The sequence below is a fragment of the Cryptomeria japonica genome, chromosome 1 (genome assembly GCF_030272615.1).
Source record: "Cryptomeria japonica chromosome 1, Sugi_1.0, whole genome shotgun sequence".
Lineage (NCBI taxonomy): Eukaryota > Viridiplantae > Streptophyta > Pinopsida > Cupressales > Cupressaceae > Cryptomeria > Cryptomeria japonica.
The window spans coordinates 220,368,616-220,512,794 of NC_081405.1; the positions used below are offsets into that span (position 1 = coordinate 220,368,616).

Genomic DNA, 144,179 nt, shown 5'->3' on the forward strand with positions numbered 1-144,179 from the left:
AGGAATCACTTTACTCTGTCAGTTTCTAGATGTTTGATAAAATTGTAGAGCAAATTTTACATGAAGAAGATGATGTGATACTAAATACGACAACAACCTCAATAGGTTTTCAACAAGAGAGACATAATGATAAGACGATGATTGACAAGATGTTGCCTTTCCTACCAAATGAAGAGGAAAGCTTAGATATAAAGGATGGAATGATGTTTGAAAATCCTCTGGTGGCTTTGGAAAGTTTAGATAAAATAGATGGAATGGTATTGGAAAGTTTAGATACAATTGATGGAAAGATGTTTCCGCAATCTCACCCTTCGATGCTAATGGGTGATGACCACGACAATATCCTGGATGAAGCTAATATGCAATCATAATCATTATTTAATTTCTCATAGACTCAGTCGATTTATCAATCTCCATCTCAATCACAGACTCCAAAATAAAAAAGGTTAGGAGGAAATAGAAGCAGGAATTCAGACTACTCTTGATGGAAAGTTTTCTATCACCAAAAGACCGAGGAGGGCATGTTCCTCTCCTCGCCCACAATGAGAATTATTCCATGGAATGTTAGAGGCATTAATGCCTCTAACAAGAGAAATAGGGTTAAGGAGCAACTTGAATCTTCAAGGGTGGATATCATTATGTTACAAGAAACAAAAACATCTCAAGACACCTTCTAGTCAACAGTCCATAAGTGGTCTAAGTGGAAAACTGCACATGTGCCAGTAGTAGGAGCATCTAGAGGTCTAATAACCTTATGGAATCCAAAGACTCTAATTGCAGAGGTAGTTAGTGAAGTAAACAATTGTCGAGTTCTTGGTATTCAAAGTTTTGACTTCTCCTTCAAACTGATAAATGTTTATGGGCCAACTACTACTCAAGAGAAAAACAAGTTGTGGGATAATTTAACAGATATAATTCAACAATTTGCATATCAGAATGTCATATTAGGAGGGGATTTTAATACAGTTGCCTCTCTCCAAGAAAAAAAAGGTGGAATATACCCTCCTCCAAAGACTGTTGAGGATTTTGTATCCTTTGTTTCTGATAATGACTTGAAAGATGTAATTCCTAAGTAGGGGCAGTTCACTTGGACAAACATAAGAAAGAACTTTTCACACATTGCAGAAAGGCTTGATAGGTTTCTCATTTCACATCATTTGCTACTACAAAATATGAATTTGGAGTCTAACATTTTGCCTCTCACATGCTCAGATCATTATGCAATATCAGTAAACATTTGATTAGTACAACCCCACCTTTGCATCATCCCTGTTTTAAATTTGAGAGAATGTGGTTTAGACATCCACACTTTTTACCTCTTTTGTGGCAATGGTGAGTATGATGAATAATGATGAACAACAAATACCCTAATTGATACTGAGAGCGGGGGGTGAATTAGTACAAACAAAAAATTTCTCAACAACTTATCAAGTTAAAACAATACCAACTGGTTGTCTTCATCATTGAACTTAACCATGACAATACCGGTTAAACATAGTAAGACTTCAGACAATCATAAACTGATAAGTCTGATCACTTCAAATACATTCAATACTTGATAACAACTTCATCCATAAACACATGCATGTGGTATACCAGTAATACCATAACCTATTAACTCTGCATGCATAATCACTAAAACACAGAATACTTAATCATCACATGAAAAATACACAACTCATGACATAGATTTTTCACGTGGAAACCTAAATGGGAAAAACCACGGTGGGGATGAATACCCACAAGCTTGTTTTGAACTCTTTTGAGGATCGCTCTGTTAGGAGCCTAGTCCGGTTAACGACTTTATAATAAGGTTCTGTTAGAAACCGATACTGTTAAAGATCACCCGGTTAAGTGATGGCTATATACCTTGTTAAAGGTTGAAACCCTGTTAAAGGTTACCTCGCTAGATGATTTGAAGAACTCAATGATCTTGAGTCACCCGGTTAAAGGATTTAAAATAAGCTTGTTAAAGCTACCCGGTAAAGGGATTTTTCAAATATTGAAATTGTTAGAAGACAACAGGTAAAACTTTGATATGATAACAACACTACATGCCAAGGCAAATCCTTTTCAGTTCCTCTCTTCTGCAATCACACTCTGCAGTTTTCCTCTTACTGGTTTGGCAAGTATCTCAACACTTGGATATACACACAACATTTGCCAACAACAAACATCATAGACCTTATAGACAACAATTAGGTCGATAGCATAAACCCTAAACCCTAAGCATTTAGGTTTACAATACAAGCGGTCCAATCCTGACCGTCCAAACACTTTGCATAGAGAAATACAATATTAAACAGATCACAAGACAATCTGCATCGTTCATTCTTCACCACATATGGGAATCAGTAACCCATCACACTCTCTTCTCATACCGCCAAGAAGAATGTTCATTCCCGAGGTAGACTTTTAATGCAATCGATCTTCACATGCAAGATCCTCAAGGAAATCCTTCACGTGCATAAAGCTGACGTGTCACCTTGATCCCATTCACATCTCTTAGCTAACTCATCATAGGATGTCTTCAGGTTGCATCGCACAAGCTGGATTGCCAAACCGGAAACCCTAGAGCTGAGACTACCAACCGCTAGTCACACTTAGTGAAACCCCGACACCAGTTCACTACATATCTTCATATCAGTTCACCGTCTTCTTCCAATCTGCATACCGGTTCACTTTCACTTATTGACATCAATGACAACATACATTATCATCATATCATCATGTCGGTTCATCATATGCCAACAATATCCAACAGAGTAAGTGCACCCTCTCAAATTGGCACAAAGATGTTTCAACTTGACAGAAAAATGAAACATGTAAAGAACCAAATCAAAATGTGGAATGTGCATATGTTTAAAAACATTTTGGCTGAAAAAAGAAATAGTAGAAAAATAATTAACAACTATTCAAGATCATATTATTCTCCATTGTTTAGATCCAAGTACATATGAAAAGCAAAAAAAACTACAAGCTACATGGGAAGAGCTTAGTAAAAGAGAGGAAATTTATTTGAGGCACAAGTCTAGGGAACTTTGGCTAAGAGAAGGAGATAAAAATACCAAGTACTTTCATGCTTCAACCAAAGCCAAAAGAGCAACATCATCAATATTCCCCATCAACGATGCTATCACTGGTAATAGGATCACAAATGCTTAAAAAATTCAAGAAGAAGGCATAAGATTCTTCAAAAATCTCTTAGCCCCTAGTTTTAGCCTAATCCAATCCTTAATCATGGTGAGCAAGAAGTATTGGATGTTATTTCGCAACTTATTTCTCAGCAAGATAATGAGGATCTAATCAAGCCATTCGCTATGGAAGAAATTAAGAAAGTGGTTTTTTCACTAGCATAAGATAAAGCACCAAGTCCAGATGGATTTACAACATTATTTTTTCAAAAATGTTGGGATGTAGTAAGTTTTGATTTACTGGCAACTCTTGAAGAGTCAAGAAGAAGTACTTCAGTTTTAAAAAACTTCAATGCTACAAACATAGCTATCCTTCCAAAAGTTAAAGATCCAAAAACTTTTATAGAATTCAGGCCTATATCTTTGTGCAATACAATATATAAGATTCTTACTAAGGCTATTTATCTAAGATTGTAGCATCTAATTCCAAAAATTGTCTCTTCAGAACAAGGAGGCTTTGTACCAAGGAGGGAGACTATGGAAGGGGCACTGGTTGCCTGTGAGGTACTTCATTCAGTTCATACCTCTCACTTGTCGTCATTTATTGTCAAATTAGATATGATGAAAGCTTATGATAAGTCAAAGTGGAGTGTTTTTATAGCAATCTCACATAAGTTTGGTTTGTCTGAAAAATGGTGTAAATGGATTAAGGCATGTATATTGGGTGCACATTTTTCAGTAATCATAAATGGGGCACCAGTAGGGTTCTTTGCAGCTACCCAAGGAGTCAGACAAGGAGGTACACCATCTCCTTTCTTGTTTATTACAATGGCTGAAACTTTTAGTAGAGTAATCAAATTTAATCATGATAGGGGTGTTTGGCAAGGTATTCATATCCCAAGTACATCTATCTCTATTACACACTCTCTATTTGCAGATGATACTTTTCTCTATGAAAAATCAACTGCTTAGGAAGCCACCCAAATGAAGATAGTGATAGAAATTTATACATTAGTGTCAAAATGACAGATAAACCCTCAGAAATATAAGGTATTTATTTTGAATACTAAGGCTTCTACTAAAAGAAAGATTATTAAGATTTGGGGATTCAAGCTAGAAGAGTTACCTAGTATCTACTTGGGTATACCTTTATTCATGGGAAATAATAAGATATTTTATTGGAAAGATGTTATTGAATGGATAAAAAATAGAGTTTCAGTGTGGAAAGCTAGATGGCTATCTTACTTATCAAAAATGTCTTGACTGTCATTCCAAACTATTATATGTCTGTACTTAAAGCTCCCAAATCTGTGATTCTCCAAATTGAAAAGGTCATTAGGAAATTTCTTTGGAAGGGAAATTTATCAGAAGAAAAGAAGATTCCATTAGTCTCACTATGTAACATGGAAATTGGGAAAAGAGAGGGAGGAGTAGGTTTACATGACTTGGCTAAGAGAAATAAAGCCTTTGGAGGGAAATTAGTTTGGAAAATGTATACAAAGCCGAACTCAAAATGGTGTCAAATCATACAAGCTAAATATTTGGACACAAATCCTCTTAGAGTTCTTATTATATCTAATCCTCTAGATGGTTTAATTATGTGGAAGTTCATGATGGCTTCTAGGGATGTGGTGGCCAAATACATTTCTTGGCAAGTACATAATGGGGAATCAATATAATTTTGATGTGATTCATGGAATGGCTATACCCCACTATCCCAGATTCATCAATTGCAACCAATAATCCCAGTCTTCATTCAAAAATGGGGCTCTAAAATAATAGACTAGGTGAGTGCAATCAATCTATATTTAGGGAAATTCATTTGGAAGGATCTCATGGTTATTGGGATTGATGTTGATCTAATGAGCAAGTTTTATCTCAGAGGATAGTTTTTTTGACAAACACAGATGACAAAATCATATGGGCCCCAAACAAAGATGACACTTATTCGGTGAATCGTGGATATACAACACCGCAACACTTGATGAATTAGCAACAGGTACAAAGAGCATTTTATTTTTGCTGGAACAATGCAATTATGCCCAAAGCGGTATGTTTCACATGGTTGGCTTTGAATTTTTTTTTTAACTAATGATAAACTAGCTAAGCTACAAATCTCACAACAGTTTAAATGTGTTTTATGTGATCAAGAGTATGAAACAACTGATCATCTTTTTATTCAGTGTCCTTTCTCTCAACAGTGCTGGATTTTTATGATGAATAAATTAGAATTGTCTATGCCCCTTCCAAATAATATATGGGAATTGTTCCAAGGATGGCCCATCCTCTTCAAGCCCTCTCTTTTCTCTTGCATTTGGAGAATCATTCTAGTAACAACTACACGGTCTATTTGGTGGGAATGTAATAAGAGAATTTTTCAAGAAAGTCTCCTCCTTTGTCGAGAAAGTGCAATATGAAATAGAAAAATCAGCCTTTGAATTAGTAAATGTTTATGTGCAAAATCATCACACTTGTAATTCAACTTTGACCTCTTGGGATGGCTCTATCATCAAGAATTGGAAGTATATATGTTTATCGCCCATTGGTAATTTGTCTACACTCCCTAAGCCAAGGATTGATAAATCTCTTATAACCTAGCAACCCCCACATCAAGACTCTGTGAAGATTAACTTTGATGGCTCCTCTCGAGGTAATCCAGGAGATTCAAGAGAAAGTGCATGTATTAGGAATTATTTAGGTGAGGTTCAAGCTTTTAAATCATCTACATTGCCACAAGGGACTAATAATATGGCAAAAGCTCAAGCTCTCTTATGTGGACTATTAATGGCAAAGAAATTGGGATACTCGAAGATTCATGTAGAAGGTGATTCTGCATTGATTATAAATGCATATAAAACAAGAAAGCTTTTCAATTGGCATATCAATTATGTTTTAATTCAGGCTTGGGATCTTTTAGATTCTTTTAAGTTTTACATCTTATCACACACATTCAGAGAAGGCAACAGGCTAGTGGACATGTTAGCTAACATGGGATGCGATAAAATGGAGGTGGATTCAATTGATGGAGGTGCAAATATAGATGCTTTTCCCCACTTACAGGATATTGTGATGGATTAAAAGCATATGATCAATAGGAATAATTATTTTTTGAGATAAGTTATTTAGGGCCATTACCCCAATCGGAGGACATTATGAAGGAGGAGAGGTGCTCAACTTAGAGGGAGTTGCAAGTTAGGGTTGTATATATGCTTGATTTTCTTGTAGATTGTTTGAATAGATAGTTATCTATAGAATTCATGGATCGAGAGTTGTTGCTACTTCGATTGGCCTTGGAACCCATGAATCTCAGTAGTCTCTGAGTGCTTTGGAGGTGCCAGTAAGATCTTCATCCAGTGGGAGATTGTTGGATAAATGTGCCTCAATCTGACTAGTCTAAACCTCTAAGACAACAATACTAGTGAGACCCCTGAGATGTCTGACCGATCTGAGTAGTGTTGGAGAAGTCCCCTTTGGTGACTTGATTGTTGTGACTCTGACCGACTTGCATAGTAATCCTGAACTATCTTTGGTCTGTGTGATCGATGTGATTCTAGTCGATGATCGAATAGAGCTTACTATTGGGTTGACTCGGGTTATCGATATGTATTCTACCGACTGAGCATGTATAACCGATGATGGGTCAAAATAGTCTTATTGGAGCGAGTCTTGCTGATGATGTTGTGTTTTCTATCCATCGGTGTGACTCTGACCGATGTTGGAAGTCATTGGTGTGTCATGAGCTCTCCTTAAGAGTATTAGTAATATGGAGAGAAATATCGGTGAGACCCCTAAGGTGTCTGACTGATCAGAGTAGTGCTAGAGAAGTCCCCTTCGGTGACCTGATTCGTGTGACTCTATTCGACCTGTGTAGTAATCTTGAACTATCTTTGGTCTGTGTGATCGATGTGACTTTGGTTGATGATCGAATAGATATTACTATTGGGTTGACTTAGGTTATCGATATGTATTCTACCAATCAAGCATGTTTGGTTGATGATGGGTTGCAATAGTCTTATCGGAGTGAGTCTTGGCGACATATTGAGTATAGAGGAGCTTTGGGGTGACATTAGTCTTCAGAATGACCTGTCGAATGTCAGACCGACTTTTATTGTTTGACTGATGGGTTTTGTTCGGTGAGAGTCTGGCTGATGAACTTGTGGAGCCGGGGTAATCAAGGTGACATGATGTTTCGAGACAAATTTTTGATTGCGACTTCGATGGACATTGTGTGACCGATGAACCTGTTTGGTTGTACATCGGCATGACTTGGCCGATAAGTGTTGGTTGAGTTATTTTGGCCCTGGAACAGTAAACATCGGGATGACTTATGCCGATGTGTTCTTGTTGTTTATATTATGATTTATCGATGTAACTCATGGGGATAGATTAAGTATAGAGGAGCTTTGGGGTGACATTGGTCTTCAGAATGACCCATCGAGTGTCAGACCAACGTTTATTGTCTAGCCAATGGGGTTTTGTTCGGTGAGTTTGGCTGATGAACTTGTGGAGTTGGGGTCATCGGGGTGACATGATGTTTTGGGATGACTTTCAAATCGTGACTCTGATGGACGTTGTGTGACCGATGAACTTATTTGGTTGTACAATGACATGACTTGGCCGATAAGTGTTGGTCGAGTTGTTTTGGCCCTGGAATAGTAAACATCGGGATGACTCCTACCGATGTGGTCTTGTTGTTTGTATTATGATTTCGGTCAATGTCTAGCTTAGATAGGTGATAGTTTTATGATTAATTTTTTGAGATATATTATGTATCTTGATAACATTTGTAATTCATATCGAGCTTTAACACGAGGTTTTCTTGCTGGTTCTTTCCTCCTGGTATGCTCTTTGAACCAGTTTTTGTAATCCTTATTATATTAATATATATTAGTGGCTTACCACTTTTGCCAAAAAAAAAATGAAAACAAAAAAACATCACTTAGATAATGTATTCAATAAACTCCATACCACATTCTTATACCTACATCAACAATTCACAATATTTCGTTAGGAAGTCATTGAGAAAATCCTCAATGCAAAAGATTGCTAGTATAGATATGAATGACAATACCGAGGAACTGCACATGTACATGGATTCCTTTGGCTCTAGAATGCACTAGACGTGGACAAACTTGATTGGAAAAAAAAGTAGAAGTTGAAAAAGCATGAACATTCTTTGACACGTACATTAGCACTTAAAACCCTCGTGATGAATCACATAGAAACAACATAATATATCGATCTTTGCTTAATAATCCATGTTTGCTAACACATTACTGAGATATTCGCTACAAATCTCTCATGACTATGAAGACATAGTCAATTGTGTCCAAAGGAAGACATAATCAATTGTGTCTAAAGGCACACAAAATGCAAAGAGAGAGCATGCTTACGTAAGAAGGAAAAATAATAGTGTTGATACAAAGTTCCATGGAAAGAATATATTATCCCTACCTTATAATGTAACAATACTAGTAGGAAGAACTATGAACTTGGAAGAAATAATGATAGGTTAAACATACATAACCTAAAAATGATTTCGATATGGAGAGCCAACATAGAGTACCAACCTTTCATTTCATAGACACTTGTTCTAAAATACATTGTCACATATGCATCAAAATTAGAGATAACATCTAAGAGTTGTATTTATATGTATACACACCTAAAAATGGCCTGAAGATAATTAATTGAATAAGCAATTATTTGATTAACCCCCCTTCCTAATTTAATTGAATTCATTAGCAATTTGATTAAATTCTCCCATTCATCTACTTATTAATAAATCTAAGGATTTCTTTAATAGGTTCATTTCAATAGCCCCCTTTGATTAATTCATTCAAAATAATTAATCCCTCCCCAGGTTTAATTCATTTCTCCTAATCCCCTAATTAATTAAAACAAATCAATTTATGAGTTGTTGAAAGTTAATTAGCCTTTTCCTATTATTTGAATTTTTAAATTCAAATTACCCACATGCCTCCTTATCCTAACCTCCTATGGTGTGGATATTCTCCCCTTGAGACACATGGCACTTTGGCCACATGTCTCCTCTCTTGGACACTTGCCCTCTTATGAGCAAGGCTCCTTGACACTTGTCACCACATAAATGACAAGTGTCCCTCCCTCCAACCTCTTCTCCAACCTCCTCCAATTTCACCCTTGATATCTTCAGACTCAATCTTGACCGTTGATTCATGCCACCTCACCCCTGGCCTTGGAAATCCTATAAATATCCCCCATTTTGGAGCACAAAGGATCCCATCTCATATAAATTTAGGCATTGTTACTATAGTCATATCCATTCTAGCATTGTTATTATAGGCAATTGCATCTTAGATCTAGTTTAATTTGATCATTTTCTAGCATAATTGTTGAATCATTTAGCTTAATCAATCTCTTTTCTAGCTTAATTGCATCATCATCATAGCTTAATCATGCATATCATTAGCTTAACTTAATTAGACTCTCAGATCAATCTAGCATAATCAATCTCATCTAGTTTGCATATCATTATCATTTCAAATCCTCCGTCTAGGTGTAGTCAAGTCACTGGGATTGCTTATCCAGATTTGAGAGCAAATCCAGACTCGCATATCTTAGGAGGTGATAGGTCACTTTGTCATGGTTTATCTTTCATTTGCTTTTAATTTGCTAACCATGCTTGTAACGTTCTATTGAGTGTTTGTGTTACAGTTGCAGGTATCCTACTTCACACACACGACATTTTGGCACCCACCGTGGGGCCATAAATCTCATTTTTAGCCTCTTAGTATCATCAAATTTTCAATCTCCTAGGTTTCTGGCCTGGTCTGATTCAAAATCTCGTACAAGTACCTTTGTAGTATCGTACAAGTTTCTTTGTGCACTCGTACGGGTATGTGAGAATACTCGTACGAGCAGGTGAGAATACTCATACGAATTTTTGCTTCTATGTTTTCAAAAAAGATTGTATTTTAGGGTTTTCATGCTTCAATTTGGCTATTACTAACGCTAACCCCGGTCTGTTTGTGAAATTTTCTAGCAGCCTAATTGGTTTTTGCAGGATGATTGTCGAAGATTACGCTTGTCAAAGCTTCATTTCATCAAAACAACATGACTACTAACGTATCTATTTTGCAGGTTGCCTAAGGAGAACTCAACCAAACTTTGTGTCTTCCTTAAGTTTTATAGGCACACTTATTTTGCTAATGGTAAATGAACATCTTGTTTTCTATGTTTGAGAAGTTGTCTAAAAGGTAGGAGAGTATGCTCTTGTCCATTTGGACAATCAGAAATCTCGACCCTTGAAGTGCTTCTATGTTTGAGATTTGATTACCTTTAGTGGCCCTATCATAGTGGGAAAAAGTAATCACCCTGTGAGAACGACCCAAGTGAGTATAGTTAGACCTAAGCTTTCTGACTCACTCTAAAAAATAGGCCTCTCGGGATTAAAGTATCAGAGGATGGGATTATTTGAGTTTTCTCTTTTGAGATCTCTCATATTGTACATTTAGTAGGGCCTCACGATCTCAATCATGCTTGTGTGACTACTTATTTCGGTACCTTGGTGGGCTATAGGCCTCAATTGCGCTTGCGCGATTGCAAGGGGTAATTTCAAACGGAAACCCTTACTAAGAACCCTAAGATAGAAGCTACTTGATTCACCTCCGAAAGGGGGATAATCTTTGTGAAAGAGAGATAGTAACTCTCCCAAGATACTTGCCATATCGTGCCCCCATTAGCGTTTGGAGTCGGCTAATACGATGTTGAGAATCCATTGTGTGAGACTCAGCGGCCGTATTCTGATTAGCTATTGGGTGTGTACCTAAGTTTGCAAGCAAAGGTTTTCTCTCTCAACCAACTTTAGGATTTAGCGTGTTGTGGTTGAGGTCACTTATCATATCACGTGTTTGTTGTGTCTTCATCCCTGAAACAAAAAATCGGACATCTAAAACTGGAAAACAAAAGAAAAACATTAAACTTCATTGATCAAAAATATGTCCAAACAAAATTTTTAATAGAGGATTTTGTGTTATCTTTTATCATCTGGTTTTATGAGAAAGCTTGTACGAGTTTATGCCTTTATCGTGCGAGATTTCTAGTTTGTCATATGGGCCTGTCTAAATTGTCGTCTAGGGCTGTCTAAACTGTCATACGAATTTATGTCTCTGTCAGTCAAGAGTTGTCTTCTTGCATGTCTTTTTCAGACCTATCATGTTTTCTTGGTCAATTTACAGTGAGCATAAACACCTGATATTATCATTTTGTGCTTAGATTGTCTTCTTGGTTCGCTTGGTCAAGTTATCATCTGTCAAATTGGATTCTAGAAATAAAAACCTCAAGATTTTCAAGTATTCACCTTCAACAAGTTCAAGATCTAAACATCTCAAAGTGCATTATCACCCTCTTTGATAAACCGATCACTCAAAACATAGTTTCTCATCAGGATCTATAATCCTCTATCACGAAACTCCAACGTTTGGTCAGGATAATCTTGTCCCACATCGTAGGATATATCGTTCCTCTTGGACTTGGTTTTATCAAAATCATCATCATTACACTCCAAAATCGAAGATCAAAAAACTTGCAAACTTTTAAACACTTGAATTATCTTTTCATGTCGTATCACTCTATCATATCTACGTTGACAGTTGGTCACTTATCGAAACACCTCTTAGACAATCAAATACTTGCACAACATTCAACACATGTATATGCTCGTTTTAACTAGAGCGCAGAGACATAAGATCGTTGAGACAAAAAATTGAAATATTTGAAATAGCTGAAGATCATAGCAACATGGAATACCAAAGTAAAATACAAGAAGAAGACATAACAAGCCAACATATTAGAGAAATCAAATAAGTCCAAAATCAAAAGCCAACTATGTCAAAACCTAACAAGGATTCAAATGCATCTCCAAAGAAAGGTGGCTCTTTTATGCAACTCTTAAAGAGAACCCTAAAGGATTTTGTTGAGGAAGATCAAAATCGCGCACCTATGTCTAGAAATGGCTCATCCCCCCATAAGCAAATTTTCTCTCCAAAGGCATCTATTCCTATGCCTCTTGAAAGCTTGCAAGAACCTTCCATAGCATCCTCACAAAATAATATACCCATCAAACCTATTTCAGAGGATCATATTCAAAGCCCATCTCCTTTATATCCAAGCATTGATTCCTTGCAACATCCCCATAATTCTCACTTGCAAATTGAAGTCCTCATTCATAGAACGCTCATTAAATGTGTCCTAATAGATGGGGGAGTTGGCTTAAACATTTGATTATTGAGTCTTGTCCGTGCTTTAGGTTATTCTAAAGATGCAGTTGATCCCCGGAAAAATATCACATTCAAAGCAAAATATGATGAAGAAGAGCGTTCCTCTAAAGGGATTGTGGTATTACCCATCAGAGTTAGGCCTTTGTAGAAGGACACAACATTCCAAGTTCTAGACTTGGACTTACCATACAACATATTCTTGGGAAGACCATGGATACATGACATACATGTTATTCCATCAACATGTCATCAGTGCCTGAAATTTCCATACAATGGGCAGGAAATCACGATCTCAACAGATTCAAATCCATTACAGTGTTGTAGTAATCTGAAACTGGCCCCAGAGGTTATGGTTCCACATAAAAGAGAGGCATGATATTCAAGCACACAATCCAAGGAACAATCATTTGCATCAATTTTGTCAAGCATGGAAAAACAAATGTAGCTAAGAGATCGAGGGAACGAAGAATATTCACTATCATGGAAAAACAAACAAGAGCAATTTTTGGAAGGGAAGAAGAAGATGTAGGTGTCAATCTAGTTCATGCGTATACAAGGCAAATGTTAGGAACTAGATCACTTGAATTGGAATCACATTTGGTTGATTTGGACTTAATCAAGGACGACCAGGAGCTACTTGCGAGAGGTTTGATGAGAGTATCATTCCAGACATTGAAATACATATCGAAAACTTTGACATCTCTATCATGACCCCTAATATCTTTGAAATAATTCAACCCGAGGATCCTTTACCCTTAATCCATCCCGAACCTATGGACTAGGAAAATGAAAGATATACCACCATTGATACCTTTCCTAATGACCATGCCATATCCTTATATCTTAATGCAATCGAACCCACAACAACTTTCACTAGGGATTTCGCTAACGTATCTTCGAGTCAAGTGGGTGCCAAATCTCCTAGTCGTAAAATGAAAATAAAGAAAACAATATCAAGTCTAATGTTGAAAACCATTTATTGGCAATATTTGACCGAGAAAAAGTAAAAAGAAAGGATGCATCTAACGGTGAAAACCTCCTCGAGGCGTGGGAAGATGGGAGATTTGACACCTCACCTGAACACTATCAAGAGAGGTCATCTATCCCGATAGAACTAATAGAGGCAATTACCATTGGTACAATTGATCTATGTCCAACAATCTCTCTATTAGAACTAGAAAGGCAAAAATATTTGGCACTTTTCAAAAGGAGGCAAATCAAATGATGGTCTTATACAGACATTCCAAGGTTCGATCCTGATCTTATAATACGTCACTCAGATATCAGTCCGGGAGCAGGCATTGTATTCATCACACCACAAGGTCATACAATTCCAAAAGCGTACAAATTAAACTTTCCATGCACCAATAACATAGCAGAATATGAGGTTACATGTATCAAAATGGCTATAGAATGGAACATTACACAACTTCAAGTCTTTGGAGACTCTCAGCTCGTCTTCAATCAAATCAATGACGATTATCAAACAAAGGATGAAAAGCTAATACCTTATAAAAAGATGGTTGATGATGTCAAGAAATATTTTGTAGAAATAACTTTTCAACATATTCCAAGGAATGACAACAAAACAACAGATGCCATGAAAACACTTGTTTCTCTCCTTTAGACACAGGAAAATCAAGAGCGTTACGAATTCCTAGTGGAAGAGTTGTTTTACCTTGCAAATAATTGTCCTGATTCCCAAATTATCAGTCACCTTGTTGGGCATGATTCCTCATGCTATGGCCAAACTTACACATACCTAAAAGATAATAATTAATTTCCTCCCTCCTTACCTATCAAAGAACCAAAAGAGAAACTTTATTCGCCAATCCTCCCATTATACTCTCATCGCGGATACCCTTTTTAAACGAGGTCTAGACGATACTCTTTTAAGATGTCTCAAACAAGAAGAATCTGAGAAGGCCTTAAATGAAGTCCATAATGACATTTGTGGCACTCATTCAAGTTGTCTTACCCTTTCAAAAAAACTCATACGCTTGGGCTATTATTGGTCAACTATGGAACGAGATTCTTTTCAGATAGCGAAAACATGCAAACAATGTCAGATCCATGGGAATTTGATTCATACACCAGAACAAGAACTTCATGCTTTGGCAGCATCTTGGCCTTTCTGCCAATGGGGTCTTGATCTAGTAGGAAAGATAAATCCTTCTTCATGCAATGGTCACAAATTCATCCTTGTAGCTACAAAATATTTCACAAAATGGATTGAGGCAGTACCTCTCATCAATATCACAGGAAAACAAATTGCTGCATTTATCTTGAACTACATCATATGTCGCTATGACATATCCATGACCATTATCACCAATAATGGGCAACCGTTCAAAAATCAGGATGTACAAGAGCTCTGTGAAAAATTCAAGATCCAACACAAATTTTCCACGCCCTACTATCCACAAGGGAATGGGCAAGCAGAAGCATCAAACAAAACTATTATGAAAATCCTCAAAAAGACAGTGAATAATACTGGCAGAGAATGGCATATTCAATTGAACCCTTCTCTATGGGCCTATCGTACCAGTATCCGCACACCAACATGTGCCACACCTTTCTCTCTTGTCTATAGATTAGAAGCAATACTGCCAATAGAAGTAGAGATACCCTCTCTACGAGTATCATTAGAAGGCCTTATCCGAGATGAAGAACAACGAGTATCTAGATTGCAAGAGTTAGAATTGATCCATGAATGAAGACAAAATGCCTTTGATCATTTAAAGGTATATCAACAAAGAATGTGCCGCATTTACAATCACAAGGTCAAATCGAGAGCATTTCAAGTTGGAGAACTAGTCCTAAAGGAAAATCCACACAACCAATCCGATTGAGAAAAGAAAGGGAAGTTTGAACTAAACTGGTTAGGTTCGTTTGTGGTCACATCGGTATTTGGGTCAGGAGCATATCAACTATAAACACGAGATGAGAATTAGCTCGAGGAACCCATCAATAGCATGCATCTGAAGAAGTTTTATGTCTGAAAAAAGCAAAAAATCTAAAAACAGTGAAAAAGAAAAAAAATCCAAAAACAGTGAAAAAGTAGAAAATACAAAAACAACGAAAATAGTGAAAAAAATAAAAAATAAAAATATATTAAAAAAGTGCAATAAAAACAGATGGTGAAAACCCGACGAACAGGCACTATCTATCAGCTAGCTCTTCCATCTATTAGTTCATGCATCCTTCCGCTTGCATTCATTCACCATCAACGTTGTTCATATCCATAATAAGAGCCTTTGTACATATGTGGGCATCACAACTGATTTCTCACCATGGTTTGGATCATTGGGTATATCATGTAATGACTTTGTTTCTAGGCTTGGGGCAAAATCCCGCACCTAGATGGGGGCAAAATTTGCAATCATTTTGGGCTTAATCAAATAGGAAGAAAAATAGTTAGGCAACTCTTGTCAAGCGAAAACAGAGACACATCCAACATTGACCATGAGATCAAATTGTCAACCATCAAACTATCACATGTTAGTTTAAGCACATCACACACTTTTCAAAGGATGATATCTATTATATAATGCTTTTAACACTTTGGTTCAACTTTTCTATCTTGATTTTTGCTATCATGATTTCTGAGTGACTCCATGATGTCTTTGACTAGAGGAACAAGGAAGGAACATGATATTTTTCTTGTCTGTTGTTTGTAAATTAATCATTAATATGTGCAAATTTGTCTCAGGGCATGATCATCAGAGTATCATCGAAGACATTTCTAATTTGTGTATAGCAATGGTTAATACTGCTTGTTTTACGCAAGCAACACTCAGGTCGTCTTGGTTCAATTATACCTTGATGCTTGTGCTAACTTGCAATATCAACATCCAGGAAAGAAGTGCTCAAGCCATCATGGTTTAATTATACCATCGATGTTTGCACTCACTTACCACATTTTAAAAAGCTCAATAATGACAAAACACAATAACCTAATGACTGATCTGATTGTAGGTTTGCATTTCATTTGCATTTGCATTTGCATTTAGCTTGCATTTCATTCTTGCATGGGATCCCACAAGCTCATCTTATCCAAGGTTAAATCTATTGTAGGAATCATCCAAGCATCATCATAAGTGTATGCACAATCAGACTGATGACTCATCTCTCTCTAGATATTGTCGGCCCAACATAAATCTTATGTTACCCCCTCAACAGAACCAACATCAACATATCTGAATCTTCCTGCAACCTGATATCAACAAAACGTTAGTTCTTTATCCAATCAACCTTATCAGTTCTATCAATCGCTCTCATTAAATCTATTATATCATGTCTTATATAGGATGATCTTTCCTAGAACCAAACGTTCTGATCAAGTCTTATACAGGATATATCATTCCTGAAACCAGACTCTTTGATCATCTTTGTCTTATACTGGAGGTGTCATTCCTAAAACCAGAATAAATATCAATCTTATCAATCTAATCAATCAAGCTTTATCAATCATCACATCGAGAACCACATCACCGTAACAAATAACTCGCACTTTCATCAATCAACGTTGCAGAAATCAACTCAATTCTAATTGAGAAATCAATTTCGTAACGCTCCAAACACTCCAAAGGTCAATTATCTCAATTGATCTCCCAAGGGGGCATCATCATACCATAATTTATCAATTAATGTATGGGGCATCCTATCGAACCAATATCATCATCAAAATGAGATTATTCTTTGAATCAACACGTCATCACACTTCACTTCAAAGAGGTGCAAAATGTATACACCTAAAAATGGTTTGAAGATAATTAATTGAACAAACAATTATTTAATTAATCTCCCTTCCTAATTTAATTGAATTCATTAGCAATTTGATTAAATTCTCCCATTCATCTACTTATTAATAAATTTAAGAATTTATTTAATAGGTTCATTTCAATAGCCCCCTTTGATTAACTAATTCAAAATAATTAATCCCTCCCCCCATTTAATTCATTTCTTCTAATCCCTTAATTAATTAACACAAATCAATTTATGAGTTATTGAAAATTAATTAGTCTTTTCCTATTATTTGAATTTTTAAATTTAAATTACCCACATGCCTCCTTATCCTAACCTCGTATGGTGTGGATATTCTCCCCTTGAGACACATGACACTTTGGCCACGTGTCTCCTCTCTTGGACACTTGCCCTCTTATGAGCAAGGCTCCTTGACACTTGTCACCACATAGATGACAAGTGTCCCTCCCTCCAACCTCTTCTCCAACCTCCTCCAATTTCACCCTTGATATCTTCAGACTCAATCTTGACCGTTGATTCATGCCACCTCACCCCTGGCCTTGGAAATCCTATAAATATCCCCCATTTTTTAGCACAAAGGATCCCATCTCATATAAATTTAGGTATTGTTACTATAGTCATATCCATTCTAGCATTGTTATTATAGGCAATTGCATCTTAGATCTAGTTTAATTTGATCATTTTCTAGCATAATTGTTGAATCATTTAGCTTAATCAATCTCTTTTCTAGCTTAATTGCATCATCATCATAGCTTAATCATGCATATCATTAGCTTAACTTAATTAGACTCTCAGATCAATCTAGCATAATCAATCTCATCTAGTTTGCATATCATTATCATTTCAAATCCTCCGTCTAGGTGTAGTCAAGTCACTGGGATTGCTTATCCAGATTTGAGAGCAAATCCAAACTCGCATATCTTAGGAGGCGATAGGTCACTTTGTCATGGTTTATCTTTCATTTGCTTTTAATTTGATAACCATGTTTGTAATGATCTATTGAGTGTTTGTGTTGCAGCTGCAGGTATCCTACTTCACACACGCGACAATATGCTAACAAGAATATCTACAAACCAATATAGAGAACCTAACCCTGAAAAACATATAAAAAATTTATGGTAGAAACTGTGGCAAAGTGTGATATAGGAGCACAAGAAACATGTCATATGCTCCAAAAAAAATTTATATCTTTGAATGTTCGACAAAAAATATTCTATCGACTAACAAGAACAATAGATGAAAGAAAACTCCAATCTAGTTACTTACATTCCTATATTAAACAACCTTTGGAGTTAGAAACAATAACACTACTTGAATCTCCAAGATATTTCTCCTATGATGCATGACATAAATGATGTAAATCGAAAGAGAGCAAGGTAAAAGCCATTACCAACATTTTCTCAAAGTTCTACAACATCCCTAAGGAATAATCAAAATATTTGAAACATTTAGTTGGAACAAGTTACTCTTACACAAATATTTTCTAGACATACAAATCAACATAGGGTTTATTAAAGATACAATGATCACAAATTGGAACCAAATTAACACAAACAAATACGATGTATGGAACATCAATCACACCATCAAAATGGAAGCTAACTCTGAAGAGGAAGAAGATAGTGATAATTACATGAATAAAAGAGACACAATATAAATGAACAAATGGGAATTATTTTCATAAATGGGACGCACAAACAATGTTAACCTAGACGAACTCAAAATACTCGGTAGGCGTGAGTTTGATAACAACAAAAAATGAGATCAACTTATAGTACCCCAAAATTTACATGACACTACAACACAATTCATAAACATGAAAAAATGCAACCAAGATGAACATGTGCTAATTAGCTTCAACGTCCCAAACTATACATTGTCACCAAAAGAAAAACTATCACTTTCAATTATTACAAACCACGACAAGGGTTACTCAAATAAACCGTTGCGCATGAACATTTAAGGAAAAAAGGAATGAGAAAATCCTACCTATTTCGCTTGCATAAAGAATGCACTTCAAAGTAAGACACCACAACAAAAGAGTCAAATACTTACACTAGCTTCTAGGGGAATTGTTGCATTTAACATACATGCATCAACTATACATTTAACATGTGTGATTCTTATCAAAGAAATTCAACCACTACAATGACAAACACTAACAACATTCCCAAAAGACATGAAAATCATAAGATACATCCTCATTAATGAGATGAGCTTCATAGGGCCAAAGCTACAACTAAAAATAAACACTAGGCTAGGTGAAGCATTTCCCCACCAACAACATGTATACTTTGGTGGTGTATCTATAATTCTAATTGACAATCTCACACAACTACCACCTGTGATCTATCTACACATCACATTCAAACACCACAATATTGTGAGACCAATTTATGATAGTTGTCACCTTACAAATGATGTTTTGTCAACAAGTCCAAACTCTTAACACAAACAAAAATTCATTAAACATTGCAAAAGATACAAAATGTAGAACCAACACAAGAAGATTGGCATATGGTAATTAAACTCACAAACAAACAACTTACAAGTGAAAAAGAACAATTTGACAACTCAATGCACCTGTTTGCAACTAATGATTAAGTAGGACTACACACTAGAAGAATGTTAAAACTACTTAACTGTCTAGTTGCAATAAGTATTGCAACACGCACCAAAAGCAAAACATATATTGAAGTTAATGATAAACGACTTGAAACTAAAGTGCCCTTATGTAGAGGCCAACAAATCATACTCACAACCAACATATAGACACAAGTCTTGTAAATGGATCTTTTGGTGAAGTTATTTATATCGTTTACATTACTGGCTCCAAATCACCAAATGTTCCAATGTACAATATAGCAAGGATCGATAATTAAGGTGAGCCACTATGAAATCAAGACGACCTAAAAAATATACCTATAATTCCTGTATCACTAGATAATTGTACACAAATACCACTCACAATGGCATGGGCTATTACTATACACAAATCCCAAGGTCTAACACTACAAAGAACAACAATCAACATTAGAAAAATAGAAAGACAAGGATTGACATTTTCAACTATATCTAGGGTCAAATCATTAAATGTCCTTCAAACTCAACCCAAATTCTCCTTTGGGATGTCCTCTAAAATACAAAACAATCCATACACAATTATAAGAAAAAGAGAGATAGCTCAATTACAACAACTATCTCTCTAAAAAAATAAGGAACCCAATTTTGAGTCTATCTCTCACACTTTTTTCAATTATTCACAACACATGAATTTCACTTTCCAAATTTTTATTTTGCAAAAAATTACTCCAAGAATCAACAAACTCATCTATAAGAAGTTGATATAAAAAAAAAATACATATCAATGACCGACATCAACTGCACTCTACTCATCTAAACCATATTGACTTCAAATGATTTCTATTACAAAACTTCAATTATATACAATACATAAATTCATCTCTCTTGAAATTTCATTTTGCAGAAATCATTTCCTACGAACAACAAGGTTACCTTCAAAAGATCGACATCAACAAAAAACACATCTTAGTAGTCAACAATGAATGCATTCAATGTCATCAATTTTTAAGTTAATGATTTTCATATATTGTAAATATTTTGTATAATTTTATTAATTTGTATTATTTCCTATCTAATTTTTTATATTTTAAAAATCAATTTGTTTATATTTATAAAAAATTACCACTAATAAATGCAATTTTTAGGTATCGACACAATCATTGCACCTCCTTTTGATACATTTGCTAGTTATAATCTATTCCAAAAATGATGAATAAAACTAGAACCACTAGAGGAGATTGACCAATAGGTGATAGGGGTACCACTACATGCTATGGTAGGTGAACAAAATGGGCACAATAGTGGTACACTAATAATGTCATGCCAATGCTTATCCCCCCAAAAAGTACTTTTAAAATTAAAAAAAATAACCAATCATGTGATGCCACATCAACACACAAGTAAATATGACTAAGTGCACACCTATTTGTCTTATTACAATTTGAAACCATTTTGGATACCTTCACAAAAATAAATGCTCATGTTATATCATATTTGACCATATAAACTTAAATTTTTTTTAAGTAAGAGACTTGACAAATCAACTTGCTAAATTAGAGTGCACATATAAGACCCTTTCCCCTCAATTAGTCCTATACACAAATAATACAGAACTCCACACTTCAGAATTAGGGTTTTACTTGCATTTAGTTGTTTCTGACACTGGATTAGCCAGATGACTAATTAAATGTTGTTGTTTCTAAAAAGCTCAATTCACGTGCTAAATGTAAATTAATTTATCCTTTTCGGCATTGTTACTCTCAGTGTCAATTGGGGTCCATGTCACAGAAAAGTTTTCAACGAGGATTTGCCACGCGGACAAGCTGTATTTTTGGTCAGATACCAAACGCGTTCACGCACTTATTATTCAGAATGTTCTCTTTCACTCCGTGGACGTTAAAATTTCTTCTTCTTCTCCGTCAGTTGACGTCGAGAGCATCTCTTCGATCTGAAGAATGAAGAATGAGTATATAACCATTTAGTTCTTACACAATTTACTCTTGTTCAGAGGATTGCCTGGCTAAGTGAGAAATGGAAGAGATTAAATGGCTCAAGCTCGAATCCTCTCACTTCCTGACGGGTAATAGTAGTCTGGGTGATCATTAGATCAGGTTTGTGAAGCAGAACGTGGACAACATAATACGGGGAGATTATACTCGGAAAATCAGCCTGTTGGAACTCCTTCATCTGAGATCTCAGGTGGCCTTTCACTTCCTTGCACCTCTCAATTTGGCACATGTTCCGATGCTTTTCGTAAAACAATTGAATTGGGTTTTGTTCTGTCTTTTCTATTATCAGATAGTGTGATTCTACCCCATTTCTATTTATGGGTTGTCTTAAATTCCGAAGTACTAAGTTTGTGCCATACTCTTTAAGATTTTTAAACATGGCTCATGCTGGAGCTTATCAAGTCGTACGTAGGTTTGGACCATACTCTGAAATTTCGCTGACATGGATCGCGCTGGATGTAGATGCATCCGGCCATCAGAGGGGACCGTGTTCCTAAGATTATAAAAATGCGTCAAGTGGGACCGTACCTAGTCGTAAGTTAGGACCATTCCCTTAAATTTTGTAAACGCGGGTCACACTAGATGTATATGTAGTAAGCTTGGACCTTTCTCTGAAGATTGTAAATATGGGTTGTGCTGGAGTGTACCCAATTGTGACTCTGGACCACCTTCTTACAATTGTAAATATCTGTCTCACGGAGCTGAGTTCTTATGATTTGTAAACTTGGGTTATAGTCCAAATGTATCCCTACTCTTACGCCACAACCTTGCCACAAGTGAGCGGAGGTTACGTGCTGTCCCGTATAGTATAGAGGACTTGAACTTGAGCTTATGATCCTATTGCAAGTATCTCCTGTTACAGCTGCACTATACCCCGTTGGATTATGTGCTCTGATGTTCTCAAATATGCTTTTTAGGCTTTACTACAAAAAGGTATTGGATAGTTTGAGCTTTTTGCTATGATTTATCTTTCATTAGTGGCGATAACAATATTTTCTCCAAGTGAGCTTCAATTGGCTGTAACATCTTTGGAATTGAGCTTAAGATCAACAGCGTGGGTGTTGATCTTTTGGAAGTTTTTGATATTATGACACTCAAGAAGTTCTGGTTACGGATGTTGAGACATGGAACAGCTAGGACTCGAACCTAGGACCTTCCATACGCTGCTGGAGTGCTCTACCATTGAGCTACTGGCCCTCGTGGACCAGTCCATCGTCAGTCCGGGTGTGGCTTATTTTCAACACCAACACCCTCCCTTAAGCCACACCTCTCGTGTGCTTGGGGCTCCTAGTCTGGACCTGGCTCTGATATCATGTTGAGGCATGGACCAGCTAGGACTCGAACCTAGGACCTTTCATACGCTGCTGGAGTGCTCTACCACTGAGCTACTGACCCTCTTGGACCAGTCCATCGTCAGTCCGGGTGTGGCTTATTTTCAACACCAACAACGTGTAATTGAATTTGAGTACCATCTAAACATAGTAAATACTCCTGAATGATTAGCTCAGCACTTCTTATAATCCACCTCTCATAACCTACAATTGACCTTAACATTGCATTTTGTAGGCACTGAGATTTGTGGATGTTAATATTTTGGAATGATTTTTTTGGAGTAATGACAAATCTAGAGGTTTTGGGTTATGAGTAATTCAAAGCATAGAGTACTATTCAAGCATAAGAAGATAACTGGATGATAAGCTCAGTGCTTCCCTTAAGGTTTGTTTTGTGAGTCAGTGAGATGAGGTAATTTTTAATGTCCTTAGGTCGAAATAGTCATAACATCTATGAAAGTGCATTTACTTGTTTAGAAGATTTTTTCTATGGGCATTTAGTTTTGGACAGATTTCTTGTACGAGGTTATGATTGCAAATATATTGTAATATATGTCTGATATCATTTTATGGTGGGCAGGTCGAGAGGAAAATGTGTTTCATCGTGTTTTTTATTGGTATTGCACACCTTGTGGAATTTGTCATTCCTAGTGTGCGTTTGGTTGTGTCTCTTAACCCTTTTCACTCAATAGTTTGTGGTATGTACTGTGAGTTGGTATTTGGTTAGTTTTGCAATCACTAATTTTTCTGTTTGAAGCTGATAACTTGAATGTGGATCGCTAGAGAGCTCTAGTTTTGGGGTTGAATATATTTTGCAAACGTTCAAATTCTTTTCTGTGAAGTAAACATTACTAAAATAGATTTAAGATTGGCCAACTCTTTCCATAAGGAATGGTTAAGTCTGATCAAAATCATTCAAACTTATTCGTGACTGATAAAAAATAGGGTCAGTTCCTGTTGCTTGTAGATTTAGATTAAGTTTACCTGATTTTGCCACTGCTTCTTGCCAGTTTTCTTGAAACAATGATTTTAAGTTCAGTGATAGTAATCATAATAAAAATTCATGCCATTTTTCCTTTCTACATCTAGAGCATCATATCATTGTGGTAAAGTTTATCAGAGGCATAGGAAAGTTCCTTACAAACTGGAGCCCTGTAAATTAATTCATTTAGCTTGGCTGTATCAGTGGTTTCTTACTTCCTATAAGATTGATAAATAACATTTATAGATTCTCACTTGTCTAAATCTGTTTGTTCAACCCCTCTTTTTTTCCTCAATTTTGTTTTAGATGCTTTATCTTAGTTATTGGAATTCTGTCTGTACTTCTCACTAACTATTGTGATCTGGTGTTGTTTTGCATTCCATTGACCCAGTTCCTAAATTTAATGGACTATTTATTTTTATGGAAAATTCTTTGCACATGTACTGTCATATACACTAGAAATCATTTGGATAGATTCTTCTATATTTGAGAAATTTTGTAGTTGGGTTTGCCTCTACTTGAGAATATTCCTTTAAATCTTGTATAAATATTGCCTGTGAAATAATGGTCTAGTTTTGTTTCCCTCTATGTTACATGGGGATGCATTCCCCTCCTAACATGTTTCCCTGGTGCAGCAGAATGGCAGGGAATGTCCCCTGGCCATCCCCTGTCCTTGGGATGTATTGCCATCCCGGGATGGCTGGGGACGTTGCTTCAACTGTCTTGGAGATGTTCCTTCAATTCCCTTGGGGATGGTCAGATGTTCCACTGGTGGTCTGAATTTTTTTAACAAGAACAATCTATTTGTACAAAGAGCAAATGCATGATCACATGCAACTGTCAAAAGAAAGTGTAAAAATTTGGAAATGACTGCATACAATTGTATAATGTAATTGTAATGACTATACATTTCTTACTCTTTTCATCAATTAGAAATTGTGGGATCATATGCAACTATGGAAAGAAAATTTACAGTTGTTGAAGAGTGCATACAAGTGAATGGCAGCAAAAATCTTTTGGGGAAAAAATTGGCAAACGAAAAGTATATCAGGATTTAAATGGGAAACAATCAGGAAAAAATGGATTAAAAAAATGGTCAAAAATGTAGAAGAAGAGACAAAAACTACTCGTTTTTTAATTTAAGGGCATATCCATAGCATAGAGATATAGAGAGCAAATAAAATAGAGTTTAGCCCATGAATTGTCTAAAATAGAGAGTTTAGTGTAGTTAGCGTACAATGTCTATTGTTATGTTCGATAATATTGGTTATCTGACAATGTATTAATTTTTCGTTTGTCACTCTTGAGTAGTTATATGTGTTGGTTGGTTGACGATTGTGTTCCTTTTGGCAACTGTTGGGACCTTTAAATATGTTGTGTACCGTCAAGGAAGGTAGGGTGGTGTTGTGACCATTTCACACATTGCCCCATAAAAATGGGGACCCCCTTTCTCTTTTTTTGGGTTTTGGTTTTCTCCTTGCTTAGCTTCTCTCTGCTTGTTTGGTGTTTTGAGTGAGTTAGTGATGGCCTAGGTTAGGTAGGTTAAGGTTTTCCCCATAGAGCTTGCCTAGGGTTCCTTCTAGAGCCAAGTCTGGCCTAAGCTTGGGGAAGTCATTATTCTCTGCCTGGAATCCTAATGTGAATTTTAACAAGATCTTGCCTTAGAAAGTTGGAGAATGTATATTTTGTAGAGGAAGTCTTGAGGAGTTTGAGTCTAGATGAGTCAAGGTTGTGAGTTGTTAGGCCAGAGTCTTGTCTTTTGTGGAGTCTGTGTTGATATGATGAAGCAAGTAATCAAAGTGTAGGCACGAAAGACGAAGGCTAGCATGGGCAAGTTTGGAGGGATGTAATTATGAGGAATTGACTTGAGAATTTGAGAAAGAGTTAAGGATGTGAGCTCAAAGAAGAATTTCGCTACTGACCCTTCCAAAGGGTCTAGAGCGAATTCTCCTAAGAACCTCCCTTGGTCCTAACTTTGGCTATAATTTTTGCTCCCAGGCTTCAATTGAATGAAGAAGGATTGATCCATGCCATTGGAATGAGTTGCAACCATAGTGGATAAGACCTTAGGGAAGTACCTAGCTCAAAATGTTGGATTACAAGTACATCTTAACCATTTCACCTAGGTACCTTTGGAAGGACATACCTCTCTAGGAATTTCGCTCTGGACCCTTCCAAAGGTTAAGATGTACTTGTAATCCAACATTTTGAGCTAGGTACTTCCCTAAGGTGGTTTGTTAGCATGTCTTGAGGTGAGAACAACATGAATGAGGGAGAGGTTTGAGTGTTTGGATGATACCTAAGACTAATTTTTCAAAATCGCTTCTGACCCTTCCAAAGGGTCCAGAGCGAATTTCCTTATATCTCCTTTCTTGGTCTTAATTTGCATCACGAACCTTGCTCCCATGGCATCTTTGAAGAGGATAAATACACTTAGAACATGAGGAAATAAAGAATTTTGGCAAGAACACCAAATTCGCTCTTGACTCTTCCAAAGGGACAGGAGCGAATTTTCTTAAAACACCTATTTGCTCCTTGTTTGGATTGAACCCTTAATTCCTATGGTGCGATTAAGGCTAGATTAATGACTTAAAGTGATTTGGGACTTAGAAGAGTGCCCTTGGACCTTGAGTGAGTTAGGAAGTTGACCAAGAGTGCAAATTTCGCTCCTGACCCTTTCAAAGGGTCCAGAGCGAAATTTATCCAAGCTCCTGACCCTTCCAAAAGGTCTAGAGCAAAATTCCCTAAAGGACCTAATTCTTCACCAAAGTCATTAAATGGTTGTCATTCCGAGTAAAAGTAAGGGCAAATTTGCCAGATTATGGAGGGAAAAGGATCAAAGATCAAGTTTAAGACAAAGCCAAGTGAAAAAGGATGTGAATTGAGCCAAAAGGAGCAAATTCGCTCCTGACCCTTCCAAAGGGTCCAGAGCGAATTTCTTCATAAAGCATTATACCTTGCTCAAACCTATGAACTAATCCATTCCCAAGCATTTTTGAAAGCAAAACACCTGTTTTGATGAGGAAAGGTTGGAAATGAAGTCAATGATGGAAAATTTGAGCCTAAAACATCAATTTCGCTCCTGACCCTTCCAAAGGGTCTAGAGCGAAATCCTTGGAAAGACTTAATTCCTCACCAAATGCATTGAGTAGACATCACTTTAAGAGCAAGTTGGCTTGAGTATGATAAGATAAGGGTGGAAAGGACGAATCCTAGGCAAATTAAGTGTGGATAGAGTCTAGAAATGCAAATTTCGCTCCTGACCCTTCCGAAGGGTCTAGAGTGAAATTCCTAGAAAGACTCTCTATTTTGCCTAATGCACTAAAAGAACCTTGTTTTAAGCTAAATTGATGGCAAATTGACTTGATCATGATAGGAGAAGGTTTGATAAGTCAAGTTCAAGGCATAATGATGATGAATGGAAGATGAATGGTGTCAAAAGGCAAATTTCGCTCCTAACCCTTCCAAAGGGTCCAGAGCGAAATTTCCTAAACCTCTATTTTGCTCCTTGTTTGAGACCAAGATCTTAGTTCCAATGGCGTAGTTGAAGAAAGATTGATGTATACTTGCCTTAAGAAGTGAATTGAAGTGAAGGCAATGATGGATTTGAGGTTAAAAGACAAAAATCGCTCTTGACCCTTCCAAAGGGTTCAGAGCGAATTTTCATAGAATCCTCCCTTTTGCTTCAAACTTGGACCAATTTTGTGCCTTGCAGCCTTAGCTAAGATGTTATCATGCCTTGGAAGCAATTGAGGGGTGAAAAGGTGAAGAATTTGGGTCTAAAAGAGCAAAATTGCTCCTGACCCTTCCAAAGGGTCCAAAGCGAAATCCTTAGGATAGCCTAATTTCTTGCCAAAAATGTTGAAATGGACATCACTTTGAGGGTAGATGGGCTTGATAGTATGGAGGGAGGACCCAAAAGCCAAACCTAGGAGCAAAGTTCAAGGAAATGATGAAAGGTTGAGTGCAAATAACTATTTCGTGGATTTCTTCAAAACACTTTATTCCTCTTTTAAACCACTAATCAAACTTTATTTTCAGCAATTAAGGAAGCAAATTCACCTAAATTAAACACTTGCTAAATTCAAAATTTCAAATATTCACCCTTTGGCGCCAAAGCATTTTTTTCAAATGTTAATGAAAAGTCGGCCAGCTTGGAAAGGGTATTATAATTTTTTTTAAATTTTTATGTATAGCAAGGTCGGTCTTTTTAGAAGAAGGGTGAAGGCGCCTATAAAGGAGAGTGGATCCTAAAAGCATTAATCATTCAATCAAGCGATTTCTTCCTTAGAGCGAATTTGAGGAGCAGGTTTGAAGAAGCAAATTCCAGCAAATAGAAGGCGAATTTCAGGCCAAGGCAGATTCAACATTTTTTATCTCAGGCCTGACCCTCTCAAGGACAAACTAGAAGATCAACAATCCTCTGAAGGTGAATTTGATTTACTTAAGGTGCAGACCTGAAGCTTTTAAGCAGAACAAACTCCTTTGAACAGCATTTAGGAAGGAGATAAATTCAATAGCAAGACATATTTAGCCCTCTTTTTAGGTTCATTCCTTTCAAAGCTCAAAGATCAAGTTTGAGGTATGTTCAATGTCTAAATTTAAATGAAGATCTGATTTTGTTCAATAAAGATTATTTTTGTAAAGATAGGTGTTCTTATTTAGATTGATTCATTTGTAATTTCAATTTGTAAATTTTAATGCTTATTCATTTAAGTTCAAATTGAAGTTCAATTGTTTTTTTTAAGGTCTTGAACCACCTATCTTTGTGAGTATACCTAAAACCTAACTTAAACCCTTTCAGAGGTGACAAATGGTGGCCCCCAAGGCGAGTGGATCCTCTACCCGACAAGCCCTCATTAAGGAAGATCAAAGGAGTGACGACTTGGAGACGAGGATCGCATCCAAGTGGAGCAGTATTGGAGACACCAACTTAGGAAACTTCAATGTGAGGAAGTTTTGAGAAGCACCCTACATCGGCAAGCCATCACCCATAGCCAAGAAGATAATTGAGAGTGGAATCATCAAGGCGACAGGTTTCCCTCCCGCAGTCAGATATCATGAGCTAATGATTGAATGTGCCAGGTAGTATGATTCACATTTAAGGACAATTGTGGCCAAGGATGGAACTATCCTCGCCTATCTCTTAGAGGGAGCTATAAGTGAAGCTTTTCATCTTCCAGAGCAAAGGGATATGATCTACAAGAGCCTAGAAGGAGCCAAGTCTATCTACGAAGATGATCCTGATACTTGTCTAAATTTCGTCAATAAGAATTGGTTGCTCAAGGGTAGGCCTCGCCTAAATAAGATACCCAATACACTTCACAGAATTGATTTCCAAGAAGAATTCAGAGACTTGATAACCATGCTTAATCTAATTGTAGGTGCCTCTCAAGCCTTCTTTTTCGATAGGTGGATGTTCTTCTTTATACAAGTGATCGTTCAAGGGAAAGGGATATTCAATTGGACCAGGATTATCAATAACAACCTAGATGTGCAGTTGAGGAGGTTAGTCCCTACTAAATCATTCCACATGAGCTCATATGTTATATATTCTCTAGCCAGATGTTTTGAGTATGCGGGACTACCACACAGAGGAGTTGTTGGGAGAGGGCCCAGAGAGAAAAGAATATGTGATTCTTATGCCCAATTGCATCATCCATCTAAGGATTACTACAAGCTAGTCAATGATACTTTCACAATGCATATCACCAGGACACTACAAGGAGGGATTCACCATCGACTGTCTCCAGAAGCACAAGGGCTCGTGAAGAAACATGGTGTGTGGTTCATTCAATTTCCTAAATTCACCTACATTAGAATTCATGGATGTCCTTCACCCCCTTATATGTTGCCAAGGTATCCAATGGATAGGATAGTACTACTTGAGGTGACTAGACAGTTGGTAGCTTGTGCTAAGGCATCAAGACATAAGCATGGGAATGGTATCCCTATACTTATTTCACTTGGAAATTCAATTGAAGTTTGTCCTAATTCTCAAGTAGCTGAAGATGCAAAAAAGGAGCTATCTCTCTACTCGTTCACATCTTTTGCTTCGAGAGATAATTTTGATCCTAGTGGTCACATGGAAGAAACAGTTGAGAAGAAGTACAAGCATGTGTCCCAAGTAGAGGATTTTTGGATAAATGCTCAAGATGATTTGGAAATAAAGAAGAGGATGCACTCTCGATTGCCCTTGGATCTTATCAGGAGATGCAAAGTTTATAGAGTAGCGGATCAAGCACAAGATAGTGGCAGATATCTTCAATCTTCCTATGAGAAAGAAGACAAAGAAGTGAAGATCGATTGGGATGAGCAAGAGGTCGCAGACTTGAGAGCATTGATGGATCCATTCTTGAGTTGTACTCGCAGATGGGTAGATGTCCAGCATCAAAGTTGAAGGAACAAAACATAGCTATGACATTCAACTTAGAAACAAGACCAGAAGAAGGAGAGGCGAGTGCAAGTGAGAACACTTCTCATTCTAAGGGGTTGAAGAGAAAGGAGGGACCTGAAAAGAGAGAATCGTCCAAGAAGAAACAAAAGGTGAATCCTGATCATCCCTCTAGTGCTTCTTCTAGACATGAAAAGGAGATATCAGATAAGTCAAGGAGAGGATCAAAGAGAGAAGGTGTATGAGATAGATGAGTCCATGGAGTCCACAGTACATAATAATAAACAAGACAAAGGAAGGACACCTCAACACTTATCAAGTCAGTCTCTTCCTCTCCAAGTTTGTGATAATGATCAACAAGGAGAAAGAAATGATGATGAAGCGACATCTCCTTTTAGAGGCGAGCGGCCATTGCCTGAGGAAGTGCAAGTAAGAGAGAGAAAGTCTTCCATTCCAGATTGGCTTAGAGAAAGACTTACAAGGGTAGTTGTGGTTGAAGAAGAGGAGCAAGTATTTGATTTGGAAAGTCTTTTAGGCAAGTCTCAAGAGGAGATTGAAAAGAAGAAAGCTACAAAGATATCTAAGGTGGTCAGAGATGATACAGGCTCCAGAAAGATACAGATAGCTACACCAGCGGTGGACAAGTATGATGATGAGATCATGGCAGAAGAATACGATTTGGAGACATTTGATCTTGGTCCACTTACCTCTGAGCAAGCCATGGAAGATGTGACTGATTCAGTGAGGGCAGTCAATGATAAGCTAAAAGAAGAGATAGAAGAGAATAAAAGGTTGGAAAAGGAGATTAATGCTTGGAGGAATTATTTTAGCTAGCTTAATGAGCCATTAGGGCGACAGGCTCCAGTATTCTCACCCTTGCAAGCACTTCCTCTTGAGTCAATAAATCAGGCATAAAAGATGAACTCAACCCGACTCATGGATACATGGTTGATAGATCTTACATGGTAGCCAAGGAATTTGTTGGAAGAATGATGAAAACAGTCCACAGGGCCATCCAAGTCCTTGAGATCATTCATAATCTAGTGGTAACTGTCGATGCATTCACTCACACTAGAGACATTACCATCCCAGTATTGCAATGGTAAGGAAGACATCAAGACAGGTTTTAGCACAAGAAAAGATAGTTGATGGTGGAACCCGTAATCTCCTACAATGGTCAACTTTGCTCCAAATGAAGGAGGTTCTATTCAAGGACATCAATAGTAGGTGCAGCCGAGTTGAGGACACTCTCCATCCTATTCAAGATAAGGTGTTTGATGTATTATGTGCAATCCTTGATAGAAGGATAGAGATTGAAACCGATGTGGATATCCAAGAATTGGAGGATAGGATCAAGGTCATCTTTTGTAAAGAGGAAGACATGATCACAGAAGAGCAGCGAGATCAGATGTATACTACTATGTTCCTGATTGAGAAAACAAAATAACTGTAGCACGGATGAGAGATGACTCTTCTTGCGGCCTTTGATGAGGTCCTTCACTTAGAAGAGCGAATGAAGAACCTGCCTGAGATTCCCATTGCAGAGATTGGGGGGAATTACGTCTAGATTCATTGAATATGCCAGAAAGGAACAAGTAAAAGGGAACAAAATTCTAGATGAAAAGTTGTTATAAAATGATGTGGCGATTCAATCCCTATTGGAGGATGCTTCCTCGTTATTCGTGCCAATTTCTATTGGCTATGTTATGATAATGCTTATCTAAATAGGGTTATTTATGTAACAAACCCTAATTAGGGTTTAGGTGTCAAATTCTTAGCCCTTGATCTTCTTTAAATTTGGGCCATTCATTGTATTTGAGAATGCTATATAAGCTCTCACTCAATTCATTTGTAGGGTTAAGAAGAATAAGTTTATTAGCAACAGAGAAGAAGAGTAGTTATTCATAGAGAATACAAATTTGGTGAAGAGAGAAAGTTGAACAATTGTTGTGATATTTTGCTATGAGATCAATGAAATATTGAAGTTATGGTGTTTTATTGCAATCTTTGTGGCTTCTTACATGGTTGTTTATCTTCTTGAATCGCTCTTATTGAAGATATTATTTAGATGTTAGAGTTAGATTGAGTGATAAATGCTGTGCCTGATCTTTTAGTGAAGCTCATAGTCCAAACCACTAGCCTCTTACTGATTGTAAGTGTGCCCTGTGTGGTCAACTGGAGATATTGAAATTGTTTAGGGTTCAATCATTACTTGAATATTGATATGTATCCTATTGATAGTATCTATGTTCATTAATGATTTGAAAATCTTTGAATTCCCTTAGAAGATTGCACCGATTCCAGTAGAGTTGTTGTTCTATGGCAATATTGAGATTGGTAGAGTTTCACTAAGATTGCCCTCCATTTAGTCATTCATAGGCTTAGTTTAGCATAGCCCTCTCTAATCCCTTATCTTTTGTCCTTTTTGAAACATCGGTTAGTAGTAGGAAAACCCAGTTCCTCATTGGTTAAGTAGTTTCAAGAACCAGCTTTCATAGAAAGTACGTAAGGCCCCTTGATGAAACAACAAACACAATGAACACTGGTGCTTATCCACACATAGAGAACCTACATATTAGAACCTTGGAGTTGCCTCGATTGATCCTTAGGCGGAATCTTCAGCATTCGGGGAAGCTTTGTTCAAAAGAGGATAAGGTACCTTTGGGTATTTTATTCTGTGTTTGATCGTGTATAAAAGACACATCAACAGGTGGTATAGTAGGATGAACATTAATCCTTGGCTGACCCTTTTTCTTGTAATAATTTCATGTGTGAATAAAGATATATTTTACTCCTGTATTTAATTTATCAGATATAGCAGTAAACATTTGGCGTTGTTGCCTTAAATGAAATCGGGTCAGAGCAGAGATGAGTGATTCATGCTCTTAGATCCCAATAAAGTCAAGACCAAGCGATTAGGTGATCTCTAAGGATCATAGAACAAAGAGAACGAGGAAGAAGATTACGAGAAACATTTGAAGAAAATCTAGTCGGATGATTAGACAATCCGTTTGTACAATCAACGTTGGATGAGGAGTGCGAAGAGGGAAATCCTGAACTCATAGAAATAGAAACATTTAGCCTATGAATTGTCCAAATGAAAAGTTTGTCCAAAATAGTAGAATGCAGTGTCGCATGTAAGCTTTGCTAGCAAATGATTCTTTGGTAACCTCTGCATGAAGTTGATAAAGTTATTGCTAAGTTAACAATAAAATATTTTATTGAATGATATGTGAGTAAACTTTTAGACTTGTTGTGTGATGTGAGTGGATGGTAAAATGCTACTAACAACACTGCGTTCCAAATTATTATTAATATTAAAAGAATGTTTAATCATAGAGATTTCACTATCATAACAAATTCTAAAACCTTTGAAAACTTAGTAAGACTTCAAAACAACTACAATAAACATGTTTGCATCCTAGAAGGACAAAAGAAAAAACATTTATCACTGCAAAATTTTTAAGGAAATTTCTAAGAAAATATCATCCAAAAGAAATCTAACCAATCAATAAAGGACAAATCATTTCTCATGATAGGTAGAGTCAAATGGGTATGAATTATGCATTTTCAAAGATTCAAGATACGAAACCAAGTCACATTCAAAAGCTTTGTTATTAAACCAAACCTTCAAGTTTAGTCAAAGTATTGACTTATTTAAAGTAGAAGTAGAAGATAGACACAAAACACATGTTAGGATATATATGCATAATATCAAGATAAGCATAGAAAATCTCAATGATGAGGATTTTGATGTCACAAAGATTGGACATCTTGGTGCATTATTGGGTTACATATAAACATTAGGTTGATGTTTTAATGCAGCCAAGGGAATTTGTACTACAACTTGAGAGAAAGATAAAATATTATGAAGACAAAGATGACCTACACATAACATTACCCCTTCACTTCTAGTAATGAAATTAGGTGAAAAATTGAAACTACAGCATTGTTATATTCATCAAGCAAAGCAATGATACGTCAGAGAGCCTAAATTAACATTAAATTCAAGTCATTTAGCCAAGAATATGGATTATTTATTTCTAGAGAACTGATTTACAAGGCTACCACTGTAGAAAAAGATAGAACATCAAATGTTGTTTGGACCAAATAACCAACCAATTTTCACAATAACAATTTAGCTTTGCAGAAAAACAAGAATGATGAGGAAATTTGATGCAGATAAGTAGGCACAAAATTAAACCATGTGTGACAAGGTACTAACAATATTGACAGAAAACCTAGCACTTGAATATAGATAAAATTAAATCATGATAAAGTAGACACAAAATATGAAGTATGAACAACGCTAACAGTAAAATACTCTCTTTGGATTGAAGCCCCACCAAAGTAAAATAGATTTAATGTTTTCTTATTTTTTAGCTGTTGTGTTTGAATCTACAAACATGTTACATTGACTATCAAATTTCATATTCTATATGAATATCTAAACTTGTAAAAATTTGAGTTCCTACATTTTATATATATATATGCATGCTGCTATACTTGAATCAACGAACATGTTACATTGAATATTTTCATAGACTATATGAATATCTAAACTTGTAAAAATTTGAGTTTCCATATATATATATATATATATATATACATCCATCCTTGCTTTCCCTCTCCCCAAAACACTGTGGTGAAACATAGATGTCTGCTTGAATGCCTCAGTTCTGCACGTTCTCTTTATCTTCAGTTTCCCCTGATTCTCAGGAGCGGTTTATTCCAACTCTTCACAGCATGTATAGTATAGCTTAACTGTCTATTTTACTTTTTAAAACCATATCTGAACTTGCCTATATGTAAGGGACTTAGTAATGTTACACTGATAGGCTGCAAAGGCTGGCAGGATATTATGTTGGTTTGATGCTGTAAACTACAGCATCTTTGTAGTATGTCAGTCTTTCCAAAACTCCTTTCTCAAGAAACCAGCACTTCCTGGGTCCTTTTTGACATGTGACAAGCAATCAACAAATTCCCCCAAAAAGGTCAACTAATCTATCTATTAGCCACTAACCATTTCAATATCTGTTGACAATAATTCTATCTGTTTGATCTGCCACAGTTCTCCATTGTTATGGATCTTTGTTCAATAAGATATAACTCAGCGAGCAGCTCTGTTTCAATAATACCCAGGTTCAGCTCATCAGAAATGTTAATGTCCAAGAACAGGAACAGGGTCTCATTTGGATAGATAATGAAGAAGCTCCTCTACAGCCTGAAATAAATGAAAAGCCTTTGGTGACATGTTCACCATCTCAAGCTCCTCTCCTCATGGGAATGTTTCCATGCCTCTGTGAGATATACATGTGCTTTATTTCTGATGGAAAGCTCCCTCTCCAAGTCCTCTCTTCCTCCTAAGGTCCCACATGAGCTACCTGATTATCTGGAAGAATTTTCAAAATATATCCATTATCCAGCCTTCTTTATTACTTCCCAGCTTCACAATCATCTCTCACCTTGGCCCCCCAGATGCCCGCATATGATTCTAGTTGTTCATCCACCTCACTGGTATGTAGAAACACTTAGGATGGGAATGAATGCATGTTTTTCAAGGTAGGTCTCCTTACAGTGGGTTCCTGGCCCTCCCAATCCAGATTCTTTGTTAATCTTCTTTCTCTAGAGGAAGTTTTCAATCTCAGCCACATACTGATCAGGTATTTGGTTTAAAACTTTGGAAATCACCATCCAAGGACTGGCTAGGGAAATAAAAGAAAATAATCTCATTGCTTCTCTGCTTCAATACTTCCTTCACCTTGCTACAAGCAATGAATTTCTGGTGGCCAACAACTAGTAGCAGCAGCATAGGATATCTCTACTTGAGGGCATTGAATACCTGGTCAAATGTATGCATGTTGAAATCATTCAAGACTTGAAACAGATTACGTCTTCTTTCAAGTGTCAGTCATTCCCTGTTGAAGAAGGGTCAAGTGGGTCCGATTGCATGTTCATCCATCATATGTGTTCTAGTAGAGAATACCCATGTTGGTTGGTGTTGTGCCTTGCACACACTCCCCCATCGCTGACAGGGACCCCCTTTGTCGTTCTTTGTCTCTTTGAGGTCCTGTAGGAGTTTTGTCTAGTTTATAGAGTTTGACGCAAGAAAAAAGAAGACCTGGCTAAAGAGATGTCAAATTCGTAAGAACCTCAGGCTTCAGGCAAGGTCAGTGTAAGAGAGTTTGGTAGATCTATGTATGCCTTAAGGAGTAAAAGTGCCTTGGTTTGCACTTCAGTCTTAAATTGCCTAAACTTTCCCCATTGAGTCGCAGGGTAGATGATAAGCTTTAAGTGAAAAAGATGAAGTTTGCACTTTGACCTTACAAGGCCGAAAATTCCCCTAAAAGGCAAAATGACAAGTTGGAATGAAGAGAAATACGTTAAAACGTCATGGGTCAAAGTTTCATTTTTGCCTCAAAATCCCGAGTTTTCTCCTTTGTGCGTTGGAATGTTAAGCTGAAAGTAAAGAAGGGGAAAAGGTACTTATTTCACATTCACTCATTATATTGCCTAACTTTTTCCTAAGTCTAGCAAACTAGCATGAGAAATAAGGTAAAAAGAAAGGGGGTTTCGAAGGAAAGGGGGAAACATTTTAAAAATGAAAGTCTTGCACTTCACTTAAAATGCTGAATTATCTCCTTATGTTGGCAACATGATAATTTAAAGGGCAAAATGATAGATAATATCAAGGGGGCATTTAAGAGAAATTCACACTTTTGCCTTCTAAGTTCGAACTTTCCCCCTTTATCACTAAAAGGTGAAATGAAATAAGGATTGATGAATCCTAGTCATAAGCGCTTTCACCTTCGCCTAAAAATGCCAAAATTTTTCCCTTAACTGGCGAAATAACTAATAAAAGTGAAAGTTCACGCATTTGCCTTGCAAGACCGAAATTTTCCCCTAGGTCCACGATTTAAGATAACTAGGGGCATTTCGAATTTAACGTTTTCATCTTGCATTTTTGTCTCTCATTGCTGAATTTTGCCCTTTAAATGACAAAGTGGCGATTTTCAGAAATGAAAGGAAAGGATGTTTTAAAATGAAAGTCGCCTATCTTTGCGTTTTGCTTGGATACCCCGAATTTTCCCCTTTGAGTTGTGAAAAGAGCAAGTTTGCTGAAGGAAAGGGGGAATAGAATAAAATGCTGAAAGAAAAGGCATTCCATGTTTTTACCTCCCATTGCCAAGTTTTCTCCCAAAACGCAAGATACTGAGGTAGGTTGAAGTAAACAAAGGAAAGATTAGGTAGATGCGACTCATCTCTTACATTTTGCCTCTCAAAGACCGAACTCTCTCCCTAAAATTTGGCAGATTGACAAGTAGAAATAAGGACGGGAATTGGAAGGAGGCATATAGAGCATTTTGTTTCGCACTTTTTCCAGAATTGCCGAGTTTCCCTTTTTGGTTGATGAAGGCATGGGAAATGCAGAAGTTCATGTTCACATTCTGCTTGATAATTGCCAAGTTTAGCGCCTGCCAATAAGGAGGTATTTTCAGCACCAAGCCTTTACAGCAGGAAGGGAGTTTCCAATCGTTCCAAGTACACACTGATTCATCAAAGTTTTAATAAAAAGTTTTTTTTTTCAAAAGTAGCGATGATTGCCATTTTTGTTTGAATCCTAGGGTTTGTGTATATTCTTTGCAAATGTTCTGATTTAACCCTAGACTCCATTAGCACTACCAAAATTGTGCCCAAACTTTGAAAGTGTAAACCTAGGAAAAAGTTTCGGGAAATATGGCCAAAGTGAAAACTTCAAAACAATATTCAAAAAGCCCCTTAAAATGCCTAAGATTTCCCCATGATTTGGTAAAACAAAATGAGCTGGAAAGTGCGTCAAACTGAAAAATGAAACTGTGTTATTAACAGGCCAACAAATGCCGAGATTTTCCCATCTACTGAATAAACCCAAAAATACAGAATAAACCCAAAAATACAGAATAACTCAAGAAATACAGATTGAAGAGGGGGAAATTACGCCCAATGAGGAAAGAATCAAGGGTGATGGACATGAAGAGCAAAAAGAGGAGGATGATAGGAGGAATGACGATGTCACGAGAGAGAATGAGGAGGAGAACAAAAATGCAGAGCTCCTTGGGAGTGAAGAAGAGCAAGTACTTGAGGTAGGTGAGAACTCAGTTGTAGGCAAAAAGCAAGATAGAACGCCAAATCAGCCTTTTTCCATAACTGATCAGCCACGGATAGATGGTGAATTTGCTGAGGCATCAGCAGAGCAAAGTAGGGAGTTAGCGGTCACTTCAGGACAACCTACCCCTCATGCATGGTTGCAGTCCTGAACACAGAGGAAAGCTGCAATGAGGCCACCCATAAGCCTGGATGACTTATTCTCTCGGATAGGAGAACCGCAAGCTAAAGGGAAGAAGAAACCAAAGACACTCAAAGATTACCAAACTCTACAGAATGGAATGAAGAAGATATAACCTGGACATCAGGTTTACTGATAACACCACAAAGCTCACCATTACCTGTAAAAAGCCTCACAGAACTTCAGGCTGAGCTTGATAATATTGAAACAAGACTAGCCACAAGTCTTTTATCTCCAGATGGAATTTTATTTCTTCAAAGTGAAAAGAATAGAATCTGGAAACAGTTATCAGATGCAGGATGGGTTCCTCCCATACAGACAAGTTCAAATCAGGAACCAGAATTCATTCCTAAAAGAAACAGTCTGCCTGGATTCAATCCAGCAATAAGAATCAGAACTAGTCCAGAAACTAGTCAAGGAGGAATTCCTAGTTCCTACTGGGATTGTCAAGTTCCTCTTACAGATACAGACAGAAGAAAACTATGGCGACATAAGCGCCAAGATTATTTGACCAAAATCCTGAATGAAGCCTTACATGAAAAAGAACTTCTTGATTCTGAAGAAGCCTATGCTCAGGATATCCAACATGAAGGACAACTGGTAGACGATTTTGTCAGCAGACAACCAGTTGATGAAACAGATGAATCCCTCGAGTGTAAACCTGAGGATGAAGAAGAATTTGAGTTCACAGTAGCTCAAAAATTGGCAGCTGACTTACAACTTTCACAACATCAGTTAATGCCAATGAGAGAACATTCCTGGATAATGTTACCAGTAAAATTTGATGGATTTAAACCTTATGGTTTAAATTTTTTGTTTGATACAGGAGTCTCTCTGAATGCTGCCCGGAAGGAAGCATTCCCTGCGGATGTTTGGTGCATTCCTCTCGACAGGAGTGTAACATATGGTAATGGCCAGAAGACTGAAGTTCAGATAGGTGCCCAATGCACTTCATATTCCACAAATCAATGGAACTATCTGGACAAGCACCTTATTGTTCTATCAATTGCCATTACAGCAAACAGATGCCATGATAGGAACAGCACTAGGACCAGAATGGTTACCTTTCACTATTATGGAAGAAGGTATTAACTTTCCTTTTGGCTTTGCACGTTTTACTACTCAAGCTGCAGTTACTAGTGTTAAGCACCCTAGTCTACCTAATATGCCAGCCAATAAAAAAGTTATTAATCAAACTTGGTTAACTCAACATTTAGCTGAGTATCATCCTAAATTTGATGAGATACTCACATATTTTTCTAACCTGGGGGGGGTTATGAGTCAAAATCTTAACCAAGGCAAAGAAGCTAGAAAAATTAAAGGACTAAAGGCATCACTACCTTTAGGTATAAACCCAGCTACCGGTCAGACCTGGGTACTCCCAAAAAGAAAAGCACATTATATACCAATGACCCCAACAGAACAAGAAATGTGCAAAAAAGAGATTAGTGATCTCTTAGAAAAAGGACTTATTAGACCCAGCCAATCTCCCTTCTCATGCTTTGCGATGTATGTTGAAAAGCATGATGAACTTGGTTGAGTCCTACCAGAAAAAAGATTAGTGGTTAATTATAAACCATTAAATCAATATTTGTTGAGCAATCAGCATCCTATTCCATCAGCAAAACATATGCTTAGTAAAATAGCACAGGCCAATGTGTTTTCAAAGTTTGACCTTTCCAAAGGTTTCTGGCAGATTGAGCTATCAGAAGAAGACAGATGGAAGACTGCTTTTACAGTCCCTCAGGGTTGCTACGAATGGACAGTTTTACCTTTTGGTTTGAAAACAGCACCATCCATTTTCCAGTTTCATATGGATAATATCTTTCGTCCTTATGACAAATGGTTGCTAATCTACATTGATGATATTCTCATATATTCTAATGAAGGTAAACAACATATATGGCAGCTCAACAAACTTAAAGAGATATGTGAGCAATGGGGCATTCTGCTCCATCCAAAGAAACATAAAGTAGGCGTATCTGAAATAATCTATGTCGGCCTACACATACAGCCCGGTGGAAAGCTGATAGCACAAAAAAATATCTTATCAGCAATTGAGAAAGTAGAAGTGAAAGATGTGACATCACTACAACGGTTCTTAGGCCTACTCAACTACGTGTCGCATTTCTACTCCAAAGTAGCCGTGGCAAAATCAAAGCTTACACCATTGATCACGGGAAAAGTAAAGTGGTCACCAGCACACAATCAGATCATATCTGAAATAAAGCAGTGGTGTACAAGAAATCTACCGCCTTTAAAGATTCCAGGCAGCGGTAGAAAGATAATTGAGATTGACGCGTCAGAATGTTGTTGGGGCGCAGTTCTCAAAGAAAAAGAAGCCAATGGAATGGAAAGTGTTTGTCAGTATGAAAGCGGCATGTTCCAAGGAGCCGAAAGAAATTATGAAAGCACCCACAAGGAAATTCTAGCTTTCATTAAAGGATTATTAAAGTTTGAGGCATACGTGGCAGATCATGTTTTCATCGTAAGATCTGATCTCAAGAATCTTCCATCATTTCTCAAACGGGAATCGGCTGATAAAGTTAAACGGAGTAGATTAATCCGTTGGTTCCAGCTTATAAATGCCTTTGAGTTCGAATTCGAACACATCCCTGGAACAAAAAACGTGCTTGCAGATTTTGTCTCAAGAGAAGGAGCCCAGCAAAATAAAGAAGAACTTTCACAGATATTTACAATGGCTTCCTCAAGCAATCAATCCGCTCCAGTATGGCGAATGAGAAGGATCGTAGACACTCGTGGCGTGCAGACCATGGGTCAGAAATCCTCAAGCTCAATGGCTTGAAAACCATCTGCATCACAAAGAATTGGCCGCAGAAGGGATAGCCTTGGCAGATTACAATGTGATGTTTATCCCAGTGGGAAAGGCGACTAAAGGTCAGGAGGTGGAGGAGTTCAAGGACTTTGCGCAGACAATACTGGGCTAGCTGGAGAGGATGACTGCTGGAAGAGAAATGTACAAGGCTCGTGCACTACATGTTGAAAACTACATAGATCACTTATTGAAGCCGTTGCAGCATGCTAATGAGGCTTACGTCCCTCCTCTAGAGCTAGCACAAAAAACAACTGCAGAATTTGAGTGTCCGAGACACCACCAAGGCAACTCGGGAATGGATTAAATATATAACACGGATGGGATATTAGGTACTGGAGGAGGCCGACTAGCATGAGATTAGACATAAAGCGAGTCTACCGGAGATTGCAGATCATTAGGGACCAAGTGGGAGAATTTCAGAAGGCCGTTGACACGCCTCTTCCCATCACCAGGGCGTTATGGTGGACCCATTTCTGGATTCCCACAATACAACAGATCCTTGGGCCTCTTGATGTCGATACCTTTGGAAATTGGTACTGAATTTTAGGAATGAAGGGCAACATCGTAGATTACATCAGCAAAGGATGGAAGGAATATGAAATGACCTCGCTCGATGTCAGGACATTCTGTAAGGTCTTGCGAACTTTGATTAGTGATTGATAGCCAGAGAGGGAGTGCAGCGAGATGAAAATACGTTGGAAGGACCTGCTGAGAATGATGGGACTCCATATTCCAAGGATGATATAGAGTTCGCTGGCAAGCTACGCACAACCATAAGGGATTTTGAGACCACTAAATTGGACTAGTTTGAGCAGATTGGAAGGGTAGATAGTCACTGTGAGGATGTGGACTTCCGGATGAATAATCCACCTATTCCTCCTTTTCAAGAAGTATGTTCCATCTGCCTAAGGTTCCAAGAATATATTTGGGCAAAGCGAGCTACCGACCGAGACACACGGAAAGGGTACTTGAAAGGTGAAGAGGAATTTTTATTGTAAAAGGGGAAAATATCTACTTTGGGATAATAAAAAGTGCATTCCCAAAGATAGTTATTTCTCCCCAACTACCAAAGTGCAATTTGAGTTTTGAGCTTCGTGCAATGCACTTTTTGGGGAGACAGCTTTATGATTGTTAGTTGGTTAGTTAGTTGGGAGGAATGTTCCTTATTAACTAGGCATGGGTAGCCATGTTTTATGGATGATTCTGGGCCACTTATTTTGTTTTAATCCTAGCCATTCATCCATGTTTTGGAATTCTATTTAAAGGGACTGGTTTTCCCTTATTTTGTAAGAAATCCAGAATTGCTGCAAAAACTCTGCATAAATATTTACAAGTTTAATGGAATCTCAAGCTGTACATCTTTCTTGTGAGTGCATGGTTCTTTCTTCCTCATTTAAATTTCTGTAGCGCATTTTGTTTACAAGTAGTGTATTTGGGAAAATATTTGATAGGGATTTTAAGTTCACATCATTAAGGATTGACTGATTGTCAATCCCCTTGCATGGTTAATCTGAACATATTAATGTATTTTGTTCAGCTGTTAAGCACTTTTATGAATGTATATTTTAGATTCAGCACTAGTGTTTAAAAGTTTGAAAGTCGAACTCTCCTTTGAAGATTACACCAAATTCTACTAAGTTGTGTTCAACTGGCGAGGTAGAATTTGGTAATTTTAAGATCCCCGTTTATTTGCCCATATGTGCTATTTTAGTTAGAGTAGTTAGTATCTCTTCCTTACTCCCTCCTTTTTTCTTTTTTTTTTTTAGAAATTTGAAGTTGCAACCCGTTAAACAGCATCATATCTATTGATATTCTGATGAAAGCAAGACTTGTAGAGTCTTAGGGACACCGTGTAAACTTTGAAGCTTATTCTATCCGTTAACGTAAGTCCCCCTCGTGTCTACCAGCAAGACGCATTAACCTCTGAGCCATCCAATAGTCAAGACTTGACGAATATGAACCTTGAGGTTGCTTTCCAGTGATCGTTTCAGTAGCACTGGAACTTCCTTACGCAAGAGAGAATGGGATTTCCACTAAATTCTATTCTGTGTTGACCGGAGAGAGTTGGTAATACGACTTTAGCCACGTCAACAGTTGGGATCACCCCTTTGGCTAGAAGCCTGATGTTGAACTAAGTGGTAGCCCAACCTCTCAGTCTGTTTAATCATCCACACTTACCTGTAGAATTAGTGGTTTCTCAACTTTCAGCACAAATCAAATCTGTTTGGCCACATTAGGATTTTCTATGAACTTCTGCAAAGGGAATTATATTATACTAGGAGAAGTCAACATAGCAAATATTTTTGAAAGCTGTTGTGGTAGATTAAGTACAAAGGTCAATAGTAGTAGGCATAATATTAGTAGTTTCACTAGTTCATGATTTTGTGATCGAGAGCAGAGCTTATGAGAACAAAGAATCTATTGATAGCTGTTGTGGTAGAAGTACAAAGGTCAACATTGGCAATGATAGTACTAGCAGAAATTGGACAACTATGTACTAGTTGTTGATTTTGTCATTTGCAACAGAGATTACAAGCTAAATAGCTTTTGAGCTTACTCATCTTTCAATCTGGATATGATCGCTGATGGGCTCATCTTAATATTTTTTTTCTTTTTTTATAAAAAATGGATCTTTCTTCAATCATTCTGCTGATGGGGTGTGCTGATTTTCTGATATATATTATACGGTCTGATGACAGGATATAATTCGAAATTTTGGTGAGACTAAGAATATGTGACAATTAAGGTTGTTGTCCTGTTTGGAAATTGTTCCTTCATTAACTCTCAACTATGAAATTGAGACTGCAATATCTTAGTGCTTGTAGAAAGTTGATTAATTTATTTATTAGTTAAAATTTAATAGTTCTGGCATGATTATGAATTACACCAGAGCATATATCATTCCCAAGACCTTGAAATCCCTGTTACTTGAGGTAAACCCATGTGTATTTCATTTCCAATTTTCCATTTCTTATGGCATATATATGCATTTCCAATTTTCCAAGATGAAATATGGATACCATTTCTTGGAGTGTATTTTATGAATGACATAATAATATATTTTCTTTCTGTTCATTGGAATTGTATCTGATTACAACTTGTCCACCGATTGATGAATTATTTTGTCCAATTCATTGATAAGCTGATGATCTACTTCAATTGTTCAATTTATCTGACAATATTTATTAAACCTCAAGAGAAAATGCCTTTGTGATGTAATCCTTTGTCAATTAAATATGTATATGGAATAAGTTGTTAGTACTTTATAAATTAGATTTAACTATTTTAGACCCATTTATTTGAGGAAAACTGATAGCTGAAGGTCAATGCAGTAGACATGCTTATATGTTGAATTTTATCAGGTATAGCATTAAATTCTTTGCAAGACAATTGTACAGGGCCTCAACCGGGTTTGGTGATGTCTAACTCTGGGGAAGCACCTGAGAACCCAGGTTTGTTGCTGTCCAACTCCGGGAAAGCCCTGGATCAGCCAGGTTTACTGTTGTCTAACTCTGGTAAAGCACTGGACCAAACAGGGAAAAAGCAATATGTCAAGCAAGTTACTGGTAGACATAATGATACTGAGCTACATTTAGCAGTGAAAAAGGGAGATTTAGAGGCTGTGAAACAACTGTTGGGTAACGTAAAATCTAAAAATGGCTTACAGAGTCCTCAGGCAGATCACACAGTGATTGATATTGAGATGGGGGAGAGTTTACCAAGTCTGGTGGATGAAGTGAATGAGCTAGGAGAAACGCCCTTGTACCTTGCTGCAGAACAGGGGCATTTGGAAGTGTTAAAAGAGCTTTTGAAGTTTGCGCATCCTGAAACTCTTACTAAAAAAAATCGTCTTGGATATGATGTCTTACATATTGCAGCAAAGCAGGGCCACATAGGTAACATTCTTTTCAATTTTGTTCTTTTGAGAATTTCTTTTCATTTTCTTTGGTATCATTTGTAAAAGATCGTGGTATTTGAGTTTCATTATGTCAGTCTCTTCTTGTTTTACTATTATTTCCATCAGTTCTCCCTCATAATTTTATTTATAAACATGGCAAGAGACAAAATCTTTCCTACATGTACACAATTGTGGAGGCGAACAGGATAATGCAAGGTTTTCATTTATTACTCAGCTTGTAACAATTCTCTGCCTGTAATTTTTTCTGTTTTTGCATGGATAATTTAAACTTTAGGCAAAGTGAGATATACAGGCTCCTCTTCACACAGCAATGTAAGGTGGTGTTTTTGATTAATATAAGAATGGTTTGAAAATGACAGTTATATCTTCCCCAAAGTGCAGAATTAGGTGGTACGTGTCGGTTTTTTAGCTGGAAAAAAGGTATTTGAGGTGATAAGTGAGGTAATTACAAATCCTTTCACTAAGAAACTGTGTGAAGACACTTATGTTACATGTCTCACAGAGTATAGCTTTCCTAGTACCTATAACTTTAGGTGGTACGTGTCGGTTTTTTAGCTGGAAAAAAGGTATTTGAGGTGATAAGTGAGGTAATTACAAATCCTTTCACTAAGAAACTGTGTGAAGACACTTATGTTACATGTCTCACAGAGTATAGCTTTCCTAGTACCTATAACTTTCCAGAGGTGATATGGATCAATTGTAGGAGATGACAAGAAAAATTGCATGATTGGATTAGCCTGCAGGTTACCCTCACATGGTTGCTAAGCAAAAGCAAGAGCATAAAGGAAACTGACCTCCACTTATTTTCCCCTTTTCTCTTTCTAGCTGCTTATAAAGATAAAATTTGCACTATTCTGAGGGGAAATTGTGCAACTATGCATTACTTTGAATCTCTTATGCTGTAAATTTCGAAGTCCCGATTTATTCCTTTTTTGTCCCTAGTAGTGGTCAATGACAGAATGTCTAAGTTGTTTTTAACATGGCAGCGTATTGGTAGTATCCCATGTATTATGGTACTTAGTAGGATTTGAATCTATATAATGCCTGCTGTGCATCCTGAAAAGAGTTTTTCTTTTTCTAGGAAAATGCTTTTCTCCTTTTCCCTGCTTTCTTTTCATACATAAATGTCACATCTACTCAAGATAATACACCTTATTTACATCTTCTGTATATCTACCAGGATTTCATAACATCACTTAGACTGCTGGTAAAGGAATGGAAATGACACTGTATTTTGCATGTCTAAGTTTTTTCTGCTTCTCTTTTTTGAGCTTAACTTTTTTCTTTATGAAGATACAATTCCATTCCTTTTGTTATGCAATTTTCTGTCTAGTTCTCCATGAATGATTAGGGAGTGAAAACCGTTAGACTCCACATGTGTGACAGATGCAGCTGCTATTTCATATAGAATTATCTTAAGACTTCAAGAATTTGCCAGCAGGCTGCTTGTATTCTCTTGCCACACTGAATATCATTCATTTGCAGTTTGTTGATTTTTGCAATTTCATAGTGGTGAAAGTTCAAACACATAAAAAGTGTATCACTTAAGGCTAAATCTCATCGAATGAGCGCATTATTTCATATATGTGTATTTCTATGTTTCTTTTCAGGAACTGTTTCTGAAGTGCAGTGAGATTTCTACTCATTGTAAACATAGATGTGTTTTCAAACCCAAGCAAAGTGCTGTTTAATATAATGTGTATTAAATGGTCCAAAATATCTGTCATGCTGGAGGTGTATGGAACACAAGTATAATAATATACTTTTTAGATGAATTAGTGGGGAATTCTATTGGAGATCTTGCCCAAGATAATAGCACAATTAGAACATTACAGAATTTATAATCGATAAACTAACCTTAATGATCAAAACTGACTGCACATAAGAACCAAATACAAAACCAGCGGAGATACAAACTTCTCCTACCAGCAAAAATTATAAACAAAGGAGCTGAAAACAAGGGAACGCTTCTCCCAGCAATAATACTAATGTGATCATGGATAATTACAAACGAAAGGAATAGGAGGGAAACAACATACTCCCCAATGAAGCATACCAGAATTATCTGCTACACCCCAACCAGTCATGTCTTCAACCTGCACCACACTTGCCTGTTTATGTACACCCATCAGAGGATCCTACATTGGCATCCAGCAATAAAAAATGAATTTGGTGAAAAATTTCCTTCCTTCTCTGTAATCTGTTTATTTTATCTGCACAGAAGGGAGGGAATGTGTACTCACTTGAAACCTGCAGGTGACATTTGTTATGGGTCACCATGAGGCCCTCCAAAACATTTCCAACATCTGTACATAAAACTTTAAAGACCATTAAATGAAACCAGCTTAATTTCATTATTGTCCACCAATCCTCAGCTAGAAACTCCTCTTTCCTTGAGAAATTACCTTCCTTACAAAAGGACCCTGCAACCACCTTAGCTGCCTCCTCCATTTTAGCACTCAAGACCTCCACATCTCCAAACTAAGCAGAAAGGAGGAGGAGCCAAGTTTCTGCACTGCATTGTGTACTGCAGCCGCCAGCTTAGATACAAAGTCCTCCCAAATCGAAGCTTTAGAATGTGGCAGTCTAGAAGCCCCAAGAACATTATCTCCTAAAGCTGCCTCATCATACCCTAATGCTACCGTATTATTGCAGGTGAAAATGGAGTGTGGCTGTTTGTCAGATACTTGATCCTATCTTAGAGGATTGCTTGCCTTGCAGGCCCACCTCCTATATGTCATGGCACCGAAAATCTGAAAGATCCCCCACTCCATAGAACACAAATATTAATTGACAAAGCACAATTGATACTTTCTAGTTCCAATGCCAGCATGTTAAAATGATAATTAACAGAAACTTCTTCCATGGAACCACTTATGAATGGCAAATTGCTCACTGTAATAAATGTGTTTTCAGATGCTTAATCAAAGTAATAACCACCCCATGAAAAGAAAAAAAGGGATGTGGCTCCAAAAACATTCTTTCTGCATGAATGACATGTTATTGTACTAAATTTGTGGTCATGCCGTTACTTATTTACTAATTTCTTATTGTATTGTACGTAGAACCAACTAGAGGCCACAAGGCTTTTACAAAGTACGTGCAAAATTTTCGACATACCAGGGTGCTGAGATTTACAAGCAGGCCACCAGCTAAACAATTACAAATATTAGGCTATGATTATTTGGGACCTCGTGCATAGTGCAAGAGTCTTACTTGTACTGAAGAAAATAACCATTACAAGTTGTTAACATCAAATGTAGGGTTATGCACACTGTTATAATCCTCAGTTGCTCCCAAAAGGAGAGCAACCTTACTCCATCATGCGAGATAAAAGGAAAATAATTCTGCAATGATAGACAAAGGTGCCAACTAAAAGCCATTGTCATCATATAGTCAGCACATCAAGCAGCTCCTCTGAAGCAAACAAAGCACTTCAACACTGAAAAACAATGTGCCAGAGTAACCTCTGCTTCTAGTCTCAGATGAATTTGCCCCTCCGTTACAGGCTTCAATGATGCTTACAAATCTTTTCACCTCGGCTTACCTTGTAGATGCAGGGTAGGAGTTCTAATGCTCAACTTGTCCCTTCACAATTGTTAAATAAACAACGCTCTAGGTCAAGTTTGGAAGTGACCCTCCTACTTGCATAATCGTTATTTGGTTGTGGATGAGTATACTTTCTTGTTTGGCCTCTCCTCTCCTCTTCCGTGGCTGAAAAATTAATTTTTTTTTCCTTTTTTCCAAGTTTCTAAATATTTATCTTTCTCCTCAAACTGGATAGTCCTAAATATTGTATTTTGGAATCACCTCAATGACTAGTCATGTCTCCCAATGAATGTATAGCATGAGAAGCTATACATTATTCTCTAATTTGGCACATCTTTATACTAATTTTCTAAATCAAGTCAATGGAATTTTTTATCCTTGAATATTGCATTTGTTTCTTATACCACATATTGCAATTTTCAATATATGATTTGCAGGGTAGCACACTTACGCTGGTGACAATGATAAATGATGCACAGGTATTGTGAAAGAGATTCTGAACCTTCAACCTGGCCTGAGCAAAACTTTCGATTTATCAAATGCTACACCTCTTATTTCTGCTGCAATCAAGGGCCATGTTGAGGTTGTTAATGAGCTTCTTGCAAAAGACTGCCAGTTGATAGAAATTGCTAGAAGCAATGGTAAGAATGCACTGCATTTTGCTGCAAGAAGTGGTTATACAGAGATAGTTACAGCTCTTCTGGAAAAGGATCCGCATATGGTTCGAAGAGAAGATAGGAAAGGGCAGACAGCGTTGCACATGGCAGCCAAAGGTGCAAACTGCTTGGAAGTAGTGAAGGTACTCCTTAAGGTTGATCCAGCTATAGTTATGATGCCAGACAAAAAGGGTAACACTGCATTGCATGTTGCCACAAGGAAGAAGCGTGAAGAGGTGCTTTCTCTTTGTCCAATCTATGTGTTTTATCTTATTGAAATTTTGCTTGCTGTATATTTTAAATAAATATGAGAAGGATAAATGGTTTACAACTCTACCAATCCCAAAACTAAAATTTACTTCCTTTCAGTGCTGAAATCACAAAAGTGCACAATTATTCCCAAATATAGAAAATTCCATTTTTACACGCTCAGGTTTTACAAGAAAGCTATTTTGATGATCATGGCAACGAGTGTCAACATGCAAGTTTTAGTGACATATAACTGTTATCACAAAAGCTTGCACCCTTGCTGAGCTATCAACTCAGCAACCTCGTGAAACATGGAAACAACCCCGAAGTGTGGGACCTTGCGCAAGGGGGTTGAATCTCTAGAGAAGGCCGGCTTCCTTCTCAATTCAAGTGCAGGTGTTGAACCAACTCAACACTTCAAAACTTACTCCTAAGTCTATCCTAACAACTTACAGAGGAAAAGGGAAGAGATAAATGCTTAAAATAAAAGGAGTTGATGCACCAAGATAAGAGATTGTTTCTCTCCCTACCCGAAATGACACAAAGAATCAACTGAAATACCCAGGAGATGCACAAACTTCAGTTGTATGAGTGACCCCAATGCATGTATGGAGGTTAAAATTTGCTGAATGTCAAGAGGGAAGAAGGTTCCCCACAAGTCGCACTCAGAAATAAATTAACACAACATAAATGAGAGAAAAGCCACAAAACATACACTGCATACATAAGTTGAAGGAAGGCAAGAATGGTGATTTCAATTCATTATAAGGCCAATGGCCAAACTTACAGTTGCAAAAATGCAAGATAAATACAAGAGAAGTGAAAGAGCATAGAATAGCTCAAGCCAGCAAGGAGAGAACCCTTTACAATGAGGCCTAACAACCTTTATATAGAAAATTGGTTACAAGAGTGATCATGACCCTTGTGTGTCCGAGGAAATGTCAGTCTGAGAGTGCAGGGAAGTGCATGCACCTGACTTTCTGTATATGCAAGCAACCTAGCCATACCCTGAAAATGCAACCCTAAGAAGGGTGGATTGACTGACCTTCCAAAGTCAGAGCATGTAGACATGACATAAGTACCCCTCTTGATGGAAATCCTGCCAAAATCATTAAATGCACTCCTGTAGCTCCACAAAAGAAGGTGCACAAGTCACAAAAGTTGTCGGAGCATTTCTTTGAGTGCTAATCACGCCATCCGGAAGTGTTGCAAGCCGGAAGGAAGTTCGAGGACTTTGGAAATTCGGGTTCCGGAAGTGGGAAAGACAAGGAAGGAACTTCAGAACCTCGGCGTTCCGGAGTTCCAGAAAAGAGGGAAAGGCAACAGGGAAGGGACTTCAGAACCTCGGGGTCCCGGAGTTGTGGGGAACAGAGAAAAGGCAAGGAGGGAAGGAATTTCGGAACCTCGGGTTCCGGAGTTCCAGGAAAAGAAAGGGGCTAAGGGAAAGGAACTTTGGAACCTCGGGGTTCTGGAGTTCTGAAGAAGGCAAGGAAAGGGAACTTCGGAACCTCGAGGTTCCGGAGTTCCAGAGAACTGAAGAGGAGGGGGAAGGAAAGGGAACTTCAAAACCTCGGGGTTCTGGAGTTCCGGAGAAGAAAAGAAGAGAAGGCAAAGAGAAGGAACCTCGGAACCTCAGGGTTCCGGAGTTCCGGGGAACATGAAAGAAAAGGGAAGCAAAGGGAAAGGACTTCCTCCAAACAAGACAACACTTCTCACCTCATAATTCTTTTGCTTTTCTCCTTGATCAACTAGGGCAGCGCTGATCCATGGATCGTATCTCTGATCGGTTCTTACTGATGGACTAAGGGTGTCATGAAATGACAACAATAACTTTAACTGGATTTTAGCTATATAATTGGTTGCTTGAGGAAGGTGCATAGATTTTCAATATCAATGTGGTGTTCAGTTGTGAATTGTATTCCACAAGGTGTGGACTGTATTTTAGGATCAGATAGAAAGGAATGATGTTAGCATCAATGAGTAACTGAAGTAGGTCAATGGGACCCAAAAGTACATGCAGTTACAATAGAATAATACTAGGCTAGATTAGAAGCCTACAAGCCAAAAAGTGTCTCAGTTTACTTATGCCTGATAACATAAATTCATTAATCTTTCCGGGCCATATTTAAATTGCTGTTTGGGGCATGATGAGAGCCTTGCCACCATATAGCATGGATAGCACAGGAAATGGCTACACAACACATACAGTAATATCAAAGAGAAACAATTTTACATCCAACAATATTATTAAAATGCCAGATATGCATCATATATAATTGGTTGAATTGCAAAAGACACAAGTAATACAAACTGATGTTTGACAATTTCATGAAGTTCCAAGCAAGATTATCCAAGTTCAGTTCATCAAACATCCTTGATAAAGAAGATCATCCTATTTATGAAACTCCATATATGCCATACATGATGAAGGGTTCAGGTTTTAAAAAACAACTAGATCCTAAACAAAACAATATTTTCCAAGAGAATCTTGGATATCGGCTTTTATATAGAAAACAATATATATTTCCATTTATAAGTATAGTCGCAACATACGGTAATTAATTAGATAGAAAGAAAAATGAGAAGTCCTGTTGGTTCTTGTGAAATACACTAAAAACACATCTCATAGTATAGCATATAGGTCCAACTTAAAAGAGACACATTTAAGATTGATATTTCAATAGAAACATTCTTGATACCGTCAATGAAGAGTGACTGGAGTTTGATATTTTCATCCAAAAATTTTGGAAGGACTTTCAAACCAAAATTGACTCTTGGAACTTGGATGGAATTTGACTTCACATGCAACTAATGTTCTATATATTTTGATTTGTATTAAAACAAAAAGTTTTCTAAGTTTCTTTTTGAAAGGTGTTTATAGGTCAATGGGAATGGCCTAGTCTTCTTAATTGGCACACTACATAACAGATGAAATTTTGGGGATGGTGTCTCCAAAGACCCTTTGCCTGCATGGACAAATGGGGGACAGTTTCTACCATAGTTCCATGGAGTTTATTGGCAGGGGGACGCAAGGACAGGTTTTGAAGATGGGGGACCAGGGGCCTAAATTAAGCTCCAACAAACTAATACCAACCAGCCATGCGTGTGTAATTGTAGCAGCCTCATCAATTTGTGCTGCTTCATTTGGCTCTACATTCCACTGTGCTGTTGGAGACCTTTTTACAAAAGTGTCTTGTAGTCAATGAGACGCAAAGCACTATGTACAACCACAAGCTTCTCTGCTCTCCTAGAGGTAAGTCTTCTCCTCTTAAGAGAGTGGATGAAGTTATAAGTAGACTAGTTCCTCTCAATCATAGAAGAACTAGAAACCTGAGATAGCAAGTGAATGGCTAGAGTGGTGGTAAAATAAATCCGTCCATGACAATTCCACCGGAAAATTGGGTCCTTGTATGCCATAGTTTCCATATCCATCTTGATAACCTCAAAATAATCCCCAAGAGTGGCAAATTTTGTCCACTCCCTATGGATGATGCTGGCCTCCATAGGATAATAATCCTTTGGATGGCCCTACAGAGCCCTCCCTTCACCTCAACATCCTGTAAGGTTGTAACTCTACGAGGCCTCGACTTGTACCACTTGGGGTGCAATGCATAGGCAGCCATGTGCAAGGGAATGTCAAGCTTCTTCCATCTTTGATGAATGATTGGCTGAATTTCCTCATTGTAGAATGCTAATATGGGGTCCTTCTCTTGCACAACAGCCCTCATTTGGTCAAGCACAGTATCATTGCACTCAATCACCTCTCCAAGGCAAGGTGCATTGGCATCCACATATCTAATGACCTAGAAAATTGGAGTAATTATGGAGACTATATTTTGCATCACCCCCTAAAAATCAGTCTTTACTACATCCTTCACTTGCATCCCTTGCCCTATCGTGGACTCGGGCCACCGATTCCATTGTGTTGTCATAACTGTTAGTTGCAATGCCTCTTGCAACTCAAGCATTCTCTCCAAGAGAATGAAATAGGATGCATATCTAGTCTTGATAGGTTTCAAAAATTCCTTCTTAGAGAAGGTCCTAAAGAATACATGTGAAGTGTGGTGGTTGGAGATAAACATCTACACATCTCCATAGTATCATTGACCACTGCTTTGGTCCAATCAATCTTTCGCATGTCCTTGAGTGTATTATTCATGACATGCACACAACAAGGAGTCCATAATTTCTAGTGTTCCAAAAGGACGCATCCCCCAAAAATCCCTGCATCTCCTGTATGGGGACGTTTGCGAGACTCGGGGGCTTGGGGGAAACATCCTCCCCATAGCACCACCACCTCTGCCACCTCCACTGGGGGCACCGTTGGGTTACTTGCTATACGGCACATGCCATTACATATTGATTGGAACCTTTAACTTTGTGAAAACTAGTTTGCCTTTCATGGGGCACTTGTGGAGATGTCATATTGTGGATTTTGCCTTGAAGATCTTAGTTCCCCCACTGCGGCTCCGCCATTGTCCCCTTGCCATCCCCAAATTTAGGCTATTGGTCCTCTTGTCCCCAAAACCCGTGTCCCTACATCCCTCTATCAAGAAACTCCATGGAACTATGACAATTTCCCTATAGCTCTGCACACATGAGCTGCATCTGTCACTACTTGGACCACATTTTGTGGCCCAACCTCCTCAATAGAATCCTTGAGGATCTAAAATTGAAACTAAGCATCTTTGCAATGCCTTGAACAATCAATTTCCTTAAGAAAATATGAGCCCTCTAAACATGTAGCCATGATTTTGATAAGTGGGCGATGCTTAGTGTCCATCCATCCATCCTTGACTATATTGCATCCACATGCCATCCAACATTCCTTCATTTTCTCCATTAACACATTTATCTTGGAATAGTTTTTATCCAAGATTGCGGTCCTTAATTTTGTCTCCCTTGGTGGCACATATGATGGTCCTACCCTTGCCAATGTATCATCTGCGTCATTCTTCATCTACACATTGAATAATTCAACTATTGGGTTAGGGGTATCACTTCTCAACTTGCATTTCCAACTAGCCTCTGATGCATGGACCCTTGAAGAAGAACCTGGCATATGTGCACCTTGCCTTTGCAAAGTAGGAGTGGAACCATGTGGTTGGCTTTGATGACCCATCGGCCTATGAGACAAAGAAGTAGATACAGTAGCAACTGCATTGTCTTCACTAACATCCCATAGCTTATATACCTCAGCTCTGTATTTCAAGTTTTTTGGTGGCCCCCAAAACTTACATGCTTCCACACCTTTTCCTCAGATATGAAGGAGGGTGGGCTTTAACTTTGGTAGCTGCTATAAAATGGCACTTCCACAACCTTGTGCCCTCAGATGTCCCAAACTTGCTCACTAATTTTGTTGCAAATTGTTTAAAGGAGATTGACTCTTAGCAAATTCTGCCAATAATGTGGAGGGGCAATTCATACTTGCAGCTACACTTGCCATGGGGCTTATGGTTTGGGCTTCACTGTCATGGTCATCCCCTTCAGCCTTAGCCTCACATGCATAATCAGATTTAGCACTTTCACTTTGAACCTCAACCTTATTCTCATTCATCCCATGAGAACTCATTGCGACATGGCAATAAACAATTTAAAATTTATAAGTTTATAATTTTATAATTAAAATTCAGGCTATGCATGCAGCTTAATGCAAAGGATTAAGACAAAGATTTTCTTTTTGTTTTTCTTACTTCATGTCGCATGAAAAGCAAAGGCAGAAGATACATAAATAGAAATATTTGTTCTTAATATTTGTCAACCAAGGATTTCGCTTTTGTTTTTCTTACTTCAGGTTGAATGAAGCACAAAAGCAGAGGGAACACAAAAGTTTCATCCGAGATCGACGAATGTCAAAATAAAAAATAAAAAATTTGAACATATAATTTATAAACTATTAAAACTAATTTTGTAAAACAGTAAACTTAAAACAAAAAATTAAAAAAAATATGACAGCCTACAGCCATGTCTATGAATATGATGTTTATTTTTTAAAATTTCAAATTTCGATGTTGAGTTTTGATGACAATATGAACAATGAATATACTTGCAGCCATGTCTATGAGAGTATGAAACACACACACACATACATATATATGTATTTACTAATTGCATTAGTTTTCTTCAATAATTTTGTTGATTTTTTCATCTTTTGTTATTTCCACTTGTCTAGCATTGTGTCGGGTATTATTTTGTTTTATATTTTACTTTAAGTTGTCTTTAAAACATTGGCCATTTTTTATTTTTTATTTTTTATCTTTCCCTACTCTTCGTGCCACGTGCTTTTGTCTCTCTCTACCCAATCCTTCAAATACAACCTAGAACTTGTCTTAGTCTGCAATTTACCATCTTTCATATCCTGGCATTCTTTAAACATCTTGATGATGGATCACAAAGTGTGATCCAAAACGTTGATGCAAAAAAAGTCACAATCAAATCTAGAAGCAACTAAGATAGATAGTATGAAACAAATAAAAATACAAATATAAAACTAATTAAAAAATTTAAAAAAATTAAAAACAGTCATAAAATCTATCTTACGCTTGAAAAATCCTTGCAACTTGGTGTAGAATCCCTCTTCTTATTTCTCCATCTCAACCCTCTTGCACTTGCATCACTTCACTCTCACTCTTTCACTCCTTCACTCTCACTCTTTTGCTTTTCTCAACCTTGCTGTTGAAATGAATTTGTGAGTAAAAATGAGGATTATAAGGTGTTAAATAGGGTTTGGGAGGCTTTGGTGGGGTCTTGGCCTTGGACATTGTTTCCCCAAAAACGGGTGTGGGAGACGCCTGTGCATCCCTGGGACAGTCGGGAAACTCAAGGGAGAAAAACTTTTAAGTTGCCATCTTCATCAATTTTCTTTTTGACCATGACAACATCTTTTTTGCACTTACTATGTTCATAGCTTTGTTGTACACTTATACATATGATGGTGTGGTAATAGTTCCATTTTCTTCCACAATGAAGGAATGAGATCTTCGATGAACCAGATTTTTTCAATGCTTCAGCTAGTTCTTTTTCCAATTTGACCATTAATTCCTTGAGCTGTTGGTTGTAAGTTCTCACATGCTGATGCTTGCCAGGTGTTGTATATTTTCGCAACGATTTCATTGTCATCTTGGAACATTCTAACGTCTTCTTCAAAAGCCTTCATATTTCAGCTGGTTGGCTTAATCTTTGTATACCAGTCAATTGACACAGCTATGAGGATGGCTGGGAATGACTGTAGCCAATAAGTCTTATCATTCCATCCATGTGCTGCCCAAATGATTTTATAAGTTTTGCAATACCTCACTGGATCCTCAAATCCACTCCCATGAACTTGGAGCTATTAGGAAAACACTCAAATAAAGGGACTATCCTAGGCTCTGATACTAGGTAAGGGAACAATAAGCCCATTTGATACACTGAACGTAGCCTCATGAAGGAATTGTATAAACTGAGGCATAGCCTGTGTGGTCATAAATAATGTTTCCATGCATTATATGTTGCATCCTGATCAGCATTTATTACTTAGGTTTATGTCCTTATGTATAGTCAAGTGATCTGGTAAACAATTGTCTTTAGAGTGCAGTTCCACAAATTTCTAGCATGTGTATGTATGACAATGATGTGCAGTAGCTAGTGCCTCTTCCAATGAGTGCTACCCAATGGACATGCCATAATACCACTATTGTGATGCATGACACAAACATGGATGATTAAATGCATACTTAATTTTCTGTCTTATGATAAAAATTTAGTCTATGGAATGAACTAATGAAAACATTGGATATTTGTTTGTGGTGCTTAATACAGATTGTGAGAGAACTTCTGAAAATGCAACATATCAGTGTGAATACACTAAATAGATCCAATCAGACTGCTATGGATCTTGCAGAAGAGTTGCCTTACTCAGAAGCTGCCACAGAAATCAAAGCCTGTCTGGCAGACTTCGGTGGAGTTAGAGCCAAAGGTCTGAATCAGCCAAGAGATGAATTAAAAAAGACAGTAAGTGAAATAAAACATGATGTTCTCTATCAACTGAGGCAGACTGAGAAAACCAATAAAAATGTGAACGGTATAGCAAAGGATCTAAAGAAACTGCACAGGGAAGGTATAAACAATGCCACTAACTCAGTGACAGTTGTTGCTGTCCTGTTTGCTACAGTAGCATTTGCTGCTATTTTTACAGTACCCGGTGGCAATATAAACTCTGGAGAGGCTACAGTGGCAAATCGTGCTTCTTTTCAAATATTTTTTGTTTTCAATGCCATTGCTCTTTTCACATCTCTGGCTGTTGTGATAGTCCAAATCACTCTGGTAAGATGGGAAACAAGATCTCAGAGAAAGGTGGTTGAGGTGATTAACAAACTCATGTGGCTAGCTTCTGTATGCACAACTGTTGCCTTTGTTGCATCTGCATACATAGTTGTGGGTCGCCATGCTCAGTGGTTGGCCTTTGCCGTTACTTTTATAGGTGGGATAATTATGGTCAGTGTGTTTGGTACAATGACCTATTTCATTGTCAAATTCAAGAGGAGTCGATCTTTCAGGAGGCTGAGAAGATCTTCAAATAGTCGATCCAGCTCATGGAACTTACCTTCAGAATTTTCAGAGTCAGAGATTGATAGCCACAGGATATATGCAATTTAACATCTGCTGTTTCAACTGACATATCATGAATGTGGTTTATCTCATATGGGTCCTTCATAATTCATGTCATTTACTAGATTATGTATCTCTACAACTCCAAGTTATGTTTGATTGTGACGTGTATCCACATCTTGGTTCACTACCTCCATCTTCCCATCCCCACGTTATTTTCCTATTCAAATATTGTTTGTATAATTTTGGAGATACTTATATTTGCCCTTTTTGCCATTCGTATATTTCCCTGGCTTTGTAAAAGAAGGCTTCTAGAACATAGCCTCCAAGCATATTATGGTATTCACACAGGTAATTCTGGTTGCAGGTTTTGAGTTTATATAGAGGTTCATTATGCACACCTATAGCTTTGTATGGTACTGTATAGAAAAGTACTATGGGGGTCCATGCACCTTTTAAACCTCCCTGCAATGTTCCCACTTTTGCTTGTGGGGATCTCCAGTATTAAACTTCTACATGCCATGTAATTGCAATGGTCCAAATTTTATATGGACATCAAAAATGTGCTTTTCAGAATGTTTTGAAGATGCTTTCTTTGAATGTGACCTTGTCAATTATGAATGCAATACGATGGGAAGTGGTGGTTAATTTTCAGGCCATGGTAAGTAGATTCTGCATGAAAAAAAATTAATCCTAATTTTTTTTAGCTTAATCATCAGAACTTCAGTCAAAACAACAATCTCTGAATATGCTAATCTACAAATACATACTGCTGAAAATTTGAATACTGAAAACACAGGATTAAAGTATGAAACCTCCAACTCTATTCTCATTAAATTTGAAAAGGAATGCCTTGCACTGAAACGAGATTTTATAAATGAGACTATATGCATCATGATTAAAATTAGAATACATGTCATTAAATAGACAATTGCAGTGTGAATATAACTAAGAAAAGCTAGATGAGGTGTCATGTTAAGCTCCAAGATAAAATTACAACTCAGTGAACAAGTTTGTGTAATCAATCAACCTATAGTCTAACGACTAATAAATTCCTAATCAAAGTAGCTGAGGCTACTTAATGCCTACAAAAGACTCAATTAGGTGCTTATTTCGTAGAAGACTCCCTACACGGTGAAATTGGTAATATTTTTCTGACTATTACAGATAACACTTGTCATATGTAGCACCCACTTAGGAATTGTAGAAAGCATATATGCTCCTTGGGGCTTTTATAATATGAATTCAAGTTATAATCTCATAGATTTACTTAAAATGTAGCGATTTTCCATCAGATATCAAACCCTCAAAACAGGGGTTTCTAGAAATGCATCCAATTTTTCTTTTCAAGTGATTGACTGCTATCAAAAGTTTCAACGAGATAATAGGACGACTCTTGTTTTAGAGGATTTTGTGCAACTTCCAAAGGAGACATGGCTTGGGAAATACAAACCAAAAAATAGCCAAAAAATTGAACTGACATGTTTGGGTGAGTAGGATCATGTTTAGACTCAAAAGCTCTTGCATCAGATGTGTTGTGTAAGAAGTTTGTATATATAGTTCACAAATTAGAGCCGAGCGGTAGAACCACCATTACAAAAAGTGCACAACCCACAACAAGCTACATTTTTGAAACAAGTACCTCAAAGAATTTCTTCCTTCACTTCTTCCAACACTTAGCTGGGACAAATACCACTTCCTTATATCAAATTCGTTCATCATCTTTTCTTTGCCTCTTGTGAACTTTTGTCCATCATTAGTACCTCGCAATTTTTCTTCTTTATTGTCTTATTCCTCTTTTTGTGAGATTCAACCCACCATTCTACCTCCCCTAAAAATCATCCTTACCTAACTCAAATCTTCTTTTGTGGGATTCAACCCACCATCATCTGTCCACCTCCATCTATAATAAACATTGTGAAAATCAAAATTTCTCATCACTATCTCCTCATACTCTTCGTTTGCATTCACCACTTAATCAACATTATAACATTATGGAAATTAGGAATTTTTATCAGTACACATAAATCAGCATTAATAGTATTATGGAAATTAGGAATTTTTATCAGTACACAAAATTTATTTGTGCTTAATTGTATCAGATCATGTTCTCTAAAGGACCAACCACTATTGCAACAACACTCTACTCTCTTATGTCCTTGTTCACGAAGAAGAAATGCCTTTACCCTCCTTTGCTGCAACACTTTATTCTTTTGGTACAACTTGCACTTTGGTCACCACCACAATTTAATCTCCTTCATTGTCCATTGTTGTAATAAAATCTTCATGTGATGAATCACTTGAACCGAACAACTCATCAATCTTTTTCATCTCTTCTCTATAAACTCCACAATGTAATACCGGGCCTTCACTAGCCACTACTACAACTCTTAAATCAGGTACCACATCCAAAAGAACTATTAAAACAACACTTGCCTTTTGCAACTTATAGTTCTTGGACTTTTGTTACCACCGCAATGTTTTTTTCAGCAACGTCTTTAAGCTTGAGGGATTTACTCTTCCTCGTTTTCACATTCCTTAATATCTACAAACAACACACCATTAGATAAAATAGGATTTTTATCTTTACATTTTTCCTCTGCTACAAAGTCCACTTTTGCATTTATGCCTTCAGTAAGACATGTTTCATTTGTCTTCTTTTCTTTTGCCATGCCATTTGTATGACATTCTTCGTCATTCTTGATCACATACATTTACATCAACTCTTCTTTATTGCTTAGCCTCCAACCTCTTTATTCTCAAATGGATATCCATTATCTTTTCAAAGTCAATGAGCATCTTCAAAAATTGCTTTTCTTTGCGTTGACATATTGACACAACCATCTATAGTTATAGGACTTATGACTACAACAAACTCACTCGCAACCACAATTATTGTTTACTCAAGAATGTTACTCGAAAATGTACGCTCTCAAAATCCACTCTACCCACTTTCACACAATGGAGGATGTTAGTACATCTTTTACCTAGCACAACTCTTGTTGGAGGACATATTCTACTTGGCACTACCCTTGCTGGAGGACAACCAGCATTCGTATACACAAATGCTCATCACCATTTCTTCTCACATCTCAATGTTGTCTCCTCTACTCAATTTGATAGCAAATGATATAGTTAAAGATCAAACACCTAATAAGGGGCAACTAATTCTAGCAGCCAAAACATACACACTACCATGAGATAAAATACGAATTTGGAAACAATAACAACAGTTTTTTTTTTTAATTAATTAAAATCTCAAATAGCATTGAGTCCAACAACAGGGATTTACAGCCTCCTTCTTGACCTCAAGTAATTGGCAGGCCTTCAATGAAGTCATGAGTCGCGATCTTCTCAATTTCACATTACATGGCAATAGGACTTTACAACCACCTTACAAATACGTCCTTTTATGTTCTCTAATGTCTCAGCCCTCAACTAAGGAATAAAAGATCCGTCATTATTTTTCTATTTACTTCTAGCTACTTAACTCATACTTATGTGTTTGTGTTTCTATAGGTCCAGAAAAATACCGGTCATAAATACGGATAGGTTACAGTTAGTCTAAAAAGAGGCTTAGTCCAGAGCAGTCAATCGATATAACTGCCAATCAGAAGGGTAACTACAATGCTCGACTGGTAAGTGCTAGCTGCTAGCTATCTTGTAGCTGTTAACAGCCACCGATGCTATGAATAATGCCCATAATGACATCATGGAATTCAAAACCCCACACCCAACATTAGGTGATTGTCAACAAGTAATGATTGTTCCTGACCACGCTAAGAAGTGTTAGTCTTAAATTAGATAATATTTTTTTGATTGCTACAGGTAATCGTTGTAATATGCAATGCCCACTTAGAGATTGTAGACATCACCTATGCTTCCTAGAGCTTCTGTAACATCCTCAGATTTACTTAAAATGCAATGATTTGCCATCAACAATCAGACCCTCGAGAATAGGGTTTTCAAGTGACTGATTGCTATCAAAAGTTTCAATAAGAATATAGGACTGCTCTTGTTAAGTAGGCTGAGGATTTCATGCATTTTCCAAGGGAAACAAGACTCGAGAAGCTCATACCAAAAATTAGAATAGAAGCCGGAAAAAAGTGAAAAAGTGAACTGACATGTTTTTGAGCAAGCAAGATCACGTGTGGACCCAAATGCTCCTACAGTAGGATAAGATTACATGATCTTGTATTTGGCAAGGTTTGAAATTTGAGACTTCATTATCATAGACTGTGTATGATATAAATCCAAGACCTTCAAATTGAAAGGGTTTAATTTTAATTCCCTATCTAACCCCTTTTAACTTTTCTAATAAATTTGTAGATATAAATAAAAAATATCTTCATTGTAATGATGGATCATGGAGTGTGATCCAAGATATCTATAAAGAACTCTTTATAATGTTACATAATTGTTTTGAAATTCTTCTTTCTATTATATTGTGGACTATAAAAAAAAATTCTCATTTCTTTTATATTGCCTCATTTCTCTTTTCTTTCTTTAAACAACGATTGAATAGTAATACGACCTTTAAGAGTTTATAAAAGGTCCAAAACACATCAAAAATTTATTTTATAATATTAAAAGCTCAATTGAATTTTTAAAATACAAATATCACTTTATTAATCTGATTACAGTTTAAAATAATTCATAACCTATAAATTTGTCAATTACTATCAATCATGTCCCAACACTTATACTCTAAAATTAACAGAAAATAATACAATACTTTTGGCTTGATTTTTACAGCATTAATTGTTTTTTATTAGATCTAATGCAGAAGGAGCCCAATCCTATTATAGCAAGCACAAACTGACACAACCAAAATGCATGAAACAAAAGAGTGCTGAGAGATCCAGCTTATAATGGTAGACCAAACCCTATCTAATCTCACACTCTTCACTTCTAATATGAGATTGGGAGACAAATTTGGAAAGATCGACCTTCTGCCATCGTACAACTATCTAGAAAATATTATCGTAGGCAGGGACAGGGAGGGGGCAGATTCGCCCACAGAAGGACAAGAATAGATGAACGTCAAGTCAGAGAAGTCAAACTTCGAACAAACACCATAGAAGAAGCAAGTTGAAGCAGATCCCAAATTCATGAAAAAAACAAACTGAACAGCCAAAACAGGTTATGATTTTTAGAATACTTACAATGAATAATATTTACAACTGAAATAACAACTCACAATGTTCTAAAATCTAGAACAATGGCATAACCTAACACAAAAGCCCATACTAAATGTGATTATATTTTCTAAGATGGCATTGAGAACAAATGAAAAGCTTACCAGATCTCACCGTCCACTGTTGATTTTCTAATTCCAGGCTAGAAAAGTTGCATTAATTAGTTCAAGAGGAACCTACATTCCTACAAAATTATAGTGTTCTTAAGTTGATATGGTAATTAAAGTAGTACGAATAATTTTGGACCGTAGGATCAGCTGATTTAGAAAGATCAAAAGGCACCCAAAAATACTCGTATGGATCATTGTTTTGTTGCATGTTTTCCTTCATTGGAATAAATTGTCTGCAACACCAATAGAGTTCATTTCGAAAAAAATGGAAAATGGGGTGGAGAGGATGTATATGAAATTGGGATTAAAAACTTTTTATTTGTGCCAGTTGATTTTTTCTTTATTTTAAAATAACGCCCTTTTCACTCACTATTTTTGAATTAAATTGAGGTTCGTCACAAATTAAAGGAAAGAAAAATTTACTTCCATGTTAAAGCTATTTAATATTTTGTAAAGAATATGAAAATACATAATCTTATATATATAATTTTATAAAATATAATTTTTTTGGTATGTATATTCTTATATATTTCTCATGAATCTATTATTATTCAAAAAAATAGAAGTTTTTGTTTGTAAAAGTAGGAAAAAATCAATACTAAATGAAGAAGGCATACTAAAGCCAAGATGTATGTGATGAGATTCGTAATGGATTTACTTAAGCGGATAAAAAATTGTTCATTTATGTGAAGTTATCACCATTTCTTTTCCTATTTATTTTGACATTAAATTTTGAAATAATATGTGGTTATGTTTATGCCTATCTCAGTCACCGTTTGTGTCTTAATTAGCATGAAACTTAATAGATGTGAAAAGATCTTGTCATCAACTACTATCATCGCCAAGGTATAGACCAATATAATTTGGGGTTTATGTTTGAAACATTCAAATACTTCCTTGAGAATTTACACTTGTATTTGATCATTTGGATCTTTTCCTTTGTAGCTATATTTTATCATTTGATTTTTTCATTAGTGTTGTTGATCCCATGTGTAGTGTGACCAAACACAAGGGAGAAGGGGGAGTACAAGAATAAAAAGAAGAGACTTTAGATATCATATCTATCTAGTTGGCGTCCTTAATGATTTGGCCAAAGCATGTCAAGTAATTAGATGCATAATTGTAAAATTTAAATATGGATTAAGTGAATCTCAATTAGTTTGAATTAATTTGATTTTTTGTCATTCATGTTAAAAAATTAATGGTTTGATTTATCTGTATTTAATTGTAAGAGTGAACAATAGATTATGATGACTTGCAATGTCTTGATACATGGACATGACAACAAATGACACACTCAGTGCAAAGTTAGGCTTGTTTACCTTACCCTTATTTGCACCCCAATCCTATGCTTATTGACACACCTCATTGCTTTGGACTCATGTTCCCATACATTTGTGATCAAGAGTTGTACCCATAAGAGTGAAGAAGACCCGCCTAAATTTAAAATTGAAAAATCAAATTTGGTCAATTGACTCCTATTTGTCCTATCTAGAGCCAAGTATGTACATATTTGCATAATTTATTTTTATGTGTTAGCGGCTTCAGTCCATATGCCAAGTTGAACGAAGAGTTAGCGCTCATACAATCACCCTGTACATTTTACTTAGGCGAAGCAACTAGGTGGTTCGCAAGAACTACGTGGTTAGAAGGAGGGGCGTGATGGAGTCACTTCTCCTTATCTAGCGAGCGGTAGGGAGGGGAAATGGGAATGTGCTATCATGGAGCCATCACCATTTCTCGTGCTCTTTCCATTTGGCGTGGGGCCCACCAATGGACGGGCATGCAACAAAATCACTCAGGTCTCTCAACCTAGTTGATCCCCCGATAAGAACCCGTTAGTGAGAGTTCAAAGAAAAAGAAAAGGGTAAGGCTCAACAGACTTAATGTGTTCGTATAAATAGGCTTTCAGATTCATTTTAGAAATAAAAATAAAAATTTCAGCAATCCCGAAAATGTGCAAAATACTAGTAAGAGTTTTCACTCTACTATTATTAAAAATCAATTTTTACCTTTCCTTGGTCAACAATCCATATTTCTTATACTCTTAGGAGGAGTCATGCTAAATGAAATGCTTTGAATCAATCGATCATGAATTATCATTAGCAATGTTAGTATAAATAAGAAATGAATCTCCATTAATATTACTTTCTAAAAAAAATTTGTAGAAGAGTTGTAATCCCCTATTTTCTCTGAAACACACACTCCTCAATCATGTTTCCCAAAATTCCACATTTTTCATTTTCTTTTACTAGAAGATTAAGATTTAGTCTTAAATTTAGATCTATACTTCTCCCTATACCCATTTTCCTTACACCATTTTTCCTTAGAACCATCTCAACAAACAACACATCTTTAGAATCTTCATTAATGGTTTCTTCTAATTTCTTCACTTACCAAAGCATCAACAACCTTTTCTAAATTAGGCTCAAAGGTCATGGCGCCAATAACCATAATCAAATTATCATGAATTAGGTATAGAGCAAGTCAAAATTATACATTTATCCTCCTCTATTTTGACACAAATAGAAATTACTTGAATCACAATGAGAATAAATGCATTAATATAATCAACCAAAAAGTCTTCCTTATTTAATTAATGTAAATGTGATTTCCTTTTAAGAAATAATTTATTTGAAGACACTTTATTTGACATACTACATGCATCTTTTTCCACAATTTTTCTCAACGGTTTCTTCATATACATTCATAAGATATAATAGACACACATAACTAATGGTGCTTGTAGCTCTTTTATAAAAAAATGACTCAAAGTTCAACACTTAATTCCAAACCATTCATGAATACAAAGTTTCAAAATACAACTATTGATTATTGTTAATCACAAAAAGGTCTTGAAATCGGCTTCAATCAATATATGAGTTGTAAAAAGGCTATTTATGGAGTTTCAAATTACTTCTCCAACTAAGTGAGCATTTTGAATAAAATTTACTTATAAACTAAAGCGAATCCAACTCAAATTTCCACATTATACATGTATTTCTATATCACGTTCTTCTTGGTAGGACCCAACAACAAGATCCATCTCTACATGTTTCTTCTTATGTTCATCTAAATAAAGATGAGATTTCAAATATCCATACAAAGGAAAAATACATGAATGTAACTTTGAACAATTCAAATGTGATCTTATTTTTAGAATTGCATTATGGAAGAAACATCATGAATTTTCAATTAGAGAGTGGAAAAATATAATAAAATATCAAATTATGACACAAAGATTAGCATATAATTCCAATTCTTTCCCAACAAAAAATTGAAATACACAACTACTAATCATTCTCAATGATAAAAAACAAACAAACCAATATATATGAGTTGTGAGTCTTTTGTGGCAATTCTAAATTATCTCCACATATTAATGAACGTTACAATGCAACTATGAAATTCCATAATAAAATAGAGTGAGCCCAATTCAAATTACTTCATCATATGGTTATTTGTATTTGTCCTCCATTTTTTCATAGAATTCATTACAAGATTATCTCTATAAAATAATTTGTTTCCTTTTCCTTATTAAAAACCAAGACCACATAGATCATTGTTTACAAAAGTGTATTATAATTAAAATTTCATGAAGCTCTTAATTGAAGTTGATAGATGAGGAAATATTTTGTTGTTATTTAATTCAAGTCTTGTTTTAGCATTATGGACCAAAGCTTATCTTGATCATTTATAGGTGTGTAATGGGTCATCTTAATAAACGCTTTGAGCTATGTCATAGAATTTGTGCTAATTTTTATTTTTTTGGAGTTCCTAAAATCAATTTTGTATAGCTCAATTTTGAATCCAAGTGCTTTTTCCTACTTATAATATGAAATATTGAAATCTTAAAAAAAAATGTTGGTATTAATCCATACGATGTGATTTTTTCATTTATTTGATATCAAATAACAAAATGTTCCACAAAGTGAACTCTTCTACAAACATGCTCTTATAAACCAACAATTTATTGTGTTCTTCAATCAATTTATTCATAGATTTTATGACCTCATTTATATCCTTCCAAATATTTATAGCCAAATCCTCCTTCTAGTTTGTTGGTCTCTCTAGCTTGAGTTATTACACTCTTATCCTAGAGAGATCTAGGGATTGTGACAAGGTTTGATTTTTATCGGAATCCACTAGATTAAACTAATGTTAATAATATTTACTAATGTTTATATTGATACATTTCTTTAAGTTTACTTTTTATTCATGATCTCTCTCAATCCTCTTGATGGTACATTGTATCATTATCTTCAATAACTTAATTCTTCTTATCCAAATGTTATATTTCGAATTTGAATTTGTGTAGATATCATATACACTTTACTTTTATTAGATAAAGTAGCAATTTGTGCCTAAATATTACTAAATCCATCCATATGCACATGCTACTTTAGATTTTCTCATATTTAGATGGTTTGGGTGGAATCTGATGCTCTGCAAAAAGGATTAGAAAATCTGTTTGATGGCAACACACACAAGAGCACAAAAAACAAACATTAGTGTTAGCAACAAAAGATTATCCTAAACAGGCATATCAAGAGAGATATTAAGCATGAAATAGAAAGCATACAAACATATAATAGATAAACTATACTCCTCCAAATGCTAATCAAGATGCTCATAGTTTCTCCTCCCTTGTTCCTCTCCTCTCCAAGTTCCACATGAGTGTAGCTCTCAGCTTTTAGCACTAGCCATGGATGCCATATGGAGATTCAAGATGGTTCAATATGATAAACAAATGCTATGCAAGTGTAGATAGTGATGCTATGAAAAAGCTTTATGCTAATACCAGTATAACAACAATACTCTAATGTTTCCTTCTTTGCTTGAGGAGAAGGGTTCTATTTATAGAAAAAATGGGGAAATGAAGGGTTAAGATTGAGCAATCTTAACAAGGGTTAGGATTGAAAGATATTCAATCCATGTGAGACTTTCAACCCAATCCCATGTTGACAAGTGTCACCATGAGGAGGCTTGAGAGGAGAGATAAGGAGCATTAAATGCTTGAGGGGACATGATGGTTACCCTAGGGGGTTGGGTTAGGGTTAGGTTAATGGATATTCCTTTTATCCAAGAGATAAATGAATGTGCAAGGGTTAAATGGTTACCTTAGTCAAAGAAATAAATGCTTTGAAGAGACCCGTGAGTCAAAAGGATGGTTAAGTTAGAGGAAAGTCTCTAACCAAAGGTAAAAGGTGAGTTAACCATAAATGATTATGTAAGAGCCTTTAATGGTTTGGAAAACTTTAGAGGTTAACCATTTGAAGACTTAAAGCCTTAATTGCCTTTCAAAGACTTTGAGGGCTTTGAAAAGTGACTCCAAGTTGTTTAGGAATGTGACAATATTTAGGGGGTGAATTAGGCTAATTAGAAGGAGTTAGAATAATCTAGAAGGGATTTAGGCATGCAAGTGGATTTTGTAGGAGAATGCAAGTGGGAGGAATTTTGGGATTTTCAATTAAAATAAAATCATTTATTTCAATTAAATGGTGTAATTTGCATTTGGATAGATATTTAAATAAATATTAATTTATTTAAATGTGAATGTGAATTTTGGATTTAAATAAATCTTAATTTATTTACATGAGAAAAAGGAAGATAAAACATTTAAATGCTTGAAGACTTTGAGGGAAACCATTAAAGGCTTAAGAAGACTCTAGAAAGAAGCCATTAAGTTTGAAGACTTTAAGGGAAATCATTAAAGGCTTGAGAAGACTCTAGAAGGAAGGCATTAAGTTTGAAGACTTTAAAGGAAGCCATTAAAGGTTTCAAGTGGGTGAGGATAAATAAGATTTTAAATAAATAATTTATTTATTTAAAACAGTTGTGCAACTTGCATTTGTAGGAAAATACAAGTGGGTGGAGGATAAAGGTGATTTAAATAAATGTAAATGTTAATTTATTTAAATGTGAGAGAAGATTTAATTAAACAAATATGATTTATTTATTTAATTAATGGTTTGAATTTGGTTAAGTGAATTAAATCAAATAAATTCAATAATTTATTTAATTAATAGGAGAAGATGGTTAAGGTAAATTAATTAAATAATAATTTAATTAATTATTGATTGATGGTTAAATAATCAAATAAATATTAAATATTCATTTAATTAAGTGGACAGATTTATGTGACTACATTTGCCCCTCTTTGAGACGGTGCGGTTTTATCACATCGTTTCAAAGAAAGAAAAATAGGTGCGAAGAAATATGCCCCATAAATGTTAATTTAGTGGGTGGTATGCCCCCTCGAGAGATGGGCTGATTTTTTTTGAAAAAGCGGGCGATCTCTCGAAAAAGAATGAGAAGTGGAGGGGAGGTAGAATAGAAGAAATTAACAATTACGATGAAAGAATGGAAGAAAATAGAGTGAATACGGAGAAATGGCAAGCTAGTGAGTACCCGTAGGTTATGCAGGAGATACGGTGCAAATGTGGTGTTGTGCTTTTGATTGATGCTATATAATTGATCAAAATGGTTGGACAATTGTGCAATTGGTTAAACTGCCCCGATCGAGTCAAAGGGTGACAGTTGATGTCAGTTGTTTGCTTGGACATGATAAAGTCTGAGTAAGTGAATCAAATGACCTGTTGTGACTTAGACAATTGATGTAATTGCCCGTTGAAGTCAAGGTATTTGAAGCAAAATACTCGTTGAGACTTAGACAATTGATGTAATTGTCCATTGGATTGTGTTTGATTGGTTGATCAATTGATAGTGTGTGTGTGTGTGATGGATGGTTGTGATGAATCATAGTAGCCCCGTTGAGACTAGGTCATTATGATAAATGCCTGATGTAGTCTAGGATTACCATGATCGATTACTTGTTGAGACCCGAATATACTTGATCAGAGTATCTGTTGATAGTTTAGGTGTGTGGGAGTCGATGTACCTGTGCAGATAAAGTAACTTGCTTGATTGGGTTGATGGGAAATTATGTAGGGTATGTGATGCTGATTATCGAGATGGGGAGGGTGAGGGGGGATTCGATGTTACATAGAAGAAATAGAGGACCTATGACTCATTCCTATGGAAGAATTGGAAAATAGAGTATCCATTGTCATTACTATGTATGAATGATATGCAGCTATTATGAATGTATGGATGGATGTAATGCAACGAAATGCAATATATACAGATGAGATGGAATGACGATCCATAGTGCTTTTATTTTTCATCATTGAGCTTTAAAATGTTGTAAGAAAATACAAGCACCTTGACATAATAATTCAAGATGACCTGAGTATTCCTTACATGGATTTTGATATAGCAAGTTAATACAAACAACTTGATATAATGGATCAAGTTGACCTAAGTATTGCTTGCGGAACAGACAAGGATTATCTCTTTTCATGCATGACTTGGAACGACCTCCTTCATCTTTTGCCAATCATATCCTAAGACAAGTTCATACCGTAGTAAGAGACAAATCATTATCGAGCGTGGATGAGGCAGTAGGAACCAAAGATGGAGCATTGTACATGTAAGCAAACAACATATATAAAGAATAAAGAATATGGACCCACGATAATGGTTCATGCTCATATGGTCGAGGTATACGCTGTAGTCAACAAGTCGTAGTGATCTATGACTGTATTTGACATATGATTGTGTATCTTAGTGAACTTCCCACATAGACACCATTAGTACATGCCCCAGAACTTCATCAAAATAATTCGCAGAAGACACAAACAATGCTTAGGAACCGTCCCAGCCACTCTAATCACTTGTGGATATCCCGGAGTAGCATAGGAAGCTGATATATATAAATGAATGAATAACCTATAAATCAACCAAGTATTTGGTAGCTTAAATAGAATTTTCTTGTCAAAGAAAATGTCATCTTGTCTTTGTTTTGGTAAGGAAGGATGCATCCTTGTTGAAGACAGTTTGAGTGTTGATGTTGATTGTTTGGTCGATTTGATAAGTGATCATCGTGTGAGTATTTTTTCAATGTTTGTTTGGTGTCTACTTGAATGTGTATATACAAGGTGTTGCCATGTTTTTGATTGATTTTTGATGTTTTATGATGTTTTTTGGATTTTGTGATTGTTTGAATGTTTTTGGTATTGTGTGATTGTTTTGAATGTTTTTGGTATTTTGTGAGACAATTTTGAATGAAGAACCCAATGAATCACAAGCAATGTAGAATCCACTTCCATCAATAGGTTAAGGGTATTGCCCCCAGTGTTAGACATGACTCTGAAAAAAAGCGGGATGCAAGACGCATGAAGTACTTTTCTTGATTGCAGATCAATAACAAGCCATGGTTTGGGCAGATGGATGTGTGTATGTAATGAATGTGATCGCAACAAGCCTGAAAGATAATGGAGACATAGCATTTACGAGTGGCACCTGTTTGCCAGGTTTTCACCATCGCACTTACCCAAGGTGCCACTAGAGTGGTTGTTCACCGTTTGGATGTATGATTTTTCTTTACTATTTTGATGTTTTTGTATTTTCTTCAGGACATTTTTCTGAATGTTTTTGGTATTTTTTCGGTATGTATGGGAGCTTGATGCTTTGTACAACTTATGTATAAAACCGTTTGAGATGCATGTTGTTGATTAGATCTGCTAGCGGTTCTCCTTCTGAAGTAGTCAACTGATATGCCCTAGACCCAAATACAACAATGATAACATATGGACCCAGCCAGTTTGATTCAAACTTTTCCTAATGTTCTTTGTTTGGTTGGTTACGAGGATTCTCTCGAAGAACAAGATCACCTACCTCAAATGTACGAGGTCTAACCCGATGATTATAGCTTCTGCTCATGCGTTGCTGATAGGATTTGAGGTGGTTGTATGCAGCTTGTCGTTTCTCATCAAGTAGCTCCAAGTCTTGAAGATGTGATACTCTGTATGCTTCATCTATCAGATTATGCAAGGAAACCCGTAGAGATGGTATCTCAACCTTGATGGGAAGGATGGCTTTTGCACCATAGACCAGTGAGTAAGGAGTTGCGCCTGTAGGGGTTCAAATACTAGTTCAATACGCCCATAGTGCTGGATTTAATTGAACAAGCCAATCACGATCGACATCATTGACTGCCTTCTTGAGGATTCTTAATATGTTCTTGTTTGATGTTTCTGCCTGACCATTGCCCTGTGGGTAATAGGGAGTGGAAAAGCGATGTTGGATGTGAAACTTCTCACAGAGTTCACAGACATCCTGATTTTTGAAAGGAAGATCGTTATCTGTGATGATGGACATGGGTACACCATACCAGCAGATGATGTAATTAAGGATGAATGAGGTGATCTGCTTGCCGATGACTTGGGTAAGTGGAACAACTTCGATCCACTTTGTGAAGTATTCAGTGGCGATAATAATGAATTTGTGGTCGTTGGATGAAGATGGATGGATTTTACCCACAAGGTCAAGTCCCCATTGACAAAAAGGCCATGGTGTTGTGATTGGTTGCAGTTCCTGTGCTGGTGCATGTATCAGGTCTCCATGAACTTGGCATTTTTTGCACTTTCTGACAAAGTAGTAGGAGTCTTTTTCCATGGATGGCCAATAGTATCCAGCTCGTATGATCTTCTTGGCTAGTGATAGGTCACTTGAGTGAGTCCCACAAATTCCTTCATGCACCTCTTCCAAGGCCTTTGTTATCTCATCTTGTTCTAGACATCGAAGGAGAGTACCATCAAGACTACGTCGATATAGGGTTTCAACAATAATGATATATCGAGCGGTTTGGCGAATGAAGGTTTTGCGTTGGTTATTAGATTGGTTAGGAGGAAGTGCGTGATCGTGGAGATAGGTGTAGAACTCACTGTACCATGGGGATTCAGAACCGACAAGGTGACATATCATCTCGGATTCGGGGATATCATAAGCGGGAATCCAAAGTTTTTCGACCAAGAACTCATAGCGTGTTGAATTTTGCGGAAGATCTAGGAGAGATGCAATAGTAGCCATAGCGTTAGCAGCTCGATTTTGATCTCTAGGTATCTGCTCAAAGGTGATAGTACTAAATGATGCCTTTAGACAGTCCACTATTTTCTTGTATGGCATGAGTTTGGCATCCTTGGTCTGATATTCATCGGTTGCTTGTCAAATGACTAGTTGGGAGTCGCCATATACTTGCAGTTCTTGTAACTTCCATTGTATGGCTAGCCCGAGTCCTGTGATCAAGGCCTCATATTCTACTATGTTGTTTGTGCATGGAAATATGAGTCTGTAAGACTTCAGGATGTTGTCACCTTGAGGTGTGATAAACAGAATGCTTACCCCCGAGCCATGCCTAGTGTATGAACCATCAAAGTATAGTTTCCATGGTTGTGCTTCTGTGATCATGAATATCTCTTCATCTAGAAAATTGGAAATGAGAGGATGATCGCTTATGAGTGGTGCATCGGCCAAGTGATCTGCCATAACTTGCCCTTTGATAGCCTTACGATCCACATACTCGATGTCAAATTCACTTAGAATCATCACCCATTTGGCTAAGCGGCCAGTCAATGCGGCTTTACTGAGTAAGTACTTGAGTGGATCGATCTTTGCAATGAGTTGTACCTTGTGTGTTAATAGATAGTGCCTCAATTTAGTGGCTGCCAAGATTACTGCTAGGCAAGCTCGCTCAATAGGTGTGTAATTGAATTCATAGCCAACCAATGTGCGAGAGATGTACTATATAGCACATTCTTTGCCTTTTGCATTGTGTTGAGCCAATAGCACTCCTAATGCTGTATTAGTTGCTAATATATAAAGTAGTAGAGGCTTACTCAGATCTAGTGGGATCAACAATGGTGTATTCATGAGATAATCTTTAAGCATCTGGAATGCTTGTTGGCATCTAGCATCCCACTGAAAGCGGATATTTTTGTGTAGCAAGTGTGTAAAAGGGTGACACTTATTTGGCAGCTGTGCAATGAATCTTCAGATGGACTGTAGCTGCCCTTGTAATGTCCTTAGCTGACTAATGTTCTTTGGTGGTGGCATGTCCATGATTGCCTTAACCTTTGCTGGATCGACCTCAATGCCTTTGCTTGAGACAATGTATCCTAGAAGTTTCCCTGCGGTTACTCCAAAGAGACATTTCTTTGGGTTGAGTTGAACATGATATTGTTCTAGTCTATCAAAGATTTTCTCTAATATGTCCAGATGACCTTCTCTTGTGAGTGATTTTGCTCGTAAGTCATCAACATAATCTTCCATTATGGTATGCATCATATCATGGAAGATAGTGGTCATTGCCCTTTGATAGGTCACTCTTGCATTCTTGAGACCAAAAGGCATTACATTCCAGCAGTATGTGCCCCATGGACATGTGAAGGTTGTCTTATGTTGATCCTCTAGTGCAATCTTTATCTGATTGTACCTTGAAAAGCCATCCATGAGTGAAAGCATGGCATGTCCTGCTGTTAGGTCCACTATTATGTCGATGTTTGGTAGGGGGAAGTCATCTTTAGGACATGCCTTGTTCAGATCTCTGAAGTCAGTACAAATATAGATGCCCCCATTTGGTTTGTCGACAGGCACAATATTGGAGATCCAATTTGCATAATCAATTGGTCTAATAAAACCAACATCTAACAATTTCTTAAGTTCTGCTTTGACTAGTATTGCAATTTGAGGATGCATCTTGTGAAGTTTCTGCTTGACAGGCTTGGCTCCCGCAACGACGGTGAGGTGATGCATGACTAAATCCGGATCAAGACCAGGAATGTCTGCATATGACCATGCAAATTTAATCTATACAAGGTCAACACTCTTGTTTTGTGTTTTTAATAATAAAAAAACAATAACAGTTTAAAATATTCTTTAAGTATGAAACAACACACATTTAGGGTAAAAAATTGTTGTGTATTTGACATCATATGATAATAATGTGAACCCACCAACTCATATATCTTTCTAACTATTGTCTATTTTAGTAGTTTGCCTATACAATGCAAATGCTTAAATAATTTATTTCATTAATTATGATGAAACAAACTATGTAATCTCAAAGCTCAATCGAATTAGGGGCGGTGATTTGTAATGGCGTTGTTTGTGAAGTTTCCCGCTCGCTCAACTTTGAATGACGTTGCCTGCAATGGTTCGGCCCGCCTTATCGCCACCACTGATAACGACCCTGCTTTCCCTCCTCCTTCCTCTAGTTGTGTTGTCCTTCCTCCCTCATCGGTGGATTGCCCTCAACCCATGGATGCCCTTCTCGAGGGTGCTCCCACTGTTGTTGGGCAGAGGCGGTCTCGAGAAGCTTCGATATCACGGCAAGGGAAACAACCATTTGATGGTGGGTTCATTCTCGTTGCAAATGCCATTTCCATTTATGGCCTAGCCTCCCTCAACTGCACACCTAGATCTCAAAATAGTAGGAGTCTCTTATTACTGGTAAAGTTCATATTTTCCCAATGGCTAAGGGGTTATTTATTGCTAAGATTGATAATGCTCAGGACAAGAGTAAAATCTTATATGGTCATTATTTTAGTTGGGAGGAAAAAATATTTTGATTTCAACCCTTCTTCAGAAAGGTTTAATAAAATTCCGATTTGGGTTCAGCTTCCTAATCTTCCCCTTCACTTATGGGTTGATCCTCTTTTAGAGGAAGTGGGTGATGCCCTTGGAGATTTCTTGATAGTGGATGGTGATGCCCTTGGAGATTTCTTGATAGTGGATGATGAATCCTCTGATATTTTCACTCCACCTTTGCCCGCATTTTGGTTGAAATAGATGTTTTAAAAGGGCTGCCTGCTAAGATTTTACTCAAATCTTCTAAGGGTTCTTGGGTTCAGTCTTTGGATTATGAAGGGATTCCCTTCTGATGTAGAAGATGTTTAAAACAGGTCATGCGGCTGCTCAATGTGGAATTGAGAAAAAGGCATTGACGACTACATGGTGGAAAGGTGCTTCTCAACAACATTATACAGTTGAGAAGAAATCAGATCAACATAGGAGTTTTTCTGAGGTGGTTGTGATGGAATCACAAGGTCTTGGGGCATCCTCTCCGGATGTCATAAATGGTGCGGATGCTAAAGTTGTGCAAGATTACCATGTTGAAACCCTTAAAGAGAAAGTGATTGGGCCTCAAGCTGCTACTTTAGGTACTATTTCAGTTGATAGCGCTCTGACTATCAAATTTGGTGGTGTTTCTGATATGGCTATGCCTGCAGGGAGGAATATTGATTATATCTCTAAGACAATGGTTGTAGGCATTCTTTCTCAAGATAATGGTGTGTTGGACTGGCATGATAAGGCAACACATGTGGAAGAGGGTTGGATTTCTGTCAAGGGAAAGAAAGCTAAGTTCTCTAAGCCTTCTTTTGACATGACTCTTCGTTCCCACAAGAGTAGCTCTAAATGTAATTCTTGATGGTTCTTGGTTGGGGGCTGGTTTTTGGTTGGCTGTTGGCTGTTCTTTTTGCAGCTTCGTTTTAGGTTGTCTGGTGTTTTCATGTTCATTATGTTAGGACAATTTTCTGGTTGAGGTTTCTCTGGTCTATGCCCCATTTATTATTTTGTGGTTTATCTCTATAATGGGGCTTTTTTGTTGTTGTGTTCTTTGTTGGCTTAACTGCTAGTTGAGACTTCATGGAGCTTTTATTATGTAAAAGGTTTTGGGTCCCTTCAAAACCTGTTTTTGCCATAATAAAAAACTATGTATAATCCCAATAAACACCATTTCACATTAAATGAAATAATGCTAGCCATATTATGTTAAAAATAATAACACATGTAATGGGATTGAACTTAACAAGTTTCAAATAAAAGGTTCAAAATACTACTATAAAAATTTCATAATATACTAATGGCTTTATAGTTAATTTTATCGTTCTTACTTCTTCTTTTTAAATTTTTTTAAAAAAAATTTAGTTGTTGATGTGGACATCTAAAAATGACTAATGCATTTTAATCTTGTCATGCCATTACCTTCTAATTAATTCTTCTATCCATATTAATTAAATAAGTTGCAATTATTTAACTAAGCTAACATTTTATATCTCAATTAATTCAATTATTTTTAATTATTTGATTATTATTTTTATTTTCTCCAGTATTAACTAAATATTTTTATTATTTAATTAATTCATCTTTTGATCCTCTAAAATTAAACAATTTTCAAAAATTATTTAATTAGCTTAACATTTCTTCCAAAATTAAATAAATTCAAATAATTTATTTAATTTTCCCATCTCAAATTCCTCTATGCATTTACATTCATTTTTATCCTTCCACCTCATCAATGCATGTGTAATTATAAGTCCTATCCTCTCTCAAACTTTCTCATTCATTGATCTTTCTAATTAATCTCCATCGAGTGAATGTTATGCGGGGCATATAAATAAGAACTTCATTCAATCATTTCCCATAGCATATTCATGAGTTCAAAAGAAAAGCTAGCATTATTATCAAGAACAATTTTATATCCTAGCACTATCAATATCAAGCATCCATTATCTTAACCAAAACTTCACATTTTCACAATGATACCAAATCTACATCAAACATTCAAGAAAGTATCAAGTAATAATAAAGCATTCTAAGATCTTTTCTATGGTATTATTATTTATCATTTGCTTTATGCATATATCTTCAACTCTATTGAGTGAATGTAAGTGTGAGTTTGGATCTTGCATTGCACTGTTGCATCTCATTTGATTCACATTTTGGCACACTCAATGGGACCCATATTCCTATTGGATCCATATTTTTGACGGTTTCTTGTAACCTTATATTGTTGTTTTGTTCAAAACAATCAAGACTAATCATATGCAGACAAAGTTGAAAACATAACATAAGGGTTTTCAAAGATTTCATCATATCTTTCAAACAAGTGTGATTTTTTATACAATTGTCTTACTAAGGGTTGGGATCATCTCAAGAGTATAAATTAAAAAAAAAGTTTCGATCGTCAATTTTGAGTGAGTTAAGATGATTTTATTATTTTTCACAAATTTGAGTTATTTGTCATAACCTAAAAGAATTTAGGAATTTTAATATTTGTGAATGACTCCTAAAATTTTAGAGGGTGTTTGTTCTTTACATTTTTATTTTTGAGTTCAAATAATTAATAAATAAAAATTAGATATTTATCAATTAAGCTTTTTTCATAGATATACTTTCTAAGGTACAGATTAAAGTTTGTAAAACAAATTACTTTTTTGGAAAGATCTCAAAAATTCAATAGGGATATCTTCTTCTTCTTCTTCTTCTTCTTCTTCTTCTTTCTTCTTTTTTTATTTTTATTTTTATTTTATTTAGTAAAGTAAAAAATAGTGCAAAATAATTGGATCTTGTTTGACTATGTCAAAAGCAGAAAAAGTGAAATTGTAATCTTATAATGAACATTATATTTTATTTACATCTATTCTTTTGCATCGTAACATTACTTTATGATCTTTGAAAGAGTTCTATTATTATTTTCATAATCATAAAAATTTAATTTGTGCAATCCATTTCATTACTATGGACTATTGTGTTTGACATATTTTCACACAATTGAAATCAAACTTAAAATTTGTCACGCATTTGGACTTAGGGTCTAAAATAAACCATTGTCTTCTAACTCATACCGCTTATCTAGCTTTCCTCTTACAACTTAGAATGATCTTGAGGATTGGAAATAAGTGATTTTAAAAAAAAAATTTATGCTTGTTTGTTGGTACTTGTGTGCGAAGATCAAGTTTCAACAATTGATGTTGATTAAAGCTAGTTTGGAACTCTTCACATTGGACCAAGGGTTTTCAAACAATTGGAATTTGTTAAATCTAGTTGCAGTTATTCTAAACCATCTCGTTTACATTTTCAAAGTGATTAGCCTTTTTATATATCATAGAATCATTGTTTTCTTTAGAATATAGTGCCCGATGTGTCTTTCTCATATAAAAATTGGACTTAAAATCAACCCTACACATCTAGATTTGAGCTTAAAATAATTATTTTTCTTTTAATCTCTAAAGTCTTCTTATGTATGTGCTCCTCTCGTGTCCTAGTGGCTAGCTTGAAGATAAATAAGTAATCTAGTTTTTTTGTTTTGTTTTAGGAGGCCTACCTAGAAAAGTGATCACTCTAGTTGAGAACTTCAACTCTCGTGTTCCAACAAAGTTTAGAGAATGAGTGGATAAAAAAGACAAGCCTCTTCAAAGTGGAATCTTATCAATCTAGGCCAAGCCTCTAAGAACTTATACCTTACAGAAGTGAAAGTGGAGAGTGGGTTACCCTCTCCTCTCAATTTTTTGGAAATATTCTCTTTCATCTATAAATTTAGGCCTCAACGTATCCTTGTGGTATATAGAGGATACCCCTAATTGATCTTGTGAAGCCTAATTAAAACTTTTTGGCTATCTTTTTTTTGGTGTCTTGTGCATATAAGAATTATTACTCTCACCTGAGCATGGCTATCATTTTTTGTGGTGTTTGCATACAAAAAATGCTATAGCCATTTGAGGGTGGCTATCTCATCTTATGGTGTCTTATGCATATAGGAATTGATAAATCCACTTGAGTAGGCTTGTTGCTTGAGTATTTTGATCTTCTTCTCACTTGAACCAAAAGTGGACAAAAGTTGAAATTGAGCCATATAAAAATTGTCTTTATCTTTCATTTCTTTTTGTATAAAATCAAGTAACAAAGTTCAAAACAAGCAAAACAAACAAATCTTTTATCTTTGTGAATCTAGAGGTTGTCAATGTGCTTGGTGTTTTTCCTTGCTTTGAAAGTATTATTCTTTACCTTCTTGTTTACATCTCTTGTCAATGGAAATCATTCAACCAAAACAATTGTCAAAAACCAAATTTTCACACACTAAACTTTTGAAACAATCAAACTTGAAAAATTGCAAACTCAAAACTGAAACTTGACATCTTGATGAGATTTGGAGAACAATATAAGGATCTAAGTAACTTGCCATATAATTGCATAAATTCTTTAAATCTTAAGATAGATCTCCTATTTTTTATTAGTCATTGATCATTTTTGTTTTTTGCTTGGTCCCATAAGTCTTCCAAGTTGAACAGCTATTTTTTTAACCTTTCATGAATTTATTAGTTTTTAAGTCCTTTTCTACTCTTGGGTTGGTATATTTCACTATTATATTTATCATTTTGGAGATCTAGTGTAACATTGATCAATTTTATCTTTGAAACTGAAGATGGAGGAAATGGGGTGGTTGAATCAAAGATTCAAACTTCTTTCCAACATCCAACAATGAAGATATCTGCAAATTGCACACATGCAAATACGAATATCTAATCTAAAAACATGCATGCTATTAAAAACCTACTCCATTGCACTCCTATTCCTCAATATTTTGTGTTTTAACAATATTGCTCTTAGAAAAACACACAAAAGGCTATGAGGAAATGGAGATTCAAAATGCAAGATGATTGAAAGAGAAAGTGAAATACAAGAAAACGGGAATGCAAAATGCAAAAGATGAACTAAACTCTAGAAGGTTGAAATGAGAGGGGGTGTGTTTTTTTATAGTTGTCCTCAAAGGTGAATCCAATATCAAGACGAATGTGGTATAAAGATTGATGTAGAAATGAAGAGTGTTTATCCCACATTCAATGGGTGGATGAAATGGAAAATAGAAAATGAAGTTTGATATGTAGAAGATTTGGAAAATAGATTAATAATATAATATATTAATGGATTTAATGAATAATTATGAATGAAGAATAATGATGGATTATGATATGAATATTATAATGTAATGAAAAACAAAATAATGAATAATAAATAATAAGGATCCACCCGATAATGGAAAAAAAAATTGTTTAATTAGGAGGACATTTTAATGAAATTTTTTGTGTTTACATTTTTTCCTTCTTTGAAACAATGCAGTATGGCACGTTGTTTCAAAGAAAAATGATCAACTGATACATGCCCTAGAGATATCCTAGTAAGGGTGATGATTGATCAGTTATGCCCCCTCGAGATTAATCGAATAGATTGATCTCTCGATAGATTATAAAAAGGGGATTAGATATTTAATATTGCGCAAGTGATTAAGTTGAGATGTACATTTGATGGAAATGCATAGTTGATGAGGTGTAACGAAACAAATGATGGAAATGCACAGTTGATGAGGTGTAACGAAACAATTGATGGAAATGAACAGTATAGCAAGGTTGATAGGCTAATTAAGCTGATTCAGATTGGTTGAGTGATGTTAGCACAAGATAAGGTAATCCAATGATTGATTGATTCAGGGGTGTGGAGATTGCGAGAAGCAAGTTGATTGATTTGATAAAGCGATTGAGGATTCAGAGACATGCATCAGTTGGATAAAGTGTATGATTGATCTCGCTGCAATGAAAAGAATGAAGAAGATGATGAAAGAAATGATGAAAACGAGAGATGAAAGGGGGTGATGTAAGGAGAAAAGTGATTAAAAAGAAGATATGAAAGTGATGAAAATTATTGTGCTTTTTAAGTGCTTATATCATCATCGACTTTATTATAGCAAAATGATAAAACTTATCTAGAAATGAATAAGACCCAAATGAACAATCATACCAATTGCGTGAAAAAAACATATTAGACAGGAAAGGATTGCCCCAGTCTGCATCAAACCGTTATGTCCTCGATGATCTTAGATGATCATGTCCTTAGACGAGTCATCATATTACTAAGGAAGAATCCACAAGCAACAAACAGGTGAAGATGCCCCATTCTCGCCTTTCTAGTCAAAGACATTCTGGATATAAAATCTTTAGTTAGAGACATCCCAAAAAAGCTAAAAGACATCTCGCCAAAAAGAAAAATAAAAAACAATCAAAAGATAAAAACAAACAAACAAACATTATGTTTTATGCCAAAGTGAATCTTGTCCAATTATCGTGCCGATTGGATATGTCGATAGTATGTTGTTATGTTTGCTTAATGATAATCTTGTCAGGTCATGATGTCGTTGAAGTTCAAAGTTGCATGCTCATCCGAAGTGTTTTTCTTTGCACCGTTTATTAAATGTTTTTGGATTTTTAGGAAAAAAGTTTTTCGATTTTTTAAGATTTCAAATGTTTTAATTTTAAAGTTTTTTGAGGACTTTCTATGTTTTTTAAGATTTTTTGAGGGCATTTTAAGATTTTTAGGATTTTTTCAAAACATTTATGATTTTTTCAAGACATTTTACAATTTTTATTATTTTTTCAATATTTGCCCCTAGTGTCTAGCAAAACAAAAGGGATTTTGAGCGAGTGAATGAACGAATGGGATATAAATGAATAAGTGAATGATTGAGGAAGCTTATGCGATTTTCAAGGATTCTCTCACAATATGATAACATGTTAATCCAGGCAAAGGGACATGATATAGCAATATAAGGCAGTGATATGATGTAAGGAATGCCATGTGGTCCAAAGGAATGGACACGCCAAGAGGTCTTTGAAAACATGTTTAACTTTTATCAAGATCAAGGGATAAATTTTGATAGGAGGCAAATAGGATAAGCAAGATCAAAGGAGGTAATGAAGGATGGAAGCAAACAATGGACAAAATAATGTATAAGAGCTCAAGGTGTGGATCAAGTGCAATAGATAAGACATGCAAAGCCTACAAAGATCCTTAACCTTGTCAAGATCAAAGGTGGAAAAGGGATATGTATGGATATAGAGTGAATGAAGGATAATGGAGGATGAGTGATAATAGATGGATGTGGTGAATGAGCTAACATGGATGGAACTTGCTCCCAATGTAACGTGCTAAAGGATAATGGATTACACATGATGCTTGTTTGTCAAGGTTTCACCAATCGACAAATTTTTTTCTCTCTTTAATCTTTTTTTTTCCACCTCAAGACTAGAAACAAAAATAAACAAGGCAAAGACCAATAAATGCAAACTAGTAATATGCAAAATCAAAGCCATCATTATCAATTGGTTAACCTCTTTGCATAATCTCTCATTAAGTATGCATAATTATATTGCACATAGCTTGAATGCTACACAAAAAAAATTCAAAGATTCTTAAGACAATCGAAGTTTAATATCACCTTCTCAAATAAATCATGGGATTTCAAAATGATGGTGACTCAAAATTAGAAATAAGACCAATATTCCATTGATTAGAATAAAACACAATATGTTGTGGAGAGATATTGGGAAACACCTGCATTTGCTAAGCTATCTACTATCTCTTTGTTTTTTCTGAAATTGTAACTAAACCTTATTCCTTAAAAGTTGGTACTTATCAACTTCATTTCCTCAATGACGTTTATTTCAATTTCCAAGCTTTCAAATTATCCATTAATGATGACTTGACACTTACCTCAATCTTCTAAACCTTACAATTTATTGGCTTAGCTAGTTTCAAACATTCAAGAAGTGCTAAGGCCTTAGCTTCATTATTTGAATTGGTACCAAGGAAAAAACAAGCCTTACTTTATTAAGGATCCCATAGGAGATCAACTGATCACTCTTGCAATAATTGGTACCAAGTTGCCTCTAGCAGCTCCATTAAAACCTAGCTTTAAGAACACTACTTGAGTAGGCATCCATTTGCTTGTTAGACTTTTTTCTCTTGATTACTCCATTAAGAGGGGATTATTTTTACTTGGTTAAACACACTTAGAAACTGTGTTTAACTAAGAAAGAATGGTCCCCTGTTATTTTTACTTGGTTAAACACACTTAGAAACTATGTTTAACTAAGAAAGAATGACCTCATGTTATTTTTACTTGGTTAAACACACTTAGAAACAGTATTTGACTAAGTAAGAATGATCCCTTTTTAATGGGATAATTGTAAAAAACACTAAAACAATGACTCGGCAGCCTAGCGAAATACCAAAATGATGATAAGCCTAATTTGACAAGTTAATTGTTCACAACGATGAGCATACCAACCTCTAAAATAATGAAAATGTATCTAACCAACCAAAACAAAAGTGCATATTGAAAACCCAACATGTTAAAGAACACACTATGAAAAAATTACAATGATAAGCCAAAATAGTAAAACCTGCAAAGGGAAATGCAAATGACAAAAAAAAAACCAATAATTTCAATTTGACATTGCTTAGCAGAAAATAAAGAACAATATGCCCTCTTCACCTCCATTCCCTAAGGATACATATCACAACTTCACCATCACAACGGCTTACTCTAATCCCATGACAATTTCTAACATGTATGATGAGAAAACATTCAATTATTACCCACTTGGTGTAGATTAGTATTTTAAATATTTACATTTAGAAATGTTATTTCTCTCTGCGATTGTGGAGAAATATTAAGGACATCATTAACATTCCCATGCCTCAAGCTTCCTAGTTCCATGGAACATTTACCTTTACATGTAATGTATGGTAACTAATTTTAAGTAGCCATTTCAAATGCTTAATTTTGAATTTTAGAGGACCAATGCAAACTTCGTAATTATGCATGTAAAATCCCTTTTCAAAGGTGCAGAAAAACTAATCCATCTCCATCTCTTCAGCAGTTTTCTTATATTCAGGTTTTAGTTCATAAGTTCCTTGATTTGCACCCCTTTTGTTGTAATTGCCAAGATCCGTTAGTATCTCCTTTATAAATTGCTGTTGCAATGATCAAAACATATGTAGGAAATATCAATACCCAAAATTTAAAAGTAGAACAAAATGCATAACAAGATATTCAAAAGTACAATAAAAGAGATAAAAATGTGTAAAAAATGACACATTCCTGGGGAAATCATACAGAAATTAAAAATTTTCTGAGCTCTAAATGTCAATGACAGGTATCTCAGTTATCTATTATTTTGATTTAAAATTTTGGAAAGTGAGTAAGCTTGATGACAAGATTAGCCCAAGGTAACATTATCCTACTTACAATTTCACAACAAAAGCATTTAAGGAAATCTTATTTTTTCATTACTGATTCTTTGAAATACAGCAACAAACTTCAATACAACCAAGAGTTTGTAATCACAAATCTCCTGGAAAGTGCATGAGTAGATCGTCACCTGAGGCTGATCTGTTTCTGTTATAAGTTGTTTCATCGTCCAGTTAGATTGCCGCTCAAATAGCTTGAATAGAATGTTCTCCAGCTCATTTCGGTCCATTCTAGTTCTTTTCATTTCTTGGGTTTTAATTGTTGCAGCAGCACCCTTTCTATCCTGAACTCACGTGACAGCAACAAGGGCAAAAGTAAGTCTGCTATACTATGGGCATAAGAGTACCATTGAGCTTGCATTGGCCTTTCTGGCTACACATACAAGTTCCAGCCAGCAGGCATGACACAAGTTGCAACAAAGGCACTAATTTGAGAAATACCAAAAAAAGTTCTTAAAGTTCATACCTTCGAATTAAACGATGAAAAATCCATCATCCCTTGCATTGGATTGTAGCCTCCTCCACGGTCACTGTCTATCATCTTAAGGAGAAAAAGCAGGACAAAGAGATTTCAATAGCCAAATTACATGGCAAAGTATTTATTCTATAAAGAAAAAAACTACACACCTGAATTTGTCTGGTCTTGGTGTTCGATTTGTTTGTTCTCTCACGACACAACCTATGATAGTCTTCAATGTTCTGATTGTGAGGCTTCATGTCAAACTTGTGTTCAACTTTCCCATCAATAGCTACCTTTCCTGTTAATGCATGTATTGATTTGTGGTTTTACTAAATGGAACTTCAATTGGCATCATCACTTACTACTTATACAATGTGAATGAAAATTGCACAACATTTGATCCAGTTCCAGCTGTAAAAACATGATCTCCCATAGGCCTTAGAACAGTTAGCTTGACAATAGAAAGTTACTTTAAAAAGTTTGTATTCATATTAGGTATTTGAATTTTATACATCAATGTTTAGGACTTGAAACCCATGAATTAGAGTACAAAATCACCACAGTTTGAAAACTGGGACCCAAGCATAAACTTACAAACAAAAAAATATACATATACACAAAATAAACTTAAATAATACATGAAACACATAAAAATGAACTTAGAACACATTAGTCTATTTTGAGCATAGTAGCAATACTCAACATTGGGATTGGCTAAGCAAAACAAAAGTACAAAAGTAATCCAATTACTCAAGATTTAATAGGAAGAGTAATGGCTGGAATTGTCAAAGTAGGGGGGAAACAGTAATTTTGTTATCTAAAGCCAAATAGAGAGAAAAACTCTACTTTTCCATCTGGCACAGCTCAAAACTACTTTTATGTTTTTCTTTTTAAAACCAGAGAGGTGATACTCTGGGGATGGCAGCCCCCAACAGAAATATGCGGGCAGTGCCCCTAGTGCAATCCCTATTGCAACATAGGGCAGGGCCAAGGGGCAGAGCTTCCGCCACTATACACTGATTAAGGCCTTCAAGACACTTGCTATTTTTCATCATTTTATTGTTTTTAAATTTTAACTTTTTAATCAATCATCAATAAATACTTTTGACTGCTCAGCAGTCAATTCACATCACTGAGAACCTGATCACTAAACGCAAAATGATTAAAAAAACCGAAAAAATCAGGCATGTTTTACTAGACCCACAGCACATTTTATTCACCAATCGAATCTGCAATAACTTGTAAGCCTTAGTTGTAAACTTGTAAAGTATGGCGAACTTGAGTTTCCTGCACTGACTCAACTCGAGAGTGCCTAATGAATTAGTTGCTGGGTGAAAAACAAGTCCAGAGAGAACCGAGTTTGTAAAACTATGACAAGCACATGCATGTCATTTTATCTTTTCAGCATATAAAAATTACATTTTTGCAAAACACATTATTGAATATGTAATACATATATCCTATGCTCCTTGGGGACACATCCTTTGCACAAAATTGAAAATGTTTTTCAAATTCCAATTCAATGATCAAGGTATATATATAATGTTGTTGTATTTCAATGTAAATGTTTATCACAATATAATTGTTCTGGTGATTAATTATATTCTGCATATTGCAGGTGGAGATAGAGCATTGATAATTTCGATGTTTTCTCCATTTATCATTGTTCGGTATATATAAAAAAAATAGGGACGATCAAGTGACACCTTGATCGGACATGTCTATTAGACATGGCCGATCAAGATGCCACTTGATCATGCCTTTTCATTTGCAATACGTAACCAATCTAATGCCGATATTAATCGGTGTCAATGCGTAACAATGAAGCTCGATAACTAATCGGTGGCATTAACAATGAAGCTCGATAACAATCGGGATATCAAGGTTACTGTTTATTGTTAGATTGCAATGTTTATTTATTAACACAGATTGTGAAATACGATCCTCGCATGATTGTAAATTTAAAATCAGTTTGTATGATTATAATCGGTAAAACCGATAATGCACCATATATATAAGGAGAGCAATTATAATAGTAATATCAAATGATAGAACAAAGGAATAATAAGTGAAGTCTATTATAGTCTATCGATGAGATAAATGATTGAATGAGAGACTTCATTTATCTCTCATTCAATCATTTATCTTACCGAAGCTATCATGCATCAACACTCCCTCTTAGCTCGGGAAGATGAATGACAAACAACATATCTAGCATCACATTTCTCATGCTGATCAATATTCCTTATGAAGTTTTATAATCTCTCTCCAAAGGATCATATCACCTAAACACGTGATACAAGAAGTCATCACCTAAGCACGTGACATGAATTCAGTATCACCTAAACACGTGATACAAGAAGTTCACCACATTAACTTGTGATGACAAGATATCACCTAAGCACGTGATATCAGTATTGCAAAGCAAGCAATACTAAGGATAAATGCATGAGAATAATTGAATCCTCACTTTATCCAAATTGTGGTATGTGCACTGATATTTTCAAATGTCTTTACCACAATATAATCATGGCACATCCATGACATACCAGGAATCACACATGATATCTGGTTTGATCATTATAAGATCGCCACCTTATAATGTCTTCATACAAGTGTTCATCATCTGAGAGATCGTCACCTCTTAGAAATGTACACAGGGGGTGGAGCCCATAAAAGTCATAGCACGACAAAGAAGTTTACACATTAAACATCTTAATAATATATAAGTGCAGATTACAAAGCAAATTACCTTTCAATCATACGAGGACCTTTTCTGAAGTGCCCAACCTTCACTCTGGAAAGTGGTTTGGTAAGAATATCTGTTGTCTGATATACTGTACAAATGTATTCCAACTGGATCACATTCCTGTCTACCATATCTCGCACATAATGGTAAGGAATCTCAATATGCTTGGATCTATCATGAAACACCGGATTCACTGAAAGTTTTATGCAACTCTGGTTGTCACAATGAATAACTGTAGGTTTCATTGGTTCACCGAATAATCCCACAAGCAACTTCCTAAGCCATACTGCCTCTCGAGCAGCCATGGAAGTTGCAATGTATTCGGCCTCAGTGGAACTCTGTGCTACTGATGACTGCTTTCTGCTGATCCAAGATATCATGGCTGAACCTAAACTTGAACAGCATCCTGAGGTGCTTTTCCTGTCAGTTACACTTCCAGCCCAATCTAAATCTGTGAATCCGTGTAAATTCAGATCAACTCTCTCATACTTGAGACCAAACTTTAGAGTACCTTGTAGGTATCTCATGATATGTTTTACTGCTACCAGGTGTATCTCCTTTGGATCACACATAAACTGACTCAAAGCATTAACTGCATAACAGATATTTGGTCTCGTATTTACCAGATACATCAGGGACTCAATCATTTGCCTATATAGAGTAAGATCTGTGGGTTGTGATTCTGTCGCTGCTTCCTTAAGTTTATGAAGGTTTGTTTCCATTGAATAAGTCATAGGTCTACAGTTCAACATTCCAAATCTCTTCAAAATGTCCAAGGTATACTTACCCTGGTTTAGTATAATGCCATCAGAATTCTGCCATACTTCCAATCCTAGGAAGAAATGAAGGAGTCCCAAGTCCTTCATGTCAAATTCTTTAGCAAGGTCTTTCTTGCACTGATCTATGAGGTGATCTTCTCCTGTGATTAGCAAATCATCAACATATAGAATCAATATCAGCATATCACCTTTGTCTTGCTTATAGTAGAGATTTGGATCTGCATCATTCTTTGAGAAGCCTTGCCCAGTGAGATAAGTGTCAATTCTTTCATACCAAACCCTGGAAGCCTGTTTAAGCCCATAAAGAGCTTTCTTGAGTCTACACACATGAGACTCTGCATCATAATTCTCAAACCCTTCAGGTTGCTCTAGATATACTACTTCTGCAATCTTTCCATTAAAGAATGTTGTCTTTACATCCATCTGATGTACTTTCCATCCCTTTGTTGCTGCAATGGCTAAGACTGCTCTTACTTAGGTGTATCTGGCTAGAGGTGCAAAGGTTTCTTCATAATCAATTCCTTCCTTTTGTGAGAACCCTCTAACTACAAATCTGGCCTTGTGTTTCTCAATGCTGCCATCTGAAGCATGTTTGATCTTGAAAAGCCATTTGGAGGAAACCACAGATTTTCCAGCTGGCCTAGGAACAATCTCTCAAACATCATTTTTCATAATGGACTGATATTCCTCAGACATGGCATTCTTCCATACTTGATGTTTAAGTGCATCTGATACATTGGTAGGTTCAACTTTTGAAAGATCATTCATGAGGGCAACATAGCTGGTGAATTTATTAGGCCTTTTGCTTTCTCTGAAAGTTCCTGAAGGAGCAGCATACTTCTGAGCTTCTTCTACAGTTTTGGTGGCCCATAGTGGTCTTTTCTTGAGATTTTCTCTAGGTGGGTTTTGAATCTCACCTTCATTTTCCTCAAGATTCTCCCTCTATAGCTCAGGGGGAAGATCTTCATCTATGTTAGGGGCAGGAACATGGACTTCAAGTTCCATGGAACTTTGGGCTCTTTTGAAAGCCAAGTCTTCTTAAAAAATTACATCCCTACTAAGTTCAACATGCCTTTGACCGGGTATATAGATTCTGTAAGCCTTGGAGGTTTCACTATACCCAACAAGTATTCCCATTTTTCCAGAAGGCTCTAGTTTTGACCTTTTCTCTTTAGGTACATGAATATAAACAGGGCAACCAAATATCCTAAGATGGCTGATATCTGGCTTTGTTTTAGTAAAAACTTCCTCAGGGGTTTTGTCTTCAATATGAGAGTGAAGACATCTATTTTGTATATACACGACAGTGTTGGTGGCTTCTGCCCAAAGATTGGTATTTAGGTTTTGATCAAGGAGCATAGCTTTGGTAGCTTCTACAATTGTCCTATTTTTCCTCTCAGCTACCCCATTTTGTTGAGGATTATAAGGTATAGTAAGCTCCCTCTTAATCCCAAAATTTTTACAAAAATCCTTAAACAGATCTGAGGTGTATTCCCCCCCATTGTCGGTTCTTAAGGTTTTAACTTTATTTCCTGAGGAGTTTTTTGTTAGTGATTTAAATTCTTTGAACCTATTAAGGATCTCTTCTGATTCTTTACATTTCAGAAAATAGATCCAAGTCTTTCTAGTGTAGTCATCCACAAATATTACATAATACAAAAATCCTCCTAAAGAGGGTACAGACATAGGTCCACATACATCAGAGTGGACTAATTCTAAAACATTACTTGTTTTCCTAGTACTATTTTGAAAAGAACCCTTGGTATTTTTACCTAGGGCACATCCCTTGCATGCCCCTAAATGATACTACTTTAACTTGGGTAAACCTGTGACAAGGTTTTCCATAGATGATAAGCTCTGAAATTCAGGTGCCCTAGTCTTCTATGCCAAACTTCATTAGCATTTGCAACTTCATGGATTAGGGCTAGGTTGGGCTCTGTGCATAACTCATACAGGTAGCCTTGTCTTTGACCAATGGTTTTGGCTTTCTTAATGGACGAATTCTTTGGCCAAGCCAATACTTTGTTGTCCATGAAGGTCACCCTATACCCATTATCCTCTAGTGCTGAGATGGAGACTAGATTCCTCTTGATCCCTGGGACATATAGTACTCTTGTAAGCTATAATGATAAGCCTGACTTCAGTCTGATGGTGCAAGTTCCAATTCCTCTAACTGGATGTGCAAAGTCATCTTCGATTGTCACTTCCTTATCAGTCTCCTCTATCATGGAGTCTAACACTTCTCTAAACCCTGTAATATGTCTGGATGAGCCACTGTCAATCAACCATGAGTTAGCTTTGTTTGATGCTTGGTTTGAAAGTGCCGAGTAGAGTACATATTTCTCAAAGTCATCTTCTCCCTTTGATTTTCCAGCTTTGGCAAATGTAGCTTGTTGTTTAGCCCTTTCAAGACATTTAGCAACATAGTGCCCAGATTTGTCACACCTGTAACATTGAATATGAGAGAGATCCTTCTTGGAGGTATTCTTGCCTTGACGACCTTTCCTCTTCTTAAATTGTTTCTTCTTGCTTTTCTTATTGGAGTTCGTATTTAGGACTTGGAGATCTTCATCTATATTCTTTTGTTTGATCCATTTCTTATTTAACCTTGCCTCTTCTTGAAGACAATTTGCTCTTAGCCTCTCAAATTTTGGATATTTAGCCCTTGCACTGATACCTTGGACGAACGTTTCCCATATACTAGACAACCCATCTAGGGCAATGAGTGTTAACTCTTTGCTTTGGATCTCATATCCAAGTGTTGCTAGTTCATCCCTTAGGGCTGATATCCGCATGAAGTAGGCATTGACTGACTCCCCTTTGATCATACTTATATGATTTATTTCTCTTTTTAAGGCCAAGGTTCTACTTGCATTGGATATCTCAAATGCATTTCAAGTGCTTTGAACATATGGTAGGCCGTCTCATGTTTCTTTATGATAGGCATAATATTATTCCTCACCCCATCAACTATGATTTTTATGGCCTTTTCATTGCCTTCGATCCATGTCGTTTTGACACGTTCGTTCTTAGGTTTTTTAGATTCAACTTTTACAAATGAGTCAACTTTATTCTCTCTTAGAATCATCTTAATTATGAACTTCCATGCTGAGAAATTGTCACCTCCTTAGACATGGCCGATCAAGATGCCACTTGATCGTGCCTTTTCATTTGCAATACGTAACCAATCTAATGCTGATATTAATCGGTGCCAATGCGTAACAATGAATCCCGATAACTAATCGGTGGCATTAACAATAAATCCCGATAACTAGTCGGTGGCATTAACAATGAAGCCCGATAACAATTGGGATATCAAGGTTACTGTTTATTGTTAGATTGCAATGTTTATATATTAACACAGATCGTGAAATACGATCCTAGCATGATCGTAAATTTAACATCAGTTTGTATGATTATAATCGGTAAAACCGATAATGCACCATATATATAAGGAGAGCAATTATAATAGTAATATCAGATGATAGAACAAAGGAATAATAAGTGAAGTCTATTATAGTCTATCGATGAGATAGATGATCGAATGAGAGACTTCATTTATCTCTCATTCAATCATTTATCTTACCGAAGCTATCATGTATAAACAACTCCAGAGTACCAATTTGTTAAAGACAAACCCATACGGTACGAGGACACCAACCTGAAGGAGACGAATCTGGGGGATGAAGCAACCCCAAAAAATATTCTAGTTGGTGACGAATGGGACCCTGTGTTGAAAGCAACAACCTTCAAGATTTTCATGGAGTATAAGGATGTGTTCGCATGGGCCTATAAAGACCTGAAGAGAGTTCCTCCGAAACTATGTGTCCACCGGATCCCATTGGTACAAGGAGCCCAACTGGTACGGAAGAGATTGTACCGCATGAATAAAAATTATGCTGCCCGAGTGAACAAGGAGATCGAGTGGATGCTGGAGGTAGGCATACTATTCCGAGTCGAGACAAGTGAGTGGGTCTCACTGACCATGATATCACTAAAGGAGGCCAACCAAATCCGCATTTGTGTGGATTTTCAGTGTCTTAAAGCAGTCACCATCAAGGACCCGTTTCCAATACCCTTTACAGACAGTATCCTTGAGGAGGTAGTCGGATATGAAATGTACTCATTCTTGGACGACTTTTTAGGATACAACCAAATCTCTATAGCAGAGGACAAATTGAAGACCACATTTGTGGTGAAAGACGGTGTATATGCGTACAACTAGATGTTGTTCGGATTGTACAATGCTCCTGCTACATTCCAAAGAATAGTTCTCCATATTTTCGACAAAATGTTTGTAGAGAATTTCAAGGCCTTCTTGGATGATTGGTCCATTTATAGTGGACAGGACACTCACTTGGTGGCATTAAGGGAATGTATGGAACGATGTCGGAGGGCCCGACTAGCCTTGAACTCGAAGAAATGTAGGTTTATGGTGCCTCAAGGAAAATTGCTCGGCCACATTGTCTACAAGGTCGGGTTGAAAATAGATCCGGATAAGGTAAGAGTTATTGTGGAGATGGAGCCCCCCATCGACATGACAGGAGTGAAGTCCTTTCTAGGCCACATAGGGTATTACCGGAAGTTCATCAAGAACTTCGCTCAAATCTCATTTTCCTTGGGCAAGTTGACACGAAAAGGGGAGCTGTACGTGTGGGAAACCGCACAAGGGGAAGCGTTCGAGGAACTCAAGATAAGGCTAGTGGCTGCACCTATTCTTGCCTACCCGAATTGGGATAGAGAATTCCACATCCATGTGGATGCCTCTAACTATGCAATTGGTGCCACATTAGCACAAGAGGGAGGACATGGGCTCGATCGCCCCATTTATTTTGCGACTCGGTTACTGTTGAAGGGAGAGAATAATTACAGTACTACTGAGAAGGAAGCCTTCGAGATGGTCTATGCTATGCAGAAATTTCGCCATCATCTGCTGGCGACCCCGTTTAAAATTTATGTCGATCATCAGGCATTGATGTACTTGGTGAACAAACCTATTATTCAGGTGAGGATCAGTCGGTGGCTTCTCTTACTTTAGGAGTTCACATTCATAATTATTGCGCGTCCCTGCAAGAGCCATGTCATTGCCAATCAACTGTCATGGATTAAATCCAAAGAGCCACCAAAGCGAGTGAATTATGATTTTCCCGATGCCCATTTATTTCAAATACCTACATTACCATCATGGTACGAAAGCATCGGGGAGTACTAGTCAACCTCTCGGTTCCCAGCAGTTATGCTACCAGGAGAAAGAAGGAAATTGGTCCTGAGAAGTAGGACGTTTCAATTGATTAATGGGCTACTTTACAAAATGGGCCCTGATCAAGTATTGAGAAGGTGTGTTATGGAAGAGGATATCCCAGGAGTGCTAAGGGAAACACATGAAGGACCCACAGGTGAGAGCTCACATGGGACCAAACACCACGACATGAAAAGTGTTGCTTGCAGGACTATGGTGGCGTACCCTGTATAATGATGCGCGTGAATGGGTGGTGGGATGTGACACTTGCTAGAGGGTAGGAAAACCATCGAAGAGGGACTTTATGCCCCTAAATCCTTCCCATGCCCAGAAATTGTTCGAGCAATGTGGTCTGATATGCATGAAGGTGTCGGTACATTGTGGTGGCCACAAAATATTTGACAAAGTGGGCAGAGGCACGGACGCAGCCAGATAATTCGGCTTTGAGTATGACGAGATTCATTTATGAACAAATAATTACGAGGTATGGCATTCCTATTCAATTGACAAGTGATTGAAGCAGACACTGTGTAAATCATGTAGTTAAATTGCTCACGACGGAGTTCAAGATTTTTCATTCCTTGTCGAGCCCGTACTATCCCAGGGCTAACAGCCAGGCAAACGCCACTAACAAAATATTGGTGTCGGTAATCTATAATCTTGCAAGGTCGAACAAGAAGATTGGGAAGAAAAGCTACCATCTGTACTATGCGCGTACAAGACCACGTAGAAAGTGACAACAAGCCAGACACCCTTTCAGTTGATGTACGGTCAGGAGGCCATTGTATTGGTGGAATTCATGGTACCTAGCCTGCCAATAACAATCGAGAACCAACTGGGTGACATGGAGAGTCCGTGGGAAAGATTATACGCACTAGGTAAGCTGGATGAACAGATAATGATGGCTCAATGGACCACTGAAGCAGCCCAGCAACGTTGAAAGTTCTGGCATGATAAGCATCTCCCATGTATGGAATTTTGTCCAGGTCAATGGGTGTTGAAGTACAACGGGCGGAATGAAATAAAACCTGAGAAATTTAAAGTGAGATGGCTATGTCCCTACAAAGTCCGAGAAGTAGCAGAGAATGGAGCAATCAAGTTGTCGACGTTGGACAACCAGCCAATCAAGGAGAGAATGAACGGGTCGAAATTAAATATGTATCACTGCAAGCAGCAACGAAATGACCCAATTCGTTTGGAGGTGGGGCGTACCCAAACAATTTGAAAAGGTAATTATTTTGTTCCTTTAGGAAGGAAAAAAAAAGAAGAAAAGAAAGAGAAAAAAAAGGAAAAAAGGAAAAAAAGAAAAAAAAGAAAAAAATATAAAATATAAAAAAGGGAAAAAAAAAGAAAAATGAGAGAAAATAAAAAAGGTTAAAAAGAGTACTTGTATTGGAAAATTTAACGACTTTATAAAGTCCACCCCTATGCTCAGAAATTTCCATACAAAGTCGTACAAAAAGGGAGGACACTCAATTAAAGCAAAATTTTGTACGGTGGAGGAGCAAGTCGTACACACGGAAGAGGGTGGAATCTGTACGCTGCCTATGATACAGATAATTTGTAAACCCACCACCGTACGGACATAGGGGAAGCATTGGGAGAAAAAATAAAATAAATGTCAACAAAGGCCCGATTTGTACGAAAGAGTAAGTGAATTTGAAAATGGCAACAAAGAATCCATCCGAACAAAGCGCCAAGATGAGTCTGTACGAATTAGGAGGTAAGTTCGCATGATTCAAGGAAAGGAAAAAAAACCCTATGGCCATGTGGCGAATTCGTACAAGGAGGTGTCAACTTGAAAATGTAAAGAAGGGAATATAAGCAACTGTACATGTGAAGGCATAGGGTGAGTCCATACACCCATTTGTCTGTACAATCCCACGACCGTACAACATTTAGAAGCCGTACAAATCACGGGGTGCAGGTAACAAGTTGAATCCGCACACGAAGTAGTGGAATTTTTTAAGCATATGTGCATTGCCAATAAATTGTCAATTCCGTACATTCATGTGGCAGGAAGATCCGTACAGCATGTGTTTGCAAGGGGATCCGTACACACAAACCAATCCGTACATCACCAGGAATTCCAAGTGCAAAAAGCCAAGTAGTTTCCGTACAACGTAGGGGTGGAAGGCAAATTCGTGAGTTGAAGCAAGGGAAATCCATACATTGCAGATGTCCGTACAAGCATATATAAGGCGGTACAAGATAAATCGTGCAGAAGGAGAAAACCGTATGGTCAAGTAAGTCAGGTGCGTAGGGAAGGAAATTGTGCATAAAGCGATTCTGTACATAGCAAAGTCAGCAACAAATTAAAATCACAAGGAAGGCCGTCAGGGAATAACAGAATGTAAAATTCCTCAACTAAGAGTTGTTTGCAAATGAATGAAAATTCCAAAACATATCAAAAACTCATCTATTGATTAAACACATTTTCTGTTCATTTAGGAACCTTTATATTTCTGTTATGAACACAATAGTACAATATCTGTATTGAAATTACAAAGAAATACCCATTCGCTAACCAGAACTTATTTCTAACACACTGCAAAAAAAAAGTTGGCAAATATAAAATTATTCTATCATCAACAGTTAAAGTTCTAACTGGTGCACTTGGAGAATCCACAAAATTTCCTGTTTATTGATGAAGAAGATTTGAAGATGCCCAACCAACTTGATTAATATATATCAATTTCCCCAGATAGAACAAAGTCATACTTATTAAATATATTTCGGTGGCAAATCTACTACTGGAACATTCACGGATATATTGATTGATATAGCATAGGAATTCCACAACTAGTAAATGCTGAAGGTTTCAGTTATAAGATGCGATTTCGAACAAAAATGATTCGCATACAAAACCAAATATATAATGTGAAGTTCAATACCATATCCAGTGACAAAACTCTGAAGGGATTTATATGTAAATACCACTACGTTTGGAAATGCCGCCACGGTATGTTTGCTTTCCACACCAAATATTTGTCACATTACTCTGCTACATAGTTGAACCCATGTGGAAAATACGCACACTTTCTTGCTTCTGACGGAAGTGCAATAACAATCATTCAACCTGTCATCCCATCAATATTGTCATTGGACCAAATTCCGCTGTGATATATTTTCGAATCCGCAGCAAACAAAGTCACAGCACCACACTCGAAGGAGATAATAACGTTTTCTGGAAGTGGCTTGAACGTGTCGGTTCCTTCACCGTGTAGACCAATAGGCCAGAAGCTAATGTTTGACGAAAGGTCAGATAGCTAAGCATCCAATTTCTCACGCAGATAAATTATCAAATTCATTCGTAACTTCTATAAAAATTCCCCTATCCTTCATTGCAAATAGCACCTCCATTTAAAGTGAATTTAGAAACGACTCCGTTCCGTGAGGAACTGTTTGGAAACCAATCGGATAACTTATTCCATTTCAAAATAAACAATAGTTTATTGGCTTATTAATTAGTTTATATTAGTGAAGAAATACTAATATAAAACAATTAACCTAAGAATAATTTATTTAATTATTAATTAATTTATATTAATGAAATGGATAATTAATATAATAGTCTAGTTGAACTTAAACTAGAATTTATTAGGGAACATTACACAAAATTTGACAAATTTCATCATAAGTGTTGCCCGACAATTAAAAGAATCAATTAAATGGAGTTTAGGAGACCAAAGTTAGACTAGAGAAAATGGTTATAGCAGTTGGAGCCTTTGAAACAACAACCATCCAAGAAAGGAAAAATCGCAAAATCCAGCAACGCAGCCGCCATGGACAAAGGAAAAAGAACATTGCCGCTAGGAGTGAGGGTTGCAAGAAAGACGAATACAGGCAAAGTTGGGAAAGGGAAGACAATGTCGGCAAAGGTCACAACTACCATCACCTTAGAAGGGTTGATCGACACTGTGTGCAGAACGTGGTGGCTAGAGACTCCAGAGAATCACCCCATCAAGGATTCCCTTCGGCATGCATGGGTGCATTGGGCAATCCAAATTCCTGTGTTTGCCATTCGAGATTTTGAGCCATGTCTCAGGATGATGATTACCGCGTATGATAGAAACGCTAGGGAATCTGTATTTACCGACCAGCAAAGTAGAGTAACGGTGTCATTTACAGGGGAAGCATTTACCAGAGTGCTCGACATTCCTGGTGAGGGCAAGAAAGTTGACAAAAATGCCACGAAGATGTCGACGAAACGAAGGCAGAAACTTCTATAGCTAGTGTGCTGTGATGATTTGACAACAAAGGAATGGGAAAGAGTGAATGCACCGAAGGGACGAGGGTTAAAAAAGTCTTACACTGTGCCAGGAGAATGGCAATGTCTGCATGATGTGATGAAGAGTAGACTCACGGGAGCCAATCGAGCCTCAGACATCGTTGTACCCATGTTGGCATTGATGAACAGGTTAAGGAACGAGATAGTATATGATTGGGCATCGGTCCTTTCTGATAGGATTTACGACTTCCTCACCCTACGGCATAAGGTCTTCTACATGCCTTTTCATGCCATCAGACTCTTTCTAGATGCTGTGCGAACACAAGTACCCTTTGACAGATGTGTGGAAGCCACAGAACCAGGTGGACCCTTCGTGGCCAGCTATCTTATATTGGACTCACCTAGATACCTTTACAAGTGGGGATGTCTAGCCTAGCAGGAAGCGAAGACGACAGCAGGTGGTGGCTTCAGAGAGTGAGCCAGAGTTGGTAGAAGAGGAGAGCAGCGCAAGGGAAGAGTTGGCAAATACCTCTTCCAACAGCAATGGAGGCAATGATGCCTTCTATTTGGCTAGTCGAAGAGAAGTGGGAAGGAGTCCTAGAGAGGAGACGTTGCATAGTGTTGGTGGCGGTACACACACAGAAGGTGTCATGGGTACACCCTCGAGTGGTATACGTATGGTTGGATTAGCACCGTCAAGTGGGGTCAGACCTTCGGGATGGGTGATGACCGGACGACTTATTTTCACTCCAGCTTTGTTGAGGGTGGACGGTGAATTGATTCCACTCCCTACTTTGGGGATGAGCATTGAAGTCGTACCAGTGCCCGGATTCGGGCAATTGCGACCTCCACCCACGCAGACATCCTTTAGTGTCCCCCCACCAACACACAGAGTGCCTGCGAGTCTGGAGCCCGCTACAGAGAAAGGGGCCGAGTTGGAGAGTACGTTCCACGCATGGGATGCATGGTTGGACTGCTACCAGGCGACCCCCATGGCACTAGTTGGATCTCGACCTCCTTCAACACAGCCATTGGTGTCGCCAGAGATCGTGCATTTAGAGGAGGGGAGTTCTCACCAGCAGGAGTCAGCTATGGATGTCTTCCAGGGTAGGGTGCTGGGAGAGGACTATAGGGTTGTTGAGCCCACCCAACAGATAGCATCCTCTATGCAGGGTGAGTCAGGTGCGGTGGAGCAGTTTTTGGCAGAGATGGAGGCCAGTGCACGACAAATGGCGGCTTCAATTCAGGAACTAGCTCTTGGACAAACTGCGGTGGAGGATCTGCTTGCATTTACCACAGGGAGATGTGCAGAGGAGTTTGCCAGGTGTTTCAATTCCAGGAGATGGCCTGCAGTTGAGACGCTTGCCATGATGGAGGAGTGGAGGTGCAAGGCATCAACTAGCGTGAGTGGGACATACTTGTTGTTGCGGCAGGTGGAGCAGGCATTCCAAGACAACTACTATGAGCTTCGACATGCACAACATTTGGCATTTGGGGCGGAGGCAGAGCGAGTGGCAACCATTACAGCTCGGGAGGAGCTAGCCACTCCGCTACAGACCATTGAGGAGGAGCTCCTTTAACAGAGGGCTCGAGTGACCGCATTGGAGGAGGAGTTGGTCCACGCAAAGCCGGAATTGGCACAGGGGGCAAAACAAAGTCTGCAAGTTGTTTGAGCGAATTTGGCCAAGTCTAGAGCCCGTTTTGCCTATTTTAGGGTTTTGCCCTTCAAACTTAGGTTTGAGGTCTTTTCCTTAGGGCTTTGGAAAGTCTAAATGTTGCAATGAAGTTAGGACCCTTCAAGGAAGCTACTCGTGAAATTTGAGTGAATTATGAGAACTTACTATTTTCAGTAAGTTTCACTACCTATTGGCCTAATTTTGCCAAAAATCAAACTTACTATTTTTAGCAGTTTCCATTTTTAGTAAGTGTGACCCTGTCTCGGTTTGCCCTAATCTGATGTTTTGAAGTACTTACTATTTTTTTAGTAAGTCTATTTTTGGCAGGTCCATCTCAGGCAGTGGTTTGGACACTGAAGGCAGAGCATTCTTGAAAATCCGAGTCCAAATCCGGAAAGTTGAAAAAGCAGACAAGTGATCAGAAAACAACTAAGTATAGCTAATTATAGAGTTCTTTCTTGAAGCAAAAAAAGCATGAAAAATCTTCTAAGACACGAAAAATCCACTTCATTCCTGTTGGTGTCTGTTTTACTTTTATCATCTACCAAACATTAGAATAAAATATTGAAAGACACTCTATCCTCTCTTGAAAAATCACCGCTTATGCTAATATCATATGGTGATTCCAAGGTTTGTTTTGTCAGGCCTTGACATGCGTATAAGCTCAATGGGTGTTGTGATATGCTGATAATACACAAAGGGACTTACGCTTGGCATGTTCAATTCACAATGGAGGTTTAGACAATAAAGCTCTATCATCTGGGACTTGGATCATGGATCATGGACATCAAGAAAACTGAAAAGGAGATAAGGGTTCAGAAATTTTAACCTATTCCTAAGCATTCAAGAGACAACATTGACTGGGTGACTTCTATAACAACACTTTGCTTCTCCACGCTTAGGACAACTACACAAAGTGAGTGCGATCTTCAAGGGATGTGCTTATGATTTTCATACTTATGAATAATACCAACAGTTGAACAATATTACTCAAAGTAGAAGTTAAACCTCCACAAAATAAGCTCAGACTAACTTCACACAATGAACAAAAATCATCTGTTCATCAAAAGTATGAGCGGAAATTCACCATAAATCAGTACTTATCAAATCTTGCATTCTTCTAACATACATGAAATGAAATCTAAACTCAGATGAGGGATAAGAACCATGCAAATTCCAAAATAAAAGAGGTAATCAACATCAATTCGAACAATGTATTACTTATTACTTTGGCAGTCATACGCAACAATTACTTATCTCAACAAGTTTTGCAACATGCTCTGATAATTTACAAATGAGGGGTTGAGCTCAATTTATAGGCTCCCCAATTACAATTCAATGGCTAGGATTGATTTTCAATCAACGGTCTAGATTACAAAATAAAACCCTAATTAGGGTTTGTTACAACTAACTACCCTTCGACCAATGAGAAAATTACATCTGAGGACAGTTGTCCATCTTGCTCAATATAAACCAATAAGAAAATAGAAGGTTGCTGCATTGTGAAGTGTGCCTTCTAGAAGCTTCTAGATAAGTCAGGTTCCTTGAACTTGGACATGTTGACTTGGAACAATCTAACTGTTGAATGTCCTCCTTGTATTCTCCAATTTGTGAAAAATTGCTCAAGTCTGGAAATTTGTTTGGAATAGTCCTCTTTCTGATTTTGATTGGGAGTTTGTCTTCGACTCTTCAAGAGATGAAATCCTTCAAGAAGTTTGGAATTTCTTTCTATATTTTGCCAAGTCTGAAGACTTTCTTTCTTGATTCTTGGAAACCCCTGTGCCTATGCCACATTTGAGGAAATTGGAACGATCTCTGAAGAATCTCACATACTTGCCAAATTTTGGCTAGTCAATTTTATTTTGTGGATCCTTCAACACCTAGCCAAGATTTTGACGATTTCTATGTTGGGACACACTTTGCCCGTGGATTTGCTTTCAATTCTAGACCTGGATTGCACTGAGTAGAACAAACTCTGCTCTTGGACAAGGATTTTATTCATCTTCTCCTTACTTTCCCTCTTTATTCTTCTTCTTTCTTCTTGTTTCTCTTCCAACACTTAGTCAAAATTTAATTCTTTTGGTTGTGGAAAATTCCATACATAGCCATTTTTTATGTGTCAAACTTTTATTTTTCAACTAGTTTGTTTGTTGGACCCTTGATTTCATGGGCTACTCTGTCAAATCTGTTTTTTCCTAGCCATTTTTGTGTCTTCAGCACGACAAGTCGATTGTCTTCATGTCTTATCCTTGAGCCATAGGCAAATTTTCATGTCTTGCTTAGGCATCTTCACATATTCCATTTATGCCTAGTCAACTTGGAATGTTTATGTCTATCCTTCTTGCCAAACTTTGTGTAATTCACCTTACCAACTTGTATTTTCTTCTAACCTTGTCCAAAGATATCTTTGCTTTTCTCTTTCAACCTTGTCTTCATAGTGGACTTGGAGTCTTTTATGCCAAGTCGGACTTGGCCAAAGTTTTGCCAACTTCAACTTGCCTAAGTTGGACTTTGCCATCTTTTAATTCTTTCTTGCCAAAACCGTTTTATTTTCTTCTTGGGTGGACTTGGAGGAAGCCTTGCCATATCTCTTTCTCCTAACCATGTCTTGTTCTTTGGCGGACTTAGAAGATGTTTGGTCATGTGCTCATGCTTTATTTGTTTTTCCAATGTTTGCTTCCTTTGTGCCGAACTTTAAAGTGCTTTATCCATCCTAACCCATGGGTGGAGTTTACTTGACCTTAGGATTTTCCCCTCGACTCCAAATCGGAGTTTGTTGAAGAATAGCGTCAATCAGTAATCTACTGATCTGACTGAGTCTACTAAGTTGTCTAATTGGCTTAATTGGCCTTAGCCAACTTAGTCTACAAATTAACTGTATATTGTTATAATAAAATAATTGAATATGAATTGACTTACATATGATTCGATTGATAATATGATTAGTTATGAATCGATTAATATAAGAATCGACTCTACTTAAGATTAGTTTATGAATCGATTATTATATGAATTGGTTCTGCGTGGTGATTAGTTTATGAATCAATTATTATATGAATCGATTCAATGTTAAATCGTTTTATCTAACTTGCCTTTTAGACGTGTTCATGTCTATTCGATCTTAGGGAGAGTCATGTGGGTCGAGAGAGTTATGTCATTTGGATTAGATATCATGTTATATATATCAGTTCGATCTCTCCCTCCATTGAGACATATCAATTAGTGCAAAAAATAGCAGAATAACATTTCAGTTCCTCATCTACATATTCGAATTGTTCAGCATCAACAAGAGTTTGCGTTTTCTGTCATTGTTTTCACAATCATCATTCAGTTTGAATAGTATTATCTCCCAGTCTGTTATACATATTAATCAATCAGACTGAATTCCTTCTCTCCTGCTGTGATTAATCTGTGTATCAGAAGATTGTCATTAAGGAAGATTGAACTTATAATCTGAACAGTATATCCTATAAGGAATAATCCAATTCATTGGCAAATAATTTTGAAATTAAAATCTGATCTCCTAAACTTAACATGGTATTAGAGTAGGATTGAGCAAAGATCAAGATCAGATTGATATAAGCTAGATTATCTTCTATTATTGTCTTCAAGTTCATCTATTTCTATCAACGTCAAGATGGTGAATGGAATTAGAATTGAGGAGAGACTTGAATGAGCATTAAACTTCGTATCTTGGAAGTGTAGAGTTATGCTTGCCTTGGGGGAAAATGAATTAGAGGAATTCGTGAAGGATGTTGTACTGGAACCAAAAGAAGAGGATGAGAAGCTTCAATGCAAGAGAAAGAACAAAGCAATGAAAATGTTGGTTGATTCTGTGAAAGATCACATTGTGCCAATCATCTCCAAGTTGACGAAGGCATGTGACATGTTCAAGACATTAGAGGAGATATATGAGATCAACAACACAAGTCGAGCTCTCATACTGAAACAACAACTTAACCACATCAAAATGACAAAAGGAGAATCCATCATGTCTTACTTCATGAGGATTACTGAATTGAGAGATCAACTCTCTACCATTGGACACAGTATCAATGGAAAAGAATTAACCATGTTGGCTCTTAATGGTCTTCCTTCATCATGGGAGTCATTTATTCAAGGGATAAGTGCAAGATCAAAACTCCCTAAGTTTGATCGATTGAAGACAACATTCAAGAAGAGTCAAGATTGGCTACAAGAGGTATTGGCCAAAGCTCCACAAATGAAGATATTCATGTTCTTGCCGCACACTCCTCAGAGAAGGGTAAGAAAGGACACTCCAAAAGAAAGAAAGATAAGGAATCAAATGATGCTCCTACACACAAAAGAAGGAAGGATATTTTAGAAATCCAATGCTTTAGATGTGACAAATATGGTCACTACACAATGAAATGGCCAACCAGGATTATGCCTCAAGCTTCCATTGCGGATGTTGGTGAGACTATTCCACAAAAGGATTCAGATGGATTCATATTCTGAGAGATAAGTTTTCTTTTTGGTTGAATAATGTTCATGAATTTAATATGTAGGTTTTTTGTTAATTCATGCAATTACATTATGCGTGTTATTTGTGAAACAACTTTGTCAGTAGATGTTCGCTTACGACAAGCTGCATTTGGATATCTTGCGTTTTAAATTTCTTCAATTTACTATGACAAATTTCCATTTTTGAACTCCACATTGGTGGCGGGACCTGTTTACATGGCAAGTTGTCAAAGGAAACATGAAGTATTTAAAATGCAACTGCCAATTTTAACCTTTCGCCAACTTGGCAACTTGGTAAGAGATTTCTGTTTAAACGATGGATTGGAATTCATTTCTCACAACGCTTACTCGAGAAATTCAAAGTTAGAGAGAGGTGGAGAAAAGTCAAAAGTGAAGAACTTATTATTTTTCCAAAAGTTCTTGTTCTCGGAGGTTTCATTTTATTCCAAGTTTGGAATTTACAGGCTGGAATTCCTTCTTCATCAATTTATTTAAATTCCTTATGATGATTTTAATTTATTTTATTTTATTTTGTAGGAATGGCAAAACTCAGCAAGGCTGCTAGCACTTCGCGATAGGCACAAATAAAAAATGAGCTCAAAGGATTCCTTCGAGAATCAAAGATTTTTCAAAGTGGAAGTAAGTCAGCAACACCAACTTGGGCACTTTCCACCTAGGAGAATTCCAGAACAAAATATTTGGAACGGTAGGACATGCTCCATCAGCCACTTCTATCAAGTTTGTCAAGACTGGGATTGTCTCAGTTGCCAGTTTACCTCCGGTCGTCCAATGTCTAAAGCTTATTATGGAATGCGCGAAACACTATAATGCTGAGAGAAGAGCGATTTTGGCACCAAACAGCAAGCTCTTGTCCAACGTGATAGTTGAAGCAATTGGTGAGACATTTGGAACCCCGACATACCAATCCATGACTTATAGGACCAAAGAAAGAGTAGTGATGATATATGATGTTGGCATGGAAAGATGTGCTGGAATAATTAACAAAGTCTGGATGTAGAAGTCAAAACCACATGTTTTCAACGAAGAGTATGTTGACCTCGTGATGACGTCGAGTAGAATTATGGGATGTACACATGCCTTAATGTTTGAAACTTGGATGTTTTTCTTCATCAGTGAAGTAATGTAAGGCAATGGAATAATGGATTGGGCAAGATTGATCTACCGTTACTTGCATGAGCAATTGAAGAATTTGAAGGAGAAGCAGACCCAATCTTTTTACATGAGTTCATATCTCATCTATTCGCTGGTAAGAATGGGCAAATTCAATGGATTGTCAGGAAAGGGACCCATGGGATGTGGACCAGGACAGTTGAAAGTCTACGAGTGCTATCCGTAGTTGCACTTGTACAATACTATTTCCTACAAATTAGTCAGCAACACCTTTACAATGCACATAACTAGGTTGTTACAAGGTGGACTCCACACAAGGTTGTCGCAAAAAGCCAGAAAGCTGATACAAAAGTTTGGAGCCTGATACATTCAATTTCCAAAGTTTAGCTACATTTGAGTCTAAGGGTTTTCTTTTCAGCCGCATAAGCTACCAAGGTATCCAACGAACAAGATGGTGTTGCTGGAGCTTACTAGATAGCTATAATATCCCCCCTGGATATTACCAAATTTTTAAACAAAACATTTTACATGAATGTTCATGAAATCAACTTATATCAAATTCAATCTCTAAACAACCAATATTTGCAACAATTTACAGATGAAAATCATTTATAACAGTTTCAAACCAACTCTGAAATTTCTTATGAATATTACCATTAACTCCTTAGTAGAAAACCAACAAAAGTATCCAATCTCAGCCACATAAATCATAGTCAGATTGGAATTACCAACATGATGTATTTGACGCACAAGTGAGACACCTGAATGATATCTCCAACGACAATTGGGTTTCGTCCACTACCTCCAAACTCGAGGGTTTTTGTCCTATTAACGTGTCTAAAGTCAAGGAACTAAGACTACATTTGGCCAACACAAAATAGAATACTAAGAATCCTATCCTCTCTTGAGATAAGGAAATCCCTAATGCTGTGTGAATTTGATCAATGGGGATGACCTCAATGTTTTGGTTGTCAGGTCTTGACTGCATGATAGCTTAGTAGTTGATGTGTTTTGCTGGAAATACAAAGGGGTCTTACGGTTAGAGGAAATTGGCTTCGTACAAGTTCCCTAAAGTTTTACAGTCCTATATCATCTGATTTGCTTCTAATTGATGTCATTTCACCTCGATTCGAGGGTTTTTTAAATGAAAAAAGGAAAAAACAAAGGGATAAGGATAAAGAGTGAATAAGAACAGCTAACTAATTTTAACTAAGACAACATATTTCAACACATAGACGGAAGTCTCAAAATAACTAGAAATTACTTTGCCAGCTAATTAGCACAACTAGGTAAAAACCAGTGCAATCATCTAAGGATTTTTGAATTTTCAAGTTTATTAGATACGAACAATGGACTCTTATACCCATTCATCCAAATCTAATAATCGAACTTAGCACAAAGGGGCTCAAACTAACCATGCAGAGGAAACAATAATCAACTATTTCCTAATGGTATGAACCAAGATTTTCCATCAAATCCATGCATAAATAACTGTTTTAAATTAAATACAGTTGCAGAAATATGAAATAAATGGAGAAGAGGACCATGCACTCACAGTAAAACAAACACAACTTTAACATCCATTAAATCCTGTATATATTTCGCTAGAGTTTTTGCAACAATCTTTTTTTTTCTGCCTACAACAAAGGAGGAACAAACTCCTTTATATAGAATTCCAAAAATGGATGAATGGCCAAGATTAAACTTAAATAAGTGGGCCAGATTCATCCTCTACCAAAACTGCCCATACCCATAAATGGGAGGCAAAATATCAGCAACAACAAAAAGAGAAACAATAACTACCAAAAAGGTAACCAATAACTACCCAAAAAGCTGCTCCAAAAAGTGCACATGCACGGAGCTCAAATTTACAACTGTTTTGGTTGTTAGAAATGAACTTTATGTTTGGAAAGTGTTTTTTTAAGATTTAAAAAGAAACTTGCACTTTAGGAAAGCACTTTCTCCTTTTCTGCTGTAGACCCTTTTTCCAAAAATTCATTCTTGCTGTGCAAATACTCCCTCCAAATGTCCCGACCTGTTGTACGCTTTGCCCGAACATATTCCTGAAATCTGATGCATAGCTAGAACAACACCATGCTTTGGGGCATAGGAGGATGGCGTATTTTATATTGCATACCCTCCAAGTGGCAATCTACATGCTTTAATCCATCCTTACAGTCGAACTGATGAGCCTCAAAACTTAATATGTCCGAATGCAACCCACTGGCAAATTCTAGGTCCTCCATGGAGTATGAGACCTTATCAATTCTCAATCTATCCTCCCAGTCTAGTTGTACTTGATCATCGGACAAACTATTTTTCTAGCCTAAAACCATTGATCTGAGGATCTTTCCACCAAGATCCCTCATGTTTTTCAAAATTTCCTCGCATTCCTCCTGCTCTTTATTAATTGTATCTTTTGTGTCATTCTTCATGTTGGCAGTCCAGTACCATTCTTTAAAAACGCTGATGTCATAGGGATTCAAGATAGCGGACAATGTGGGAATCTGTGTGTGGGTCCAGAAAAGAGCCCTTATGATGGGAAGAATTGTACCAACCACCTCATGGACCCTGAAACACTGCTTCTTTACTTCAAACATTTTGACAAGAATGGTTTTCCGGTGTTGGGCCATTTCCTTTACGTCTTCAATGATCTGCTCTCCCTTTTCCTTAATGTCCCGAATCCATTCCTTGACGGCCTTGGCGGTATCACGTACTCCTTCAAACTCGGTTGTAGTCCTTTGTGCCAATGCCAATGGGGGAACGTGGGATTCAGGGGCATGTTGCAATGGTTTCAGTAGGTGATCAATGTATCCTTCAGCTTGCTCAGCACGAACTCAATACATGTCTCTCTCAGCAGTCATTTTGTCAAGTTGTCTGAGCATATTCTGCACAGAATCCTTGAATTCTTCCCTTTCTTGCTCTTTGGTGGCTCGCCCTATCGGGACGGTTGTAAGGCTATAATCGGCCAATGCAATCTGATCGGCTGGCTTATCTGTAGGCAGGGTAGCAATATGAATGGTATGGTTCCTCTGCTCATCCTTAGTGATCCAGGTGTAGATCTTGGGCTTTTTTTAACCTTTAGTCTTTATCTCTCCAATGTGAGAGAAGATATCCTCCAAGTTGATAGGTGGCTTGACAGTTCCTTTCCGTTGTGCACAAGCAATTAACCAGTCTTGAGGGATGGTCTGTCCAGATGTTATTGCCAAATTCCCACTTTGTTCCTTGGAGGTTTCAGCTGGCTCACTGCCTATCTGCAATTGATTTGTCATAGAAGGAACGGATGCAGTATCCAATCCCTTACTCATAGTTGAGTTCTCCCCTACCTCACTGAACAATTGTCGAGTATCCCCTTGTGATGGTTGCTCTTCAGTTTTGTCGGGCTCCTGGGTCTCATCCCCCTTTTGTTCTCCCTCACCGGTGGTGTCATCTTTGTCTGTGTGAGCTCACGCTTACCAGCCTCTTGATTAGGTGGAATTTCTCCCTCAACTTGATTTTTAGGTTCATCAGAGCCAACGACCCCTACTTCTACATCTGGCTCTCCTTGTGTGGGAGGAATGTTAGCCTCAAATGCATCATCACTTTGGGAAGGCGGAGCAAGTATACAGTCAAGCTCAAGTACATCACCCTTCGAACTGTGGTCTTTGGATGACGAACTGACTTCTGGCTTCCTAACAGGGATCTTTTCCCTTCTAGTTCTTTTTGATGTTCGAGTCCCTCTATTGGCTCTGGCTTTCTTCCTCTTCTTTCCAAGTTTCTCAATCTCTTCTTTCGGTGCATTTGAGGTTCCCTCATCTTCCGAAGACTAGGAATCGAGACTGCCCATCATATTGTATGTAAATTGAATCCCTTCATGGGCTAGTTTCTCGATTTGTTGGGATAACCAGTGATCGGTATAACTTCTTGGAGCCTCCATGATAGCCTCAAAATCAGTAATTGGATCCTGAGTCCAATCAATGCCTGGTAAGAGATGTTTAACTGCCTCAAACTCTTGGACTTGCAACCAATTGTCATAATCTGTCACCTAATCTGGGACCCGACGGTACTCATAAAGCCGCATTTGCTGCACACTTAGCCTAGAATACTCACACCGTCAGACCTCATAGTCATCAGAACAGTTGCTCCAATAATCCTCAATTGATGCCTTCGCTCTGTAGCGCCTGCCATAGGCTCTCTTTGCCAAATTGTCATGATCGAAACACTTCCTTGGGAAATGTTCCTGTAGGCCATAAGATGCTAATTCAACAAGTGACTCATCAACTTGTACCGAATTCTTGAAATGCACATCGAGGGTACCCAAGATCATGGGGAAGGTGAATCTGGGTTGTTTCTTATCTCTGCGTAGGCTACCCGCTGGATGTGCTTGCCTTGTGACTTACATAAGGACTATTTTGTCTGTGGGATAGTGTGGAATTCCAAATAGAGCTCCCTCAAAGCCAGCTATCCTGATATAGGTGAACCTAGGGAATTGAATAATCCATGCGCCATACTTTTGTACCAAAATGGTAGCCTGCTCTGAGAGCCTTATGTGCAATCCTCCTTACATTAACCTGACTAGGCGCTTTGTAAAGGCGTCATTGATATGCTCATATTGACCAATTGCGTAAGCAACGCTATTCTTCTCTTTGAGCTATGTCATAGTAATGCAGTTGAGGGTAGCATTCATACACCTTGACCTGATTTGGGCCGTTCCCGGTTTCACCCTTCTTGATTAATCCTGTCAGTGGCTGGTGTCGGGCAAACATGTAAATCGGGTAGGAAGTCATGGTGAAGTAATTCTTTTCCTCAAGTTCGACTAGCTGTGTATGGATATTATCGTTGATGATCTGAGCCCAGTCGAACTTGGACTTCCCAGCAAAGACCTGCTCCGTAAAGTAGAACATCCACTCTTAAAAAAAGTTAGACTAAGGGAGTCCCATAACTCGGCTGAGTAAGGTGACCATATCACCATACTCGTTATGGAAGTCACTCTTGGAGGTCTTTTTACTGATCCTAATGCTCGAAGGTCTTCTCTCTTTATACCATTCTTCGTTTATCAATGTCCTGCATTTAGCAGGATTCATGTCGTAAGCAACCTGTGCCTCATCTATAGTTGTAGCAATGGGATTATCGGGAAATGGGATGTCAGATGCTTCCCTAATAGCCTCAGGAGTGAAATCAACTAGCACCATATTTTCTAGAACCACTATCTGGTCTCTGGCTAATAATGTCGGGCAGCCTCAACTACTAGCTCATAATTTTGCACGGACGGAGGGAAACCTGCTACCTGAGCGATACCAATTTCCATCATCCGCCTAGGCTTGCCATAGGCATCTAGAGAATATACCTTGTTTCTGAAATTTTGAATGTCTATGTGGCCCAAATCAATATCACCTATGTTCTCCCATATGCTCTGGAGTTTCGACTCCCTAACTCCTCTTTGGTACTGGTACTTCATCTTCTCGCCTCTGCGGGGAATGTCAGATTTAGAGACCCGAGATGTTTCGGTTGCACCAAGCATCTATGAGGGTTCTACCGCAAATCTAGGCATTTATGCTGCACAATCAGACACGGATTACGAAACGAGATGAAGGAAGCGAACAGGTTAGCCAAAACAGAGGATGATATTAGCGTATAAAACCAAAGATCAAAAGGAACACGAGATTTAGAAAAAACATGATGCTTTAATAACAGAGCTTGATTAACTGGACGTGAAACACTTATTTGAAACAAGAAATCAAGCTGGCTCTGTTTAAAATTCGCTTCTTGGTTGCAGTTAAGAGCTTGGGTGTTTGATGATTGTCGATTTTTGCACTCGGAGAAGAGTCTTGCCTAAGTTTAGTTTTTTTTTGAGATGTTCAAAATTTCCCTAAGTCTGAATTTTCCCTTTCAAGGTCAATTCTCCTGACAGGCTTTGCCTTTGCGCTATGCTCAATGCTTTGCTTGATACTTTCAAAAAGAAAATTGTGATCTACAAAATTTCATCTGATTAATTCTCCATTATCGGTTAAGCATAGTGACCAGTTTTACATTCATTAAAGATTTAAAGGAGAGAAAACGAGTCATACCTGGCGACTTGCCCAATCAATGAACGAACTTCGGCTAAAAACGACCCTTAGCAAATTGCAATTCTTGAAATTTCGGAGAATTAGGCAATTTTGCAAAGTGTAGCGCCTTTCTACTTTTCTTTCCCGCGCGATATTGAACTGCCAGGCTTTGCGAAATGCTGAGGTAAAACATCGCGTTATCCTCCCCTAACTTGCATTTTCGGAATGCAAGGGTTTTCATAAAAACAAGAGTTTAACATTCTACCTCTTTCGTAACTGGGATTTTCGAGCTGGACGACATTTTGAAAATGCTCCAAATTTAAACTTTTATACTACTACGACGATTCTCGGGGCAAAGGGCCACTTTACAAAACGCCTTCTCTATTTTTCTTTACCGGGGCAAAAGGATCCTTTGAAAACCTTGCAGCTTAAACTCCTTCCTCTTAGTTTGCGATCTTGGACGCCTTAGCAATTTTCGGACCAAACAAAATAAAATGCAGACGTTCGCGGTTTTAGTGCTTCGAGATCTTGGAGGTTTAGAGACTAAACACCTCCCATATAACCCGCGCGATTCCTGTGTTCACCCAATTTCGGGGCAAGACAAGCCTTTGCAAAGTATCCAGTTTTACGATTTGACTCCTTTGGCATTTTTGGGGTAAATGATCTCTTCACGATTTTTACTTGCTTTGCCCATTTTTGGGCTGAACGTCACTTTTTGCAATCCCTTTTTTAATGGCTAAAGTTTTTGCCTTGCACTCCGCTTTTCGGCCAAGAGGACGATTTTGAAAAGTTTTAGACGTTTTAACTCTTTTTGCGAATTGGCATTTTTGGGGCACAAGGCCACTTTACAAATTTTCGAAGTTTCTAATGCCCTTTTCACTTGGTTTGCGTTTTCGGCCCATGAGCCCTCTTTGCAAATTAAAGTTTCGCGATTTCTTGTGTTTGCCCAATTTCGAGCTAAATGACCCTTTTGCAAACTCTAAAACTTAACACCTTTTCACTTGGTTTGTGTTTCACGATTTTCGGGGTTTAGAGGGAGTTTCCAAACACCCTTACTTCACTCTTCAAATTCGGGCTAAAGGGAATTTCGCAAACCCATGGAACTGACATTCTTGCCAACTTAGCCGATTTTCAGGCTTATGCTAAAACTAGTCTTCCTTGGATTGATTTTGGGCATTCAAATTGCGAGACTCTTTGCGTAGGACTCTCAAGCCATGCAACTTAAAACTAACGGACACCCCATCTCCTTTATTACATAGCTCACTACTTCACTACCACTTACTGGATGCCAAAATGGCGAATAAACATTAAATTGGAAAGTAGGCAAGACAAAGGGTGGAAAAGAAACGAGGGGGACCCTGTCAGCGACAGGGAGTGTGTGCAACGCACAACAAACTAGTACGCTGATATGGCAAAATTTTGAAAAGGGGTTTGGGTTCGTTTGGATTCATTAGTACAAAAACATGTAAATTTTATATATATATATTTTAATATTTGTGCAGCCTATAAGCATGAATTAAGATTAGCATGTCACATAGCATCATATAAACAACAAAACAAACATAGACATGTAAACATAGCATCATGATCATACCATAATAGCATCATATACATCAAGTTTAATATCAAAATGACAAAATATTCAACTATCATTGTTTCAACTTTCAACAATATAAAGTTTAATCATCAAATGGATCAACTAATTCTTCCTCCTCCTCCTCCTCCTCCTCCTCCTCATCATCATCATCATCATCATTGACATTGACATTAGATGAGCCAACACCACTTGCACTTGCACTATAAGTTTGCTCGCCCTCCAAGTCATCAAGTGTCAATGCAAGAAGCTGAGAAGCGGGAGCATCCAAATCAGTATGCTCTGGCTCTATATCCCACATCTTCGTTTCCCCTTGTTTGTAGTCACATTGTTTGTGTGAAAGAAGACCTAGGTTGGAATGCGCATATACTAAATTCTCCGCTCTTTTTGATAGCAATCTATTGCGCTTTATTGAGTGGATGAAAGAGTATGTGCTCCAATTTCTTTTTGAAACAGATGAACTAGCAACCTATGAAGACAAAGTAAACAATTAAAGTTATACATTAATAAAATTTAAATTAAAAATTACTAGCAGCCTATGAAGACAAAGTAAACTATAAATAAACTTGTGATAAATTTAAATTAATTGAACTTACTTGTGATAAAACTTTTACAGCAAGGGGTTGTAGATGTTGGAAGCATGCACCATGGAAGTACCACAAGCTATGAGCGTCCTTCTTGGATCTAATGACAAAGTGCCTCAACACTTAGACCATTCCCATTTGCGAATTCTATGAACTCATTTGTAACAATATCTCGCAAATCATCGTCAGGAAATAGTCTAAGAAATGCTGCCTTGTACCCATCAGATACTTCTAGATCTCTCCATGGTAGAATCCTTCCTGGTTTATCAAGAAACTGATTGTTATAGTACTTTGGTGTCAAGGTATAGGCAAGAAGATGCAAAGGAGTGGTCATCTTATTCCACCTTTCTACAATAATTGCTTTCACTTATTTGAAGAATTTCTCCTCAGGGTCATTCTCTTTTGCATTTATCGTGAACTTTATTTTTTTCAAGCATTGAGTCAATGCCATCATAAATCTCACCACTGCAAGGCCTATCCATGTCGGTATAGCGAAACATACTCATAATGGGCTCAGTGATACTTAGGAGACCTGTAACAAGATCCCACCATTTCTCATTCAATATTCTCTCCCTAATTTCTTCTGCCCTCTCACTGCTACTCTGCTTCCATACAGTCCAATTGTTGTTGATCATCATATTGCATAGTGCCACTCTAACTTTCACAAGTCGTCTTAAAATGATTGTGTTTGATGCAAAACGGGTCTCAGCAACCTATAACAAAAATTAATGCCAAAATGATTTAAAAATAAAGCCAAACTTTAAAGAAAAATACACAATATAGCTTACACAATGATATTATGAACATTGAAATTCAAAAAATCAAAAAATGTAAAATTAGATTACTATTTCACTTACCTTCAATAGCTCCAAATTCGAAAAGGATCTAAAAATCCCTTGAGACATGTGGTGGTTTGTGATGAACATCTGGATGTCCTCAGCCTCTGCATACACATCACTGATCCATTTTATTTTATTCCCTATCCTTTGTAGCATAAGATGTGATCATAGCGTTCCTCAACCAACAAACCAACAGCTCTACAATTTCTTGCATTGTTTGTTATGACTTGGACAACATTGCGAGGTCCAACTGACTCAATGGCGGAGATGAGAATTTTTACAATAAATTGGCCATATTTTACTTGGCCCTAACAATCCACTACTTTCAAAAACATTGCCCCTTTAGGGGTCCCTTTAGGGGACACCACTATGACATTGATCAAGGGACGACTTTTACCATCTTTCCACCCATCTGAAACAATTGTTACACCTGTCTCAGCCCATGAATCCCTTATGGGTTTCAATGCATCTTCAATCCTCTTCACCTCTTTGTCCAATAATGTTTCATCTACCTTCTCATAGCCTGGGCCCTTATACCCTCTTGGAGCTTCATTAACACATTTTATCATTTGCTTCCAATATGGGGAGCGAACAACATTGAAAGCCAACCCATTTGCACAAATGCACCTTTGTATATCTTGGTCACCAATGTCTCTACTCTCATTTTGAAATGCGGTTTCTAAAGGCCCCTTTGTTCTTTTGCGTGTCAAAGGTTGTTCATTTTCAGGTTCATTTGTGGAAAAGAACGGGTGGTCTTGTAATACAACATCAGGATTACATGGGGCTTGCATTCCCCTTGTTTTCTTTGCTGCAGTTTGATTCAATCTACGAGCTTCTCTCTCTTTTGCCTCCTCATGCTCCTTAAAATATTTCATCGCTGTCTCATCTGGTATAGGTTTACCATCTTTTCCAGGGCATTTTTTGACGCCTCTTCCTTTTATTCCTCACAAATGGCCTACCACCCGATAATATGAACTATTACGTTCAATACCACATCCTTGACATCTCCAACGGAATCCCCCACCTCCTGGAAGTGGGTTTAAAATGTCAACATACTTCTATAAGGGAGAATTCAAATGATTTCTTTGTTTTGTAATTGTTTGTTCATTGCCAACGGAGGAAGAGGTAGATGCCATTCTAGTTCATATGGCAAGAAATAACATAAACATATTCCAAAACAAAAACAAAATAATGAAAAACAATTAATGTTTCATGTTTGACAATTTGTGAAACAAAAATAGTTGGAAAAAAAGGTTAAAAAACCTACCTCTTGTAGCCAATGGGAGCTTGCAAATGTAAGGAAATGATGCTGCAACACTTGTTGAAGCTTCAAAAATCAGTCTTCAACTCCTCCTATTTGATCTTGGAAGCAAAACTTTGTTCTCCCTTTTGTCAACCTGCTGTCAAAAAACTTTTGTTTGAAACACAAATGAGGAGAAATGAGCCAAGATTATGTTTTAGAAGTCACTTTAAGGGTATAAAATTGACTTTTTACATGGCGGATTTTTAAAAAAAATTGAATTTTGCATTAAAAAAACCGTTTTGGGCCACCCAGTCGTCCGGATTCGACCTGGGTCTGCCCGAGTTCGACCTGGTTCAATCTTGGTCCACTTGGGTTCGAACCAGGTCGAACCCCCTCTGGGAAATTCGAACCCTGGTCGAACCAAAGCCGGACCAGACCCGAACCAGGGACCCGGACCGTACCAGACCCAAACCATGGGGGTGTGGAGGCGAACCAGGTAAGCTAGCGCAAATGCAATGAATCTAGCAATGACAGCGTCTAATTCTCCCACGAAGACACTTGGCACATTCTCCGTCTTGAATTCCAGCAAGGAAATATCTTCTTCGCACTTCGAGAAAAACTTCTCTCAACTTGCCGCCATTTCCTGAGTCCTTCGCATCGTGCAAGAGAGCAAGGAAATATTTTTGTAGATGTGTCTCGGAAAGGGATTCCACAAAGAAGTACTCGTGTAACCTGTCCTTCAAGAAGTCAACTGTCAACTCCTCTTCCGTCAACCTTCTTGCAAATAATGTCTCAACTGCATTGAGGACTTCTTGTATTCTCTTGACTGAGCCTTTCAAATATGTAGACTCCTTACTTAATCTTTCAAAAGATTCCTTTCTAGTGCAGACAACATAAAATAATCGTGGGAAGTCATAAATTTAATTTTCTTGGACAACCTTCCCATCAATCGAAGTCTACCTAGGAACTCTCATTAATGCTCTAAGTCACGGAATAGTCAAGTCTTGGTAAATATGCACATCCTCCCATGAACTATCCGCAGTCTCCAGCCTGCTCAAGATTGCAAGGATTCTCCACTGAAAGCGAGCCAAGTCTTCAATGACTTTTCTAGTTGAAGCAAAAACATCCTCTACCCATTCTTTAGACTATTGATCTCTTCTCCTTATTTCTTCAATATCATTAATAGAATCCTTGGAAAGAGACGGGGGAGAAACAAAGGATGGATCTTCCTCTCTAAGTGGATGCTTTAGGCTCTGCACATATTCACACAAGGCCCTATTTTCACTTTTTAGCCTCTTATTCTTCTCCTTCATCTTTTTTATTTGTTCTTTCAGTCCTAAGGATGATTAATCAAAATATTCCACCACTTGTGTCATGCAAGCATGCCCCAAATTGACTACTCTGATCTCATATTCACCGGGCGTGCTTTCACTTCTATCCTTTTCCACCGTGGGCATAGCTAAGTGCAATGTCCTAGATCTAGACTCGTCTTGTGTGATCTTAGAAAACTTCCTAGTTGCCTTCATTTCTCTTGATTTGTCTATTCTGCTCAGAAGTTCATCCAATTTTTGTTGGCGGCATATTGTGTGTATGGGATTAAAAAGTAATTAAGCAATTAGGAAGTACTTTGTTTAGTCATGTAATGACGGGAGTCTGCTACATGGCAAAACAATAATGGGTCAGCCATTGAATGAAGGGAGAAGCAGCCCTGAGGAAGACAAATCCGAAGAATTGTTTGAAGGGGAAAGGGCATTGACGGTAGACTTTAGGTGCATACTACAAGCGTCTATTGAAACTCATGTACGAAGGGAAGCAGCACGAGAAGACGTTCCTGAGAGTGTCGTGTGGACTTCCCTCAGAGTGAGCCCGACGGTCAATTGATGAACAACTTGCACAAACTCTTGGCACAAGCTTTCCTTGCCCTTCAAAACCATTGAGAGGAAACATACCGTGATAACCGGCGACAACAAATCTTACAGCAGTTCGAAGAGAGGAATTGACGCGAGGAGGAAGAACGTGACGAAACCCGTTGGCGAACCTTCAAACCCACGGAACAAAGGAACTGATGCTCATGACGCTGAATAAGGAAAGAAACCGTGTGCCAAAGGGACAATGATGGCTCAAGTGGCAAACGCAAAGTTCGAAGAGATTGGCCACGGGAGTACGGTAGAGCCGTACACGCCATTTAGAGGTGCCGAGACCAAGAGAGAAGAGGAGACCGACACCGAGAACAGAGAGGCGGAGGATACCGATGCGACCAAAGGTGTCGGGAGGACACAAGGGCACCGTAGTAGAAGCAATTTGTTCGGTTCAGGCTCATCACACCCTGGTAGTCAGAGTAACCTGGTGGGACCCAACGTACCAAATCTCGGCGGAGTACCTTCTGGAGGACCAATGTCTTGAGGAGTTCCTAGAGGGTCGAGTTCTGGAGGGCAGACTGGGCCGCAGCCAAGGAGCGTAATGGCGAATAGGCAAAAGTTGCCTAAATTCATTGGAGATGGGAAGGAAGACGCTATACGGCATTGTCGTATATGTGAAACGATCTGGTCGGCCAATGGAGTGACCAACAAGGCTGAATGGGTGGTGCAGTTCCCCGCCACCCTACGAGGGAAAGCCATCGACTGCTACTCCGATACTGATAAAACGAAGATAGGAACTTGGGATAAATTACATAAAGCCTTCAAGACCGAGTTTCGACTCCTCAGGGACGACAATGAGTTAGAGCATATAGCCGGCGACTCAAGGAACTGCTGGGAATGATGGACAACCAGCCGGGGGATGGATTAAAGAAAAGGTTGTTCGTGGAGGGTTTGAAATCGTCCCTCAGGAAGAAAATGAAAATTGCACCACCCACGTCCTATGAGGATGCCTATAACCGCGCCATGGACCTGGAAAGAGAAGGCAAGACGTCTAGTAAGAAGAAAGACAAGTCCTCAAGTGAGAAGGAAGCCTCGGATGGAAGTAGCAGCGACGAGGGATCCAGCAAGAAGGTGCAAGCCCTCCAGAAGGACATGCACCGCATGATGAAGGAATTTAAAAGTATGAAGGGAAGCATGAGCAAGAATGAGGAAGTGTGGTGCACAGAGTGTAAGGAGGAAGGTCATACAAAAGGCACCTGTCCAAAAATCGCCATTTGTGAAATTTCCCAAGTGTTGGGATACTCCACCAAGGAGTGTCCCTACAATATGAAGACGCAAGGGAATCATGTGCTCTTCACCCAAGAGCAGTCGTCACCATCCGCTGCCGCGGGCACATCCCAACCCCAAGCCAACACCATGGCATCATCCGACGGTTACAGAGGTAACCAAAAGGGAGGAAGAGGCAACAATAACAACAACAATAATCAGAGCCGGATATAGTACGACACTAAAGCACAGCCAATGATTCAATGTCGGGCCTGCAACCAGTGGGGGCATTTTGTGCGGAATTGCCAGAAGGCTGAAACCCCTCAGAACTTGTGCAAATAGTGTGGTCTTGGCGACCACGACTACACAAATTGCCCCAAGCCCGGAGTGAATCTATAAAATATTGAGAAACCTGGTGAGGAAAAGGAGGTGTTGGCACTGACCCGAGCACAAACAAAGAAGGCCACCTACCTGAACCCTCGTATAGAAGAAGAAAGAGCACTAGAGGCAAAGGATGAAATTGAATGAGGCATGATGACAGAACGACGGGTAACAACGAAGGGGGCGAAATCCCGTACGAAGGCGGAGAAAAATATTATGCGGCAAGTCTTGCAGATGGAGGTACCAGTAAAGGTGTCGGACCTTCTCGAAACAAAGCCACAATTGAGGACTGCGATCCTGAGCTCTGTGCAAAACACGACCCACACATTTTCCTACACACCTTCAAACCAACTGGAAGTCCCAGTCAACCCTTTGGTTGACCCAATGCTGCTGGCCATCAATAGTGGTCGGCACCTCGCGGTGGTAGAGATGGGCATCCTTGGGACCATCCTTACGGATACCATCATGGACGAAGGATCCGAAGTAAACGTGTTGCCAGAGGAAACATGGAAGAAGCTAGGGAAGCCGACACTATGGCCACCCACATTCAATCTGGTGGGAGCAGTTGAGAATGGTATTAAGCCACTCGGCACCCTCATGGCCCAACAGGTGACCATTGGCACACAACCCTTCTTACTAGATTTTGTGGTGATCCCTCTTAAGAAGACGGGCTATGACGCCATCTTAGGGCAAGCGTGGTTGGTGACAGCAAAGGTAAATCACAACAGGAAGAGGAACACCCTCTCCATGGAGAAAGGTTGGTGGAAGTATGCCATTGCTCTCCGCACACAAATGGTAAGCGAGGTATTGGCATCTTCCACGGAGTCTGAATCAGAGGGAGAGACAAATGGTGTGGATGAAGGAAAGGAGGGGATGGAGCCAAATAGTGAAGGAGTGCTTGAAATTGATGGTTGCTCGGAGGACGATATGTGCTCATTAAATGGACTCTTCCATTGGCAGATGGAGGACAATGAGCTGTTCCAATGCAACATGCTCCAGATAGAAGAGCCAGATGAGAAAGATGTGTTCCCACCAGAGTACGGAGAATACAGAGAAGGGGAGGCTCGAGTGGATGAAGCTCCAACACATCAGTTTGAGAAAGACAAACCTATCAAGTATGAGGAGTCCAAGTTGAAAGTGACCAACCTCGGAAAGGAGGAAGACCCAAAAAACATATTGGTGGGGGAGGATTGGGATCCTGTGTTGAAGGCAACAACTTTCAAAATCTTCTTGGAGTATAAAGATGTTTTCGCCTGGACATATAAAGATCTGAAAGGAGTGCCCCCTGAGATGTGTGTACATTGCATTCAACTGGTACCTGGAGCCTAGCCGGTGCGGAAGAGGCTGTACCGGATGAACAAAAACTATGTCACAAGGGTCAATGAGGAAATAGAGAAGATGTTGGAAGCTGGCATCATCTTCCAAGTCCAGAGCAACGAATGGGTGTCTCTGATTGTCATTTCCTTAAAGAAAGAGGCCAATCAAATCCGGATCTGTGTCGATTTTTGGTGCCTAAATGCAGTCACTATCAAGGATCCTTTTCCCATACCCTTCACGGATAGCATATTGGAAGAGGTAGCCGGCCACGAAATGTATTCCTTCATGGACGGGTTTTCAGGATACAACCAGATCTCGATCGCCGAGGAGGATAAGCTCAAGACCACCTTCGTGATGGAAGACGACGTGTATGCATATAACTGGATGCCATTCGGTCTATGCAATGCGCTTGCAACTTTTCAAAGAATCATCCTGCACATCTTTGACAAGATGTCTGTGGGAAACTTTAAAGCTTTCCTCGACGATTGGTCAATTCACAATGGGCAGGACACACATCTGGTAGCCCTAAAGGAATGGATGGAGAGATGATGGAGGGCAAGGTTGGCACTTAACCCTAAGAAGTGCAAATTCATGGTACCGCAAGGCAAACTGCTCGAGCACATTGTTTGTAAAGCGGGGTTTAAGACAAACCCTGAAAAGGTCCGGGTGATCGTGGAGATGGAGTCACCCACAGATGTCACAGGGGTAAAATCGTTTTTTGGTCACATTGGTTACTATAGAAGGTTTATAAAGAATTTTGCTCAGATATCCTACCCCTTGGATAAACTAACTCAGAAGGGTGAGCCGTACAAGTGGGGGACCCCGGAAGTCGAAGCTTTTGAAGAGTTGAAGACCAAGCTCGTGGCGGACCGTATCCTTGCATACCCCAATTGGGACAAGGAGTTTCATGTCCATGTGGATTCCTCCAATTTCGCAATTGGTGCCACATTAGCCAACATATAAAGCATAAATGCAGAATTTTATAAGGAACCTGTACGAGAAGTAAAAGCAGAAATCTATGTGAAGATATTGCCTTGATTATGATCAGACTTGTGAAAGAAGATTGTGCATTTTTTGGATCAGATTTGAGAGGAAAGGATATTGTGTGAATGTGATTTGAATCAATTTGTGGATTGTTGATTTGAGAGACAACAATCCTCAAGCGCCAAGAATTAATAGAGAAGTTTCTCATACAATCCAGGGCTCCGACTAAGATTTAGGAGTGTGATTCAATAATAACTTTAGTGTACCCTTGACTAACCACCCAAAACGAAGCAAAAAGGATTTCTCCAAAGGATGTTTTTTGATTTTGAGTGGATTGCGGGTTAGCACAAATGCCCATTGATTTTATGATGTTGGCTATAAATATCCAACATCCTTCCATCAATGAATTGTATGATTTTTCTACCATAATAACTTTATCCTCATGCAAATAGACTCAATTCAGTTTCAAGTTTATGCATTAAGAGTATTTGCCTTATTTGATGTTTCGTGCTTGAAAGATAGCCCCTAGCTGAATGTTGTGACTGTTTCTCATTCAGAGGAGCAGATTGTGCTCAATGAAGATGAAGTTATTTGATGTTTTTTGATTTTGGAGTGTTGTTTTCGGTTTTGGAGTGTTGTTTTCAGATTTTGGAGTTTGTTGTGTGTATGGTATCTTCATCTTCATTGAGCTCAATCTGCTCCTCTGAATGAGAAACAGTCACAACATTCAACTAGGGGCTATCTTTCAAGCACGAAACAACACACAACAAACTCCAAAATCTGTTGTATTATGGTAGAAAAATCATACAATTCATTGATGGAAGGATGTTGGATATTTATAGTCAACATCATAAAATCAATGGGCATTTGTGCTAACCCACAATCCACCCAAAATCAAAAAACATCAAATAGTGATTCTTCATGAACATCTATTTTCGGAAGATCTATCTCCTTCGGTGACTTCATTACATGTCCTACCGATTCTGCAGTTTCTTCGGTAGCCTTGCTTCATCGACGGAACTTCCCTTGGTTTCTTCAATAACCTTCTCTCGATGAAAATATCGCTTGCGATAACCCCCTTTTGAAGTTCATCAACGACCAAGTCTTTCTGATAAATCATCTTCTCGATGAAACATCGATAGGTTTCTTCGATTCAACAGGTGCACCATTTCGGTAAAATAAAAGCCCTCATTTCATACTTGTTGCTGAGCTTTCTATTGAATGGTTATCTGACAATCCACATACTGTGGGTAATATGTGGTTCAGCCATAAAACTCATCTACCTCTATTACCCTCAGCTGGACTCAGGCAAGACAAAAGTCCCATTTACCCCCTTTGTATCCTGGATATCATCCATTTTCAGAGATAGCATCCGAGTACATCAGCAAAAGGTGGTAAACAGGTGATTCATAACTATGGATGATCACTTCTCAAAATGGAAATTATCTAGAAACTCTGTTTATGAATATGCCATATTGATGACTTTATAATTTCAGATATATGAGGTTAAGAATTTAGAAACATCACAGATGGATGTCAAATCACGTTGGAATACTACATGTGACTAACAATCTGGGCAAGTGTTTTGAAAACTAACCATGCAGGAGTGTAAAGTTCCCAGTTGGGGATTGGATTATTTGGCATCCAAGTCCTGCAAACAAACGTTAGTATACAAACAATTTGAAAGGTAATTAAACATATATATTTATTTGTGCAATTATACAAGAAAGAATGCGATACGTTATTCTACATATTTAACAAATAATGTTAAACTAATTTATTGTTATCTATAAAAAGGATACAATACTTAGTTGGACCTTACCTGGATTGACCCAACCCTCTATTGAGAAACACTTCTCAGTTAGGAGCAATCCAAGATGTCGTCCTCCTAAGGTCTCTATTTGGGATCTCTATTAATGAGTGAAATAATTAATGCTCTCAAAGCTTGGCAGAGATCCCACCCCTGCTCAAGCCTCTCTAGCTCTAACATATGCATATGGGTAATCTCTACAATATATATATTGTCTCTAAGAGATTCCCTATGAATCTCTCTCTGGATTCCTCTTGGAATCTTAGCATTCAACTCTGCTCTGAAATGCCTCAATGATCCCTAGCTCTGTAAATTTCCTCTGAAGCAATCTCTATTTCCTCTGTTTTAATTCTGAGTGTATCTCTACAATCTTATGGTAATTTGTTATTTAACATCACTAATATATCGCTATTATAATATAATCCTGAATGTATCTCTGTCTCTAGAAGTGTCATTACAATTCTGGGTGCATCTCTATTATGCTAATTTTGAATGTATCTCTGCAACTTTGATTATAAATGCATCTCTGTTAATTTAGAATGTATCTTTGTTATTTACCGGCTATTCTATTTAAATTTATCTTGCGGTATGATTCGAATTCTACAACATTATTCATGAAGTATTTACTATGGTTTAGGGTGAACCGATTACTTGCCGGTGGTGTATCCTGGATATGCTAGGTACGCTTCCCTCCTTGCACGATTTTGCTTCTAACGTGGCTATGGTTGTTCATATGCAGTGGATGTCAACCAATGGCTAGTGATTAGAGCAGCGTATATTGAGACTGAAGTCCAGACGTGATTTTTCCTCAGCGATTTCCTCCCCTTTATATCTCTCAATTTGAGGGGGAGGTCACACCTCTTCATCATGTATGCCCTTTGGAAAGAGTGCAACTCTTCATTATTTCTACCCTTTGAAAGGGACATAGCCTTTCATAATCAGATGTGCACTTATTATTTAAATCAGATCTGCACTTCTCATTTCCAAATTATCCCCCCTCAAATGAGGTTCTCTTCTCCCTTTTATATCTCAATGTTGAGGGAGTCACAACTTTTCCTTTCATGACTTTTGACTTTTCATTAACTTAATTAATTTTTCATTAATCATATTTAATTATATTATTTTATATTTTAATTTAATTTTTAATGTTTTAATTTTATTATTATCATTTATTATTAAATTCTATTTCAAAGTGGGGACATTACAAGGAGGGCAGGGCCATCTTGAACAAATGATAGGATGAAAGCTGCTAAAAAAACAAAAGACTACATGCAATCAAGGCTCAAACTCTTAAACAAAGCACAAGGAGAACAGTGACAATTGAAAAATAGTAATATGGACCTGTAAGGGAAGAAAATATCTTCCCACTTGCTCACCCTAGCCCGGGGACAATCTCCTTCGCATTTAGAGGAGCAGATTGAGCTCAATGAAGATGAAGTTATTTGATGTTTTTTGATTTTGGGTGGATTGTGGGTTAGCACAAACGCCCATTGATTTTATGATGTTGGCTATAAATATCCAACATCCTTCCATCAATGAATTGTATGATTTTTCTACCATGATAAATTGTAAAGCCTTTAACCACTTTCCTTATATATTATTTTTTTTTAATTATATTAATTATCTTCACTAAGAATAAATATTCTTAGTCAAGATAAGTAGGTCAAACATATTTTCCCTAAGCATACAATAAGGGTGGTGACTAGAATAAATTTGACTAACTATTAATCCTTCCATCAATAAATTTGTTAATGATTGTTATTCTTTTGTTATTATATTGGTTAGTAGTTTGTGACCGTATATTAGGCTACTGTTGTGGTGGTTCTTATGACTAGTTGTTATTCTAATACCCTGGTATTAGAATGAATCATAAAGATAAGATTAGATAACTTGATAATTTTTCTTTAAAGATAAGATTAGATAATTGATAACTGATACAGGAGTGGCACAGAATTCCGGTGCAATCCCAATAATTTGGAGGAATTTAGCATCATTTTTTCTCAAAATCCGCACATTTCACTCTTTCACCTCACAACTTTCAGACAAAAACATTCAACACGCCTTATCCAAGTTGAAATGCATGGGCGAAAAATTATTGTTGAAGGGAGCAGCTTCATTGTACACCATTCGTGAAGATCCTTAATATTTGTCCTATGGTAGGTTTGCGTAGGTTTGCTCATTAGGCAGAATCTTTGGGCTACATTGGCATTCATTGGTATAGAGGGAAAAGTGCCCCTTCCAAAACTTCCCTTTCATATTATTTTTTTTTAATTATATTAATTATCTTGACTAAGAATAAATATTCTTAGTCAAGATAAGTAGGTCAAACATATTTTCCCTAAGCATACAATAAGGGTGGTGACTAGAATAAATTTGACTAACATTCTTAGGGAAAATATGTTTGACCTACTTAATTTGAACTAGTATTTTTAAACGGTGTTTTTACACAATTTAATAACTTACTTTGTGTATGCTTATCTTCAATTTATTATTATCCATATCTATATTAACAATCCTTATTTTATCCCATACTCTAATTTGAGTATATATATATATATATATATAGAAAGTAATGAAATCACCGAAGGGAATAAGGTCTACTTTCCTTATTATCTAGTTTCATCCCTAATGATTGTCTGGGTGACCACATTAAGAACCCTAAGTCGAGCCCTTTGTCTCATCAAGGATTAATACTTTTATGAGCACTTTCAAAATTGATTGTTGAAATGGTTTAAGGACTTACAGGAGCGGCACAGAATTCCGGTGCAATCCCAATAAGTTGGAGGAATTTAGCATCATTTTTTCTCAAAATCCGCGCATTTCACTCTTTCACCTCACAACGTTCAGAGAAAAACATTCAACACGCCTTATCCAAGTTGAAATGCATGGGCGAAAAATTATTGTTGAAGGGAGCAGCTTCATTGTACACCATTCGTGAAGATCTTTAATATTTGTCCTATGGTAGGTTTGCGTAGGTTTGCTCATTAGGCAGAATCTTTGGGCTACATTGGCATTCATTGGTATAGAGGGAAAAGTGCCCCTTCCAAAACTTCCCTTTCATATTATTTTTTTTTAATTATATTAATTATCTTGACTAGGAATAAATATTCTTAGTCAAGATAAGTAGGTCAAACATATTTTCCCTAAGCATACAATAAGGGTGGTGACTAGAATAAATTTGACTAACTATTAATCCTTCCATCAATGAATTTGTTAATGATTGTTATTCTTTTGTTATTATATTGGTTAGTAGTTTGTGACCGTATATTAGGCTACTATTGTGGTGGTTCTTATGACTAGTTGTTATTCTAATACCAACTAGAATAAAAGAGTTGAAGACCAAGCTCGTGGCGGACCGTATCCTTGCATACGCAATATTATAAGTTTAAATTTATAAAAATAGAATAATATTATAAGTTTAAATTTATAGAATAATATTAAGAAAAGTTTTTTTTAATTATGTATCAGCAATTTATTAAATTAGTTTTTTAAATTTAAGTATTGAAGATCAAGATAATAAATACTCAATATCTTAAATATGAAAATTTAAAAAGCCAAATTCAACAATGGCACCCATCCAAATAATTCAAAATATCTAAAAAATGGATGCTTTTTCATTTGCGATTGGAGGTGCACCCATGAGGAAAAGCGTAAAAGTTGGAATGGTTTGCAAGTCGGCAGATGTAACCACTTTGGTAGTCTTGCATGCAGAATGAGAAGCAAAAACATCTTGTGGATTGTCCTACATATTGCCTCAAAGAAATATCATGTAAAACCAGATATTATAGTTACTGTCATAAAACACCCTAGCACGCCAAGTAGAATTATAGATGGTTACGATCACCCGGACCTTGTCAAAAGAACCGGAGGTCACAATAGCTGACAATAAACAGTTTTAGGAAGAGAAAACCCTAGAATCAAAGTAGGTCAAACATATTTTCCCTAAGAATACTGGTTCAAATTAAGTAGGTCAAACATATTTTCCCTAAGAATGTTATTTATTTTTTTACAATTGAAGACATAAGGGGAATTTCTTGGCAAAATTTTGCCAGCATGACTCTACCCAAAAACACAAAAATAAACAAAACTACAATCACCAATTTATGGCACCTATTTATGGCAAAATTCAATTATATAAGGATACAAAATATTGAATTGTAAAAAAATTCCCCTTATGTCTTCATTTGTAAAAAAATAAATAACATTCTTAGGGAAAATATGACTTGACCTACTTTGATTCTAGGGTTTTCTCTTCCTAAAACTGTTTATTGTCAGCTATTGTGACCTCCGGTTCTTTTGACAAGGTCCGGGTGATCGTGGAGATGGAACGAACTCTTGCATAAAGGATGTTAGCACCTTTATGCAAGAGTTGTGGGTCCATGAGTATGTGCTTCACATTATGATTATATTGTTCTCTATTTGAAACTGGGGTTCCAAATAATTGTACAAATTCTTTTTAATTATTATTATTGTTATGTTATATTTGAACTTTGACCTTTTTAACTCTCAACTTTGATGTCCAGCAATGAATGTCCCATAATATTACAGCTACTAACCTGATAGCTTCGTCTTCATAATATTCCAGCTACTAACCTGATAGCTTAGTAGCTATTTTCTAACTATTGGGGATAATGGAAAATAACTTTTATGTTTTAAAAGTTATTTTCATGTCTAAGATAGATAACTTTTATCTATCTTGTTCATAGCACAGCTAACCCTAGAATAAGTTACTTTAACTATCAGGGGAAGAACCAACATAAGTGAATAATTAGGTTGATTCTCACGCTGCTGGAGGAAGTATGCAAAATGCTGGAGTAGATGTTATTGGTGGTATGTTGATTCTCATGCTGCTTCATTGTATTTAAAGTTCGCACCTATCAAAAAAATCTACGATCAATCCTGCAGTGACTGCAAAACCGCGGCAAAGATGTGCACCTCACGTTTTAGTGTCATAATCTATTAAGCTATCCTCCATCATAGAGATGAGCCCAACCCAGCTTAGAGTGGGATCATGACACTATCAACTCAATTTTTCTTTTGTGGTGGGATTTCAGATTGCATGTAAGAAGAAATGAAGTTATAATTTCCAATCAAAATCTCTAAAATTGAGTATATACAGAAAAAAGAGAGAACTAGAGAGAGCTGAAGCACAAAGAAGGATCACTTTGCCAATCAATGATCCTTCTGGCATATTATCAATCATTAAATCTTGATATATGAACTTGAAGAAGTGGTCCAATCTGTTTGTTGCATCTTGTGGGAAGAGGGTAGAGGTGTAATCTAGTGGTGACAAGGGGCTCAGAAGTGGTCATAAGAACTCTTCAAGTCAAGGAACCAGTTACACTCTTTGTCTATATTTATGACAATTCAAATTATATGTTACTTTTAGATATGAGATCCAATGTATGAATACCAATGGCCAAAGTACCATCTAAATTCTATTTGGTTAGCACAAGTGTAACCAAATAGAATTGAAGCTTATTATTTAAGATATATGCACTTGAAGAAGTGGTCCAATCTGTTTGTTGCATCTTGTGGTAAGAGGGTAGAGGTGTAATCCAGTGGTGACAAGGGGCTCAGAAGTGGTCATAAGAACTCTTCGAGTCAAGGAACCAGTTACACTCTTTCTCTATATTTATGACAATTCAAATTATATGTTACTTTCAGATATGGGATCCAATGTATGAGTAATGTTATTTTTATCAGCACTCATAAGCAACTCATACACAATGGATCTTTCAAATCAAGTTAGTTCAAAGCCATAAATCTTGTCATGCTAAGCCAAAATATAATATCTGGTCAATAAACCAATTATTCAAGGATCAGCAGATGGCTACTCTTGTTGCAGGAATTTACATTCACCATCATTGTACGACTTGGAAAAAGCCATGTGATAGCTGACCAACTATCAAGGTTAAGGTCAGGGGAGCCGGTAGAGGGGGTTAACGATGAATTTCCAGATGCTCACCTATTTCGAATCGGAGTACTACCATCATGGTATACTACTATCGAGGAATATCTCTCCACCTTTGTGTTCCCGCAAGGTATGCTACTCGAGGAATGGAGGAAACTCGTGTTGAGAAGCCATACATTCCAGTTAATCAATGGATTGCTTTACAAAATGGGGCCCGACCAGTTGTTGCATTGGTGTGTGATGGAGGAAGAGGTGCCAAGCATTTTGAGTGAGGCACATGAGGGGCACGCGTAAGGCCATATCGGACTCGACACTACCGCACAGAAGGTGCTGCTAGCAGGTCTATGGTGGCCCACATTATATAATGACACCAGAGAGTAGGTAGTGGGTTGTGACACGTGTCAAAGAGTTGGGAAGCCATTGAAGAGGGATTTCATGCCACTCAACCCCTCGCATGCTCAAGAGTTAATCGAGCGCTAGGGGCTGGATTTTATTGGGCCACTCAAGGCCAGCTGTGCCACGAGGTGTCGCTACATTGTGCTAGCCACAGAGTATTTAACCAAATGGGTAGAAGTGCGAGCCCTGCCTGACAACTCGGCCTTGAGTACCGCAAAATTCATTTATGAATAGATAATCACGCGATACGGCATCCCCATCCAATTGACAGTGACAGGGGTGGACACTTTGTGAACCACATCATTTAACTGCTCACGACTGAGTTGTTCAAAATCTTTCACTCGTTGTCTAGCCCATATTACCCATGAGCGAATGGCCAAGCCAAGGCTACCAACAAGATTCTAGTCGGAGTGATCTACAAGTCATACGGTGTCAAGGGAGAAGCCTGGGAAGAAAAGTTATCCTCTGTTTTGTGGGCTTACCGCACCACCTACAAGGTGACTACAGGCCAGATGCCATTTCAACTAATGTATGGGCAAGAAGTTGTTGCACTAGCGGAGTTCATGGTGCCAAGCCTTCGCATCGCCATTGAGAATAGACTAGGGGATATGGAGAGCCTAAGAGAAAGGTTATACGTCTTGAACAAGTTGGACAAGAAAAGGATGATGGCTTAGTGGGCCACCAAGGCAGCCCAACAATGCAGGGAGATGTGGCATGACAAACACTTAAAGCGGATGAGGCTCACCCTGGTACAGCTGGTGCTGAAGTACAATGGGCGCAACGAGATTAAACCCGACAAATTCAAGGTAAGCTGGTTAGGGTCGTATAAAGTTTGAGAAGTGGCTGAGAACGGGTCAATCAAGTTGTGGACACTGGATGGACGGGAGGTTCCCGAAAGCGTTAATGGGTCAAAACTAAAACCATATCATGAGCGCAAGCAGAGGACCGACCTGGAATCTTCCTGTGGGGAGACTTGGGTAAAATTGTTAAATTTTAATTCTTTCTAAAAAAAAATGAATCACCGTACGGTATACACTACTGTACAGCGAAACATTTGAAGCACGAGAAATCACCGTACGGTATATATTTACCGTACGGCGAAAGGCAAAGGAAAAAAAAAGAAGTTGCGGGAAGGATATCGACTGTACGGTATATGAAACACTATACCGTAAGGTGGCAAAGAAACAAAGATTTTCGTAGAGATAAAACACTATATCATACAGCGGAAAGGAAACAACAATTTTCGTACGGCGGGAGCAAATCAAATTCCTGTACGGTGAAGTACAGCGGAAGCAAATCAAATTTCCGTACAGTGAAGTACGAAGAAGGGCCGCGGTAAAGTGGAGACGAAACACGCACAAGGGGAGGTGACCGTACGATAGTGTTTGGTTACAAAAAGTCGTACGGAAGTGTTAAATTGACAGCAGTTGTACTGAAGTGTTAAATTGACAGCAACCATACGAAAGTGTTAAATTGACAACAGTCGTGCGGAAGTGTACTGAAGTGTTTAGCGGCACTGGGTATTAGGGGGAGTTTGCATATCTTGGAGTGTGTGATTGAAGACAATTATAGAAGCATATATTGAATGGGTAAGCACATGCTGAAATTGTTTCCCTAACCCTATTTTTTAATATTTAAAGGCAAAGAGACAAAAGCGAAATCATTTAATGTGCCCCAGTGGAGGAAAGAATTGGAAAAGACAATTGCGGCAGTTACCTGCTACAGTGTCATCACCCTCTGCCAACAAGAAAACTATTCGGATTCTGCCTTCAAGTATCAAAGTAAGGGGCAGCATGGGAGAAAGCAACAAGAGTAAGGAACATAAAATAAGACCAAAAGTACAGGTACAGATGGCGACAAAAGACAAAGTAACCTTTGAGACAGTCATGTTCGAGGACCTGAATGGGGCTGATTGTAGGAAGTGGTGGTTCGAGATGCCATCAAGAAGCAGTTGAGACATGCACAAGTGCATTGGGCTATCCAGATGCCCATCTTTTGTATTAAGAATTTCGAGGCACTGCTCAAAAACATGATCCACGCCTATGACAAGCATCAACGGCAATCAGTGTTCGATTATGAACATCACCAGATTGTGGTTTCATTTGCGGCAAAGGAATTTACGAGAATTTTTGGCATTCCAGGGTCTCAAGGAAAGAAAATTGACAAGAATCAGAAATCTACTGCCGACTTCAAAAAGACGCTCTTAAAATTAATGTGTCGCAGCAATATCACGTAGAGGGAACGGGATAGCTTGAAGCATGCAAGCAAGGGCAGAGAGTTGAAGAAGACTTTTCTCCGCGAAGGGGAGTGGAAGTGCATGTTGGATGTATTGAAGACTCGTCTCACAGGGGCAAGTAGGGCATCCGACATCGCCATTGCCCAAGTTGTCCTCATGAATGGACTAAGGAATGGGGTGGTGTATGACTAGGCATACCCCTTGGCGGACCGGATGGACGAGTTAAGGAGGTTGTAGCATCGCACAGTTTACATGACCCACCATGCCATAGGATTATTTCTCGATGCGGTGCTCCAGTAGATACCACCAAGGACCCAGGATCTTCTGGTGTCAAGTTGTCCGGTGGCTCCTGACCACCCACCTATTTTTTATTGGACCTATTTGGATGTCCTAGGGCTAGGAGGTGAATTGCAAACAGGGAAGAAGAGGAAGCGGCAAGTGGTGGTTTCAAAATCAAAGTTCGACGCCAAAACGGATGGGGAGGATGGCGAAGAGAGTATGGAGGCACTGTCCACTGATTCATCCCACACCAGCAAGGGGAGTTTCCGGATGGTTGGTAGAGAGGGAGAGCTTACAGAGGAGAGAGATACCACGTCCTCCATCCCTCTTGTTGAGATAGTTGTTGTCACAACCCACCTCGGTCATCCTGTTCACACCTCGACCGTCATCTGGGAAGACTGAGTTCATCCAGCCCACGCCACCTTCCGGTACCACAACAACTTCTCTGTCGGTACCAGTTTTGGGCAGTTGAGAGCACCTGTAGACATGACCCCTCCAAGCGTCAACACGACATTTGTGGTAGTAGTAGTTGTTGATGAAGGGACTTTGATAGACGACGCCATACCAAGTGGGGAGATGGAGGGAGTCGTGGCAGTCACAGTAGTAGGGTTGGCACCGCGAGGTGAAGCAGATGTGCAAAGTGGCTCCCACTGGTGTCGATTTTAGTTGGCACCAGTGGGAGCATCCCTTCTTTCCCCACGTCGAGAGTTGCCAGGCCCTCGTGAGGTAGTAGATCCGATAAGTGACAGTTCGACAGAGGACATCAGGGTAGTGGAGCAAGACCCTCCGCCCACAAGGGAGCCGATGATGAGTATATGTCAAGAGGAGGTGGTACAGAGTCCTCAACAAGAGTTGGTGGAGAGTCCCCATGAGGAGGCCCAAGATATAGGCATACCGACATCTCCGAGAGAAGGCTGCGACACAGAGTTGGAGCAGTATTTGGCTGAGATGACTACTGCAGCACTGTTGATTATAGCTTATGTGCGGTCATAAGGGGATGCACGAACGGATAGACAAATTGAGCAACAGTAAGAGTTTGTGGGTGGGAGTTGCACCCAAGCATTTGCCGAGTGTTTTGAGGCACGAGGGTGGCCCACCACAGAGACTCTGAGTATGTTGGAGGAATGGGGCCTTCAGGAGCAAGTTGGGGAGACTCATACGCAGACCCTATGGAGGCGCATGGAGAAGACCTTCAGCGAGACATTATAAGCTTAGGCGTACACAAAATATTGCTCATGGCACCGAGGTCCAGTGGCAAGCAACCATGACAGCGAGGGAGGAGTTCGCTGCTTGACTCCAACAGATGGAGGAGTCGCACGAGGAGCAATTGGCTTGGGAGAAGGCCTCGCGGGTAGCTGAGAGAACCACCCTGGAGGCAGAGTTGGCAAATGAGAGATCGAAGAAGGCTGCCTTGGCTACATGGCTGGAGGAAGCCCGAGAGGAGAGGGCTATGTTGGAGAGTCGTCTTGCTAATGCCTTGGAGATGGTGGATAGGAAGGATAAGGAGGTATTGGAGGCTGCGATGATGGTGAAGACTAATATGGAGGTAGATAATTGCGGAACAGGACTTGACGTTGAGGACTGAGCAAGTCTATGAGCAATGGGGACCTCTCACAGCCACACCGACACTTGCACCCTCGGTACCTTTATATACCATGTGATGTAACTTGTCATTATTACAATTATGAATGGAATAGTATCTTTTTTGTTGGCTGGAAACTAATATACATTGTGTGACTTAATATCGTTTATCTGAAATCTATGGCATTATTGTTCTTTATTATATATTATGTCTACATGCATTAAACTGTTCGCCCACAGGGCAAATAATTTTTGTGCAGGATCCATTTCTTCCTTTGGCTCTTATCTCATCCTTTCTTTCAGCCAGTTTGGAGTAGCTTCTGGGGTATCCTATACTTCCATCTGCTCCTATTCCTGTGAAACTTCCTCTAAGTCTCCAAGAATTGTTTCTATGAAACCATCCTAGTACAGTTGTTCTGGACTGGGAGGAAGTTCTTGCCTTTGATTAGGTCTATGAGAAGCACTGATGCTAAGCATATCTTGCATTTGTGCATTGTCAGGAATACTTTCTAGTGGTTGGCTCCTTGCAACTTCCTGTGCGAACATCTCAACATCATGCACACTGGCAGATTTAGTTGGTGAGTGTGCTTCCTCCACCATTGGCCTTTTTTGTTGTGGTTCTTCCAACTGGACTTCTTTCCTCTTCTTTGTTTCCGACTTCCTAAAAACAACTTTCTCTTTACTTTGTTTCGTTCCTTCCTGCAGAATTTCTTCTTCTCCGACCTAGGCAGTTGATGATCCTTCAATTGCTTCACTATGGGAATCCAGGTTTCCAATCAACTGGTAAGTCAGGCGATCATTACTTGCCCTTAACTTCGTGATGTGTTGTTCAACCCAATGCCTAGTGAATTTTATGACTGGTCTACTTAAAATATTCAAATCATTAACTTTTGGCTCTAACCAATCCAGGCCTAAATAGGCTTATCCTTTAGATTTTTGTACTCCGGTTGAACCACATTTTCATCTTCCTTAAGCTGATCTGGCACATAAATAACCTCACAAAGTCTTGTCATGTCAAGAGACAATTAGGAGATAATCTCTTTCCTGATTTCAAGGTCATCCCTAGCATTAGCTCAGTAATCCTCCAACTGGATTTTATGCTTGTGCTTCACTCCGACAACCATCCTGATCTTGTTGTATGGATCAAAGCAAGATCTAGCCATATGGGATTTTAGGTGATAAAATAACAATTCATCTACAGACTTTTCAGCCCGTGTCAATGTCGGACACAATTTTGCATAATCACCTTAGACAATTAAAAAGTCAATTGACAGCCTCTTTTTCTTTTGGATTTGGTCGCAGGCGGTTAGCTACTGTAATGTCCCCTTTTTAGAACATTAGGAAATCAATTAAATAATTTAGTTTTAAGTTGTCAAAACATATAGACAGCTTAATTTAATTATTTATTAAAGCAGATTAAAGTGACTTTTATGAAACATCAAATTACTAAATAAAGTCACTATTATTAAAGGGGAATTCCAAGAGACAAGCAGAGGATATGTGAAGAGTCACAAGGATGTCCTATTTAAGTACATGGAGAGGCTCATTTTGGTATGCTTGGTTTATGTTTGGTTATTGTTCTCTCTTGGCCAATTCTAGGAAGCTCTGGCTTTCAGCAGGTTTGAGGATGGAAACCCTCAAGCTTGGAGGTAGTGGACGAAACCCCATTGTCTATTGGAGATATCATTCAGGTGTCTCACTTGTGCATCAAATACATAATGTTGATAATTCCAATCTGACTGTAAATTTTGTGGCTGAGATTGGATACTTATGCTGGTTTTCTACTGAGTTAATGGTAATACTCATAAGAAATTTTAGAGTTGGTTTCAAATTGTTATCGGCTATCGGAGAAAATGAGCAAACATAGGCGCGGAGTATTGTTATCAGCTATCAGGGAGAATGGTTTCTTGTTATCTCGCGGACCAGATAAGAAAATGCTAGTCGAGGAAAGAGTTATCGGGAGGAGTGTTTTCTTGTTACCCCGATAACCCGATAACAAGGCACAAGCGGAGGAGGTCGACTTTGGAGACATCGGCCATCGGAAAAGCGCGATGTCATGCTACCCGATGACTTGATGGAAAGTGCGAAGCCGAAGTGTGAAGACGTCGATCATCAGTAGCCCGTTTTGATGTTACACTGAAGACCCAATAGGAAGTGCGAAGAGTTGGAGGTTGTCATCGGACATTGGTAACTTTGTTTGGACGTTACCCCGACGCTCCAATAGAACCTACCTGACAGTTGCCGCTGGAAACCGTTGGTAACGAGATCAATCTTGTCCAAAAGGAGGAGTTCATGACAAAGGATGGAACGTATAAAACACCCAACGAGCATTTGAATAAGGGTTGTTGTTTTGAATGTGGATTTGTTGATTGCCACGGAGAACACATTTGTTTTCCTGACTTAGCACAAATTTAGGGGGGCTCAGACTAACTTTACATTGCAACTTACAATCAGGAAGATGCAAAAAGTATGAACCATGGGAATTCATCAAACACCATTACATTCTCCATTGAAATCAAAGCACTATACTACTTCTACTCTAAGTGAGGAAGGTGAAACCATGCAAGCTTTAAAAAAAAATAACTTAAGTGGACACCATTAGAGAACAATGTTTCACTGTTATTATCTCAAAACTTATCGCAACAATTTCATATAAGACTCCCTCCTCTTACAAATGAAGGGGGTCACCCCTTTATATAGGCCTCAAGCCATGATAACATGCAAAACCCTAATTAAGGTTTGCTCTAAAGATTCTCCACTCAAGATGCAACAAGTTGGGAATCTCCAATTAATAACCCATCATGCCCATATACAATTAATTCCTTCCCATTACAATTAATTACATTCAAGAAGAGCCCACTATGCAATGAATGTACCCTCATGCAAAAATCCCCCGTGATGCCATAAATGCACCATCATCTTCTGAATGTGACGACAACATGCAGAAGGAATATGTCATAATGCAATAAATGCGACGGCTGCATGCAAAGAGATGCTTCATTAATTCAACGTCTGTTGACTCGGCTACCACTTGGCGAGAAAACCTTGGAGAGAGAAAACTTCAGGAGAGAAGAATTTGATCCATGAAGAATTTTTTCTTGAAGTTTCTCGAACTCTCTGTGGTCTGGAGGAGCTTTTCAACAACTCTCCACCATCTCCTATTTTTTAGGAATTTCCACAATTTTAGGGTTTTGGTCCAGGAGAGAGAGAATTCTCTCACGTATCCATATCTTCAAAATTTTCTAAATTTGGAGGTCATTTGAGCCCTGAAAATGGATTTTTCAGATTTTTCCCTCGGGGGGAAATTTCTTGTTCAGTTCATCCCTGATTCCTTCCTTGCCTTAGAAATTTTATCTTCAATTCATCCTTGGGTGTGATTTCTTGTTGTGGAGGAATTCTCCTTTGGAAAGGAATTTGTTCCTGTTGATGTGTTTTTTGTACACATGCGAACACAAAATAAAATACCTAAAGGTACCTTATCCTCTCTTGAACAAAGTTTCCCGACTGCTGAAGATCTTGCCGAAGGATCAATCGAGGCAAATCCAAGGTTCTTGTATGTAGGTTCTCTACGTGTGGATAAGCTCTTTGCGATATGATGTGATTTTGCTAGAATCACAAGGGGACATACATTCGACGACTTGAATGTCTAATTTGCTTTGGATATTGCTAGAACGTGAGGATTTACTGGTCCTAGATTTTGAAAAAAAGGAAAAAGGAGAAGGGTTGAAACGGGATCTATTTCTAATACTAAGAATGTAAGAGCAATGAATGACCTTATATGAAATTCTAACTAAGTCTTGCTTTGACATCCCAAGACCATCTCCACAAGGTTAGTGCGATCTTCTGAGGAAAGTTTATCATGTTCAGATCACCGCTACAGGCATGGACACCATCAAGCTGATGCATATCAATGAAGAAGCGATAATTGAAGTTAAGCTTAAGCTGAATGATTCCAGTTGACTACACAAGGCAAGTTTGCAATCAACAAACTGCTAGTAGTATGGATATACAAATTTCACCATCGATCATACACATTTCTTCCACTCGTCTAATAACATGAAATCAAATTTGAGAAGTATAGAGACCATGCAAAATGTTGAATAGACCCATAGAATTCACCATTTCTTCAATGAAGTTTACAAGTCCTTTACAACAACATCTTGGCAACAATCTTTTCCTTCTCTTTCTACTCTACTCTAACTATTTCCTATTCTCTGACTATTCACTATTATCTATTCTCTATCAACCAACTATTAACTATTAACTAGCTATTCACTATTAACCTTTACAAATGAGGAGCCAAGGCTTTATATAGGGAGCCCTTTACAAACAGACGGCTCTGATTAATTTAGAATCAATGGCTGGGATTACAAGATAGAAACCCTAATTAGGGTTTGTTACAACAAACTTCCTCTAGCCAATGAGAAAATTACATTCCAGGAGTGAGGACCAATAGAAAGCAGGGGAAGGTGCCTCAAAGTTTGAGCCGCCTTCGGTAAATTAGGTACATTGAATCTGGTCATGCTGAGGTGGACCAATCCAACTAGAGGAGTGATGACTGGGATGCCACCTTGTCTGACACTTGTAACTTGGTTGATGTTCAATTTGATGATGCTGAGAAGCTAACTTTAATTAACTCTTCTGAAACTATCTGCTTCTTCAACGGACCCTTGCTTTGACCTCCTTTGTCTTTGATGTGCTGGATGGATGGTGTACCTTTCCTTGAAATGTTGGCATCGCCTTTCTTTGTCATCTTGTGGTTCCTTAGTGTGGCAAAGTGAAGGTTTTGGAGGTAGCTGGCAATTCCTTGAACAAATTGAGTCTTCTGATGCTTCAGAGCGCCTTGAATCCTCCCTTTTTGTACGTGGAACGTCCTTGATGATGATGGGCTGGAAGAGGTCATCTTTGTCCTGGCCTAGTCTTCTTTCATCTGCAAAACAAACCAAAGGGGATTAAGCACATATGACATATTCATTTCAACAAAGCATTTTCCACCTTAAATTATTAGTGAGAAGACATCAAAATGGATTTTCACTAAGTATCCTCTCCAAGGACAGGCCCTATAAGAATTTCGCTCTGGACCCTTTGGAAGGGTCAGGAGCGAAATTCACCTTTTAGGCTTAATTTTCGATCTCCTTCACTTCAACTTATCTTGCAAGGTTTAAATAACCTCACTCCAATCTCAACCACACTCTAGGAATCAAAATCCTGACTTGACACAAGGGGGAAATAGTGGTTTTGAAGAATTTCACTTTGGGCCCTTTGGAAGGGTCAGGAGCGAAATTCACTTTTTGCTTGCTTATTCAAACTCAATTTCATTTTCTTCACTTCAACTCATCTAGACTCCTTCATTTTGAATCCACTTCTCAACTTGGCAACATTTGTTTGATCCTCACAAGGCCTAAAAAGGAAAATTCACTCAAAAACCTAGCTAGGGACAAGACCTATCCAAAATTTCGCTCTGGACCCTTTGGAAGGGTCAGCAGCAAAATTCAAGTTTTAGCTCAAAATTTGCATTTTTGGCGATCAAGAGTCCTTCCAAGGCAATCCAAATGGCTTATCTCACCCTTGTCTAGGCCTGACTTCACTCAAATTTTGGAGAAAAAGGTGGTTTTTAGGGTTTTCGCTCTGGACTCTTTGGAAGGGTCAGGAGCGAAAATCTTGTTTTGAGCTTATTTCTCCATCCTTTCAACCTCAATGAAGTCCAAAAGGCAAGAAAACATTTCTTCACACTCACCCAAGCTATAAAAACCCAAGTTTGACTTGATTTTGCTAGGAAAATAAGTGATTTTAGGAATTTCGCTCTGGACCCTTTGGAAGTGTTAGGAGCGAAATTCATTATTTGGCTCAATTCCTTCAAATTTGATAATCATTAGCAATTTGAAATCATTCCTAAGGCCTTCTTTTTCCTAAACTCACCTTAGTTTGCACTAGACTTGGCACAAAATTGGGAAAAAAGTGGTTAGGAGCAAATTTTTCATTCTTGACTTGATTTTTCATCTTATCAATCTCATTCTTCCTTACAAGATAAATTTCACCATTTCTCATCCAAGGAACAAGGTCTTAAGCCTAAGCAAGGTCAAAAAACTAGGTTTGCAAGGAATTTCGCTCTGGACCCTTTGGAAGGGTCAAGAGCGAAATTTCCATTCTTGGTCAAAATCCTCACTTTTCAATGCCTTCAAATATTTCCAAAGGCAAAAATATGTCCATTCTTCCTTTCAACATGCCTTGCAAATCAAAATTTGGTCAAACAAGGAAGGGAATGAGGTCTAGGTAGATTTTCGCTATGGACCCTTTGGAAGGGTCAGGAGTGAAAATCATGATTTGGGCTTGATTGTTCATTCTTTTCACCTTCAATCTTCGCTGGGAGGTAAACATAGATCATTCTCCTTTCATCTCCATCTTGGTCTTGCCTTTGGCTAAGGGAAAATGAGTGTTTTGAAGAATTTCACTCTGGACCCTTTGGAAGGGTCAGGAGCGAAATTCAATTCTTAGGCTAAAATCCTCCATTTCCTCCACCTCTAGTCATTCCCTTAGGCAAAAAACATGTCAAACACTTCCATACATGCCTTAGAGACCAACACTTAGCCAAAATTAGGAAGGAAATGAAGGTTATGAGGATTTTCGCTCTGGACCCTTTGGAAGGGTCAGGAGCGAAAATCTTGATTTATCCCATTCTCTCTCAAACTTGATCAATTTCAAGGTCCTTTCAAACTCTATTCATCATTTTAGGCAAGATAGAAGGTCAAATGGAAGATTTCACTCTAGACCCTTCGGAAGGGTCAAGAGTGAAATTCCTCCTTTAGACAAAATCCACACTTTCAAACATCTCAAATCACTTCCTAAGGCAAGAATATGTCAATTTGCCCTTACCATGCCCCAAGGAATCAAGGTTTCCAGCGCAAACAAGGAGAAAAAAGGTGTCTAGGGAGAATTTCGCTCTGGACCCTTTGGAAGGGTCAGGAGCGAATTCACATTTAGGCTCAAATCTTGATTTCATTTCTCACTTTTCTTCATCCAAACAAGTGATTTTCTATCAATAATGCCTGGGAAAGAGGTAGTTCTAAGTTTGGGTCAAACTAGAATGTCTTATGGAGAATTTCGCTCTGGACCCTCTGGAAGGGTTAGGAGCAAAATTTCGCCTTGGACCCTTTGGAAGGGTCAGGAGCGAAATTTGACATTTTGGTCTCTCCATCAGGATTCATGTATGGAATATAACATTTAAGTATAGGAGATCTTATACTTTAAGTTATATTCCATATATACTGTCAGGATGTTTGAGAGTGGTTTCGGACCTCCAGGAGTTATAATGCAAAATCTAGGTTTTGGAGGATTCTTCAGTTTTCCAAACTTAGTCAAATTTCAGGATCAGGAAGACATTCCAGACAGCCAAATTTCAGGGTATTTGATGATCAGGATGACATTCCAAACTTCATCACTCACCAATTTGACCTAACTCAAACCTTCAAGGATGATACTCACTCACCAATTTAACCTAACTCAGACCTTCAAGGATGATACTCACTCACCAAGCAAGACACAATTAGCAAAAAGAGCAAAACCAGGCCCTAAGGAAGACTCTCAAAGAAACCCTAATTCTGGGGCCCTGTGGACTCACCCTAGCGCAAGCAGAGCCTGCCATCCTAGTGATCCCCCCGGCGACACTCGAAATGCAAAGGCTAATAGACAAAACCCTAAAAAACCTAGAAAAACAAACCCCAGAAAGCAAAAAGTAGGGGTCCCCATTTGCAATGGAGCGATGTGTGAATACGTCACAATATCTCTAGTGCCACCTTGAATAAATGTTCCTGAACATTTAGAGATAAAGACTCAATTAACACTTAGAACTTTCGGAAAATTCAACCCAACTTATCAAGAGATTAGAAAATGCACTCAAAGTGGAAGGAAAATCCTTTACCAGATCCAGACACTTAGTCTTTGATTACCCAGGTGTGTGCAAGTGTATTCATTCCTCTAGACAAGACAATTATGACCTTCAGGTTCGCCTGTGATCGGCTACGTAGTATATCTAAACTTCATAAGTATCCTAGATAGAGCATCGCTGCCAGTCAGTTGTCTATAGCCCCGACGACGTTATCGCCGCAATCTCACGAACATTGCTCCATTGCTTGCTGGGCGTCCATAGCCCCGATGGAGTTACTCGCATATTCCCATTAGCCAATTTTGATATTTCATTTTGCTCATTTTCTTTTGATTTTTCTCTTTCATCTTCTCATTTTTTCTCTTTTGATATTGCTTTTTCTTTCCGTCAATTTCTTTGGCTTGTAAGCAGTGAAGCTTACTAGGGTTTGAGGACTGCGGTGGCGCTGAAGTCAGATTTTAGATTTTTCACTAATCACAGCTTTGCCCGAAAACCATAATGACTCGGAGTCTATTAATGTGTAAAGATATAGTAATCAACAGATGGCGGCATCAAGATACAGAAAATGATTTCCTTCCAAGTCAAATACAGGTCCTGATCAGATGATAAAGATGGAGAGGAACAACCTCCGATTCCAAGCACTTCATGAATAGATATCTAAGAAATGAGTTTAACATAAGATCCAGGATATTGCCAATGTGTGAGAAACAACACAGACACCTTTCTCACAAATGGAGGCTCTTACTCAGGACACCTAAACTAAACAGACGACCGACGGACTGACCCAAAGCAAACCGACCAACGGACTGACTCAAAGCAAACTAAACTAAAACAAACGACAAGCTACCCGAGCCACTCAAGATCATGAGCCAAATGACTCAAGGCAAATTAAGAACAAGGCTCAAAAACTTCTAAGCTAAGACACACGAAAGGAAAACCTACTCTAAAAGCTATATACAAGACTCCTAGACTCGACACAACTCAAGGAAGCGAAATATGTACATGACTTTACATGGTTTCTCAAGTTGTGGAACGGGAGCATGGCAAAAGTGATGGTTCTTAATCTAGCAAATTCATCCTTAAACACAGAAAAGCAAGTTCTCAAAATGCATCTCTAATATTCAAGGAAGTTTTTACTTAAAATGATCAACTGAGGTAATTCATTAGGACCATGTCGATCCAGATGCAAGTTGTTTTCCCAAAATCCCCATAATCAAAATCATAATAACTCTCAAGGCTAGGATTAAGGAAAGAGACAACCTAGCACATTTCAGGCTCAGATGGAACTGCGTTGTCGGAAGCGAGGTCACTAGCTACTTCAGGAGGTCGCCATTGATGATGAACCATTCCATGAGCATTTGCAGTATGTTGATCCTGATTTGGAAGTTCTTCTTGAAACAAGCCCAACGCCCCTTTGAATAGCTCCACATTCTTTGTCTTCATAGTAACATCTTGCATAAACCATGCATCCTCATGAAATTTTGTTAGCATATCTTCAAAAATGAGAGTCTCCTTGATGGATTGAGCTTCGAACATCTCCTCTAGCTGATCAAATATAATCTCTGGTGGCCTTTCTTC

General features: G+C 37.8%; 2 protein-coding genes across 3 annotated transcripts; one reads left to right on the top strand and one right to left on the bottom strand.

The window, feature by feature from the left end:
* The first annotated feature begins 21,621 nt into the window (after positions 1-21,621).
* On the top strand, positions 21,622-59,169 carry LOC131042879 (ankyrin repeat-containing protein ITN1). 2 transcript variants are annotated; one of them, XM_057976211.2, is made up of 4 exons: positions 21,622-21,943; positions 44,985-45,518; positions 49,570-49,982; positions 57,796-59,169. In XM_057976211.2, the coding sequence occupies exons 2-4, from the start codon at positions 45,041-45,043 to the stop codon at positions 58,630-58,632; spliced, it is 1,728 nt and encodes a 575-aa protein (XP_057832194.1). In that variant the 5' UTR covers positions 21,622-21,943; positions 44,985-45,040; the 3' UTR covers positions 58,633-59,169. The 2 variants fall into 2 exon arrangements, with proteins under 2 accessions (XP_057832194.1, XP_057832193.1); XM_057976210.1 differs by lacking the exon at positions 21,622-21,943 and adding an exon at positions 23,662-23,782.
* Positions 59,170-84,829: 25,660 nt separating this feature from the next.
* LOC131042888 (transcription initiation factor IIF subunit beta) lies at positions 84,830-86,441 on the bottom strand. The gene is made up of 4 exons (XM_057976218.2): positions 86,288-86,441; positions 86,127-86,201; positions 85,792-85,944; positions 84,830-85,384 (listed from the first exon to the last, which is right to left on the bottom strand). Exons 1-4 carry the CDS (start codon positions 86,375-86,377, stop codon positions 85,265-85,267), a joined length of 438 nt encoding a protein of 145 aa, XP_057832201.2. The 5' UTR covers positions 86,378-86,441; the 3' UTR covers positions 84,830-85,264.
* Positions 86,442-144,179: the final 57,738 nt, after the last annotated feature.

Excerpts from the sequence above, each read along its gene's own strand:
- LOC131042888 (XM_057976218.2), bottom strand. The coding sequence starts at position 86,377 with ATGAAGCCTCACAATCAGAACATTGAAGACTATCATAGGTTGTGTCGT. Across the intron at positions 85,945-86,126 it reads TTTCATCGTTTAATTCGAAG|GATAGAAAGGGTGCTGCTGC; the intron begins GTATGAACTTTA and ends ACGTGAGTTCAG. Across the intron at positions 85,385-85,791 it reads CAGAAACAGATCAGCCTCAG|CAATTTATAAAGGAGATACT; the intron begins GTGACGATCTAC and ends TCATTGCAACAG.
- LOC131042879 (XM_057976210.1), top strand. The coding sequence starts at position 23,677 with ATGTGTTTCATCGTGTTTTTTATTGGTATTGCACACCTTGTGGAATTT. Across the intron at positions 23,783-44,984 it reads TTTTCACTCAATAGTTTGTG|GTATAGCATTAAATTCTTTG; the intron begins GTATGTACTGTG and ends GAATTTTATCAG. Across the intron at positions 49,983-57,795 it reads CAAGGAAGAAGCGTGAAGAG|ATTGTGAGAGAACTTCTGAA; the intron begins GTGCTTTCTCTT and ends TGCTTAATACAG.